The 143690-nt window shown below is 41.8% G+C and overlaps 3 protein-coding genes and 1 non-coding gene across 5 annotated transcripts; 2 read left to right on the top strand and 2 right to left on the bottom strand.

The window, feature by feature from the left end:
* The first annotated feature begins 561 nt into the window (after positions 1 to 561).
* On the top strand, positions 562 to 16300 carry LOC120065660 (myosin-binding protein H-like). The gene is made up of 12 exons (XM_039016728.1): positions 562 to 850; positions 4162 to 4299; positions 5253 to 5420; positions 7236 to 7324; positions 7558 to 7753; positions 9342 to 9481; positions 9744 to 9903; positions 12508 to 12644; positions 13967 to 14159; positions 14969 to 15028; positions 15796 to 15836; positions 15954 to 16300. The coding sequence occupies exons 1-10, from the start codon at positions 586 to 588 to the stop codon at positions 15001 to 15003; spliced, it is 1521 nt and encodes a 506-aa protein (XP_038872656.1). The 5' UTR covers positions 562 to 585; the 3' UTR covers positions 15004 to 15028; positions 15796 to 15836; positions 15954 to 16300.
* Positions 16301 to 32623: 16323 nt separating this feature from the next.
* On the bottom strand, positions 32624 to 32676 carry LOC120065746. The gene has a single exon (XR_005478700.1). It is a non-coding gene; the product is annotated as a U7 small nuclear RNA (small nuclear RNA).
* Positions 32677 to 73394: 40718 nt separating this feature from the next.
* On the top strand, positions 73395 to 89210 carry LOC120065659 (synaptotagmin-2-like). The gene is made up of 8 exons (XM_039016727.1): positions 73395 to 73596; positions 73734 to 73894; positions 78421 to 78549; positions 80011 to 80178; positions 87093 to 87260; positions 87436 to 87553; positions 88573 to 88706; positions 88995 to 89210. Exons 1-8 carry the CDS (start codon positions 73395 to 73397, stop codon positions 89208 to 89210), a joined length of 1296 nt encoding a protein of 431 aa, XP_038872655.1.
* Positions 89211 to 93377: 4167 nt separating this feature from the next.
* LOC120065658 (protein phosphatase 1 regulatory subunit 12B-like) lies at positions 93378 to 131507 on the bottom strand. 2 transcript variants are annotated; one of them, XM_039016725.1, is made up of 7 exons: positions 131126 to 131507; positions 105947 to 105963; positions 105592 to 105703; positions 105276 to 105380; positions 100717 to 100776; positions 100492 to 100542; positions 93378 to 94032 (listed from the first exon to the last, which is right to left on the bottom strand). In XM_039016725.1, the coding sequence occupies exons 1-7, from the start codon at positions 131231 to 131233 to the stop codon at positions 93946 to 93948; spliced, it is 540 nt and encodes a 179-aa protein (XP_038872653.1). In that variant the 5' UTR covers positions 131234 to 131507; the 3' UTR covers positions 93378 to 93945. The 2 variants fall into 2 exon arrangements, with proteins under 2 accessions (XP_038872653.1, XP_038872654.1); XM_039016726.1 differs by lacking the exon at positions 100492 to 100542.
* Positions 131508 to 143690: the final 12183 nt, after the last annotated feature.

Below are 143690 nucleotides of genomic sequence, written 5' to 3'. Positions count from 1 at the left end.
TGCCGTCAAAATTTGTGAAAATTAGTCCTCTATCGTTTTTGGAATATATAACGCTCCCTGACTGTTTACCTTTCATTTCAGTGATTATTAGCTAGCTGGACACAGTCAAGAAACTGGATGGATGTACAGTAGATCCATGATCAGTTCTACATAGTTTGGATTTGGTTTTAGTCATTTTGTAAATATATTTAGTTCACCTCCCCACACAATTTTTTTGTGGGTAAATGTACATAAAGCATTTATATAGATATTTTTCACAAACCACCCGTGGGCCGGATTGGACCCCTTCTCGGGCCTAATCGTCCCTATTCATACTAGGGTTAGTGCTATTCGGAATCCTTGGGACGTCCCTACCCTGAACCCTAACTTTAACCATTTTTACATTTCAACTTCAATGGGGCTAATGAAAGTGTTGGGATGTCCCTACTAGGTCTATAATAAGGTCCAAGATTCAGTCAAGTATCTGTTACAGAAAATTCCTTAGGGGGTGGAGTCTGTGACCACTGTCTATATAGCCTGCCACTCCCTCTAAAGTGATGACTCTTTGAGGACATACTGACTTTGGGAGTAGCAGAAACTGCCACCATGCCTGCGAAGCCTGCCCCTATCAAGAAGGCAGCCCCGAAAGCGCCTGCTCCTAAGAAGGAGGAAGCACCTGCCCCTGCACCCGCGGAGGTGGCTCCTGCTGAAGTTGCTCCCCCTGTCGAGGTCGAAGCTCCACCGGCAGAGGCTGCCCCTGCCGAAGCTGCCGAAGCAGCTGCCCCTACCGAGGCAGCTCCAACCGAAGAAAAGGCTCCCGCAGAACCCGCGCCTGAGCAGCCCAAAGCACCCTCACCCCCTCCTCCAAATGGTAATGCAATAATGCTCCATGAAATGAGCCTCGGTTGGGCTTTTAGCAGAAACACGTGGGCTACTTTGTCAATTATATCGTTGATCTCTCTGAATGGATGAGCCATGGTGACGTTTGTTTGGTGCGGAAGGGGCATACCTAACATTTTCATAAGTTCACAGGAGTGCTAAAATAAAACGTTGACATGATTTGTTAATGGGTCTTTCTAATTTACCCAATACTTCAATGGAGGTCATGGATCTTATGTCAATCCCTTTGCCACTGGATCTCTCCAAGAGCCTTCTATAAATAGCCTTACCATTTTTGGTCCAAAATGTAACTAACTCCCATTGCGAACCGCCAAACCCTGCAAAAATATTCCTTCACATGACATGTATTTCGAGAAAGTCTGTTCTTCCACATCATTTGGTAAAAAAAATAAGCAACTTTTGTCCATGATTGATTCATAAAAGAGAACTTTAAAGCACTGAAACCCCTACTTTTGAGATAGGCCTAAAGCCTCATTACGGAAGACATTGCAGAAGAATCATTGTGGGCTCCATGACGACAAGCCTACAATGTGTTGTGTAAGTGGTTGTGTAAGGCGGGGGTTCCAAAACTCGAGCCCCCCCTTCTTGCATTGGGGAACAATTTTGTGGTGGTGGAACTCAGTCCATCTTTAAACTTACTCTTGAAAGGCCCCACAGTTTAGGATCCACTGGTGTCAGCCACTTGATAGCCTGACTACCTAGTCAAGTAGTGCAATTGCTCGATATCTCACTGTATATGAGCTATTGATTAATGGTGATTCAGTGGACACCAATGTTCTATCCTTTGTGTATCTTTGCGCGCGCCCTGATTCCCTGGATAAAGCATTGTGCTCGGCCGTAGGCTACTCTAATGGTTCAGGAAGTAGCTTACATTGTGTGTCTTCAAACATAATAATCCATCCAGGAATAACACCACTACAGTCAACAGCTGGCAAACTAACATACCATATTACCAAACCTTTAACGTTAGCTGCTCTTGCTGAAGATGCTCCTTCCCCACCTGAGGTGCCTGTTGAGCCGCCTGCTGAGCCAGAGGGTAATTCATGCATCGCAATGCTGTCAAGGCATACTTAATTTAGAGTGCATTCACTACATCATGTATGTTTCCTATAGGCTAGTAATCAAACTATACTGAACAAAAATAATATAAAACGCAACATAAAGTGTTGGTCCCATGTTTTATGAGCTGAAATAAATGATCATCGAAATGTTCCATACGCACAAAAAGCTTCTTGTGCACGCGTGTTTACCTCCCTGTTAGTGAGCATTTCTCCTTTGCCAAGATAATCCATTAACACCTGACAGGTGTGGCATATCAAGAAGCTTATTAAACAGCATGATCATTACACGGGCACACCTTGTGCTGGGGACAATAAAAGGCCACTCTAAATGTGCAGTTTTGTCACACAACACAATGCCACAGATGTCTTAAGTTTTGAGGGAGCGTGCAATTGGCATGCTGACTGCAGGAATGTCCACCAGAACTGTTGCCAGAGAATTGAATGTTTTTCTCTACCATAAGCCACCTCCAACATCGTTTTAGAGAATATGGCAGTACACCCAACCAGCCTCACAACTGCAGACCACTTGTAACCACGCCAGCCAAGGATCTCCAAGTCTGGCTTCTTCACCTGCGGACAGCTGATGAAACAAAGGAGTATCTCTGTCTGTAATAAGCTCTTTGCTGGGCCTGGCTCCCCACTGGGTGGGCCTACGCTGAGGCACCATCCAAGGGTAAAGCCAAGAATAACATGTTTGTTTTGACTAGGCTACTTAACCTCTTTTACTGTAAGTTCTTTATCTCTTTACTCATATACCGGTACTTCCTATCCACATAACATGCTGCAACATCTTTTCATTTTGTAACATCTTTTGAAATGTTAGAGCAAAAGCTGACTTTAAACATCTGGCTAACGTTTAATTAATAGCGGCCGCCGCCACTGCTGCAGAGGAAGGCACCCCCGCTGCTGATGCTGAGGTTGTGGCCCACCCTGATGGTAATAGGCTCACTACCAATCCATAAGGAGCCAAGGGACTTCATCATCATATGCCACTTAATACAGATTTTCCTGTTTAGAATTATGGCAAATCACTTTTGGCTAACAGCACTAACTCACGAGTGGCGCAGTGGTCTAAGGCACTGCATCTTAGTGCTAGAGGTGTCACTACAAACCCTGGTTTTATTCCAGGCTAGTTCAATTTAGTTCAATTTAAAAAAAGAGCTAGAGATTCTATGATAATTGGGCATTTTGCCCATCATGTTAGGTATGGCCTTATTAGCATGGTCCCTGATCTGTTTGTGCTGTCTTTCTTGCCAACTCCTCTGGTCATTATCATAGGAGTTAACAGATCTGGGACCAGGCTCTTATGTTATTTGAACTAATTCATTAGATGAATCTCTAACATTAAACACTAGCTGATGCTGCTGCATCTACAGCTGCCTCAACCACAGAGGGAGATGCCCCTGCTGCTGAAGGAGTAAACCCTGTTCATGTGAAATGGATCAATTATACCTTCGCATCTGAATATGTCCAATTCCAATCCACTCCAATATGGGATCATGAGAAGGCATAGTTAGTTTGGTATACATATAATGCATTCAAAAGTTTTTCCTGACCAGGGGAACACTCCGGGCCCTAGTTAAAGCCTAGTGCACCTTAGCAGATTGTAGACTGTTTTCATCTCTCTACTGGATAAAAAAAAAGAGGAGTTCAGTAAGAGATGGCATTGGAATGGATTCTAGAACACTGCTCTCATACCGGCTGCCTCTGACCTTTTATGTAAATGCACATTTAACATCAGCCGCTGCTGCCGACGCAGGCTCCATAGAGGAACCCCCAAAACACCTACCCCCCCCCCCCCCCCCCCCCCCCCCCACCCCCATCCCCCAAAGGTAAACCAACTCGACAGTCAGAGGAAAGATTGGTCAAACCGTTACGAAGCTCTTCACACATTCTCCTATTACATTTAAAAATTATAATTTTTATGATAACCATGTCTTCCAAGTTTCAAGTTGTACATTGTCTATTATTTTTGCATTTCTAAACAATGTAGAGCCCTAATGCCATGTTTCCGTTGATATGCTAACCCAACAAGGCTAATTATTTCCTCTTGCAACTCGAGTTGTACATTGTCTGAGTTGTGTTAGCATTTCCAAACTAAATAGAGCCGTATTACTTTGTTTTTGATTGATAATGTATAATCCAATGGGGCTAATATTTCATCTCACTTCCAAGTTGTACAATGCGTTGTCTGAATTGTGTTTGCGTTTCCCAACTGTAGAGCCCACCAGTGAGCCCCTGGAAGTGACAGTGGACGACAAGAGCGACACTTCAGTGACCATCGCCTGGAGGCCTCCAAAGACCATTCCAGCCAACACTGGCCTGGATGGATACACTGTGGAAATCACCAAGGAGGGAAGTAAGTTATTCAAGCCCACTACCTTAACTAACCTCGTCCCAGATCTGTTTGTGCAGTCTTGCCAACTCCTATGGTCATGGGCCAATCTGAGACCAGGCTAGCATTTGACGACTAAGTTCTTTGAATGTTGTTATGTTGTCCCATTGGATTTTGTACATCTCTGATATGCTTGGAAGGTAAAACAGAGAATTAACCACAACCTAAGAATAATGTTTATCCATTTGTTTCACCTAACACCGTACGATGAGGCTGCGTTCCACTTTAAGCTGGTGCCATTTTAAATGATATTTTTTTGGGCTGGTCAGGCCTATCAGTTGCACCTGTCCCCTGCATGTCACTAGATGATTTATACTGTACCTAACCTCTCCCTATAAGGAGAGAGGCATTACTGGCGGTGCCATGGACTAGCTGGTGCCTGCTTTTAGATCACAACCTTCTGCTAATGTCAGTAACGGACTCGAGTCAAATGGCAGAGAAGAAAATATAGTAATGCAACTACACATTTCACCTTGCTATTGTAATAACGCACCTGGGAAATTTGAACATATGATATTCTTATTCATGAATCTCCTTAATTCCTCCATTTAAAAATATGGTTTTGGACCCAGATAGGAAGATAAGTCATGACAATACTTTCCATCCAAATACTTCCCCTGATTCTCAGTCACCACTAGAAATATAATTTATTGAAATATGTGTCCTGCAGTTTACATTTTCACTCAGTGAAGGACTGAAGATTCTCCATATCTGTCTCAATGTTTCTTAATTGTCCCTGCCTCTTTCACCTTGCTGTCTGCTCAGCGTCTGGACAGAAGGTGTACCTTGAAGGTCCTGTCAAATAAAATGACACAACTCATGAACTGAGCTATTAGCTGATACTTATTGTCCTCACTGTGATCACTCTCCTGCCACAGTTCTATATTGCACTAAGTGTGTTCACTTTCCTGTCACAGCTGAAGACTGGAAAGCAGCCAACGAGGATCTGACCGTGTCCTGCCGTTATGTCATCAAGAACCAGACTACCGACGACCGTCTGCTGATCCGAGTGGTTGCTGTAAACCCCGGTGGCCGCAGCCCCCCTGCTACCATCGCCGACCCCGTTCTGGTCAAGGCGGTTGGGGGTAAGCAAAGCCTGGACAATAGTCCTCACTCACAAACAGCCCTTAACTACTGTACTTCAGAAGCATGCCATGGTCCATTTCTTCCAACCAGCAGACGTGTGGGTTTTCTTCCAAGTAGACAGTATTGTATTTTTGGGTGGCAATAATAAGCCGGCTCGGCTTGATTTCAGTCTCAGGTATCCAACGGCTGTTGTCACATCCCTGGCCCGTTAGAATAATGCAACTGTGGCCTTCCCAGATTGTTGCCACCAAGAGGGGGGGTAGAGATCCTCGGTCTAAGCTCCCCATTTGTAGAAGGATAAATATACTACCTCCTTCGACACCTTTTGGGTGCATGTTTTCACCTGTGTCTTCTTACTTTGTCTACTTTTTGTTTTCCTCGATGATGACCGTAAATGGTTAGTCAAGGCTCTTAATTTATAGCAATCATCCTGGAAGCAAGTCTATACAGTGGCCCTGGATTTTGTGTTTTATTTTGTGTTTTATCCAGAGTCCGATTTTCTGAATATACGGTAAAATAGTTATATCAAAACCAAAGTAATTGGTGGAACTATGTTTTTTTTATGAGAGTTGATTAAAACATTATTTATGTAAGCAGGGATCAGCAAATGTGTAATGGAGAATTTTAGTGGAGGGGAATGAAACCTGAACCCCAAGGACTTATACAGGGACTGGCCGACCCCCAATCGGAGTGTCACAGTCCATGTCCCACAGTCCCACTGTCAAACTTAGCCATTGGTCCACCAATAAAAGCATCTGGTTTACCACACAATGGAACGACCGCTAACTTCCCCACAAATCCTTGGAAAAATAGTTGGGATGTGTCTGCTATTAACACGGATTCAATTGGGAAGGTTTGGCATTAAGTTGACTCCCCGGTCAGAATGCGTGCTGGAGAGGTGTCAAGCCAACCCATGTAAGAGCGATGGAAACAAGTGCAATCTGTCGAGGGGGGTGGGGATGGGGGACATTCCAAAGTGTTCACTCTACACAGAGGGGGTGGGGACAGGGGAGGGATCTAACGTCTCGTATGCCATCTAAGTCCTTTGAGACGACCAGGGACCCTGTGTTTATTTTGAAACATGCCACAGACTCTGACGGGGACAAGGCAGTTCTCTTTTGACCTGATCGCCGCATAAGGAGCGTCAAGTCAGGACACTCCACAGAGAAACACACCTAATTCTACCATGCCCATTCCCCAGTTGGTTGATTGTTTTGTTTTAAATACATTTTCTGATAGCAGCACATATTTCTGCCTAGAGCACTGGCACTAGTGCATAGGTTTGTATGGGTGCAGGTTTGCAATTATATGAATATTAGTTATTTACAAATGTAAACCATTCTGTCCATGTTTTAACACAGTAAGCCATTGGCTGTGAATTGTGTGTTTGTGGGGAACCCTATGGTCTTGGAGAATCTACAGTACAGTTGAGTGTGATTCTTACTGCAGCCTGTTTAACAATGTGGGCTGGGGTAACTGTAGATCTACATCATGTGTTGCGACATGGCATGAGTTCAGATAGGACCTATTTAGAGCTCTGGTGAGTGACACTCCGCTAGATTCAGCAGGTGTTTGGTTCCCACCAAACTAGATCTGGTCTGGATGACTGGAGTACAGGAGAATCTGTCTCGTAGCTGAAGGTACAGAGTGGGTTTTGAGGAAGTTGTTTTTTATTCTTTCAGATACACATTCAATTGCTCGCTCTGAAGTATCTCTGAAGTGTCCCATCCATTGTGTGCGTCACAGTTTCAGAGTCATTTTACTTCTTTGAACAGGTTGATTATTACTCGTAAACTATTTTTCTCTGTCTGTAGCTCGCCCCAAAGTCCGCATGCCTCGTTTCCTGAGGCAGAGGTATGTCAAGAAAGTGGGCGAGAAGATCAACCTTGTCATCCCCTACTCTGTGAGTTTGCATTATGAGATGGGTAGGCCTGGGAGTGTCTAAACCACAGGACCTGAGCAGGACCAAAACCATTGGACCCTAGCTATAGGCTACAACTATGGGCCAGAGGTTTTTCACATGGTCAGGAAAGACTCCTGGCACTAATGATGTGAAATGATGTTATAGCATGTGTCCATACAGATGGAAGTTAAGACAATTGATTGAGCCCAGCATTGTGTTCTTTACTTTCCTAGGGCAAACCTAAGCCAGTGGTTAGCTGGTTAAAGGATGGACAGCCCCTCGACTCAAAGAGGGTCAACATCCGTACATCTGACATAGACAGCATCCTGTTCATCCGTCAAGCAGAGAGAGTGGACTCTGGCTCATACGAAATGTGCGTGAAGGTGGACGACTTTGAGGACAAAGCTGCTATCATCATCCAGATTATTGGTCAGTCAAATTCTATTAGACTATCCACCTTGTTTATATTTCCAAACCAGATGATGACACAGCATTAGCCTGTCATAAAATACAGTTGAAGTCAGAAGTTGACACACACTTAGGTTGGAGTCATTAAAACTCGTCTTTCAACCACTCCACAAATTTCTTGTTAACGAACCTTAGTTTTGGCAAGTCGGTTAGGACATCTACTTTGTGCATGACACAAGTCATTTTTCCAACACTTGTTAACAGACAGATTATTTCACTTAATTCACTGTATCACAATTCCACTGGGTCAGAAGTTTACATACACTAAGTTGACTGTGCCTATAAACAGCTTGGAAAATTCCAGAAGATGATGTCATGGCTTTAGAAGCTTCTGAATGGCTAATAGACATCATTTGAGTCAATTGGAGGTGTACCTGTGGATGAATTTCAAGACCTACCTTCAAACTCAGTGCATCTTTGCTTGACATCAGGGGAAAATGTATTTTTGGAGAAATGTTCTCTGGTCTGATGAAACAAAAATAGAACTGTTTGGCCATAATGACCATTGTTATGAAGCACGGGGGTGGCAGCATCATGTTGTGGGGATGCTTTGCTGCAGGAGGGACTGGTGCACTTCACAAAATAGATGGCAGCATTGGGGTGACGGCGTAGCCTAGTGGTTAGAGCATTGGACTAGTAACCAAAAGTTTGCAAGTTCGCATCCCTGAGCTGACAAGGTACAAATCTGTCGTTCTTCCCCTGAACAAGGCTGTTCCTAGGCCGTCATTGAAAATAAGAATTTGTTCTTAACTGACTTGCCTAGTTAAATAAAGGTAAAAAAAAATATATATATTAAAATGGAAGGAAAATGATCTGGATATATTGAAGCAACATATTAAGACATCAGTCAGGAAGTTAATGTTTTGTTGCAAATGGGTCTTCCAAATGGACAATGACCCCAAGCATACTTCCAAAATTGTGGCAAAATGGCTTAAGGACAACAAAGTCAAGGTATTGGAGTGGCCATCACAATGCCTGACCTCAATCCTATAGAAAATTTGTGGGCAGAACTGAAAAAGCGTGTGCGAGCAAGGAGGCCTACAAACCTGACTGTTACACCAGCTCTGTCAGGAGGAATTGACCAAAATTCACCCAACTTGTTGTGGGAAGCTTGTGGAAGGCTACCTGAAACATTTGACCCAAGTTAAACAATTTAAAGGCAATGCTACCAAATACGAATTGAGTGTATGTAAACTTCTGACCCACTGGGAATGTGATGAAAGAAATAAAAGCTGAAATAGTTCTCTCTACTATTATTCTGACATTTCACATTTTAAAACAAAGTGGTGATCGTAACTGACCTAAGACAGGGAATTTTTACTAGGATTAAATGTCCGGAATTGTGAAACTGAGTTGAAATGTATTTGGCTAAGGTGTATGTAGACTTCTGACTTCAACTGTAGGTATATGTTGGTCATAACTAGGGCCAGGAGTTGTTTCTGGTCAGGTCTTAACTGATCTGGAGAGTGATTAAGTTTTTTGTGAGTTTACTGATACTAATGATGCAACCCATATTGAACCATGTATCTTGGTGCTTGCTCTCCCACAGAGTTGCCTGGGCCACCAGCCAGCATTAAGATTGTGGATGTCTGGGGATTCAATGTTGCTTTGGAGTGGACCGTACCCAAAGATAATGGAAACACAGAGATCACAGGCTACACTGTCCAGAAAGCTGACAAGAAGACCGGGGTGAGAAACCCTCTTGCTTACCATACAATGTCAAAGTGAATGACATACTGAGTCATTCACAACTTCTGTAACCCTCTCGTCTACACAATTCCCATTGATTCAGCAGCAAATATTTCCCCTGTAGTCAAATACATTCCCCCAAAATGTTATTTAAAAGTACATCTCAGTATACTTTACACAAAAAATTTACTTCAAAAAGAAAGTACAATATGTGTAATAAGACATTGAAATATTATTAATACTCATATGGTCTCTTGCCTAGGACTGGTTCAACATTTTGGAGCACTACCCCAGACTAAACGCCACCATCTCAGACCTCATTATGGGCAACACCTACACCTTCAGGATCTTTGCAGAGAACAAGTGCGGACTCAGTGAGGAATGTGCCGTGACCAAGGGAGAAGCCACCATTGTGAAGGAGGGTGAGACACTCTCCACACTACCCTTTTCAAAAAAAGTCCCTTACAAAAAAAAAACATGAGAAAATCACACGTGAAAATAACACTTTTTTATATATATAAAAATTGTGTGTGTCTTTGTGTGTATATATATACACATGTACACACACACACTGTACCAGTCAAAACTAATTCAAGGGATTTTCTTTATTTTTATTATTTTCTACATTGTAGAATAAAACTATGAAGTAACACATATGGAATCATGTAGTAACCAAAAAAAGTGTTAAACAAATCAAAATATATTTTAGATTCTTCAAAGTAGCCACTCTTTGCCTTGGTGACAGTTGTGCACACTCTTGGCATTCTCTCAACCAGCATCATGAGGAATGCTTTTCCAACAGTCTTGAAGGAGTTCCCACATATGCTGAGCACTTGTTGGCTGCTTCTCCTCTGTGGTCCAACTCATCCCAAACCATCTCAAATGCATTAAGGTTGGGTTATTGTGGAGGCTAGGTCATCTGATGCAGCAATCCATCACTCTCATTGGTCAATTAACGCTTACACAGCCTGGTGGTGTGTTTTGGGTCATTGTCTTGTTGAAAACAAATGATAGTCCCACTAAGTGCAAACCAGATGGTATGGCGTATCGCTGCAGAATGCTGTGGTAGCCATGCTCGTTAAGTGTGCCTTGAATTCTAAATAAATCACTGACAGTGACACCAGCAAAGCACCCCCACACCTTCACACCACCTCCTCCATGCTTCAAGGTGGGAACCACACATGCAGAGATCATCTGTTCACCTACTGTGCATCTCACAAAGACACGGCGGTTGGAACCGAAAATCTCTAATTTGGACTCATCAGACCAAAGGACAGATTTCCACCGGTCTAATGTCCATTGCTTGTGTTTCTTGGCCCAAGCAAGTCTCTTCTTCTTATTGGTGTCCTTTTGTAGTGGTTTCTTTGCAGCAATTCGACCACGAAGGCCTGATTCACGCAGTCTCCTCTGAACACTTGATGTTGAGACGTAAATGATGCAAATAGTAAAAACTACGAAAAACTCTGGAATGAGTAGGTGTGTCCAAACTTGACTGGTACTGTATATATATTTTTACATGACATTTTCATGAGTCAGACACATGGTTTTCGGACACGTGTGACATTTCACATGAATTTGTCACGTGAACAAATCATATGTAAAAAAATAAATAAAAAAAAATCACATGGGAAAAGCAGACACATGGTTTTCAGACATGTGAAGTTTAAAATGACTCATGACTCAGACGCATTTCCCTGTTTCTCAACATTTCACATGTGATTTTATATGCTTCACATGCATTCTTTTGTAACTGGCAGGATTAGAACCCAGGTCTCCAACGGGAGATGCCAATTACCATTTGACCATGAGGGCCAACACTTTTTAGAAGTCGTAGGCGGGGCTAACTCATCACGTGACCATTAGCAACCATGAGCGACTCATGTCCGCTTTTCACATTTTGTCAACTATGGGTATCAACGATAACAAAACTGTAAACGAGTTTATCACAGGATTTGCTGTGATTAATCGCAAATTCATAGTTTGCTCTAGTTGAGTTGTCATTTTAGATTTTTTTATACAAAGAGCATTGCTGTTCTGATTTTATCCAAAGTAACGGTTACAAAATCAGGTAAATTGTTCAACAAACTTTCTTTAACCTCAAAGTCAACTTGTTTTGACATCGTATTGCTGATTTTAGCTATATAGACAATGTATTTTATGTTTTCAGTGTATTTTAAACGCTTTCAGACATTGCAATAAAAAAATTGAGCACAAAAATGATTTCAGTTAATGACATTGGTTAACTGATTAACTTCGGCAGTGCTAATTTTGACATGTTAAAAACGATAAATAAGGAGACACGGAGCGCTAGTTTCTCAGTTCTTTTCACTGAGCTTCTTCCAACGGTCACTGATCAACGTATGAAGGAGAGAGGCGTGTGCCTGTGGCTGTAACACTCCGAATTGATGGCACAGAAATAAGAAATTATACCGTTTAACACACTTGAATTATTATTCACAGAATGGCATTAAATAATGAGCAATTCCATATGTGGAAACATTGCTACTACAACATGTTACCCCACTTTTTCACATGTGAGGATAACACTATTTCACTCCACATGTGAAAGTTAGATTTTCACGTAAATGTTTTTTACATGTGAAACTGCAAATTCGATTTTCATGTGATAGATTTTTTTGATGTGAACTTGAAATTCTACATTTGAATGTGAGCTTTTCAAAGTGTTTCACGTGAAACTGCATATCCGATTTTCACATGACATATTTACAATGTGAAACAGCAAGTTTCACATATGCAACTGCAATTCACATGTGATGTGAAAATGTTTTTCTTCTCACATCTGAAAGGTGGCGTTAACTTGTGAACTCTAAAAGTAATAATGTGAAAATACAGTTTCATTTGAAATTTAAGCTCAACTTGTGAAAACAGCTATTTCACATGTGAAAATGCTAATTTGACATGTTTTTTTAACGGGTCCCCCACAATGTTGGAGAATGTTAGAACAATAAAGTATTGTAGTTGCCCCCATTTAGGACCTAATCCATGCTTGTCTCATTATTTTTCAGTTATTGACTACAAACCTACCCCGTTCGTGGAGCATGACTTCACTGAGGCTCCCAAGTTCACCACTGTTCTGAACGACAGGTCCACCACTGTTGGCTACAGCACCAAGCTGCTGTGCTCTGTGAGGGGATGCCCCAAGGTAAAACTTCCCTCTCACAAACGCTCTCATACTGTAGGTTAATGAAATGGACACATGTAGGCTAGGCTAGCAGAGCTGCATTTGTATTTATTAAGGATACCCATTAGCTGCTGCCACCTTTATTTAACCAGGCAAGTCAGTTAAGAACAAATTCTTATTTACAATGAAGGCCTACCCCGGCCAAACCTTAACGACGCTGGGCCAATTGTGCACCGCCCTATGGGTCTCCCAATCACGCCCGGTTGTGATACAGCCTGGAATCGAACCAGGTTCTGTAGTGACGCCTCTAGCACTGGGATGCAGTGCCTTAGACTGCTGTGCCACGCGGGAGTTGAACATGCAGCTCCATATAGGGTTAGGTTATGATAGTCTCCCTCTGAGAGGAACCTTGGACTCCTGGCCAACTGGGCCGTAGTGGGTGGGTGGCAGAGAGGAGGGGGTGGAGGGGTCAGATGTGTTACATTCCTACCCTGAGGGGATCATGGGGGGGCCTTTACACCGTCCCTTACAAAATAACAAGTCAAATTTGCAGTTTCACATGTTGAGCTTAAATTTAAATATATTACATTTAAACTTCACATGTTAACACCACCTTTTCACATTTGAGGAGAATAACATGTTTTCACTTCACGTGAATTGCAGTTTCACATGTGATATTTAACATGTAAAACTGCAAATTTCACATTTGAAAAAAAAAATCTCACTTTGAAATGTAGAATTGCATTTTCACGTGTGAAAACATTCACTTGTGAAAATCACATTTTTCGTTTCACATGAAAATCTCACTTTCACTTGTGGAATTGCAGATTCACATGTGGGGTTGAAATGTTATTCTCCTCACATGTGAAAAGATGGTGATAACATGTTGCAGTAGCAATATTCCCACCAGTGGAATTAGGATGACCATATTTAAAAAGCCCAAATGCGGGAAAAGGGAACGATTCTGCTGGACATTCGCTGAACAGTGGACAGACTGAGAGCCAGGCCTAATTGCCCAACATCTGTGCCCGACCTCAGTAATGCTGAATGGAATCTTGTGGCTGAATGGAAGCAAGTCCCTGCAGCAATGTTCCAACAACTAGTGGAAAGCCTTCCCAGAAGAGTGGAGGCTGTTGTAGCAGCAAAGGGGGTACAAACTCCATATTAATGCCCATGATTTTGGAATGTGATGTTCAACGAGCCATGTAGTGTATGTCCCTTTTGCGATGCGCTGATCATTGTAGGATTGTAGTATCGTGCATAGTAATACATGCTCCATGTACACGAAAGCGGGAAATATACAATTCATACGAAACACATATAAATCACATATGTCATTGCAGCCTAAGATTCTGTGGATGAAGAACAAGATGATCCTCAACAACATGGACAACCCCAAGTACAGGATGATCAGCACAGGGGGCATCTGCACCCTGGAGATCCGTAAGCCTGGCCCATACGACGGTGGTGAGTATGTCTGCAGAGCCGAGAACCAACTGGGGAAGGTCGACACCGGCTGCAAGCTAGAGGTCAAAAGTAAGTTGTTGTGGTGAAGAAAAAAAAAGTGCACTTGTCTTTTCCTGCTAGTACTGTCTTTTCTAGTAGGATAACTTCTTTTTTTGTGAAAATTGTACTTACTATGACTGGTATGTGGTTGTCTCAACTTAAGTAACTAACTGTAAGTTCCTCTGGATAAGAGCTTCTGCTAAATTACTAAATGATCAAATGTAAAAGTAACTTCATTTCGAACACCCTGGGCCCACTCGGGTTGAATCAACGTTGTCTCCATGCCATTTCAATACAATTACATGAAATCAACGTTGTCTCCATGCCATTTCAATACAATTACATGAAATCAACGTTGTCTCCATGCCATTTCAATACAATTACATGAAATCAACGTTGTCTCCATGCCATTTCAATACAATTACATGAAATCAACGTTGTCTCCATGCCATTTCAATACAATTACATGAAATCAACGTTGTCTCCATGCCATTTCAATACAATTACATGAAATCAACGTTGTCTCCATGCCATTTCAATACAATTACATGAAATCAACGTGGACTAGAAGTTGAATTGATGTCCGTACCTAGTGGGAAAAGGCTTTCTCATACATAGTTTTAACCGAGGAAGAAGTCTCACAAAGTATGAAGCAAGTTCATCTATAATATAGACAAATGCTTTTGTAATCAAATGTATTTCTACTTTTAGTGGTGTTTTATATGATTCATTATCCATGCAAATGTAGACACTCGATATTTGCTGTATTTGAAATCAGGCTGTGTGGAAATATTGCCATTTGTTCATGATCACTAAATGAATTATATTTACCTCAACAGAGCCTGCGCATGCAGACGCTGACGCTGACAAGTAGGAACTGTAAATGCACATGCATACAGGTCAGTCACTCTTATTGGCATTAAGGTTTCATGTGGAAAATGGGCTTCAATTTACAAGGCCTGAATTCAGAAGTTGACTGAATCAATAAATAAAGGCCACTTTGTTCCAAAATATACTTCTTTAATATCTTTATTAAAGAAATAAAATCCAGCTTGGCATTTCATTTGCTTTGACTTTGGTCTTATTGGAGAGAAAGTTTATATGTACCCATATTATCACATAAAATGTTGCACCAACATTTATTTGAATATGTACCAAAGTCTATTTGAGTCCTGGTATGACGTACATATTCTCCAAGGCTGGCCTTACATGGAGAGCCCTAAAGTGGGAGGTGGAAGGTGGCCTCTGCAATTACAAGGGTCTGAGTGCTAGTCCTATCTCCTGCTCATAAATGAGTCCTGTAATGGCTCCATATACAGTGGAGTTGCACTCAGTTGGGGGACTACATCATTTCCTTGACTCGGCATTCGGGGCCCATTAGAGACCAGCGAGACACGGCAATTTACTACCAGGATCCACAGTATTGCAAGCAGCTTTTCACCCACCAAGGTGTTAGTATCCCCCGTGGAGATTCATCAGCTCTGTTCACTTGCAAAAAACTATTTTGGTGTAATATGAATATTTATACTGGCTGTAGTCTTTAAAAAAAAAATGTACGTTAAACTCTTGGAATATATATTTTGTAGGCCTGCGACTGCAGTTCTAACCACCCCAGTTGGCTAAATACGGCATGTGAATTGACACCTGTTCTTTACATCTGTTACAGTCCCAAATTAGAAGCAAGCGGAATGAGGCCTTTACAAAAAGGTGAGGTGGTCTTTGTAAGCTCTATGTACTTTTCTCTCTTTTGATGTGAAATATGTTGAGACATTAAATAACGTTCGGTGAGTTTTAAAGTTATATATGCCACTTGTTTTTCTATAGGACGGTTCTGGATGCTGGAAAAAAAAACATGTACATATGACTGACTGGAGAGAACAAACAATGAAATAGTTAATGTCTACAACCACGTTCCTATATTTATGAAGATCATTTTTTTTGTTGCCTTTATTTATTTTTCTTCCTTAGTACTCTCTGGTATAGAGTTCATATCCATGTCCACAACCATCTCCGATGTCAACAACTGTCTGTGTCACATTGTAATTCTGAATAGAGCAAATCGATTGTTACTGATTGGAGATTAAAGATGTAAAACCTCGGGAATGTGTTACAATATTTTGATTTAATGCTTTTCTTTTGTTGAATAAACCTTCTCTAACCTGAAGTAAAAATGACAACGGGTCGATCGAAACCTTCTGTACTTATTGTGAAAGAGGAAAAGTGCTGGTTATGGCAAGGCCGGCAGATTATTTCCTTAACAGGATTTTGTAATGTGTTTGTATAATATACAGTATGTGCAGTTCACAGTAGTCGCTCTTTAACTTGTTTATCACATGACATGATCTGATATTACAGAGTGGCATGGTATGGGTTGAATCCAAGCTGATCAGGTATCAGTCTACACACTGTCCTGGCACTCGATTACTCTCCTATGAATCCAGCCAAGAAGACTACAGAACTGAGAATAAAAAAAACAGTGCAACAACACCACTGCTAAATCAAGAGGCAGAAGAGCGTGTCCACACTTGGGCACTTTGGCTCACACACAAAAAGGTACAAGTGTAGCAACAGTATGACTGGCCCTCCAGCGGGCTATGTAACTGTCTCATCCTCACACAGTCATGGAGTTTTTGGCATAGTGATAAGAGGCTGTGTTGCCAGAGATATGTAGATTGTTGCCAGTGATGACAATACGAAGCATTTTGATACAGTGGCTGGATGACATTGTGTCTTTAAGAGAGTTGGAAAGAGAGAGAGGTGACGTGTCTGAAGGCATGGTTGGTACAAGAGCACCACTCAACAACAGCTCCCTCTAGTGTCCTTACTTGGAAATGACAAGATACGTAGAGGCTACTTCTATTACAGTGAACCCACAGTACACAGAAGTCAGTTCAACATCTAGTTCTGATTTACGTTTGGTTGATGTCACCATGTTTTTAGGTTAAAAGTTGGATGAAAAAAAAACATTGACTATCTGTGTTGAAATGTTGTGGAAAACCATTAAAAATAATTAATGTAGGGAGTAGATCAGCTTTAATATTGCAGATAGATTGTGGCTTCCATCAATGTAATTATCTGCCTCCTTTCCAATCCCCCATATTTTTAGTTAAATATATATTTTTTTATGTATTTTCCTTATTTTTCCCTAACCCTACCATCCCTCCCCTAATTGGAGAAAACGAATGAACAACAATAACACTTAAGCTTCTACTTCCAGTTTATACATACCATATACACGTTACAGACAGTATATTTTACATGAGTTATCTGGTTTTTATTTTTTTTGTCCCACCCTTCAGCTCCACACCAACCACTCCCATTTATCTCTGAACACCATCCAGTTTTGATTTCTATTTCCCATATATTTTGCAACTGTACTGGGATGTTTCACAAAAGTTCTGAACCTTTCTATTCTCATAGTTTCTAAAGATTGTAAATTGCAGATAAACATTTTGCTGAGAGTATTATTGATCGATTGACAATTACTTTTCTAATCAGCCTGCAGTGCTATTTGCAGAGTTAGCTTGAGGTAAATGTTGCAATTCTTCAACCATTCCTGAACCTGCGACCAAAAACAAGCTACGTATGGGCAGTACCAAAACAAGTGATCTAATGATTCTGTCTCTTTGCAGCAAAATCTGTAGAGCTGGGATGGTTGTATCCCCAATATACAGTACCAGTCAAAGTTTGGACACACCTAGTCAAGGGTTTTTCTTTATTTTTACTATTTCTACATTGTAGAATAATAGTGAAGACATCAAAACTATGAAATAACACATGGAATCATGTAGTGTAAAAAAAAGTGTTTAACAAATCAAAATATATTTTATATTTTAAATTCTTCAAAGTAGTCACCCATTGCCTTGATGACAGCTTTGTACACTCTTGACATTCTCTCAACAAGCTTCATGAGGAATGCTTTCCCAACAGTCCTGAAGGAGTTCCAACATACTGTTTGCTGAGCACTTGTTGGCTGCTTTTCCTTCGCTCTGTAGTCCAACTCATCCCAAACCATCTCAATTGGGTTGAGGTTGGGTGATTATGGAGGCCAGGTCATCTGATGCAGCACTCCATCACTCTCCTTCGTTAAATAGCCCTTACACAGCCTGGAGGTGTGTGTTGAGTCATTGTCCTGTTGAAAAACAAATGATAGTTGCACTAAGCGCAAACCAGATGGGATAGCCTGTCGCTGCAGAATATTGTGGTAACCATGTTGGTTAAGTGTGCCTTGAATTCTAAATAAATCACTGACAGTGACACCAGCAAAGCACCCCCACACCTTCACACCACCTCCTCCATGCTTCATGGTGGGAAACACAGATGCAGAGATCATCCGTCCACCTACTCTGCGTCTCACAAAGACACGGCTGTTGAAACCAAAAATCTAAAATCTTGGACTCATCAGACCAAAGGACAGATTTACACCGGTCTAATGTCTATTGCTCGTGTTTCTTGGCCCAAGCAAGTCTCTTCTTGTTGGTGTCCTTTTGTAGTGGTTTCTTTGTAGCAATTCGACCACGAAGGCCTGATTCACGCAGTCTCCTCTGAACAGTTGATGTTGAGATGTGTCGGTTACTTGAACTCTGTGAAGCATTTATTTGAGCTGCAATCTGAGGTGCAGTTAACTCTAATGAACTTATCCTCTGCAGCAGAGATAACTCTGGGTGTTCCTTTCCTGTGGCGGTCCTCATGAGAACCAGTTTCATCATAGTGTTTGATTGTTTTTGCGACTGCACTTGAAGAAACTTTCAAAGTTCTTGACATTTTCCGCATTGACTGACTTAATGTCTTAAAGTAATGGTTTGTCATTTCTCTTTTCTTATTTGAGCTGTTCTTGCCATAATATGGAGTTGTGTTATTTCATAGTTTTGATGTCTTCACTATTATTCTACAATGTAGAATAATAGTAAAAATAAAGAAAAACCCTGGAATTTGTAAGGGGAGAGAGAGCGTATTAGCTGTTGACTTCAGGCTTACAGTGGCACTGTCTGTCCATCTGATACACCTGTTGGTTTGTTTGTCAAAGCTTCGCAACAATGTTGCTACTAATCTATGCGATCAATGACAGGAGCGGTCCCAGAAGATTACAACCACAACCTAGAGAGGTATACCTGGTGATTGACATAAACACTTTACAAACTGAACACGCTGAAAATAAACAAGACTTTCGCACACACTGTCAAACTGCTGCGCCAACCGAGAGCTTCCACACAGAGCCAGAAAAGCTGTCTTTATTTTCTCGCTCCTGACTGCTGATGCGCTCTTAAAGTGGCAGCGCACGGTGAAGGCTCCGTGCAGGATTTTGCCAAAATATTCATTCTCTTTTTAACAAAGTAAATACTGATCGTCTTTTCTTATTATCTGCTAAGCCATTACAATTATAACTGGCTATACTTATTTCACCATTTACCATAATGAGTTACAAGTTTCAATTCTAATTATCATAATATTAACTCAGCAAAAAAAGAAACGTCCCTTTTTCAGAACCCTGTCTTTCAAAGATAATTCGCAAAAATCCAAATAACTTCACAGATCTTCATTGTAAAGGGTTCAAACACTGTTCCCCATGCTTGTTCAATGAACCATAAACAGTTAATGAACATGCACCTGTGGAACGGTCGTTAAGACACTAACAGCTTACAGACGGAAGGCAATTTAAGGTCACAGTTATGAAAACTTAGGACACTAAAGAGGCCTTTCTACTGACTCTGAAAAACACCAAAAGAAAGATGTCCAGGGTCCCTGCTCATCTGCATGAACATGCCTTATGCTGCAAGGAGGCATGAGGACTGCAGATGTGGCCAGGGAAATAAATGGCAATGTCTGTACTGTGAGACGCCCAAGACAGCGCTATAGGGAGACAGGACGGACAGCTTATCATCCTCGCAGTGGCAAACCACGTGTAACAACACCTGCACAGGATCGGTACATCCGAACATCACACTTGAGGGACAGGTACAGGATGGCAACAGCAACTGCCCGAGTTACACCAGGAACGCACAATCCCTCCACCAGTCCTCAGATTGTCTGCAATAGGCTGAGACAGGCTGGACTGAGGGCTTGTAGGGCTGTTGTAAGGCAGGTCCTCACCTGGTATCACCGGCAACAACGTCGCCTATGGGCGAAAACCCACCATCGCTCGACAAGACAGGACTGTGCTCTTCGCTGACGAGTCGCTGTTTTGTATCAGCAGGGGTGATGGTCGGATTCGCATTTCTCGTTGAAGAAATGAGCATTACACTGAGGCCTGTACCCTGGAGCGGGATCGTCATGTTCTGGGGCGGTGTGTCACAGCATCATCAGACTGAGCTTGTTGTCATTGCAGGCAATCTCAACGCTGTGCGTTACAGCGAAGACGTCCTCCTTCCTCATATGGTACCCTTCCTGCAGGCTCATCCTGACATGACCCTCCAGCATGACAATGCCACCAGCCATACTGCTCATTCTGTGCATGATTTCCTGCAAGACAGGAATGTCAGAGTTCTGCCATGGCCAGCGTAGAGCCCGGATCTCAATCCCATTGAGCATGTCTGGGACCTGTTGGATCGGAGGGTGAGGGCTAGGGCCCTTCCCCCCAGAAATGTCCGGGAACTTGCAGGTGCCTTGGTGGAAGAGTGGGGTAACATCTCACAGCAAGAACTGGCAAATCTGGTGCGGTCCGTGAGGAGGAGATGCACTGCAGTACCTAATGCAGCTGGTCCCCACACCAGATACTGACTGTTACTTTTGATTTTGACCCCACCCCTTTGTTCAGGGACATATTATTCCATTTCTGTTAGTCACATGTCTGTGGAACTTGTTCAGTTTATGTCTCAGTTGTTGAATCTTGTTATGTTCATACAAATATTTACACATGTTAAGTTTGCTGAAAATAAACGCAGTTGACAGTGAGAGGACGTTTCTTTTATTGCTAAATTTATGTTTGTAAACTTACAGTACAATTAAAAAGTACCTTTACGATTGAGTGTCCATGTAGCTGTACCATGATATTTCCACTGCTACTGAGTAAACCTCCAATTGTTCTCCACTACTCGCTAAAACTTCCCCCCATCCCAAGTTGGGTTGTCCTCCTAGTGACCGGCAGACCTCCCCTGCCCACCCGGATCCCAGAATCCGCTACCCATCCTTTGAAAAGAGCACATTAGATCACCTACAGAACAGAAGCAGATCAACAGCCAAAAGCATTTCCAACACACTCACTTCGATTAAACTTTATATAGTTATAGAAAATATATTTATACACTGTATATAAACAATTATTACATATCTTATTTTATTTCCACAATTAATGAATAATATGCATAATAATGTGGGCCCTTCTAACGAAGGATTGTTACCTATAACCAGGATTGACATGACAAAAATTACATTTTCACCAAACAATAATTATTTTGGCAAATAATTATTGTGATTCATCCTGTACTGTCCTTAACATCATTACCCTATAACAACAGATGTAGGTTACATACACACACTCTCCCCACCCACCCCTCCCTCACAAACAACGACAAGCTCACATGTTCAACAGTTGTTCCAACTCCGAGCCCAACTCAAGAGAAGACTCGATGTGTGAATGCGAATACAGTTGTAGCTGTTTGCGAAGGCATGTCAAATTGAGCAAGAATGGGGAGATTTGATCAACCAATGTCTACTCCTAGCTGTTGGAGCTTGGATACACCACTTTCACCCAAAACACACACGCGCTGGTCTCCCGTTGTGACCATTTTCCCAAGCACCTCTGTGCAGTAAGACCATTCTTTTTTTTGTCCCACCAGGGCCACAATAATTTGCCCCCTCGATTGTCTGAGTGTGACCCCCTCCCCATGGGTTACTGCAGCTGGTGTTGCCAGCACTGCCACTATCTGGGTGGGGGTACTCCACCAGAATTCCCACCAGCTAGTTACAAGGTCGTCAAGGTTCTTATTGGCAGCTTTGAGAGATTCCTTGTATATTATGCTCACCCATCTAGGTGCTTTGGCTTTGTTAGGACCAACCCTGCCAGACAGGCTCAGACTCATGAGGGGGCGGTGCTGCTTTAGTGTGTCTCTGACCACATTTATCTTTCTGTCTTGGCTGCGTATAGGCTACTTGCAGTAGGCCCATAAAACAGATAAGGACTTCTCCTTAGTGTGTGGGTCACTCAGGTGGGTGTCTAGGATATAGGGTTGGAGACTGTTCCATCATGATAAGACAATACAAAAATAAATAAACTGTATTTGTAATTTATTTTAAAATGTATATCCCATATCTGCACAAAGTTGAAAACTCTCTGTCACAACTCCTGCTCGCAGACACACATTGGCTCTGGCTTTTGCAACCATTTTCCTTCTTCATTCACTTAACTCATCACACTTTTCCCATCACACAAACACGAGCACCTCTTCCATCACAACCACGCTCCCCCCACATATACACCCATACATACCCACATGCTGTGCCTTCTATGTCCTCGGTTTGCTGTGTTTTTATCTCTACCATGTTCATTTCTGCCTTATTTCAGGCTTTTGAGTACTTTGTCTTCCATTTCCAGTTTATTTCTTTATCAATTGTTGTATTTTATTATTTCCTGTTATTCATTGCAACCAGTATTTGCCAAGTGCATACGACTCACATCCTCTCTCCTCGCCTCCTTCTCAAAACCCATTGGATGAGAAAGCCAGAGATCCCGCCCTTCTGACCTTCTCCAATGGGTTTTGAGAAGGAGGCAAGGAGAGAGGACACAAGGAATATGCAATTGAGATTCTCCCCCTATCTCTCTCTCGCTCTGTCTCACTATCCTATGTGAACAGAAACCATAAACCAAAGGTTTGGTACACAAATGGTTTAATCTATCAAATTTCAGTGACCATCTTAATGCTGATCGATTGCAGTCGAGCCAGTGTCTTAAAGGCAGGGCTACACGACTAATTAGTAATTAGTGCAGCACTCACTAAATTGGTGTGCGCTAGTGCTCCTTCTTCACTAAAACTATGAGACTGTACCTTTAAAAAACAAGCTAGTTCAAGACTCACAGTGCAGTGAATGAGGTAGGCCTATGACCATAGTTGTGGAATGGGAACTTCATTTTGGTTTAGCTGTAGCTCTGTAATACTGGGTTGCATAGTTTTAATCACTGGTAATGCAGTGGGCTGATGGCTCCTGCGTCAAGGGTATCGCTAAAGGAAATTAAATGGCCTGTTACATCCTGGACATGGAAGGCTGCCTGCCTGTCTGTCTGGCTGCTATTCGTTTAAGGTTCTGGCACTGTGCCCAGATGGTGCAATAAGTCTAATGGTGAAACTGGCAGTCACACCAATGTGTCTGTATTCATCTTCCATAAAAACACACCACAGCTGGGGCATTGGCTACTATATCAAGAGCAGAAGAACGTCTAGGGCCTCTCAACCAATTTTTATATGGAGGCAATATATTTGAGTTATTATCCATGTGCTATTATCAATACATTGATAAAGATCAATATGCAGTCTGTGAGTTCCTTTATGATGATTTGGTAGATGACATGACGCCCCCTTTTCTTGTCCATAACCCTAACCCTAACACAAATATATGTGATGCTATGTCTTTAAATTGGATCATCAAATTCATACATCAAAACTATGAAATAACACATATGGAATCATGTAGTAACCAAAAAAGTGTTAAATAAATACAAACATATATGTATATGTATATTTGACATTCTTCAAAGTAGCCCCCCTTTGCCATGATGACAGCTTTGCACACGCTTGGCATTCTCTCAACCAGCTTCATGAGGTAGTCAGCTGGAATGCATTTCAATTAATAGGTGTGCCTTGTTAAAAGTGAATTTGTGGAATTTATTTCCTTATTAATGCGTTTGAGCCAATCAGTTGTGTTGTGACAAGGTAGGGGTGGTATACAGAAGATAGCCCTATTTGGTAAAATACCAAGTCCATATTATCTCAAGAAAAGCTCAAATAAGCAAAGAGAAATGACAGTCCATCATTACTTTAACCAGCATGGCTACCACAGCATTCTGCAGAGATACGCCATCGCATCTGGTTTGCGCTTGTTGGGACTATCATTTGTTTTTCAACACGACAATGACTCAACACACCTCCAGGCTATGTAAGGGCTATTTGACCAAGAAGGAGAGTGATGGAGTGCTGCATCGGCTGACCTGGCCTCCACAATCACCCAACCTCAACCCAATTGGGATGGTTTTGGATGAGTTGGACCGCAGAGTGAAGGAAAAGCAGCCAACAAGTGCTCAGCATATGTGGGAACTCCTTCAGGACTGTTGGAAAAGCATTCCAGGTGAAGCTGGTTGAGAGAATATCAAGAGTGTGCAAAGCTGTCATCCATGTAGCTTACCCCACCCTCCCTCTGGCATCTTAAATAATTCACTAGGTTTATATTACCTGCATGAAAGAAAGAAAGAGAGAGACAGTATAGATTTTTTTCCTCTAGCAGAGTTTGCTGTAGCGTCACGGCCGCTGCCTGGACAAACTTCCTGACTGCTCTGCTGCAACAGAGCGAACCCTGGCAGATTGGCACCCCCTTTTCCCGCTTCACACACCTCACTGCACTCTGGTCCTGCATAGAGACAGCGTTGTCGGGAGGAGAGAGCAGCACATACGGCCAGATTCTCTGAGCCCCTGCATTGTACCGGGCTCAGCGTCTGCACGGCACGGCGCTCCTCCCTGCCTATCGATTCTCCCAGCTTTTACACCTCCCTTGCTCCCTTACTCTCCCTCTCCCTTCCGTCTCTCCTTCCCTCCAACCTCCATTTCACCCTTCATATCATTTTCAAAGCTCAGCATTCCCCTCTGCGTGTACTGGAGAGAGAAAAAAATGACAGAGAGGAGGAGGAGGAGGAGCAGAGTACAGAGTGCGCCATAAAAAAGCCCCCCCACCCAATTGATGACAAGTAGGGCTTTTATTGAGTAGCTCTTCAGCCAATGAGGCTGCAGTGCCGGGAAATCCAGCAGTGAAACTGCACATAGCTCTGATGCTGGTGCTGATTTGCAGTGTGAGAGAATGTTAATGTGCGTGTGTGTTCCTTTTCATTTCCCCCACATCTGATTAACTCAGCAGCACAGGCCCTACCACAACTCTTTTGTGTGTGTGTGTGTGTGTGTGTGTGTGTGTGAGTGAGTGTGTGTGAAGAGGGCTTTTGGGAAGAGGCCCCCAGGGGTGACTGCAGGGACTGAGCAGTTACAATAGGCTTATCTTTTTCATAGGGGATAAACCGAAAACGATTCATCTTCAAGATAATACTTTTTTTCTTCTTCTAAAACCATATCTCAAGTGTCCTGCAGGTGCAACAGAGAGAAGTCCCTCTCTCTCTCGTTTTCAGGAGACTACAGCTCTCTCCGATACAGGTAATGTGCACTTTCTTACTGTATGTACATGTTTGATAATCAGTGATGAATGCGGTGGTCTTGTATCATTTAGTCATGGCAGTACCATGCCTCATTACAGTGCCCATCTATCTAGAGGACTGCAGTGGGAGAAGGAAAGGCTCAGAGTAATTATAGCAGACAATAATATCTTTCCTATGGTTTTAATGCATAGAGACACGTCAGGGAAAGGGAAGCTGCCAGATAGGAACTTTCTCTCTCAGCATTGAGTCAAGTCCTCGTGCGTAGCTTCATACAGTGCTGCAGTATCATGTTACATAATAGTGGAAAATGTGCGTGAAAGAGTCCAACTTGGGATGGGGATATTCACATTAGAAAACATTGAAACAACATATTTCAGAACTTATGGATTCAATCCACTTCAGGTATGCTGATTAAACTATAACCAGAGTGTTCGGTGGAGTGTGTTTTAGTCCCAACTCAATGTTTTTCAAATGCCTTTTCAACATTGTTGCAATAAAACTGCTTTCCCCGAGAGAAAATGACACACAACCAATTCAGGTTCTATTAATCCATTGATATCAAGTCGATATACGATTGACATAATGTTGATACAATTCTGTTAGATTGCTATGCTAACAGTTGGAGAACACGGAAGGTAGATAGTTGATCAAATGAGATTATGGCAGCTTTGATGTAACATCCTGAGAGGAACAGCCATGTTCCTGTATACGTACAGTACAACGCTTGGAGAGGCGCATGCAAGAACAATTCTGCTGAACAAGCTATTCTGGAAGGTCCCATGCACTGAAGAGCTGCTACACTGTACCATCATGGTTTAAAAGTTATCTCAACTGTCGAAGCTAGGTTTCTCATACCAAATCAACCACATTGGTCCATTCCACCATGTGCAGCTTGTACCTGTAGGCGTTGCGACACCACTGCCTGTGTTGACTGCGTATTTCACAAAAGCGTTTATTTTCTTGGGCTGATTTCAAAGTCTTCCGCATCACTCTGAAGGGCGTTGTTTGTCAGGTGAAGTGGAGCTCAGTGAAAATGCAGCGGTTTATAGATCTCATACCTGATAATAATATACAGTATAATATATGTCATTGAGCAGTCACTTTTGTCCAAAAGCGACTATGTCATGCGTGCATACATTTTACGTACGGGTGGTCCCGGGAATTGAACCCACTATCCTGGTATTGAAAGCGCCATGGTCTACCAACTGAGCTGAGCAATTCCATATTCCTTATAAGCATACCTTGGTTTTGAGTCTTAAGCATAAGGATAGAACATCTATATTACAAATCAAGATTAAGATGATTGTATTGAAAGACAGCAACATCCACAGTGAGAAGTGAATATGTTTCCAAGATGCTATGGGGCTGTTGTGTTATCAGGTGATGTTCAGGCCTGTCGGTCCTCAGGGGTACTATGTGTACAGGACTGCCTGGACAGAGACTATCCTGGTTTAGATGCAGAGGAGTCCGCCTCCTCTTGGCACAGCAGAGGTGATTCAGAGGAGCCACAGCCACACACACACGCACACATAGTGGAATAGTGCTGAGTTGGCCACGTCATGAGGGAGGATACTGAGATACATACCAGTGCCGATGGTGATAAGACCACTCGTTTATAAATCAATGAGATGGTGTCAGGATTATTTTGGGTTGGTGGGGTAAGAGGGAGAGAAAAGTCTGGGGTTTAACTGGATTAAAATGGATGAGCTTCGAAAGGAAGATGCAACATTATAGTAAAGCCTGTAATTCAACTATATTTTTTGCAAGTTGAGGTCAATTGTTGTTTTCTTTCCTGCTCAACGTAGAAATATACGTTAATAAATATTCCTGTATCTCAACAGGCCTCTATACAGTACTTAGAAAAAAGGGTGCTATCTAGAACCTAAAAGGGTTATTCCGCTGTCCCCATAGGAGAAACCTTTGAAGAACACTTTTTGGTTCCAGGTAGAACCCCTTCCACAGAGGGTTCTACATGGAACCCAAAAGGGTTAAACCTGGAAGCAAAAAGGGTAAAATGACGTCAAATCACGGTATATCTACCGTAGCTTAGATTGGACTGATCATGTCAACGTCATACCGCTAGACAAGCGGTCATCATCATGAATCATGTCGACAATCTACAGGCAAATCCTTTTCAATCTTTGTCATATGAAGAGAAATTATAGATCAAACGTATCGGTGCTCATCGGCCATTTAACATAAACATTACACAAGAAGTTGGAAATTACAAATTCAACAATGAGTGGTTTTGAAGAAATCTGTGGCTAACTGCAAGCATTGCAAAGCAATCCGTATTTTGCTTCCCTGCCTGCTATTCTGTGGAGAGGGTGTGTGGTCCAAGTCTGGGTTTAAGGTTCTCTTTTCCAAGCTTAAAATAATAAACATTCACATGCAACACCATGAGCCAGAAAAGGTTGAATACATTCTCCCGCATTCAAAACAACTGGAAACTCGGAATTTGGAAATCTCAGACTTCAGTGAGCTCCACTGGGAAAATACGTTTTGAACGGTCATCCAGCTAGGAAGTCGGGAACTCGGGGCACTTTCTAGAGCTCCAACCTGAAGATCACTGACGTCATGATTCGACCTTGTTTTTTTCAGAGTTCCCAGTTGTCTTGAAAGCACCATAAATCCAGAGAATGCTAGACACGGATGACAAAGTTTGATGACAAAATTTACCCACAAGAAGGACCGCCACGCCACCTTCCTGTTCAAGTGAGCACAGCACAACTGCGAGTCCAATAATGCATTGTATGCTGCTGCATAAATGATGTAAAATGCTAAGGAGACATGTATACTGTAGCTAAGAAAGTGTATGTTGTGTAGTAAGCTGTTAGTAGCCCATGTGCCTCACCCTAATAATTTGGTCCCTTTCCCCCTCATAACTTAGCCTACTGTCCTGACTTGGTGGTGAAATGTCACCTTCGAACATTGTAAGAGCTTTCGTTGTCTGCTTATATGCCCCTTTTATTTATCCTACGGTTCTTACTTGGTGGTGTACAGGGAGAATACTGTAAGAATGGCCCATGTTCCGAATTCCGTCACTGTATGTTTCAAAAGTGCTGAACAAATAGTTATTTTGTATTGACTACGTCCGTCCTAGCTCTCTATGTCTTAATCAAAATGACACATCCGCTCATCGTTCCCTTATGCCATAGTTTGTCCATCTCAATTGTCAGTAGAAACCACATTTGTTTAAGCAAGTCAGCCATTTCAGCTATGTGTTTTACAAAGGCAGTAAATAAGGCTGAACTGTTTCGCTGCCAGACAAGTCTCCGCTGATAGCCAGGTGTAGCGGTGGTAAGGATTCACTCCATGGTGCTGAAAAGAAAGCTCTGCTGTTGGGACAGCTTTATGTAGGCCTTAACAGTTTGTGGGCACCGATTGTCACTGTCATAGTGCAATTCAGATATTGTTAATTAAGTACTGTGTTGTGTTGTGTAGTGGATTTGATGGCATGCATAAAAAATGTTTTTGAGTTACATGCTAAAAGATTTACATGCTAAAATCGCCACTGAAAAACCTTGACACATGTTTCTAGGCTCCTCTCTCTCTCTCCAGGAGAGATGTTTTGTATGTTTTAGAGGAGCGTCTGCTTGATGGCTCATGAAATGGAATTGTGTAGTGCCCTATAATCCTTTTTGGGTGAAATTGGGATCCTCTCAAACAGTGACGGGTGCATCCATGTGTGTCTGTATGAATCTTCAGCACAGCTGGGATAGGCAATATAATGGTAAATCGGTGTTTATGTGTTGTGGTTGTGGAGGACAGTGATACAGCAGGATGTTCAGTCTCAGTGGGGTGTCTCATCAGATTGAACAAAACGAAATTCTAAAATTATATTTCCCAGAAGACGCTACATCCTTAATGAGGCATCTGGCGCACAGTGGGATGAGACTGAGATTGTGTTTTCAATTGTGAGTCTGAAAACTATATTTTAGCCTGTGAAGTCTTCATGTGCCCATGGTAGACATTTCGGTAACACTTTCTATAAAGTACATACTGTTTAATGTTTTATAATGTGCTCAAATCCTTGAAACAACATGACCCTCTTAGACATGATAAACCAATTTAAGGCAACAATGTTTTTGTAAACCTGAAGCAGGTTTTGGACATATGCAGTGGCCTATTCTCAGTGGTGTAAAGTACTTAAGTAAAAATACTTTAATGTACTACTTAAGTTATTTCTTGGGGTATCTGTACTTTACTTTACCATTTATATTTTTGACTACTTTTACTTTTACTTCACTACATTCCTAAAGAAAATAATGTACTTTTTACTCCATATATTTTCCCTGACACCCAAAAGTACTTGTTACATTTTGAATGATTAGCAGGACTGGAAAATTGTCCACCACTTATCAAGAGAACATCCCTGGTCATCCCTACTGCCTCTGATCTGGCGGACTCATTAAGCGCAAATGCTTCGTTTGTAAATCATGTCTGAGTGTTGGAGTGTGCCCCTGGCTATCCGTAAATTAAAAAAAACAAGAAAATGGTGCCTTCTGGTTTGCTTAATATAAGGGATTTGAAATTATTTATACTTTACTTTTACTTTTGATAGTGAAGTATATTTTAGCAATTACATTTACTTTTGTTACTTAAGTATATTTAAAACCAAATAGTTATTGACTTTTACTCAAGTTATATTTTACAGGGTGACTTTCCCTTTTACTTTAGTCATTTTATATTAAGGCATCTTTAATTTTACCCAAGCATGACAATTGGGTACTTCTTCCACTACTGCCTATTCTAAGTCTCTAATATGTTTTTTGTACTGTAGACCAGCGCTTCCCAACCTTTTCCGTTCCGAAGACCGCTGAATCACCGTCAACAGCTCTTGAGGAACACCCTTTGTGGAATCTGTGATTTTTTATACTGTATCTTGTACTGTATCTTGTACTGTATCTTGGCAGTCAAATTTAGAGTCAATTTCAATGTAATAGATTATAGGCCTTTTATTATTGTTATGAAAGATTAGCATTGTGAAAAGTAATGTATAATTGCTTATAATACCATTAATACTCCCAACTGTTATTATAAAAATATATATAATAATAATCTTACCAAAAATTATAATAAAAACAAAATAGATTGACCACAGTTTAAAAACCACTGCTGTGGACACCACAGAGGGAAAGATGTTGCCATTTTATAATCATCTGATACCATGATGTCATATGAATTCATTTGTATGATACTTTTATAGTGAGCCTGCCCACTGGGCACAGACATCATTTGAACATCAGGTTTGATTTACAGTTGGTTGAGTTGTCAACTAATGTGAATTGAATGGGAAATTTAAAAAAATCACCATGTCACTGGATTTAGGTTAAAAGTTAGGTGAAAAAATACAAAATTCCCTTATGTAGATTTTTGCAAATCCCATCAGTTTTACACGTTGTTTCAACGTCATCATGTTATCCACTGCAGCACAATCTCAATCAATCTCTAATGCTAAGGAAGTCTCACGTTTTTGCTCAACCGGGTTAGAATACCTCATGATAAGCTGCAGACCTTAGTATTTACCAAAAGGGATTTCATCTATATTTTTCATAGCTTTCTATTTACAGCAACAAACCAATGCTGGCACTAAGGTCGCACTCAACGAGCTGTATAGCCATACGCAAACAAGAAAATAAACATCCAGAGGCAGCTCTTCTCATTTTTACCAGAATATAACCTGTGTAACTATCGGCGACAGAACTCTTGATCATTCCACACACAGATTCATATACAAGGCTCTCCTTCACCCTCCCTTTGGCAAATCTGACCAGAACGCTATCCTCCTGATTCCTGCTTTACAAGTAAAAACTCAAACAGGAAGTACCAGTGATGCGCTCAATATGAAAGTGGTCAGATGAAGCGAATTCTAAGCTACATGACTGTTTCGCTAGCACAGACTGAAATATGTTCCGCGATTCATCCGATAACATTGAGGAGCCAACCAAATCATTAATAAGTATATATGACCTCGTACCCCGAGTATATAGCCAAGTTATTGTTACTCATTGTATATTTATTCCTTGTGTTTTTATCTTTCTAAAAATAAAAATAAATCTCTCTGCATTGTTGAGAAGGGCCCATAAGTAAGCATTTAATTGTTAGTATACACCTGTTCTTTATGAAGCATGTGACAACAACGTTGATTCAGCTCGTTTTTGCCGAATGGATGGACTTCCCTCTGAAAGTTGCTGTGTCGCTGTCTTTGTGTCATGTGATACTCTCACGAACACATCTGTTGTACATGTTTGCTCTAGGACGGCCATAAGCATCACAAGACTTGTCTGAAGGTAGCCCGGTACCAGTTTAAAAAAACAATGGAAGTCTACTGTATATGGAAGTGATTTAAATACAGTACCAGTCAAACGTTTGGACACACCTACTCATTCAAGGGTTTTTCTTTATTTTTACTATTTTCTACATTATATGATAATAGTGAAGACATCAAATAACACATATGGAATCATGTTGTAACCAACAAATTGTTAAAACAAATCAAAATATATTTTAGATTTTAGATTCTTCAAAGTAGCTACCCTTTGCCTTGATGACAACTTTCAAACGCTTTGCCTTGATGACAACTTTCAAACGCTTTGCCTTGATGACAACTTTCAAACGCTTTGCCTTGATGACAACTTTCAAACGCTTTGCCTTGATGACAACTTTCAAACGCTTTGCCTTGATGACAACTTTCAAACGCTTTGCCTTGATGACAACTTTCAAACGCTTTGCCTTGATGACAGCTTTCAAACGCTTTGCCTTGATGACAACTTTCAAACGCTTTGCCTTGATGACAACTTTCAAACGCTTTGCCTTGATGACAACTTTCAAACGCTTTGCCTTGATGACAACTTTCAAACGCTTTGCCTTGATGACAACTTTCAAACGCTTTGCCTTGATGACAACTTTCAAACGCTTTGCCTTGATGACAACTTTCAAATGCTATAGTAAATACTGTAGTGTTTTTGCAGACTGTAGTATACTGTAGTATTTACTGTAGTGTTTTTGCAGTATGCTGTAGAATTTACTTGAGTGTTTTTGCTAACTGCAGTATACTGCTGTATTTACTATGGTGTTTTTGGGGACATCACTGTAGTATTTAATTGTGTTTTTGTGTTTTTGTTTTCTTATCTTTGACATAAAGGTGGGGGGCTTTCTCATTGAGGAAACCTACTGGAGAAATACTAAAAGAACACATTTTCCATAACCTGTAGGTACTGTTGGTAGGACTGGGTTCTAAACAGAGAGTTCAGAGCTTCTGCTCTTTTCTTTAACCGTATTGAAAGAAATATACAGTGCCTTTAGAAAGTATTCACACCCCTTGACTTTTTACACATTTTGTTTTGTCACAGCCTGAATTTAAAATGGATTACATTTAGATTTTGTGGCACTGATCTACACACAATACCCCATAATGTCAAAATGGACTCATGTTATTTTTTTCTTCTAAAAAATAATTAACAATGAAAAGCTGAAATGTCTTGAGTCAATAAGTATTCAACTGCTTTCCTATGGCAAGCAAATAAGTTCAGGAGTAAAAATGGGCTTAACAAGTCACATAATAAGTCACATGGACTCACTCTGTGTGCAATAATAGTGTTTAACATATTTATTATGACTACCTCATCTCTGTACTCAATTATCTGTATGGTCCCTCAGTCGAGCAGTGAATTTCAAACACATATTCAACCACAAAGACCAAGGAGGTTTTCCAATGCCTCACAAAGAGAGGGCACCTATTGGTAGATGGGTAAAAAAAAAGCAGACATTGAATATCCCTTGGAGCATGGTGCAGTTATTAATTACACTTTGGATGGTGTATCAATACACCCAGTCACTACAAAGACACATGCGTCCTGCCTCAATCAGTTGCCGGAGAGGAAGAAAACCGTTTAGGGATTTCAACATCAGGCCAATTGTGACTTTAAAACATATACAGCGTTTAAAGGCTGTGATAGGAGAATACTGAGGAGGGATCAACATCATTGTAGTTACGCCACAATACTAACCTAAATGACAGAGTGAAAAGAAGGAAGCCTGTACAGAATAAAAATATTCCAAAACATGCATCCTGTTTGCAACAAGACACTAAAGTAGTACTGCAAAAAATGTGGCAAAGCAATTCACTTTTGTCCTGAATACAAAGTGTTATGTTTGGGGCAAATCCAATACAACACATTACTGTGGACAGCTCTCCATATTTTCAAGCATAGGGGTGGCTGTATCACGATATGGGTTCACTGGTCATCAGTAAGGATTGGGGAGTTTTTCAGGATAAAAATAAATGGAATGGAGGTAAGCACAGGCAAAATCCTAGTGGAAAATCGGGTTCAGTCTGCTTTCCACCAGACACTGGGAGATAAATTCACCTTTCAGCTGGCCAATAACCTAAAACACAAGGAATAATGCAGTTGTATTTATGCAGTAGCATACCACCCTGCATACCACTGCTGGCTTGCTTCTGAAGCTAAGCAGGGTTGGTTCTGGTCAGTCCCTGGATGGGAGACCAGATGCTGCTGGAAGTGGTGTTGGAGGGCCAGTAGGAGGCACTCTTTCCTCTGGTCTAAATGTTTATTTGGCCCAATACCCCAGGGCAGTGATTGGGTGCTGTCTTTCGGATGGGACGTTAAACGGGTGTCCTGACTCTCTGAGGTCATTAAAGATCCCATGGCACTTATTGTAAGAGTAGGGGTGTTAACCCTGGTGTCCTGGCTAAATTCCCAATCTGGCTCTCAAACCATCACGGTCACCTAATAATCCCCAGTTTACAATTGGCTCTTTCATCCCCTCCTCTCCCCTTAACTATTCCCCAGGTCATTGCTGTAAATGAGAACGTGTTCTCAGTGAACTTACCTGGTAAAATAAAAAGCATTTTCTACAGTATACTACAAAATTCTATACTAAGTTCTACACATGATTCAGGGATACTAGTATTTTTTATGTGGGGTAGCTTTGTCAAGTCTGTATGCTGCCTACATACAGACTTGAAATCATTGGCCACTTTAATAAATGGATCACTAGTCACTTTAATAATGACACTTTAATAATGTTTACATATCTTGCATTACTCATCCCATATGTATATACTATATTTTATACCATCTATTGCATCTTGCCAATGCCACTCGGTCATCGCTCATCCATATATTTATATGTATGTATTCTTATTCCATCCATTTACTTAGATTTGTATGTATTAGGTAGTTGTTGTGGAATTGTTAGATTACTTGTTAGATATTGCTGCATTGTCGGAACTAGAAGCACAAGCATTTCGCTACACTCGCAATAACATCTGCTAACCGGGTGTATGTGACCATTAACATGTGATTTGATTTGATTTTTATTGTTTCAATTAAGGATTCCAGTTTTCAGAGATTTACATTTCCTCTGCCCTACAGTATGCAATACATAACTTTGGGATCCATAACATCAACATTGTATCAAACCTAATGTCTGAACAATTCCCAAATACTATGTTCACCTTGCTTTAAGTGTCAAATCTAGCCCGAAATCCAGTCTGTTTGTGGTAACATTTCACTCCTTGCCACTCCTTGTCTACATGACAAGGCAAGGAGTGGAATGTTAGCAAAACAGACTGGATTTCAGGCTAGATATGACACTTAAAGCATATCTGTGTTTCTTGTTGTTTCATGTGCTACTAACCCTAAACGAACTTTCTATCCATGGTCACTTGAATGATAGAACATGCTTTATTGTGTGAATAACTAGTGACTGAGTGCTGGTTAGAGAACTCCCCATCATCTCATAGTTAGAGTGAGAGACAACCATACAGATTTCATTGGTCCAGATCAGAGTGGAGTAGACCAACCCCTGCAGTCCCAGTAAGCACTGATCAATACATATAGAGTAATTTGGGGCAAATGAATATGTTTGATGAGAGCCTGGACAGTGACTGTGTAGGCCTGCGTCTCTTATTCTCTCTGCGTTTGATTTCCTAACTGTTAGAGCCATACACTGCCTATGTTGTATGTTGTATGATAGCAGAGTTAGAAGCTAAATAGATGAGAGAGGAGGATGTATACCTGAGTATTCTCATAGCTGAGTTAAGTCCACATCAGCACAAACTCTGTTGATTTAGGTGGGCTACTATTGCAGAAAGGGCTTCCCCTCCCTGTCTTTTACTACATCGGATTTGGTGAATGGGGGGTAATATCTCATTAAAGTTTCATCAGTGATGTGTGAAACCATGATTAAATGATTGAGCAATGCATGCAGGAATTTAAAAGGACAAAGTGCAATCGAAAACGGTATCATATAACATTGACCCTCTTCTGATAAATAAAGGACAGTTCAACTTTACCGTTCCCTACGGCTCAGAAACCAGAACTTCTCTTCCAGACTGGTGCATCACTACAATGTGCGTACAAAGCAGTAGCGGTGCGTGCGTAAAACCACTGGGAAGCCAGACAGAAAAGCCATATTACAACCTGTGTCGTGATAATTGCGTTGTTTGCTCTATAAACTGTTAGTTCATACGCCTTGTGACCGTGATATATAGGCATAAAGACTGAGACAATAAGGAGACACAGTAGCAGAATAAATTCAACCACATCTTTGTTTCAGCACAAAACCAGAGAGCAGCCTCTGTCCAATGAAGTCCACAAAACATATTGCATATAACAAACAGTTACATGACCTACAGCATGGCCAAGCACGTTAATGTTTCCCACATTTTCGAACCACTGAAAAACTATTGATATGGAACCACAGAGAGTTACCGCAAGTCACAAGAAAACAAGATCTTCCTCCACCATTCCAGCACCATTTCAACTTCAACATTTCAAAATCATCAAATCACCTCTGCTTAGTCTAATACAGTGACAACTAAAAGATACCAAAAACTATTTAGTCCAATCAACGTTAGTAAAATATGTGGCAGTCCATGGTTTTGATTTCTGTGTGTGTGTGTGAGTGCGTGCACGTTCGTGCAAGTAGAAAAAACTAAAATTCTTCCCCTCCTTGCATAGAACCTGTAATGCAATCATCCTCTCTTTCATGTTGATGAAACGGTCTATCACTCTGTCACACAGTAGGCCTACTCTATTTTATTTTTTGTTGCCCTAGGCTACCTGGCTAAAATGCTTGCTAGCTAGCCTAACTCCGTTTCATGGGCAACATTAGCTAGTTAACATTAGCCTTCTACGTCTAGTTACATATTGAACATCCATCCTCTCAGGCCAGGAGCACAATGTATGAATTAATGGTTAGATCAGAATCGCCGTTATAATCATTGGTCAGTACGGAGAATTAAGTAAAACCACAAGTCCAAATCCTTATCTCCATTCATGTCTAATTTAGGAAAGTGACAATTTTTGCTAGCTAGCTAGCTAGCCACCATAGGACAACAACACAACTAGATGCCACAATTCAAGTTGTTTCTGTCAATGACATATGTGTTCATTGCAATTTGATTTGACACCAAATCCAAAATGGCTTTCTTTTTTTTGGTGAGCCAGGACCATTCACAGTTTAGCTCAACCAGTTTAGCTCAATGCTGATTGGCTATTATTTTATACTTTTTTTATCAAAAGGAGGCCAATTGCTCACTGGCTTCCCTTGCATTCAATGCTACAACAATGTCATACTCTTTTGGACCAGACAGCATCAGATAGATGGCCTACACATACAAGGACAGAGTGGAGTTGTTTCGCTCGCTCGGATGCTTTCTTCGGTGAGATACATTCAACCTCTTGTAAATTTAAGGAAAATTATGAAACACAGAGACGAAAGATATATTATTATTATTATTTTTTTTTTCTTGGTTATTTTTTTGTTGGGAAACCTGGCTACCCTTGGCAGATCTCAGAATAGCACCATCATACATCATCTCTTCAAATAATTTAGTGAGACTGAGCATGTATCCATTCTATATTGAATGTTGTTAAGAAAATTGACAATGTGCCGAACAGGGACAGCTTGAAGAGACAGTGAGAATATTCTGCTTCTGTGAGGGAATGCTGAGAATCAGCCTTCCTTAATGATGCCAATGTCTCTTCCGCTCTCTTCCTACTGGTGAGCCTTGGAGATCTGCTGAAGTAGAAAATAAAAGATGCCTTTTTTTATTGACACATCTCAGGTTCTAGAACATGATCATCACATTTCCTTTTTGGTTCAAAATTTTGTTTGGTTTATATAAGTTCCTAAGACATGATTCAGGCCCCTGCTGATGATGTAACTGCTGATGCAGATGCCTTGTTTTGCAATATTAGAGGATTCAGTCTAATGGTTCTCCAGTAACCTTAGAAATAGCAACAAATCACAGTAAAACACTTACATTTTCAAATCTATTAAAATCTGCACTGATATTGTTGAGAGGGCAGAGAAAATGGGGTGCAACAAGATCGGTTCATTTGTCAGTGAACTTGTGTCCCTTATGGATGGCCTATCCCTCAGTGCTCAGTCAAGTTGCCCCAGATCTGTTGAATGGGGCAACACGCTCTGCTCTCTGTGTAGGTTGATGATTTCAGACCGAGCTCTCTCTCTCTCTCTCCTCTATCTTTTCCCATAGTCTATCTCTAACTGCTTCATCAAACCAGCACTACTCGGTCAAGCTATTTTAGGTACCAGCAGGAAGCAAAAAAATAAATATAGCTGTGAGCAGCAATGAACGGGGTTCACAGGATGAAAGAAAGGACACAAGATCAGTTGGATAACTAACCAAGCAATCTATCATGTAGGAATTATCTTTATTTATGTGCAATCAGTGAAAGCATCTTTCAATACCACAAAGATTATGCAAGTGAAGTTTAGTCTAGTGCTGTAATTGTCATTTTGTCCTATGGTTCATGAGAAGATTTTTGAAGTATTTTTCGCATATTTGAGCATATTAGCGTATTTGCTCATATGAATCTACTGTAGTGTTTCCCCAACTTGGTCCTCGGGACCCCAAGAGGTGCACGTTTAGTTTTTTAGCCTAGCACTACACAGCTGATTCAATTAATCAAAGCTTGATGATTAGTTGATTATTTGAATCAGCTGTGTCGTGCTAGGGCAAAAAACAAAATGTGCACCCGAGAACCGAGTTTGGGAAACACTGATCTACTCGTATAATGTGGCCATCTTTGAATGCATCAGCATTATTTTCTCAAACTCTTTAAAGCCTTTTGTGAAGAGTCCAAATATCACATTTTTGTGAATCTGACTTTTGAGAATAATATTATTTTAGGATTATTTTAAGCATTAGCATTGCATAGTCCAAAAAATGAATTGGTAATAGTGTTCTTATTTTTTAAGACATCAATGCCAAACTTACGTGGTTCATCATGGTAATGTTTTGGATGACCCTAAACAGATTCAAGTTGATAGGCAATTGTGGAGTGATTAAAGGAGTATTTAAATGGTCACGTACAATCAGATTTCCTGATTTATCAATAACTCAGCCTTCTCTTAACCAAACCCTTAGCGTTTCTCAAACTAAGTTAAGAGATGTACCATGGGCCTACATACTGGATTTATGGTTCATGAGAATACGCTTTTCAAAGGTTTTCTAGAATGTTCTTGATGGAGGAAAATCTATCCTGAGACCTTATGGGTCCTTGAGGCAACTTTTTTCAGCATGAGGAAATACACCTACATACAGAGTTTCAACTCTTTAGGTCAAACGGGGTGAAGGATATGAGGATTTAACTTCTTCTGGCTGCAGGGGCAGTATTGAGTAACTTGGATAAAGGTGCCCATTTCAAACGGCCTCGTACTCAATTCTTGCTCGTACAATATGCATATTATTATTACTATTGGATAGAAAACACTCTCTAGTTTCTAAAACCGTTTGAATTATATCTGTGAGTCAAACAGAACTCATTTGGCACAAACTTCCTGACCAGGAAGTGGAAAGTCTGAAATCGAGGCTCTGTTCTACTTCCTGCCTATAAATGGGCATGATACGTATTAGTATACATGCACTTCATAGACCTTCCCCTGGATGTCAAGAGGCGGTGAGAGAAGAAATTTAGTGTTTATCTTGGTCTGAAGTGGAATACAAGCTCTTTGTATGACGTGTCCCCCATTTCCGGTTTTCTGGAGAGCGCGAAGAGGGACTTGGATTTGCCTTCTGTTTAGCTGCCGTTATAGGCGACTACTATCTCCGGCTTTGATTTTATTTGATACATTTGACCATATCATCGTAAAGTATGTTTTTTCAATATAGTTTAATCAGATTATTGAATTTTTTTCGGGAGTTTTGCCGTGTTCCGTTCTCTGACTTTGTTGACGATGGAGAGATTCGTGCCACTTGGCTAGTGTGCTTGCTAAATCGAGAGGGAAAGTGACCGTTCTAAATCCAAACAACGATTGTTCTTGACAAAGGACCCCTTGTCCAACATTCTGATGAAAGATCAGCAAAAGTAAGAAACATTTTATGATGCTATTTCATATATCTGTCGTACATGTGAACTAGTCGTGGGCGCCCAACTTTTGGGTACTCTAGCTATACCGAAGCTGGATGTCGTAATGAAGTTATTTTTTAGAATTCTAACACTGCGATTTCATTAAGAACTAATTGATCTATCATTTCCTATACAACATGTATGTTTTAGTTATGTTTATGAATAGCTATTTGGTCAGAATATGTGTGTCAGAAAAAGTGTCCGAAAAAAATCCGGGCGTTGTGGGAAAAAGTAGCTAAGTTAGCACAATGTATAACCATTGATTTCAGCTCTAAATATGCACATTTTCGAACAAAACATAAGTGTATGTATAACCTGATGTTATAGGACTGTCATCTGATGAAGAAAATCAAGGTTAGTCAAAAATTATATATCTTTTATTGGTTTGTTACGATCGCTAACTTTTACTGCTGGGGAAGGGCTTGTGTTTTTGGCTATTGTGGTAAGCTAATATAACGCTATATTGTGTTTTCGCTGTAAAACACTTGATAAATCGGAAATATTGTCTGGAATCACAAGATGCCTGTCTTTCATTTGCTGTACACTATGTATTTTTCAGAAATGTTTTATGATGAGTATTTAGGTATTTGGCGTTGGTGTCTGTAATTATTCTGTCTGCTTTCGGTGCAATTTCTGATTGTAGCTGCAATATAAACTATGATTTATACCTGAAATATGCACATTTTTCGAACAAAACATAGATTTATTGAATAACATGTTATAAGACTGTCATCTGATGAAGTTGTTTGTTGGTTAGTTTGGTTGGTTCTTGGTTAGTTAGGTTGGCTTTGTGCATGCTACCTGTGCTGTGAAAAATGTCTGTCCTTTTTTGTATTTGGTGGTGAGCTAACATAAATATACGTGGTGTTTTCGCTGTAAAACATTTTAAAAATCGGACATGTTGGCTGGATTCACAAGATGTGTACCTTTCATATGCTGTATTGGACTTGTTAATGTGTGAAAGTTAAATATTTAAAAAAAAATATATATATATATTATATATATAATATATATATTTCGCGCCCTGCACTTGAGCTGGCTGTTGTCATAAGTGTACCGACATCGGGCTTGCAGCCAGAAGAAGTTTTAAGTGAGACCGCTCCAAACAGTGCCCACTATAGGCCAATCGGTACCATTCTTTTTGAACCCCTAATGAGCTTCGCTGTGAAGCCCTAATGAGTGTGTGTGTGTGTGTGCATGTGTGTATGTGTGTATGTGTGTGTTCAAAAGAGAGAGAGAGTAAGAGAGATACAGAGGGAGTGAGAGAGCGGCTGTGTAAGAGAGTGAGCATGAGAGAGGGCATGTGTGCAATAGAGAGAGAGAGAGAGAGAGAGAGAGAGAGAGAGAGAGAGAGAGAGAGAGAGAGAGAGAGAGAGAGAGAGAGAGAGAGAGAGAGAGAGAGAGAGAAAGAAAGAAAGAAAGAAAGAAAGAAAGAAAGAAAGAAAGAAAGAAAGAAAGAAAGAAAGAAAGAAAGAAAGAAAGAAAGAAAGAAAGAAAGAAAGAAAGAAAGTGGAGTGTGTTTGTGCATGTGAGAGAGAGGCAGAGTATCTGTAAGAGAGAAAGGGGAGGGGGGTAAGAGCAGCCAAGAGGGTAAGAAATGAGAAAGACTTCAAACGTCTGACTGGCCTAATTTGAGCCTAACCTTCAGTGTTGCTGGAAAGACACTGTAGAGGAGACAGAGGCTCTGTGATGGTGATGGGACAGAAGGACTGTGAGACTGTGTCCAGGGGGGAGCCATGTACTTAGGTTACAGTCATCCTCTCACAATGACAGATGATGTCCTGAAACATTACCAATCTATAACAATAGTTCTGAATATGAATCAGGTTCATAATCATTTCCCATCTTTAATCCTTGACCCAGCTGATTTATTTACTGGAGGCAACTATTTTTTATCTGAAATGTGACTTCTTCCAATGGCTCTGGTTAGTTTGTTTTTATAACATTAGTGTCCAGTTAGTTGAGCAAGTATTTTGACTAGCTTTATCCAACCTGGATAGTAAATGTAAGACTGCTATATCAGGTTTGAAATACAGTAACTATAATGTTACTCCTTCCAAATAACATTGGAGTGGGTAGCAAGGCACATTATACATGATCTAGATTAATATCATACAGATGTAGAAGATTACGGTGTGTTTTGCAAGCTCAAATAAGTTATTGTAAATTGTCATGGCATGCATTATTTAAAATGTCTGGTCTGGCACAACATATTGGATTGAATCCACAGGGATGTCCACTTTAAGATCAGTGAGATCACTGTTGGCTTTGTTCCCTGCCTTTCAATGTATCTTGAAGATCGCAACTGCAGACAAGCACAGGAACATGTTTTATTTTCAGCCCAGGGTCCTTGTCATGTAATAAAGTGTGTCACTCACATTTTGTTGTCCTTGCCTCGTACGTCTGGATGTCAGGCTGCTGAAATGACATTTTTGATCTAACACTTTGTGATTTTCCTCTGTGCTTGCGCTAGCATTTTTTATTACAAAAAAATATAATTTGCATAGTTGCCAACATGCCACAGAAAGACTTGCGATTGGACATAATCTGTATAGGCATTGTAGTTGGAGACTACAGACTACAGACTACAGTCTCAGCTGACAAACAAACGTTCCCACAACTTAAGATAATGTTCCCTTATGAGTCTCATTAGGTCATTAACTAATGTTTTCATAGGAATATTCCTGTGATGTACAAGGAATGTTTCCAAGAGACTATTCCCTTAATGTCTAATAGAAATTACCCAGAATGTGGTTACCATGTTCTCAGAATTTAAGATATCATGGGAACGTTGCAAGAACACTCATGTGTCCAGTTCTCTGGGGGTTAGGAGAATATTCCATCAACTTCACACCAAACATAAACAGAATATAGTTGCCATATTCTCAGAATACAGTATTAGTGTTCTAGACACGTTAAATGAGAACATTCTTGTGTCCAGTTTTCTGTGGGTTAGGAGAATATTCCATCAACGTCCCACCAAACATACTCAGAACAGAACATATTCATGTTCTCGACCCATTTCATTGGAATGTTGCAAGAACATTTGTGTCTTGTTTCATTACACGTCACATCTTGTTACTGAATGAATGAACGCCCTGATTGATGAACCACTGCTCCATGCAGAGCTCTTTGTCTGTTAGCAAGGTTAGGAATACTCATGCACACTGTTAACAACTTACATATTTGACACACATGATTACATTGTGCATGTTTATTTAAACAATAACTATTACACAAAATGTCCTCAGCTGGGATTAGAACTCACAACCTCTTGGTTCACGGCAAGCTTCCTGCTACACCACCATGTCGATGTCAGGTAGTTAATATGCCTGTTCTCTCATCATTGATTCTAATGACTTATTTCAGCAAATTAAGGATTTTTAGAAAAGTTGTCTAATGTTGTTGGGGCATATTAACCTGTTTTCATGATACTCCTGATTCACTATGACCAATATAATACAGTTGAAGTCGGAAGTTTACATACACTTAGGTTGGAGTCATTAAAACTCGTTTTTCAACCACTCCACAAATATCTTGTTAATTAACAAACTATAGTTTTGGCAAGTCGGTTAGGACATCTACTTCGTGCATGACACAAGTAATATTTTCCAACAATTGTTTACAGACAGATTATTTCACATATAATTCACTGTATCACAATTCCAGTGGGTCAGAAGTTTACATACACAAAGTTGACTGTGCCTTCAAACAGCTTGGAAAAAGAAGCTTCTGATAGGCTAATTGACATCATTTGTCAATTGGAGGTGTACCTGTGGATGTATTTCAAGGCCTACCTTCAAACTCACTGCCTCTTTGCTTGACATCATGGGAAAATCAAAAGAAATCAGCCAAGACCTCATAAAATACATTGTAGACCTCCCCAAGTCTGGTTCATCCTTTTTTTTATGTGTAAAATTGCGGCCCTTCAATCCAAGAAAAAAAATACGTTATGCTGGTTATGACTGCTAGAAAAAAGCAATTTTCTCTGTAGTAATGGTGAAAACATAACCGCCACAAATAAGCGCTCAATTTATTCTCTATGGCACTCAGAATTTGGCACTCAGAATAAGCCATATGCCATGGCTGTCTCAGTCACCAGATCTCAACCCAATTGAACACTTCTGGGAGATTCTGGAGCGGCACCTAACTTTATAAAATGTTCATACTTATTATTATTATTATTCGCCTTCCGCTGCCACCTGCAGCACCAACACGGGGACAGCTCCCAACATCAGTTATTTCTCTCACTCAAACCCTTGTAACTACCCCACATTTTTCAGGAATACTCTTATCATGTTACTGGATGTATTTTCAGATTTTGTTATCAACAAATACGGGAAAAAGTACAATAAATGTAAAATGCACATAAAATCAACAGTGTAATGTTTGGCCCTCAACTCCAAATCCTTTCAATTGCTGCCATGCTTATGCATATGCATTTCATATTTCTTCTGTAAGAAAAATGTATATTTAGGACTATCCATATAGACCAATTCCCACGAGCATATATTAATTCATATCATTCCATATGTTTTCTATTGATTATGTATACATTGGGCTGCCACTCAAAAGAAGATGAAAAAGATGAAGAGAAAATAAAATAAACATTTTGATCATATTTGAAAGATTACTAATAATAAATTCAGTATGAACAGGAAAATAAACCAAAAAAGAAGTGGGCCAACCTCCTATCCCATTCCCCCAACCCAACCTCATCCAGCCAACATGTCTCCATCCAAATCCCCCCACCCCCCACTCCCATAAATCATGTTTTCCACCCCTTCCCACCCCCCCTGGCAACTACACGCTTAGAAAAAAAGGTGTTAGCTGGAACCTAAAAAGGTTCTTTGGCTTTCCCCATAGGATAACCCTTTGAAGATCCCTTTCCACAGATGGTTCTGACATGGGGACTGCTGAAGAACCCTTTTGGAACCCTTTATTCTAAGAGTGTAGAGTTGCTTGTCAGTCAACCCCCAGAAGAAGAAACATGGTGCACATATAAGACACAGAACGTGAAGGAAGAGAGCAGATAGAGGAAGAGGTTTGAAGTTACGACACACCAGAAAACAAACACTGTAGGCAGTCAACAACACGACAACACTAGGATGATGAAAAATAAAACACTGATTGTCTGTTTGTAAAAAAAAAACATCCTTCATTCAGGACCATCTTTCACCATGTGGAGACAATTCATTTATTGTTTTAATTAACTGTCACTGGTGCATGGGGCCCTCTTAATGATATCAGACACATTCAGCCTGGAATTAAGCAGGAACACTTTTCACAATCCTCCCCCTGTTTATTCTGCTCTGTCTGAGATATGGCTCCTCGGGTCCATAGGCACAATATCCATTATTCTTAAGCATTGAGGCCAGTTTACCCTACAGATGTAGAGTCTTAACTTGATCACCATGTTTACAATGTTTACGTATTTTGCATTACTCTTCTCATATGTACAGTGGGGAGAACAAGTATTTGATACACTGCCGATTTTGCAGGTTTTCCTACTTACAAAGCATGTAGAGGTCTGTAATTTTTATCATAGGTACACTTCAACTGTGAGAGACGGAATCTAAAACAAAAATCTAGAAAATCACATTGTATGATTTTTAAGTAATTAATTTGCATTTTATTGCATGACATAAGTATTTGAACACCTACCAACCAGTAAGAATTTGCACAATATCCAATATATTTTGCTGACATTCAAAAATTAAAGCAGGAAGCACCAGTGACTTGGTCAATAAGAAAGTGGTCAGATGAAGCAGATGCTAAGCTACAGGACTGTTTTGCTAGCACAGACTGGAATATGTTCCGGGATTCTTCCGAGGGCATTGAGGAGTACACCACATCAGTCAATGGCTTCATCAATAAGTGCATCGATGACTTCTTACTCACTGTACGTACATACCCCAACCAGAAGCCATGGATTACAGGCAACATCTGCACCGAGCTAAAGGGTAGAGCTGCCGCTTTCAAGGAGCGGGAAGCTTATAAGATATCCCGTTATGCCCTCTGACGAACCATCAAACAGGCGAGGTATCAATACAGAACTAAGATCGAATCGTACTACACAGGGCTCCGAAGCTCATCGGATGTGGCAGAAAGTGTGACAGACTACAAAAGGAAGCACAGCCGAGAGCTGCCCAGTGATACAAGCCTACCAGACGAGCTAAATGACTTCTATGCTCGCATGGAGGCAAATAACACTGAAATATGCATGAGAGCATCAGCTGTTCCAGATGACTGTGTGATCACGCTCTCCGCAGCCAATGACCTACCTCTTAGGTATCCCTTAAAGCGCCAATCCCATTAGTGGGATTGATTTGACAACATCCGGTGAAATTGCCGAGCTCCAAATTCAACTGCAGAAATATAAATATTCAACATTCACGAAAATATAAGTGTAATACATCAAAATAAAGCTTAACTTCTTGTTAATCCAGCCACTGTGTCAGATTTCAAAAAGGCTTTACGGTGAAAGCACAAAACATGAAAATCATTTTCCAACCAGGCAGGTGCGACACAAAAGTCAGAAATAACGATATAATAAATGCCTTACCTTTGAAGATCTTCATCTTTTTGCAATCCCAAATGTCTCAGTGACACAATGAATGGTTGTTTTGTTCGATAAATTCCTTCTTTATATCCCCGAAATGTCCATTATTTTGCGCGTTTGATTCAGAAATACACCAGTTCCAACTCGCCCAACATGACTACAAAGTATCTAATAAGTTACCTGTAAACGTGGTCCAAACATTTCAAACAACGTTTTTAATCCAACCTCAGGTACCCTAAAATGTAAATAATCGGTCAAATTTAAGACGGGATAAACAGTTTCCAATACCGAAGAAAAACAACACGGAGGGCACTCTTGTTCATGCGCACCAAAATACTAGAGACCTTCTGAGTGACACATGGAATGAATAGGACTACTTCTTCATTTCTCAAAAGAAAAACATCGAACAAATTCTAAAGACTGTTGACATATAGTGGAAGCCATAGGAACTGCAATCTGGGCCCTAATAAATCAAGTTTCCCATAGAAGAGCATTGGAAAACACAATGACCTCAACAACAAAAAATTCCCTGGATGGATTGTGCCCGGGGTTTCGCCTGCCAAATCAGTTCTGTTGTACTCACATACATTATTTTAACAGTTTTAGAAACTTTAGTGTTTTCTATCCAATACTACCATGCATATGCATATTCTAGCTTCTGTGCCTGAGTAACAGGCAGTTTAATTTGGGCACGCTTTTCATCTGGACGTGAAAATACCGCCCCCTATCCCGAAGAAGTTTTAAACAGGTCAACCTTTAAACAGGTCAACATTCACAAGGCCACAGGGCCAGACGGATGACCAGGACGAGTACTCTGACAATGCGCTCACCAACTGACAAGTGTCTTCACTGACATTTTCAACCTCTCCCGGTCTGAGTCTATAATACCAACATGTTTCATGCAGACCACCATAGTCCCTGTGCCCAAGAACACTAAGGTAACCTACCTAAATTACCCGTAGCACTCACGTCTGTAGCCATGAGGTTCTTTGAAACCCTAGACCCACTCCATTTTGCATACCGCCCCAACAGATCCACAGATGATGCAATCTCTATTGAACTCCACACCGCCCTTTCACAACTATACAAAAGGAACACCTATGTGAGAATGCTATTCATTGACTACAGCTCAGCATGCAACACCATAGTGCCCTCAAAGCTCATCACTAAGCTAAGGATCCTTGGACTAAACACCTCCCTCTGCAACTGGATCCTGGACATCCTGACGGGCCGTCCCCAGGTGGTAAGATTAGGTATCAACACATCCACCACGCTGATCCTCAACACGGGGTCCCCTCGGGGGTGCGTGCTCAGTCCCCTCCTGTACTCCCTGTTCACCTATGACTGCATGGCCAGGCACGACTCCAACACCATCATTAAGTTTGTCAATGACACAACAGTGGTAGGCCTGATCACCGACAACGACGAGACAGCATATAGGTGTGGAGGTCAGAGACCTGGCCGTGTGGTGCCAGGACAACAACCTCTCCCTCAACGTGATCAAGACTAAGGAGATGATTGTGGACTACAGGAAAAGTAGGAACAAGCACGCTCACATTCTCATCGAAAGGGCTGTAGTGAGCAGGTTGAGAGCTTCAAGTTCCTTGGTGTCTACATCACCAACAAACTATCATGGTCTAAGCACACCAAGACAGTCGTGAAGATGGCAAGACAAAACCTATTCCTCCTCAGGAGACTGAAAAGATTTGTCGTGGGTCCTCAGTTCCTCAAAAAGTTATACAGCTGCACCATTGAGAGCATCCTGACTGGATGCATCACTGCCTGGTATGGCAACTGCTCGGCCTCCGACCGCAAGGCATACAGAGGGTAGTGCGTACGGCACAGTACATCACTGGGGACAAGCTTCCTGCCATCCAGGACCTCTGTACCAGTCGGTCTTAGAGGAAGGCCATAAAATGTTCAAAACTCCAGCCACCCTAGTCATAGACTGTTCTCTCTGCTACCGCACAGAAAGCGGTACCGGAACGCCAACTCTAGGTCCAAGAGGCTTTTAAAAATCTTCTACCCCCAAGCCATAAGATTCCTTAACATCTAATCAAATGGCTAGCCAGACTATTTGCATTGCCCCCCCCCCCCCCCCCCCCCTTTTACCCTGCTTCTCTCTGTTATTGTCTATGCAGAAGACATTTTAATAACTCTACCCACATGTATATATTACCTCAATTACCTCGACTAATCGGTGCCCCCGCACATTGACTCTGTATCAGTACCCCCTGTATATAGCCTCGCTGTTGTTATTTTACTGCTGCTCTTTAATTATTTGTTACTTTTATTTCTTATTTTTTTAGGTATTTTTCATAAAACATAATTTTTGGTTAAGGGCTTGTAAGTAAGCATTTCACTGTAAGGTGAAATACCTGCTGTATTTGGCACATGTGAAAAATCAAATGTTATTTGATTTGATTTGCTGCAGGATTATTTTCCTGCTGTAGCAAACTAGCTCAAATTAAGATCCTGCATCTGTTGCAGTCATCCTCTAATTGGAATGCCACAAATGATGGGGCTCCATTACTTTCTCTACCCATTACCCACTGCCTGCCTAGTCCCTTCCCCATAACAAAGTGTGTAATGTTTCAATGTATGTCATAATGAAGTGGGGGAGAATGGGGTAAATTGAGACAATGAGTTAGTTGAGCCACCCATTGCTTCTAGGAAACCATACACAAAATAAATCATGTGACCAAATATTTAGGTAGAGATCATAATTCATTCATTGAGTCTGTGAAGGTAGAAACCACGTGAAAAAAGTGATAAGCAAGTTAGGTCTAAATAAAGTATTTTCACAAAGTCAAAATACTTTATTGAATTATATGGTTCTTAATGATTGTGTCTAACCCAAAGTACATACACTATATATACAAAAGTATGTGGACAACCTTTCAAATGAGTGGATTTGGCTATTTCAGCCACACCCCTGTTGTTGACAGTTGTATAAAATCGAACACAGCCATGCAATCTCCATAGACAAACATTGGCAGTAGAATGACCTTACTAAAGAGCTCAGTGATTTCAACGTGGCATCATCATACGATGCCACCTTTCCAACAATTCAGTTTGTCAAATTTCTGCCCTGCTACCTACAGCTGCCCCGGTTAACTGTAATTGTTGTTGTTGTGAAATGGAAACATCTTGGAGCAAAAACATCTCAGCCACGAAGTGGTGGGCCACACAAGCTCACAGAATGGGACCGCTGAGTGCTGAAGTGCATAGCACGTAAAAATTGTCTGTCCTTGGTTGCAACACTCACTATCGAGTTCCAAACCGCCTCTGGAAGCAACGTCAGCACAATAACTGTTTGTCGGGATCTTCATGAAACCTTCACAAGCCTAAAATCACCATGCACAATGGCAAGCGTCGGCTGGAGTGTTGTGAAGCCCGCCACCATTGGACTCTGGAGCAGTGGAAACGCGTTCTCTGGAGTGAGTGAATCACGCTTCCCCATCTGGCAGTCCGATGGACGAATCTGGGGTTGGTGGATGTCAGGGGATGCTACCTGCCCCAATGCATAGTGCCAACTGTAAAGTTTGGTGGATGAGGAATAATGGTCTGGGGCTGTTTTTCATGGTTCGGGCTAACCTCCTTAGTTCCAGTGAAGGGAAATCTTAACGCTACAGCATACAATGCCATTCTAGACGATTCTGTGCTTCCAACTTTGTGGCAACAGTTTGGCCTTTCCTGTTCCAACATGACAATACACTCGTGCACAAAGTGAAGTCCAAACAGAAATGGTTTGTTGAGATCGGTGTGGAAGAACATAACTGGCCTGCATAGAGCCCTGACCTGATCCCCATCGAACAGCTTTGGGATGAATTGGAACACCGACTTTGAGCCAGCCCTATTCTCCCAAGATCAGTGCCCGACCTCACTAATGCTCTTTTGGCTGAATGGAAGCAATTCCCGCAGCAATGTTCCAACGTCTGGTGGAAAGCTTTCCCAGAAGAATGGAGGCTGGTATAGAAGCAAAGGAGGGACCAACTCTATATTAATACCCATGATTTTGGAATGAGATGTTCCACGAGCAGGTGTCCACATACCTTTGGTCATGTAGTGTATATCAGTGAAGACCACCTCTTTCAGGGCAATATGAGACACCATATTTCTCTTCATATTCAGCCAGGGGGCAGAAGAGTTGTGTCTAAACAAATTTAGGATGGGGCGAAATGCTAGTACCTGGAAATACAATTCAAAGTTTGGTACTATTTGTCCTCCTATGTCTTTCCCTCTTTGTAAGTTTACTTTATTTTATCCGGGATCGCTTACCTTGCCAAATAAATGTGAAACTGCATTATACATTTTTATCCCAATAGCCAGAAGCGGGAGCCATGAGAAGCATTGAACTACAGAAATTCAACCTTGGCAATATATTACTTTAACAATAGACATTCTGCCGGTTTTAAAACAACTGGGATGTTATTCCATCTACTAAGGTCGGATTGAATTGATTTGAGCGTTCTGTTAATCTTTCTGACAATGTTTATTTTTCTAATCCCAAATGTTTAAAATGGGAAACGATTGGGATTCCGTAAGTAGAGATGGAGTCCTCCTTCGGGGTCTTGAGAGACAGTAGGGCTGATTTAGTTAGATACATTTTATATCTTGAGATTAACTGAATATTGAATTTTGAATTTTTTGCTGAATTTAACTATGATCTTCTTCTTCTTCTTCTTCTTGTGATCTTCTTCTTGGAGCAATTGAGATACATTTTCTAGATGCAGTAAAATATTTTATATATGTATAATGAGATTAAGTGATCAGTGGAGTTTAGGGAAGTTGGTGTTATTTCCTTCGATTGACAAATTGCCTGGGCCAGGGGGTTCCATAGATAATAAAAATAGAACTGCCTTGTCTGCTGCTTCTAGTGATTTTTAATGGAGCGGAGCAATATTGTCTGTTATAACTATGACTGAGGGAATGGCAGATAGCATTTTAATCATATTAATGAAATTGGAGCCTATTCCCGTATATTCCAAGACAGAATGGTCATATCTCTGGTCTATCAAAAGCTTGTTCTACATCATGAGATAAAACACAAAAAATAATGATTTTGGGAGTATATTAATCGGCGAGGATATGGTGGAGAGCCATATGTGGATTGTAGTTGGTCGTATTAGATTTGGCCCACATGTTCAAAATGGCATTCATTTCTGTCCCAATAACCAGATGGAATTCAGTTAATTCTAAGAATATGCTGTTCAGAGAATCAAAAAATGTAGTAGAACAATATGAATTTGGAGCGTACACATTAAAGCTGCAATATATAACTTTTTGGGCAACCCAACCAAATTCACACAGAAATGTGTTATGGATCTGTAAATCTCATTGAAAGCAAGTCTATGAAGCAGTAGATCTGTTCTATGTGCACTATTTCTACGCTTGCAGTGCTTCTTTTTTTGCATCTTTTACTTTCGATTTTGTACACCCGCTTCAAACAGCTGAAAGTACAATATCTTCGGTTATGGAAAATATATTTCACAGCGGTTTAGATGGTACAATGATTCTCGACACTTTACTTGCTTGTTTCGTCACATAAACTAAAATTAGGCGAACTATTCGAATTTTAGCAACCAGGAAATGGTGGAGCGATTTCTGCATAGGGCATCTGTAATAAAGGCAATATTTGTTCCATTATGGATACATTTAAGGAAAGTGATTCTGCCTTCTGCGTCTTCATTTTGAGTTTCTTATGTATCATTATGGTTACAACTTTTTGGGTGGCTGATAAAAAAAGCAGCCAGTTTACAGAAATAGTTCTCTAGTCTATGTGCGTCCTTTTGGAACAGGTGTGTTTCTTGGACCACTGCTATATCAATATGGTTTCTTGCTCTCATCAAGACAGCCTGAACGCTTGATGGGACTATTATGGCTTTTCAAATTCGAAGAGAGAATAGGTAGCGTTGCCATTGTTTAAAAAAAAGTATGTTTTACTAACAATATTTAATAAGCCCATGAATGTGAAACAAGACCCTCCAAGGGTTAATTTGATCCAGTTTGCTACAGCGGGAAAACAATAATGCTGCAACATTAAATGTGAATTATTATTTGGATTATAATTGGTGGTCATTTTTGTAGGGGTCCGATATTTCAAAATGGAACTTACAAACTTCAGAAGCCTTTTCAAACCTCAAATACACAACAAGTTTTACATTTCCTGCAAATGGAGGAAAGTTCTGCTGCTACAGGGTGATCAAAATAAGAGCCCACATCTGCATTTGCATAATTTTAATGTCTTTCAGGTGCCATAGACGTGAATGGGAAAAATTCTGGTCATTAGCAGTGTTCAGCTGTTGAAGCTAGAAACGCCATTCAAACTTTAAATTGAGCAGACTGGTCTGCAAGAGTGTATTTGATACCATTTTGAACAATAACCATGTACAATTTGCATAAAAGCTCCATAGACTTCAAAGGGAAAATGGGGATAAACCACTGCTCTTGATCTGTTTCAGCTGCAAACACCACCCCAATGCTGACATGTACAGACTGACTCAACTTAGATAGCTTCAACAGCTTTAAGCGACCATTCCTACTTTATAAATTATGAAACTTGTTGTGTCCCTATTCATTTCAATGGTGGAATGTAGGCTTGAACATTCTAAACTAAAATCACTGCCACAAAACCTTCCGAATGTTCAAACTAAAATATTTGAGAGCTTAAAAACACAAGCATATGGCTTATGATGATACTCACCTTAGCCTACTAAACTAGCCCACTATAACCCACTATAATAACTCCACACCTGCAAACCAGTCCAAAATAGGTCACTATAACTAACACACAGCCTATGAAAATCCTATTACTACCATTGATAATACTGCAATTGCCACTTCCAGCACTACCTCTACCACAATACTATTATTTCACAACCGTAGATACTTCGAGACTAGCAGGCACACCACATTTACTTCTGTAAATGTATTTTTCTAGTTTTACTTTATTATCAGATATTGGTGTAAACTTGGTGAGGTCGGGATATCGCTTTGATGTGAGCTTGCTCATTTGCCCTCTATCAGAGATCTAGACTTAGTAACTGTGTTTGTATGTTTGCATTGGTCCAATTGATCCATGCTCTGTCTGTTTATGAATTCAGCAATCATAAGCATCATATAATCTCTCTGAGAGTAACTGTTGTTAATTAGACTGCTACATGTTTGTCTGTTCAGGATAGTCTAGTGTATCAGCTTCAGGCCAAACTGTAACAATGATATCATCAGTCAAACACAGTCATTCCAGAGCTAACTACAATGCTACTGTATATTACTACTGAGACTACTGCTGCGGGTTCGCTGTGATACTATCTGTTCATTACTGCCATTTGTAGACCACACCCCCCTAGTTTTGCTCTTGGCTGTCTTGCAGTTTCACTCTCAGCATTACGAGGGGCCCAGCTGGAGAGACGTGTGTTTGTGTGCGTATCACAAACTCCATCTTTATATATCTCAGCATTAGTTGATTTTGGAACTTCATTGTGGAGCTTTATTTGCCTAATATACAGTATATTGTGTACTTTGAATAAAGGATTAACCGGAGTGGTTCTTGCCAGCCAGGAATTCCGTTCTGGAAATGAGCAGCATCATTTATGCTTCAGCTCTTTTTTCTCTCTCTGTTTTACTAGCAGCCCCTGCTGACATAATGTGGCCATTTTAGGACTCGTGCACACTACAAAATGCTTGCCCTGCATGCTCTTATCACAGAGATAGAAACACTCTCGCTTGTCAAATACATCAGCAAGGAACATAATCAGAGGGGCTGAACTTAACAATCTCATTTGTAAGTGTGTGTGTGTGTGTGCGTGTGTGTGTGTGTGCGTGCGTGCATGCATTCATTCCTGCATGTCTGTGTGTTTGTGCAATATGTGTGAGAGAGAGAGAGAGAGAGAGTCAGAAGGAGACAGAGTGGAGTGGAGAGAAGCAATCGGCAGACCTCCTTTTGCCTGTGTGCTCTCTAGCTTCACATTTCTATGCTAAACCCCTGCATTGCAGTGCTGCCTGCAGGTGCTGGAGAGGATGCAGTCTTTTCCCTGTCCTCTTTGCAGTCACAGCGGAGGGGAGTGAAACGTAGCCCAAATAACATTGACAACTACAAGCATCCTGTACTACGCACGCAACTCAGCACAACCACACATTGCCACTACGGACCGGGTTTATTATTTGTCCCTTTGATTTTGGTTGGTTGTTATCTTGTCTTAGCTCAGCAGTCCCCAGGGCATAACCGAACCGCTCATGCGGAGATGAAACATTGGATTCGGGTCCAGGTTGACTGAGTTTCTCTTACAGATAGATGCAGGGCATTTGGTTTGGTTTGGAGGAGCAGGAGAGAAGGGGGGCAGGGGCCAAGGGAGGGGAGGCGGGCGGCATCCCTTACTGCAGAGGGGGGAGGGGAAACCTTGGGGATAAATCATTCACGAGCTCCAGACCACTGTTACGCTCCCTGGGTTGCCGCGGCAGCTGCACTTTGACCTTGTAGAATGTCATGTCAAATGGCACCATCATACTAGAGCTGCTGAGTCGGTAATGGTGACTGGTTGAATCTGTTATCTGTATGCACTGTAGTACAATCTAACACCGTATTCACAACATCACTCTGACTTCATCTTACAGGCATACTGTATTTTTTGTTTGATGTTGATTGGTAACATCAGGTAATCTAAATGAGGTTAATTACTATAATGGGTTTAGTGTATTCTTTGAACAGCCCATGAAGAATCTGCTCCAAAATATTGCATTCTTCAATAAAGCTTATGTGCCTTCTTTAGCAACCATGTTGTTTGCAACAATCTGAAGAACATACTAACTCACCCACTACCACGTACACTCTTCGAAAAGAAGGTGCTAGCTAGAACCTAAAAGTGTTATTCGGTTGTCCCAATAGGAGAACCCTTTAAATAACCCTTATTGGCTCCAGGTATAACCCTTTTGGGTTCCATGTAGAACCCTTTCTACAGAGGGTTCTACATGGAACCCAAACGGGTTCTAGCCTAAAACCAAATAGGGTTTTCCAAGGGGACAGCCGAAGAACCCTTTTGCAACCCTTTTTTCTAAGAGTGTACTGGATCATGGTTGACGCATGTCTGCTGTAAAATCTTCAGTCATGACTCATGATTGGACTGCCCTCTTCTTTATGAGCAAGGTCCTTTATATTGATCCAGTTTTGATTTATGTAACATACAGGCTATATACCCCCATTCTCTCTCTAGATCTATCGGTCTGTTTGAACAGAGGATCATAATCCATCCACCACAAACTTTAGACAAGTGACATCTAAAAAGCCTCCTCTGGTCAGCCATTTCTCTGCACTTGGGTTGGTGTTGTTCTGTAGTCTGTTGGCTGCAGATTTTAAGCATGGCCCTGTTCAATAGGCACAAAATAAAAAACCTTTTAAACAGATCAGTTCGCGTTCGGTGGTCGAAGTCACCAGCCTTCTGGCCATCGCCGATCCACTTTTCATGTTCCATTTGTTTTGTCCTTGTCTTACACACCTGGTTTCATTCCCCCAATGACTTGTTCATTATTTAACCCTCTGTCCCATGTTTGTTTGTGAGTGATTGTTTGTTTGTAATACGGGCCGTTATTGTGGGCTCGAATTATTGCGTTGTATTTGTGAATATTTGAGTAAAGTACGTTTATTACTCGTATCTGCTGTCCTGCGCCCGACTCCTCTACACCAGCTACACACAGGCAAAATTACAGAGTAAATTTAATTCAACCGCTGAAAACCCTCCTACTTGCTGCCAACAGGTTTCCTCATGGACTTTTCATTCAATGGGGTTTTCAGTACATTTATCTAAAGCCATCCCTTTAAATATTGTGTACCTTTAGTTTGAATTTTCTCGACAGACTATAACATATCGAGAGAACACAGGTTCAGAATTTAAAGGGTCGGGATCAATTAAAGAAAGCCATCAGGCCTATACATATCTCAGTTTCAGCATCAATTGGTAGATAAAAAATGGATCTTATCTTGTAGATTATTTAGGGTTAGCAACGCATTTAGGAATCAACCTACTTCGTAAAAAACAGGTTTGGAGAGTCTTTACGCACAAAATATTTGGGTGAATCAAAAAATACAGTGGTATGATTAATCTTGAAAGTTGTTCAATTACAGATATATGTTAATTTGAGCCAGTTTATTACAGCAGGAAAATAATCCTGCAGAAACAGGAAATGTGAATTATTATGTGGATTATAATGAATGGACATTTGTGACTGACCGGCTTGAATCAGTCTTATGTAGTCCTCTTAAGCCTTAGCCCCACCTATCTCTTTAAGGATTCACATGTGAGGCCATGTACTAAACCAAAGACTTCAATACTTAAGGCTGGTTTAGACTACGTCTATCGACAGTTGTCCCAGTGACATCATGAACATTCTATTGCCGTCCGACATCAAACGTATCATTGTTGTTATGAAAAAGGATAAACACAAAAACTACAGGCTGCATGACATCAGCAGCCTGGTGGTCCAAAATAGCATAACTGGTGTATTTTAACAACAATAAACCCACCTGTTAAAATTATGAATTTAAATCAAATCAAATCAAATGTGATTTGTAACATGTATCGAATACAACAGGTGTAGACCTTACTGTGAAATGCTTACTTGCCAAAAATGCAGTTTTAAGAAAAATATGTGTTAAGTAAAAAATTGATTTTTAAAAATGTGTTAAAGAGCAGCAGTAAAATAACAGTAGCGAGGCTATATACAGGGGGTACTGATACAGAGTCAATGTGCGGGGGCACCGATTAGTCGAGGTAATTGAGGTAATATGTACATAGGTAGAGTTAAAGTGACTATGCATAGATAATAAACAGAGAATAGCAGCAGTGTAGAGGGGGGGGTGGGACAATGCAAATAGTCTGGGTAGCCATTTGATTATCTGTTCAGGAGTCTTATGGCTTGGGGGTAGAAGCTGTTAAAGAAGCCTTTCGGACCTAGACTTGGCCGTGCGGTAGCAGAGAGAACAGTCTATGACTATGATTGTCTTTGACAATTTTTAGGGCCTTCCTCTGACTCCGCCTGGTATAGGGGTCCTGGATGGCAGGAAGCTTGGCTCCAGTGATGTACTGGGCCGTACGCACTACCCTCTATAGTGCCTTGCGGTCGGAGGCCGAGCAGTTGCCGTACCAGGCGGTGATGCAACCAGTCAGGATGTTCTCAGTGGTGCAGCTGTAGAACTTTTTGAGGATCTGAGGACCCATGCCAAATCTTTTCAGTCTCCTGAGGGGGAATATGTTTTGTCGTGCCCTCTTCACGATTGTCCTGGTGTGTTTGTACCATGATAGTTTGTTGGTGATGTGAACAAGAACCTCTCAACCTGCTCCACTACAGCCCCGTCGATGAGAATAGGGGCGTGCTCGGTCCTACTTTTCCTGTAGTCCACAATCATCTCCTTTTTCTTGATCACGTTGGGGGAGAGGTTGTTATCCTTGCACCACACGGCCAGGTCTCTGACCTTCTCCCTATATGCTGTCTCATCGTTGTCGGTGATCAGGCCTACTGTTGTGTCATTGGCAAACTTAATGATGGTGTTGGAGTCATGCCTAGCCATGCAGTCATGGGTGAACAGGGAGTACAGGAGGGGACAGAGCACGCACCCATGAAGGACCCATTTGTGGATCTGTTGGGGCGGTATGCAAATTGTGTGGGTCTAGGGTTTCTGGGATTTTGGTGTTGATGTGACCCATGACCAGCCTTTCAAAGCACTTCATGGCTACAGACGTGAGTGCTACGTGTCGGTAGTCATTTAGGCAGGTTACCTTAGTGTTCTTAGGCACTATAATGGTCTGCTTGAAACATGTTGGTGTTACAGACTCGGTCAGGGGCAGGTTGAAATGTCAGTGAAGACACTTGCCAGTTGGTCATCACATGCTCGGAGTACACGTCCTGGAAATCTGTCTGGCCTTGTGAATGTTGACCTGTTTAAAGGTCTTACTCAGATCGGCTACGGAGAGAGTGATCACACAGTTGTCAGGGCAGCTGATTCTCTCAAGCATGTTTCAGTGCTGCTAGCCTCAAAGCGAGCATAGAAGTAATTTAGCTCATCTGGCAGACTCGTGTCACTGGGCAATTCGCGGCTGTGCTTCCCTTTGTAGTCTGTAATAGTTTGCAAGCCCTGCCACATCCAACGAGCATCGGAGCCGGTGTAGTATGATTTAATCTTAGTCCTGTATTGACGCTTTGCCTGTTTGATGATTCATCTGAGGGCGTAGCGCGGATTTCTTATCAGCGTCTGGGTTAGAGTCCCACTCCTTGAAAGAGGCAGCTTTAGTTCAGTGCAGATGTTGCCTGTAATCCATGGCTTCTGGTTGGGGTATGTACGTATGGTCACTGTGGGAATGATGTCATCGATGCACTTATTGTATATGCAAATATGTGGGCAAATCAGGCAACTAAAAGCATCTTTCTAACCAATGTTTTGGTTTGTTTCTAGATTGTTAGCTAGCTACCTAATGTTAAGTTAGCTGGCTAGCCAGTTCAAATTATGATCACATCATAATGACCATACTTCAGCTCATTTGTCTTCATTATTACAGGAAAATAAACTCACAACAAGATCATTATTTACAAGTTAATGGCGAGCCAATAACAGAAAATAGATTACGATTGTGAGTGTGACTAAATAAAATCAGGACATTCTACCAGATAATTTTTTAACTTGGACACTGTCTCGCTGGCCTAACGTTATATCCTAATTTGACTTTGGTGCAGGTCATGTTCTTCACATTACTGTCTTTGGTAAACGCATACTATATCAGATAAAATCAAAGTTTATTTGTCGCATGCACAGGATACATAAGGTGTAGTGAAATGGTTACTTGTATAGTGGAGTCTTTTGTTTAGACATGCAACTAGCTAGCTAGCTAAACAATGAACCATAATCCCAACTCATAACGTTATTAACCTACATGAATCTGCAGGTAGCTAACCAACCAGGTTCAATGTTAGCTAGCTAGATAACGTTAGGCTACAACTAGCAATGCAAAAGGCTCTGAGATACAAATAATATTACCACACAGATCATACACACAACGTTAGCTAGCGAGCAAGCCAGCTAACGTTAGCTAGCTAGCAAACAGTACGCGTTAACTTGAAATCAAATCAAATCAGATTTTATTGGTCACATACACATGGTTAGCAGATGTTATTGCAAGTGTAGCGAAATGCTTGTGCTTCTAGTCTATTATCTCAGCCAATCATGCCTAGCCGGAAGGTCCCCCCTTTTTCCGTGGCTAAACCAACTAGGCTCGAAATTGAACAATTTTATTCGTATTTACAGATGGCATACACGTTTGTTATTAAGACACATGAAAGTTCAAATGTTCCAGAAGGCATTTCTGCCAAAAAAATGATTTAGATTATTTTTTGTTGTTGTTTACGTTCAATTGCCTCTCATGTGGAGTAGTGACACGTGAACATACACCTAGTTTCCTGAAACAAGTCACATGTGTGTTACGGTTGTTAGATTTTTCGTAAGGGAAAATCAAGACTGAAATTTGTAATTGGAAATTAAGCCTCAAATACATTACAAGTTAAACATTTGATCAAATTACGATCCTACATCTCTAAATATTGGAAGGGGAGAAAACTCTAACAGTAAGTGTTGACCAATAGTCCTATAAATGTACCCTAATCCTCACTGTTCATGGAACTGATATGACAACGGTCCCGTCGGGCTCCAGGTTTAAACTGCCAGGCTGAAACCTGGAGCCTGATTCCATGATGAGTCCATGAAGTGGGCTACATGTCCAAAATTACTGAACAACTTGTTATACGTTAAATACTATCCACCGTTGCTAGTGACCCTCAGGATCAACCACACGGATATGACAGAGGTAAGAAAGGGAAACTAACGATGTAATGGAATGATGCCAAATATAGGCCTAACATTTAAGGGAACTAACACTTAAGTGACAGTTAAGAATGTGTGTGAGTATTACAGACGATAGCTACCGATAGTGCCAAACAGTTAACATGATACAAATTATTTAAAAAAAGGCTGAAATTAAAAACATTCTTGAACGCACAAAGGATACGTTTGGCCCGACTGTCACTGCACAGATTTGGCTTGTCATCTCATTTGGCTTGTGTCTCCAAGATTCATCCCTGCAAGATATAAGGCCATGCAATTTAAATTCTGCATAACAGCACTTCATTGTGGGAAAGGGGCACACATAGCCTACCTGTCATGTTGATATGCTTCAGTTTGCTGCCATGTGACTGGTTTCACATTTGTCTCCAGCGACCATGAGGTCAAATAGATCTAAAGGAATGTTCATATATATTTACAATCCCCTTATCCAAACTGATTACTAATTGACCTACCGTAGCTCTTATCAATAGCCCTTATCAATTTGTAAATGACAGTGAATGGAGAATGGGAAAAAATCTATTCGATGTTTTTCCACTGGAACCGGCAGGTTGCTCGACCTTATTCATCATTTCCTCAAGCGTAAAGGTGACGAAATTATGAGGAAATTAAATCAAGGTCAGAATACGACGTATCTCTAGATACACCTCTGCCTCCCTTCCATTTATTTGATCTCCACCCCAAATGCGTACCTTGCTGGCACTGGCTCAGAATACGAGTACAGGTAAAGGGCACAAAAAGGTAATAAAGTTCCATTTACACTTTCCTAACTCTGGTCTGAATTCCCCCCATGGCAATTCAATGCCTGCAGTACTGGAACAAGGTGATAGAGATAAAACAGGTTGTTAGATAAAACTATCCCGAGTGGACACTATGTTCTAATTAGCTTCTGAAAAAATTGCTTGCATTTAATATGATATTTTCCTGCTGTTATCACAAAGACTATACTTTTTGGCTTTCCCAATGGACTACTTTATGGAACACCATTATCCCAGAAACCCTAGACCAACTCCAATTTGCATACCGCCCAAACAGATCCACAGATGATGCAATCTCTATTGCATTCCACACTGCTCTTTCTCACCTGGAAAAAAGAAACACCTATGTGAGAATGCTATTCATTGACTACAGCTCAGCATTCAACATCATAGTGCCCTCAATGCTCATCACCAAGCTAAGGACCCTGGGACTGAACACCTCCCTCTGGATCCTGAACTTCATGAGGGGCCGCCCCCAGGTGGTAAGTGTAGGGAACAATATATATGCCACTCAGTCCCCTCCTGTACCCACCTGTACTCCCTGTTCACTCATGACTGTGTGGCCAGGCATGACTCCAACAGAAGGCCTGCATCCCGGAGTCACCTCTTCACTGTTGATGTTGAGACTGGTGTTTTGTGGGTACTGTTTAATGAAGCTGCCAGTTGTGGAATTGTGAGGTGTCTGTTTCTCAAACTAGACACTCTAATGTACTTGTCATCTTGCTCAGTTGTGCACCGGGGCCTCCCAATCCTCTTTCTCTTCTGGTTAGGGCCAGTTTGCACTGTTCTGTAAAGGGAGTAATACACATTGTTGTACGAGATATTCCGTTTCTTGGCAATTTCTCGCATGGAATAGCCTTCATTTCTCAGAACAAGAATAGACTGACGAGTTTCAGAAGAAAAATCTTTGATTCTGGCCATTTTGAGCCTGTAATCGAACCCACAAATGCTGATGCTCTAGATACTCAACTAGTTTAAAGAAGGACAGTTTTATTGCTTCTTTAATCAGCATAACAGTTTTCAGCTATGCTAATATAATTGCAAAAGGGTTTTCTAATGATCAATTAGCCTTTGAAAATGATAAACTTGGATTAGCTAACACAACGCGCCATTGGAACACAGGAGTGATGGTTGCTGATAAAGGGCCTCTGTACGTCTATGTACTGTAGATATTCCATAAAAAATCTGCCGTTTCCAGCTACAATAGTCATTTACAACATTAACAATGTCTATACTGTATTTCTGATTAATTTGATGTTATTTTAATGGACAAAAAAAGTGCTTTTCTTTCAAAAACAATGACATGTCTAAGTGACTCCAAACTTTTGAACGGTAGTGTACATATTATCTCAATTACCTCGACTAACTGGTGCCCCCGCACATTGACTCTGTACCGGTACCCCCTGTATATAGCCTCACTTGTTATTTTACTGCTGCTGTTTAATAATTTGTTACTTTTATTTTCTATTTTCAATTTTTTACTTATCTATTTTTTTTACTCATAAAGCATTGTTGGTTAAGGGCTTGTAAGTAAGCATTTCACTGTAAGGTCTACAGCTGTTGTATTCGGCGCATGTGAAAAATACAATTCGATTTGATTTGATTTGACAGCATTCAGGTCCCTGAGGACTGGAGTTGCTCATCCCTGGTCTATACATTAGGCCATTTGAAGGCAATACATTTTTGACAAGGGTCTAAATGAAACTGTTCATAGTAAGGAGGAAATCCTGTAACTTGCTTCACATTTCAAATGATGTGCCACAATCTGTGTTAAATGTTTCCTGCTCTAATGGATTGGGATTAAGATAGGACAGTACATTGATCCTATATCTGTGTTAAACGTTTCCCCCTCTAATGCATTGGGATTAAGATAGGAGACTGAACTGATCCTAGATCTGTGTTAAACGTTTCACCCTCTAATGGATTGGGTTTAAGATAGGAGAATAAACTGTCCCTAGACCTAGACCCTAAACACATCCCCTCTAACGGATCACGATTAAGATTGAAGAGTAAACTGATCCTAGAACTGTGCCTATGGCCAACTTCTACCCAGAGCCTGGCTGAGGCCTGATATCCTCCCCTCCTCCCCAAAGTGTGCACTCCATCTCATCGATTTAAAAGGAATAGACTGGTGTTAAGGGAACTCCTTCGAAATAGGGTTTACCAAACTCAGTCCTGGGGCCCTCCCTGGGTGCATAGTTCATTTTTTGGGTTCTACCACTACACAGCTGATTCAAATAACCAACTCATCGTCAAGCTTTGATTATTTGAATAAGCTGTGCAGTGCTAGGGCAAAAACACAAATCGATTGCTTCTAAATACATGAGGGGGGGGGGTGAGTAAGTGGGTAGGGAGGTGAAGAGGAGTAAGGAAGGTTTAGTGAATTGGAACGCAGCACAACAACAACTCATTACTTCCTCCAGCCAAGGCCATAACCGACCATGCACAGTGCAGATTAACATAAAGTGATGCAGCGTGAGCTGTGAGTTAACTACTGCCCCCATCTGGTGAAAAGCAGTCATAACACACTGAAACATAGCAGTGACAGAGTGCCCGCTAAGCAGCCTGGCTTTCACCAGCTGTTCAATTCCACACAAACACGGATGGAGCCAAGGTATTGTTTCAGGAGGCGCCTTGTGAGAGTTCTGGAAATGAGCAGAAATAGGATTCTTCCACCAAGAAGTCCTCACTGGAATGCTGATGGAGGATTTGACTCAAACTAGAGGGGATGAAAGTGCAAGGAAATGGCAACACATCTGTTAGAACATGAGTATTGCTGTTATTTTGCCACTTTGTTGTACAAATGAAAGGACACAATATGTTGGAAGGGTTATTTCAGCTGGAGTTAAATGGATGAGTCGATGGGATATGCAAAACTGCCTTGTGTTACAAAACAAAACAACATGTAATTCACCATCAGCTTAAGCACAATCTTGAATCACATACTGTGGGGCAGACTTACTTACTCCTATTCTTGTCATGTACTGTGGGGACAGTAACCTCAAGGCGCATTTAAATGTCTTGAGAGTTCAAAGTTAAGGTGACATGTTTACAATATCCGTACCTTTACAGCCACAGAAACATGAAACAAGAAAAGTGTTGCTACTTTGAAGAATCTGAAATAAAAATATACTTTGATTTGTTTAATCACTTTTTTGTTTAGTACATGTGTTATTTCATAGTTTTGTTGTCTTTACTATTATTCTACAATGTAGAAAATTGTAAAAATAAAGAAAAACCCTGGAATGAGTAGGTGTGCCCAAACTTTTGACTGATACTTTAAATGTACTGTAAACGTTTTTTTTGGCCAATAATGAGTGATTTTATACTCCTAATATGGCATATCAAACACTACAGATGGAGGACTGAATATTTATTCATGGTCGTATGCTAAAGATGAAATATTGGTATACACAGTACAGTGCATGGTATTACCCTTTTAACTTCAGTGTAACTTTAAATAGTTTAGAAACAGCACCCTTTTCAAAAAAATGCAGTAACCACATCCCTCATCTCCCCATTCTCTCTCTCTTTCCCTATATCCTCACCCCTATCTCCCTCCCTCTCCCCTCTCTCTTCTTTTTCCTCTTCTCCTCTCGTCTCTGTCTCTCTCCTTCCATGCCTCTCTTTTCTTCCCCCTTCTATCCCTTTCTCCTATCAGTAAATCAGTGAGCCATTCCACAACCCCTAAGAACAGAGACAAGTGGATTTGCATATTGATCCTTTACGATGGCCATTCCATCAGATGCTAGACTGATGTGTAGCATACTGTGTGAGCAGCATCACAAATGAGGAGAGAGAAAGAGAGAGCGAGAGAGGGAGAGAGAAGTAGAGAGACAATTGTAGAGATTGTGTATGTTGAGAGAGACAGTGAGGGAGGAGAGAATTGACAGAGGGGGGTATTTGATTGAGGGTGGGAAAGGGGGGAGACGGTGTGTACAGGAGAGAGAGGGCTAGAAAGAGAGGGAGAATACTGCCCTGCTCTGCTGCAGTGGAGAGAAGTGAGAGGAGAGACTGCAGTCTCTGCTTATGGGAGAATTCAGGGGATGTTACCACGACACTGAAACGTTAGCCCTACGAGCCTGATTATTGGATGGGTCACCCAGCCAGTGCGAATATCACATTAGACTGGTAAGACTTTCTACCTCGCTCTCATTTCCTCCCTGTTAAGGATAACCAGCAGATGATACAGAAATTCAGGTCATTTTGGGACAACTTTCATAATGAACATTCTTGATTATAAATGAATCAGAATGACAATGGTTCTTCTGTCATTTGAAGATTTGTCCTAGGAATCTGAAAATCGCTGGAAGATTTCATTGGTTTGTGTTGTGTTTGTATGGTGTGTATCTGGGGCTTCAGGTTTGCGACTAGCTAAGTGGAGCTGTCCAGTGCTGAGCTGCAGAGATGCAGAAATTGGAATGTAAGTGTACCTGCAGTACCTGCAGGCTTGAGGTAGATACTACTGACCTAGATAGAATGGATAGCTTTCTCTTCTTGTCTCTTTTGTCTTACAGCCACTTAACAAGATGAGAGTGAGACAAGGACAGTAAGCTATTATACAGTTTTGGAATATAGCCTGTGGGAATTACTGTTAGGTCAGTTGTGATGTACTATGTCCATTTGTGTGGCAGGAATCATTTTAATTTGTCATATAATTCTCCTTATCTGTTCAGATTGTCATATATCGATAAATGAGAGGGCATGGTGTAAGCAGCTACGTCTATATTAGCCATTTTCATTCTATCCGTAAAGTAAAAACAATTAGTAATTTGATTGGTCAGATCCCAAACTCCATTAGCTACCATGGCCTCAGGCCGGCTGTAAGTGACTGGATATCAGACGGAGGCAATTCAGCTGGATTTGATTTCCTCAGCAACAACTAGTTTGTCTCCTGTAATGTTTCACAAGTAGTCTTGAATGGAACATGTCTTGCGGAGTGGGGTATCGTATTGCCTCGAGCTATTTTAAGGTTTTAAGAACACTACACTGCACCTTTTGAAGATGCACAGTCTATTGATTTGTGGACTATAGGTCACAATGAAGACACAGTCCTGAATTCAATCCAAGGTGCATTATACAGCAGCACACTACACAGCCGACAATGCGGCTTTCATAGGCATTTTCTGGTGCCGTTTGCATTCATGGTAAATAATGCATACGTCGGCTCAAACGTAAATGACCTATAGCCGTGTGTTACAAGGCACCTTGCATTGAATACCGGCCACAGACTTGACAGAATACTGTTTTACTGTTGCTGCTGACCCATGTTTCGATCATTTCACTGTCTGTTGCCACTCTAGACAATGCATTTCCTACAGATACCATTGCCTTTATGCTTGGTATCTTAGGTAAAGAACTGTACAGTTCAACACAGCACAACACTTCTGAATCATATATGTTGTAATATGTCAGCTGCATTGAAGCATCTCTTTACATCCAAACAATACAACAAAAAGCTGTTGGTTTGACAATGTAGCATTCTTCTTGATGGTAAAATGTATACAAAATGGGGTGCACATGGTTATCTTAGGCTGTCTGGATCTAGCATCAGTGACCCACTCCAATTCCCAAATCGCCACAACAGATCCACAGATTAAGCAATCTCGATTCCACTCCACACTGGCCTTTCACGCCTGGACAAGAGGAACAACTATGTGAGAATGCTGTTTGTTCACTACAGCTCAGTGTTCAACACCATTGTTCCATCCAAGCTCATCACTAAGCTAAGGACCTGGGATTAAACACCTCCTTCTGCAACTGGATTCTGGACTTCCTGACAGGCCATCCCCAGGTGGTAAGTGTATGCAAAAACACATCTGTCATGCTGACCCTCAAAACGGGTGCCCCTCAAGGGTGCATGCTTAGTCCCCTCCTGTACTCTCTGTTCACCCACGGCTGCGTGGCTGCACATGACTCCAACACCGTCATTAAGTTTGCAGATGACACAACGGTGGTAGGCCCGATCACCGAAGATGATGAGACAGCCTACATGAAGAAGGTCAGAGACCTGGCCATGTGGTGCCCGGAAAATAATCTCTCCCTCAATGTCAGCAAGACAAAGGAGCTGATCGTGGACTACAGGAAATGGGGGGGCGAGCATGCCCCCATCCACATCGACGGGGTTGTTGTTGAGCAGGTAGTGAGCTTCAAGTTCCTCGTGTCCACATCACTAAGGAACTGTCATGGTCCACACAAATCAACACAGTCATGAAAAAGGCACAACAACGCCTCTTCCCCCTCAAGCGGCTGAACAGATTTGGTATGGGCCCTCGGATCTTCAAAAAGTTCTACAGCTGCACCATTGAGAGCATCTTGACTGGCATCACCACTTGGTATGACAACTGCTTGGCATCAGACCTCAAGGGGCGACAGAGGGTAGTGCGTATAGCCCAGTACATTGCTGGGGCTGAGCTCCCTGCCATCCAGGACCTGTCAGAGATAGGCCCTAAAAATGATCAAATACCAGCCACCCAAGTCAAACGGTTCTCTCTGCTACCGCATGGCAAGCGATAACGATGTAACAACTCTGGAACCAAAAGGACCCTGAACAGCTTCTACCCCCAAGCTATACGACTGCTAACTAGTTAGCTAAATAGTTAACCAATAGCTACACGAAATATCTGCATTGACCCTTTTTGCACTAACTTTTTTTTATTTACATACACTGCTGTTACTGTTTATTATCTATCCCTTTGCTTAGTCACTTTATCCCTACCTATATGTGTGTATCTACCTCAATTACCTCGTATTCCTGCACATCGATTCGGTACTGGTACCCTGTGTATATAGCCAAGTTATTCATTGTGTATTTATTCCTTGTGTTATTATTATTATTTTTATTCCTTGTATTATTAAAATAGAAAGATATCTCCATTGTGGAGCAGGACCCATATGTACTCATTTCACTGTCACTCTACACCTGTTGTTTATGAAGTGTTGTGGGATTTTTTTTTACACAGCGACACTCGAAGTCAATCTTAAATGAATCATTGTTTTTTGTCAGCGCACTGGAGAGTTTCCAAACAACTCAAAGCACCATAGTACACATGTCAATCAGGAGCTCTTCCTGGGCAGTCCCAGCAGTTGTCTTACACACAGCTACACAGACAAGTTACATTTGCGTGATTTAGCATAATTAATTCATCATTACCGTGTTGTTTCATTCATGTGACCGACCAATATTGTTTCAAAACATGTGACAGACCAACACCTCACGAGGCTTCTCCTCTCTAAGCTGAGCCCTTGAAACTGAGATGTCTTTCGTTCGTTCTTGGGCATTCGTTCTCAAACCACGATCTGGGCGTACTGCCAAATTGCAGCTACTGATAGGTGTGATTTGTACAGTCAGCCACTTGCATGAACACAGAAATTGGTTATTGGAACAGCACATGAATAGAACGCAGAAATTGGTTATAGGAAAAGCACAAACATTACAATTCCCATTGCAGAAGCATGTGACAAATAACATTTTATTTGACACATGCATGCACACACATACACATGGACGCACACACGCACTCACAAACATCCACACACACACGACTACCATTACAACCCCATTGTATATATATATATACTATCAGCAGATAATCTTAATTTATATCCAGTTTCTATCCATTTTCAATAGTTTACAAACCAACACTCCTTCACTGTGTATGAAAATATTGTAAACCATCATTCTCCAATGATGGTATTTTGCATCAGGTAATTCTCCAGAGAGTGTTTGTAGATGTCAGGAGAGATGGATCGGGTTAATCTATTACCAGACTAATAGGATTTAAGAGATGCCTCTGTCTTGTGAGTTGCACATCTACTCTCTTCTCGTCATCTGCCATTATTGATTTTGTGCGTAATGGATCTACAACCAATTCCATTTGTGCAGAATAGAGGATTATGCCTGTCATTTTTCACCTTAGATATCCTTTCCTGAGAGAACAACAGAATAGGGACAATAGGGAGGCAGAGCCGAACAATGCCCATGTGGGAACAAATAGCTCTTTATCCTACGCATTGTTGAGTGGCTGGCTCTAGGTTAGAGGCACCCTTTTCATACTATTGTGCCATTGCTCAGCCTTGCTCAGCCCTACCCAATCAAAGATGAGCATGACTCACAAAGAGTATCACCGTGATCTGTAAATGTTAATCATATGCTGGTATCACCCCTGAGAGTGACCAGGGTGTAGCTCTGAATTCTGGGACACAATTAGTCAGACTCTAATGTACATTCCCTATTCTCCTCTCCTGTCGCTGCCCATGAGAGCAACACAGAACTGGCACAGAATTATATGAAGCTTGCTAAGGCCTGAGAGGAGAATTGATTTTGTCAGTATATTTGTAGTGTATAGAAATCCCTAAAGAAGACAGATGCTGTACGTGGTTATAGCATTTCATGCATTCGTATTCTTTATGATTGTGGTTCGTGAATGAGGATTGCGGTCAGATTGATGAGCACTATTGCTAAAATAGCCTCCATCAGGTTAGATGAGTAGAAAGGGAATCTACAGTACGTGTTTGCTTCATGTTATCAGTGGTGGAAAAATAACCCAATTCTCATACTTGAGTAAAAGTAAAGATACCTTAATATAAAATGACTCAAGTAAAAGTGAAAGTCACCCAGTTAAATACTACTTGATTAAAAGTCTAAAAGTATTTGGTTTTAAATATACTTAAGTATCAAAAGTTAAAGTAAACGCTATAAATCATTTCAAATTCCTTATAGTATGCAAACCATATGGCACAATTGTAAACACATTTTTTTTTAAAGCCAGGGGCACACTCCAACATTCAGACATCGTTTACAAATGAAACATTTGTGTTTAGCGAGTCTGGGATAACCACGTGTTCTCGTGAATTTGACAGTATTTTTGGGTGTCAGGGATAATGAATGGGAAATGTAGTGCAGTAAATGTAAAAGTTATAAATAGTCAAATAAAATACAGATACCTCAAAAAACGACTTAAGTAATACTTAAAAGTATTTTTACTTAGTTACTTTACACCGCTGTATATCTTTGTATTTGCACAGTGATCTCATACGTCACATTTTTGTTTCTTGTAATGAGAATGTCCCTTATTAGACTTGAGAAGTCATTCACTGTAATACATTTTGTAAATATGAATCATTACACGATAATGGCAACTACTAAGAACTTTTGGGAGAGCATTTGACAATAACCGGGGGCTATAACCGTTGGTCTAATACGCATTCGAAGGTGATAATTCCCAATCAGCCTCTGCATCTCACCTACTCACAGTGTATTGTTTCAGTACAGCATCCATGCTAATCCTATTAGGATTTGCTAGAGAGAAGAATGTTTCAGTCACAAGTGCCTCATTTCAATTTTGAGGAGATCATTGTTTCAGAAGACACATATAATCACCCAAGTCTTCGCCATTCCTTCAGTGGTAACAGATCACTCATTATAACTGGAAGATTGCCCTCTTTGGAACTAGTTTTGGATAGGGAGCCATATTTATCTAGCACATTTTCCACTTCAAGTAGAATATGTATTAACTCCCACCATTAATTTTTGTTTAATCCCTAACTGACTGTGATGTAATGCTGTAATGTTTGATATTGACTTTCACAAGGTACTGAGGGTCTTCTTGATAGAATTTGATTCCATTGACCTTCATGTAATATATTTTTTATTTATTTATATATTTTTTATTTCACCTTTATTTAGCCAGGTAGGCCAGTTGAGAACAAGTTCTCATTTACAACTGCCACCTGGCCAAAATAAAGCAAAGAAGTGCGACAAAAACAACAACACAGAGTTACACATGGGATAAACAAACGTACAGTCAATAACACAATAGAAAAATCTATGTACCGTGTGTGCAAATGTAGTAAGATTAGGGAGGTAAGGCAATAAATAGGCCATAGAGGCAAAATAATTACAATTTGGCATCAACAACACTAGAGTGATAGATGTGCAGATGAAGATATGCAAGTAGAGATACTCGGGAGCAACAAAACAAAAAAAATAACAATATGGGGATGAGGTAGTCGGGTTTGCTATTTCCAGATGGACTGTGTACAGGTACAGTGATCGGTAAGCTGCTCTGACAGCTGATGCTTAAAGTTAGAGAGGGAGATATAAGTCTCCAGCTTCAGTGATTTTTGCAATTTGTTCCAGTCATTGGCAGCAGAGAACTGGAAGGAAAGGCGGCCAAAGGAAGTGTTGGCTTTGGGCATGACCAGTGAAATATACCTGCTGGAGTGCATGCTACGGGTGGGTGTTGCTATGATGACCAGTGAGCTGAGATAAGGTGGGGCTTTACCTAGCAAAGACTTATAGATGACCTGGAGCCAGTGGGTTTGGCGACGAATATGTAGCGAGGACCAGCCAACGAGAGCATACAGATCGCAGTGGTGGGTAGTATATGGGGCTTTGGTAACAAAATGGATGGCACTGTGATAGACTACATCCAATTTGCTGAGTAGAGTGTTGGAGGCTATTTTGTAAATTATATCGCCGAAGTCAAGGATCGGTAGGATAGTCAGTTTTACGAGGGTATGTTTGGCAGCATGAGTGAAGGAGGCTTTGTTGCGAAATAGGAAGCTGATTCTAGATTTAATTTTTGGATTGGAGATGCTTAATGTGAGTCTGGAAGGAGAGTTTACAGTCTAACCAGAAACCTAGGTATTTGTAGTTGTGCACATATTCTAAGTCAGAACTGTCCAGAGTAGTGATGCTAGTCGGGCGGGTGGGTGCGGGCACCATTTGGTTGAAGAGCATGCATTGAGTTTTACTAGCATTTAAAAGCAGTTGGAGGCCACGGAAGGAGTGTTGTATGGCATTGAAGCTCGTTTGGAGGTTTGTTAACACAGATTCCAAAGAAGGGCCAGATGTATACAGAATGGTGTCGTCTGCATAGAGGTAGGGTTCAGAGAATCACCAGCAGCAAGAGCGACATCATAGATGTGTACAGAGAAAAGAGCCGGCCCGAGAATTGAACCCTGTGGCATTCCCATAGAGACTGCCAGAGATCCGGACACAGGCCCTCCAATTTGACACAATGAACTCTATCTGAGAAGTAGTTGATGAACCAGGTGAAGCAGTCATTTGAGAAACCAAGGCTTTTGAGTCTGCCGATAAGAATGCGGTGATTGACAGAGTCGAAAGCCTTGGCCAGGTCGATGAAGACGGCTGCACAGTACTGTCTTTAATCGATGGCGGTTATGATATCGTTTAGGACCTTGAGCGTGACTGAGGTGCACCCATGACCAGCTCGGAAACCAGATTCACAGTGGAGAAGGTACGGTGGGTTTTGAAATGGTTGGTGATCTGTTTGTTAATTTGGCTTTCGAAGATTTTAGAAAGGCAGGACAGGATGGCTATAGGTCTATAACAGTTTGGGTCTCGAGTGTTTCCCCCTTTGAATTGTGGGATGACCGTAGCAGCTTTCCAATCTTTGGGGATCTCAGACGATACGAAAGAGAGGTTATTAAAGGCCCATTGCCATCAAAAACATGATTTTCTGTTTTTATATATTTCTGAGGTTGGAATAATACTGTGAATTCAAACAATTCTTATAATGCCATTTTAGTGTAAGAGCTATTTGAAAAGATCATCTGAAATGTCAGCTGTTTGGGTGTGATGGAGTTTTGGCCTACCTGGTGACATCACCATGCAGTCAATTAGTTAATAGTCCAATAAGAAAGAGAGTTCCAAACCTCTCTGCCAATAAAAGCAATTTTTTCCCCTCCCCCCTCAAACCACTCAAACAGACAGTCCCAGAAAAATTATTGCAAAAAAATCTCTTTGCAAAAAAAAACGATTTTTGTTTCTTTTTGACCATTTTGATTGAAAACAATCACAGGAAGGTACTTTATTGTTACCCAGAAATGATTTGATATTTAGATAAAATAGGCTGCATTGGATCTTTAAGATACTGTGTGTCATTTCTCAAACAAATGAGATTAGCTTTTTCGTCCCTGAGTTAATTTTATTCAGGAGTTCATAGTACATTAAGGATGCAGGTCTACTGGCTGGCATATTATACACAATTATTTTTATCCTCAGAGTCTGAGACGTGGACTAAGTCCTTTTCCCTACGGACCTCTTCAGCCTTGTCACCGTATGTGCTGTTCCAATGTCTGACACAGCGATAAGGCTTTGAGTTTGGTCACAATGAGTCACCTGGGAAATCATCCGTTTTGTTACTTTTGTGCATGTGTGTGTGTGTGTTATATTAAAGGTTACGCACCTCATTGCCTGTGCTGCTGGTGATAACAACTGACTGTCCCTCTCTGTATGTCTGTGCCTTGCCCCAGGGACTGTGTGCGTGGCCTAGTCATTGACGATGAAGTGGAACTTGTTCAAGAATAAGCCGGAGGCCATGGTGGGTCCAGAGCCCACGGGCACCGGTGCCACCATGACCGCGGCCCCAGCCGTAGCAATCGCCACCACAGTGGCTGAACCCCCAGGCAACGGTACAGAGTCCAAGAATGACATGTTCGAAGAGATCAAGAGCAAATTCTTGAACGAGATCGATAAGATCCCACGTAAGTCCTCCCTGTTTTTTTCCCACCTCTGACTCATATTCATGTACTATGCATGGTATAATGTTGGAACATAAAAACCCAAGGTGAAAAATCTCAAAGGAGCTTAATCTAACCCATACTGTGTGTTTGTGTTGCAGTCCCTTCCTGGGCTATCATAGCTATTGCTGTGGTGGCTGCCCTCCTCATCCTCACCTGCTGCTTTTGCATTATAAAGAAGTGCTGCTGCAAGAAGAAGAAGAACAAGAAGGGCAAGAAGGGAAAGGATGGCTTCAACATGAAGAACATGAAAGGGGATGAGGTATGGTGCTTCAGGCTCCGCATTATATACTCAGCTGAGTTCACTAAGAACAGGCAACTCCCAAAGACATAACTTATATCACACTCAGGATTCTTATTTCATCTGAATACAAAAGTCTTGTAAAAAGCAACAAGTTACTTATTTTTTGATGATGAGAGTAGACAAACATGACCAGAAATGACTTTGGTATAGCTGACAGACAAACGCTATATATACATAAAAGTATGTGGACACCACTTCAAATTTGTGGATTCGGCTATTGCAGCCACACCCATTGCTGACAGGTGTATAAAATCGAGCCCTCAACCATGCAATCTCCATAGACAAACATAGGATGCCACCTTTACAACAAGTCAGTTCGTCAAATTTCTGCCCTGCTAGAGCTGACCCGGTCAACTGTAGCTGCTGTTATTGTAAAGTGGGAACGTCTAGAAGAAACAACTGCTCAGCCACGAAGTGGTAGGCCACACAAGCTCACAGAACAAGTCCGCCGAGTGCTGAAGCACGTAGCGCCTCTGTCCTCGGTTGCAACACTCCCTGCCAAGTTCCAAACTGCCTCTGGAAGCAACGTCAGTACAATAACTGTTTGTCGAGATCTTCATGAAATGGGTTTCCATAGCAGCTGCACACTAGCCTAAGATCATCATGATCATCATGAGCAATGCCAAGTGTCGGTTGGAGTGTGTAAAGCTCACCGCCATTGGACTGGAGCAGTGGAAACGCGTTCTCTGGAGTGATGAAGCATGCTTCACCATCTGGCAGTCCGACGGAAGAATCTGGGTTTGGCGGATGCCAGGAGAACACTACCTGCCCCAAGGCATAGTGCTGGCTGTAAAGTTTGGTGGATGAGGAATAATGGTCTGGGGCTGTTGTTCATGGTTGGGGCTAGGTTCGGACTCCTTAGTTCCAGTGAAGGGAAATCTTAACTCTATAGCATACAATGACGTTCTAGACGATTCTGTGCTTTTAACTTTGTGGCAACAGTTTGGGGAAGGCCCTTTCCTGTGTCAGAATGACAATGCCCCCATGCACAAAGCGAGGTCCATACAGAAATGTTTTGTCTTGATTGGTGTGGAAGAACTTGACTGTCTGGCCTGCACAGAGCCCTGACCTCAACCCCATTAAACACCTTTGGGATGAATTGGAACGCCGACTGCGAGCCAGGCCTAATTGCCCAACATTAGTGCCCGACCTCACTAACGCTCTTGTGTCTGCATGGAAGCACGTCCCTGCAGCAATGTTCCAACATCTAGTGGAAAGCCTTCCCAGAAGAGTGGAGAATGTTATAGCAGCAAAGGGGGGGACCAACTCCATATTAATAAGATGTTCGACGAGCAGGTGTCCACATACTCTTGATCAGGTAGTGTATCTCCCAAGAGTTATTAGCCTACTAAACTACACACTACATACCAATAAAGCTACCTGTTTTATTTACAATGTAACTGTTTCTTTTGTTGGAGGGACTCAGGAACGTTTATGTCAATATCTATGTTGATTGGACCAACAACAAATGGTCATTAAGCATTCCTTGGCGTATCAGTAAAAACCTTTGACCTTTCATCAACAGCACTTTACAACAGTTTTAGGGAGACATGTCGATAACCCCCTATCCTATCTGTTCCCTTGATATTGTTGTCATCATTTTAAAATGTGTGCTGTAGGGGAGAGTGGGGTATGTTGAGCCATGTTTTACACTCAGCATTACTAGGGAAATGTAGTATTATTTCTATCAAATATATAGATATATTTCAGGATGTTGTGTATCCCTGGAAATAATTAGAATTCATGTAAACATAACAGCTTTGAAAACATACCTTGTCCCGAAAAAAATGTGGTCTCTTGGTAAGTTGAGCCGCCTTAGGGCGAGTGGGATGATGGTGTTCCATGTCAATGGGTGATGGTGCTGGTATGTCAAAGTTTAATTAATGGAATGGGGGTGTGGTATATTGTAAATCTTAAATGTACATATAATCTCTCTGTTCAATGTCACTTATCCTTCCATTTCTTGACCAGTTGTCTAGGACATGGAGGTTTTTCAATGTGACAATTCATAGGCAAGTTCTCTGCATTTGAAGCTACTAAGCCCATGAAAACTGGTCCACGAGGTTCTTGATATGTTTAGCAAGCTCAGACTCCATGTCATCAGCTAAGACCTTGTGTGCCTCTGATACTATATCATTGCCTCTCTTTTGCACAGGTACTGTACATGTTAGTTTTCTTTTTTGTTAATGTACCTCTTCGATGTCATTCTTTCAAATTTGTATTCTCTTGCTGCTGCTCGAATGCATACACGGGACATGATGATGTCTGCTCTGACTGTAACCGCACAAATTCACTATCTTGAGTTCATATGCATGACACATTGCAAAAATACTATGCATATAATGCATACAACTGACAAAATGCAATCATAATTTGTATGGGGTATGGTGGCCATTGGCTCAACTTAGGCCTACCCCATGGCCATTGGCTCAACTTACCACAAGGCAAACATTTTGACTATAGCCCACACAGCTACAAGGATGCAATTTCATGCTAGGATTAGGACCTCATATTGTAGCTTATAGAGACCCCAACCGATGTACAAACCAATCCTAAAACCATCTACTTTGGTTTAGATACAAGAATCAAGAAAACAACAAAGTAATTTGACTTTTTTTAGACCTAAATTGATAACCATTTTTCCCATGTGGTTTCTTCCTTCACAGACTCCATGACATTATGATCTCTTCCTAAATATGTGGTCATGTGATTCATTTTGTGTATGGTTTCCTAGAAACAAGGGGTGGCTCAACTAATCCTTTGGCTCAACTTACCCCACACTTCCCCACTTCATTGTGACATACATTGAAAAATGACACACTTTGTTATGGGGAAGGGACTAGGTAATCAGTGGGTAATGGGTGGAGAAAGTAATGGAGCCGTGCCATATGTGCCATTGCAAATAGCGGATGACTGCTACAGAATCAAATTAAGACCCTACTTCTGTAGGGTAAGCTGGCCTCAATGCTTAAGGATAATGGATATGGTGCCTATGGACCCGAGGAGCCATATCTCAGACAGAGCAGAATAAACAGGGGGAGGAAAAGGGCTCCTGCTTAATTCCAGGCTGAATGTGTCTGATATCATTAAGAGGGCCCCATGCACCAGTTAATTAAAACAATCAATTAATTGTCTCCACATGGTGAAAGATGGTCCTGGAAGTAGGACTTTTTTTTCTTTTTTTACAAACAGACAATCAGTGTGTCATTTTTCATCATCCTAGTGTTGTCTGTGTTGTTGACTGCCTACAGTGTTTGTTTTCTGGTGTGTCGTAACTTCAAACCTCTTCCTCTCTCTGCTCTCCTCCTTCTCGCTCGGTGTCTTATGTGTGCACCGTGTTTCTTGACTGTGATGGACCCCTGATCTACGGTAGGTGGAAGGATCGCGGCGATGCTCTCTGGCCCATGGGCTGATGATGATGATGATGATGAGGGAGGGTTTCATGGAATGAAAGTCGTAGCTTCTTTGCTTTTCTTACATGTTTTGTAATGATGGCTTGAGAATGCAACTGAGAAAGCTATGGTCTGCTCCATAGACCCCGGAGAGAAAACTGAAAGGATTGAAATAACGCATCGCTTATGATGACAAACTCAACCCCAATATGGAAAGTTTTGAACATAGTTTAAACGCAACCCACGATTAACACTAATAATATACTGTATGCATGTGATAAAGGGCATGGTAGGTTGATTGTGGACATGAGGACGACAATGATAACTGAATGACCAATCAATCTTAGAATAATATTTTTCATCTGCACACCAATTACTTTGTCACTCAATGAAGAGTGAGAACAAGAATAAAAAAATAAAACACCGTTTTGCAGATGAAATAGTCATACAAACTTGAACATGCCAGAAACAGGGTTACCATAACGGGCTGAAATCTAACTGAAATACTGTTTCTACATTATCCACATAGCCGGCTATGCCCTTTAATCCCGTAGCTACCATTTGGCTGGAATAATGGTGACCTGACTTGAGAGGAACATTCCTTGGTGACACATAAACGGAATAATAAGGAAGCAAATAAGATTATACAGGCTCTGCTTTTGGATTCTCTGTTAGTTATTTCCTTGGGAATTTTGGGAAAGATGTAAAAGTCAGGGTAAGCGTCTTTTTGAGATGTAAAATATAGGGTAAAACAATTGTGTCACCAAAGGAAATTTTGAATTCAAGCTAGCAAATTTCATTCCTGAGTCCCTGATTGCATTAGAGACAGGATGGTATTCCACTTTGCCACCAGGTGAGGAGCAGGTAAGCGGGAGCAAAAACAAGCAGGTCCCAGTGCTATGCAATGCAAGTCAACGCAACAAACCCTGGTGCTATGCAGCGCAAAGCAACGCAACACAGGCCTCCTGGAGGTCCACTGTCTGTCTGTGGCATGCTGTCTGTGGTTGGGCTGGGGCACTCTCCTTCTGGCTGCTAAAACTAACCCCTGGCCCCTCATCTCTGATCCCTGTGTCCTGTGTTCTACCACCGCAGAAACAGGACGATGACGATGACGAAGGTGAGACAGGGCTGACGGAGGAAGAGAAAGAGGAAGAGGAGAAAGAGGAGGAAAAGCTTGGCAAACTGCAGTACTCACTTGACTATGATTTCCAAGACAATAAGGTCAGTCGGTGGCCGACATGTTCCCCTTTTAATCATTGCTGGCACTGCTCAGAAAGACCTGCATTAGACTGTTTTATCATATTACAATATGTGTAGCATTGTCAGTCTATCAGTAAGACTCCATCAATTCTAGAGGTTGAAGGCATAGTTAGTCTAAATGACAGATTTATGGATATCCATAGAATAGACTGGTGGTCTTGGTGGTGAGTCATCCACCTAGAAATGAGTGTGTTTACTGATCTACACCACAGCTTTGGCATTGTTGAGTTCAAATCAGTGGGCGTGGTGGGAGCCTAATGGGCATGCTCCAAATAGCATGCCTGCATCACCTCAAAGTAACTTGAAACAAGCAATGTTCATCAACATAAACCCTTGAGAAATTTTACATTTATACATATGAGGATGATGTGGTAGTTGATTTAAAAGTATTTTTCTCAGTTGCTGAAATGGTTCCTTTTCGATAGAGAAGCACAATGCTGTTTCGACGTGTTCCTCTTCTGCAGAAAAAATTAGTTAAAGCAAGTCACACTAGATGTTCAGCTTATTATATTCTCTGTTGATCTTGGAGAGTGACTTTGATACAGTGTCCATTCTGAGAATTAAAGTGTCTATAGAGTTGCCAATTAATTCAGGGCTGATTCTTATATAAGCTTAGCAAAAAAACTGCTGCAATGTAAAAACATCAGCAGATTTGCACAGCGACACTTTTGGGGAGTGACAGCTGGCAATTGTTGGAATTATGGTTGATTAAACTAAATATTCAAGAGAGTAGTGAATCGAGATCAGGCTTCTGGCAATGAGAGGGTATCTAGTATATTCAGCATTTTTGTGAATTAATGGCTAGAGTCAGTATTACAGTGAGTATGTCTGCTATGCAGGATGTTGGCACTGTGACATACGTCCAAGAGGATAGAAAATGCTGAGTCATTCTGAAACAAGGAAGTCCCTTATGAGTCACTGACACAGGATCAGGGCTTGAGATGAAAATGTACATTAAAGCAAGTCCTTTCATTCTAACTGAATCAATTAACTGAAACATAATCAATGACACTTAGCACAGGTACCCCTTTTTCAAACATGCAAAACTACTGTAACATTATATTCTGTGACTTTCTTATGACATTGCAGCAAATACATTTGGCAGCTCTAGTGTGGATAGCTTGTATCTAATCTTGGTCATCTTAGAGAGCTGTGGTGATTATTGCTGGAGTTTTAGGTTGTCAGCTTACAGACCACAAGCTTATGTAACAAGACTGCAGCATTTCTCTGCAGCAGTGACAGGAAGCGTGCATTGGCACAAATTAATACATTTAGGTTTTTCACCTGACTTGACATTGTTGGCTTGTCTCAGCTCATCGGCACAAATAAATACATGAATACATGTTGAGATTGCCACCTGATACTGTTGGTTTGTCTCAGTGCTGTCTCTGACACCTGACCACTGTGACCCTCCCCTCAAAGCTCACAGTGGGAATACTCCAAGCGGCAGATCTTATATCCATGGACAGCGGAGGCACCTCTGACCCGTACGTTAAGGTCTATGTCCTCCCAGACAAGAAGAAGAAGTTTGACACCAAGGTTCAAAAGAAAAACCTGAACCCTGTCTTCAATGAATCCTTTGTTTTCAAGGTAAGTCATAGTACAGTTTCTGTACCAGAACTGTACAGTAGTTAGTCGGAATGGAAAAGGCTTCAATCATCCTGCAAACTATAATGCTGAAAAATAATATTGTCAGGCTAGGAGAGCGGAGTCTCAAACTGAATGTAATGTAACAGTTTTAGGGTTGTAAACATACATGATATCCATTTTCCAAAATGAAGACTGTGGTTGAAGCCGACATTTATTTTTCATTGTGAAGCCTTGCTGTGTTCACATTATATCGCAGAGCAGTGCTGGCTGCCATGTCTGCCTGCCTGCTATGTACCCTCTAGCCTGTGTACTAACTTCAGCTTTCTGTACTACTTAATGAGGTCCACGGAGACTCCACATGACTCTCAGGGTCAGTGCGAAAGCACTGTGTGCACTCTTACCACCACAGCTAAAACCACTGTCTATTCTCTTAGCATAACCGTCATGTAGAGCCCTAGATACAAAAGATACAAATTGGTAATATTGGACCTAGGTTGTCTAGAGACCATGAAGATTTAAGAGAATTTACAATATATGACATCCTATGCATGCCTTTAGAATCAGGGTTGGGGTTTATTTGGAATTTCGGGAATATAATTCAATTTATGAATATGAATATAAATTGAATATAAATTAATATAAATTCAATATAAATTCAATTTGTATTGACCACACCCCACAGGAAGCAGAATTTGAGTTAAATTTGAATTGAAGGAAGTACACTGAGTGTACAAAACACTAGGAATTCTTTCCATGAAATCAAATCAAATTGGATTTGCCACATGCACCGAATACAACAGGTGTAGACCTTACAGTGAAATGCTTACAAGCCCTTAACCAACAATGCAGTTTTAAGAAAACTAAGTGTTAAGAAATACTCAAATTAATTGAAGTAATAAATAAAGAAGAAAATAGAAAAATAACAAATTATTAAAGAGCAACAATAAAATAACAGTAACATGGCTATATAGAGGGGGTACCGGTACAGAGTCAATGTGCGGGGGCACTGGTTAGTCGAGATAATTGAGGTAATATGTACATGTAGGTAGAGGTAAAGTGACTATGCATAGATAATAAACAGAGAGTAGCAGTGGTGTAAAAATGGGGGGAGTGTCAATGCAAATAGTCCGGGTAGCCATTTGATTAGCTGTTCAGGAGTCTTATGGCTTGGGGGTGGAAGCTGTTAAGAAGCCTTTTGGACCTGGACTTGGCGCTCCGGTACTACTTTCCGTGAGTTAGCAGAGAGAACAGTCTATGACTTGGCCTGCTGGAGTCTTTGGCAATTTTTAGGGCCTTCCTTTGACACCGTCTGGTACAGAGGTCCTGGATGGCAGTGATGTACTGGGCTGTATGCACTACCCTCTGTAATGGGTTGGGGTCAGAGGCCGAGCAGTTGCCATACCAGGCGGTAATGCAACCAGTCAGGATGCTCTCGATGGTGCAGCTGTAGAAATTTTTGAGGGCCTAGGGACCCATGCCAAATCTTTTCAGTCTCCTGAGATGGGGGTGTGCTCGGCCCTCCTTTTCCTGTAGTCCATGTACATCTCCTTTGTCTTGATGACGTTGAGGGAGAGGTTGTTATCATGGGACCACACTGCCAGGTCTCTGACCTCCTCCCTATAGACTGTCCCATGGTTATCGGTGATCAGGTCTACCACTGTTGTGTTGTCGGCAAACTTAATGATGGTGTTGGAGTCGTGCTTGGCCATGCAGTCATGGGTGAAAAGGGAGTACAGGAGGGGACTGAGTATGAAACCCTGAGGTGCCCCCGTGTTGAGGATCATCGTTGCAGATGTGTTGTTACCTACCCTTACCACCTGGGGGTGACCCATCAGGAAGTCCAGGATCCAGTTGCAGAAGGAGGTATTTAGTCCCAGAGTCCTTAGCTTAGTGATGAGCATTGAGGGTCCTATGGTGTTGAACGCTGAGCTGTAGTCAATGAATAGCATTCTCACGTAGGTGTTCCTCTTGTCCAGGTGGGAAAGGGCAGAGTGGAGTGCAATAGATATTGCATCATCTGTGGATCTGTTGGGGTTGTATGCAAATTGAAGTGGGTCTAGGGTTTCTGGGATAATGGTGTTTATGTGAGCCATGACCAACCTTTCAAAGCACTTCATGGCTGCAGACGTGAGTGCTACGGGTCGGTAGTCATGTAGGCAGATTACCCTGGTGTTCTTGGGCACAGGGTGCCACTATGGTGGTCTGCATGAAAAATGTTGGTGATACAGACTCGGTCAGGGACAGGTTGAAAATTTCAGTGAAGACACTTGCCAGTTGGTCAGTGCATGCTCGGAGTACACGTCCTGGTCATCCGTCTGGCCCTGCGGCCTTGTGAATGTTGACCTGTTTAAAGGTCTTACTCACATCGGCTACGGAGAGCATGATCACGCAGTCGACCGGAACAGCTGGTGCTCTTATGCATGCTTCACTGTTGCTTGCCTCGAAGCGAGCTTAGATGTCATTTAAGTCGTCTGGTAGGCTTGTGTCACTGGGCAGCTCGTGGCTGTTCTTCCCTTTATAGTCCGTAATAGTTTGCAAGCCCTGCCACATCCGACGAGCGTCGGAGCCGGTGTAGTATGATTCAATCTTAGTTCTGTTTTGACCCTTTGCCTGTTTGATGGTTTGTCGGAGGGCATAGCGGGATTTCTTATAAGCGTCCGGGTTAGAATCCCGCTCCTTGAAAGCGGCAGCTCTACCCTTTAGCTCATTGCGGATGTTGCCTGTAATCCATGGCTTCTGGTTGGGGTATGTACGTACGATCACTGAGGGGACGACGACGTCGATGCACTTATTGATGAAGCCAGTGACTGAAGTGGTATACCCCTGAATGCCATCGGAAGTATCCCAGAACATATTCCAGTCTGTGCTAGCAAAACAATCCTGTAGCTTAGCATCTGCGTCATCTGACCACTTCTGTATTGAGCGAGTCACTGGTACTTCCTGCTTTTGTTTTTGCTTGTAAGCAGGAATCAGGAGGATAGAGTTATAGTTAGATTATCCAAATGGTGGGCGTGGGAGAGCTTTGTTCACGTCTATGTGTGTGGAGTAAAGGTGGTCTAGAGTTTTTTTTTCCCTCTAGTTGCACGGATTTAAGTTTCCCTGCATTAAAGTCCCTGGGCCACTCGGAGCGCCGCATCTGGATGAGAATTTTCTTGTTTGCTTATGGCCTTATACCGCTGTTTGAGTGCGGTCTTAGTGTCAGCATCGGTTTGTGGTGGTAAATAGACAGCTACGAAAAAAATTGATGAAAGCTCTCTTGGTAAATAGTGTGGTCTACAGCTTATCGTGAGATATTCTACCTCAGACGAGCAAAACCTCGAGACTTCCTTAATATTAGATTTCGTGCACCAGTTGTTATTTACAAATAGACACGGACCGCCACCCCTTGTCTTACCGGAGGCAGCTGTTCTATCATGCCGATGCATGGAAAACCCAGCCAGCTGTATGTTATCTATGTCATCTTATAGCCACAACTCGTTGAAATATAAGATACTACGGTCTCGTTGGTATGTTAGTCTTGATCGGAGCTCATCAATTTTATTATCCAATGATTGCACATTGGCTAATAGGACTGATGGTAGAGGCGGATTACCCATTAGCTGTCGGATCCTTACAAGGCACCCCAACCTACGTCCCCGATATCTCCGTCTCTTTTTCCTGCGAATGACGGGGATTTGGGCCTTATCCGGTGTCTGAAGTAAATCCTTTGTGTCCGAAAAAAAATATTTGTCCACTACAAGGTGAGTAATCACTGTTCTGATATCCAGAAGCTCTTTTAGGTCATAAGAGACGGTGGCAGAAACATTATGTACAAAATAAGTTACAAATAATGCGAAAAAAACACGCACAATAGCACAATTGGTTAGGAGCCCATTACACGGCAGCCATCTCCTCTGGCTCCATTAGTGATAGACATGACAGACTGACCAGGTGAATCCAGGTGAAAGCTATGATCCCTTATTCATTTCACCTGTTAAATCCACTTCAATCAGTGTAGATGAAGATGAGCAGTCAGTTAAAAAAATATTTTTAAGCCTTGAGACAATGGAGACAGATTGTGTGTGTGCCATTCAAAGGGTGAATGGGCAAAGCAAAATATTGAAGTGTCTTTGAACAGGGTATGGTAGTAGGTGCAAGGCACACCAGTTTCAGTGTGTCAAGAACTGCAATGCTGCTGGGTTTTTCACGCTCATCAGTTTCCATAGTGTATTAAGAATAGTCCAACACCCAGAGGCCAGCCAGCCAACTTGATACAACTGTGGGAAGCATTGGCGTCAACACAGGCCAGCATCCCTGTGGAATGCTTTCGACACCTTGTAGTCCATGCCCAGAGGAATTGAGGCTGTTTTAAGGGCAAAATGGGGTGCAACTCAATATTAGGAAGGTGTTCGTAATGTTTTGGTATGCCCAGTGTATAATTTAATTCAAAGCAGTTCAAACCAATTCAACTGAGACGTGAAACATGAAAGTCTCATTCTCAGGATTTTACTGACAGTATTTCATTTATGTCTGTCTCTCATTTTAGATCCACGATAGGTGAAAAAGTGCCACTGACCGTCCCAGGCGCAACTGTTATTCTTTTGTTTTGAGGAAATGAGCATCCAGCATCGTGGTAGAAAAAAATCGTAGTAGATACTCCGCATGTGCAATGATGTTGTTGGAAGTAACGTCTTTGTTGTTGTAATATCGCAAACGGACGTGGCAGTTTCACCGCTACGGATTCCAGCTTCAAAGAGCGACTGATTCCGCATGTGTTTTGTCTGTTGCTCATTAAACACAGTTTTGGACGAGACTGACTTTATGAACAAAACGATCCTATTTACATTTTGTAGTAAATTTGGACACTAGAATAAATGTTTCTGACTTATATTGATGACACATAGGCCGTTTTCTATCAGAGAAGTTGTTTATTGCCTTCAGTTGCGCTTTACGGTCAACCCTGTTACGAACTGAATTGTCGTTTTAACACGGTGGTAGTTTTTTTCTACAGAAACATTGAACATCTAATAGTCAAATCAGAGTGTAAAAGCAGGTGAGCTGGTTCTACTCTTTTTAGTCCTTTCCTAGTGTTTTGTGCTGGAAAAATGAGCGGGTCGAGCATAACACGTCAAACCTGTTACCCATAGATAGACAGGCTAGAAATGTTTTAACAATAAATAAATACACATGTAGGGCCTCCCGGGTGGCGCAGTGGTCTAGGGCACTGCATCGCAGTGCTAGCTGCGCCACCAGAGTCTCTGGGATCGCGCCCAGGCTCTGCGACGCGAACCGGGAGGTCTGTGGGGCGACGCACAATTGGCATAGCGTCGTCCGGGTTAGGGAGGGTTTGGCCGGTAGGGATATTCTTGTCTCATCGCGCTCCAGCGACTCCTGTGGCGGGCCGGGCGCAGTGCGCGCTAACCAAGGGGGCCAGGTACACGGTGTTTCCTCCGACACATTGGTGCGGCTGGCTTCCGGGTTGGAGGCGCGCTGTGTTAAGAAGCAGTGCGGCTTGGTTGGGTTGTGCTTCGGAGGACGTATGGCTTTCGACCTTCGTCTCTCCCGAGCCCGTACGGGAGTTGTAGCGATGAGACAAGATAGTAATTACTAGCGATTGGATACCACGAAAATTGGGGAGAAAATGGGATAAAATTAATTTCAAAAAATATATATATAAAAAATACACATGTAAGCTTGCATCCAATTGCCTCTCCCCGTTGCACACGACAAGCTTCCATTCCCCGTCACAAGGGGATTTATGGCCTATTTCATATGAAATCGTCAACACTGTTACAGTCAACCCTGTTACTTTATTTGTCAGTTAATATTCTCTTACTGTAGTGTTTTTGTATTATGTTGAATCTGTGCTCTTTATGCTCTTTATAACAGAATGTTAAATTGAGGTGAAATAAAATGTTTTTGGGGACCAAATTACACTTCTCAAAAGGCACCAAATTGGCGGAATGACCCAGATGTTAGATTGTTCCCTTTTATACTGCAGTGTTTGATGCATTAGCATTCTGGGAAACGCATATATTTTATGTGCTATTTAAAGACATTAAGGGAATTATGAATCATTATAGACAACCCACAACATGATCTTAGAATATTTCCAGACCACTGTTTATTTTATATTGTTTTAGGAGATTGAGTTTTGAACCTTACGCTATATGGTATTGGTAACCATACATGATGTCAAAATAAGCATTTTTATGGATATGTGTAGAATAAGTATGCCACATGAGTTTCATTGAATAAAGTTCTACTTCCTTTAATTCGATTTCAATTCAAATGCTGCTCCCTGTGTGGTGTGGCCAATTGTAATTGAATTCAAATTGAATAATTTAATTGGAATTAAAGAGCAATTCGCAACTCAAATAGGAATTGACCCCAAACCTCTTTAGAATGTATTTTTATTTATATTTGTCAGTGAGCCAATTTACCACAGGAAAGGGAATGTCTAAACATGCTATAATGTATTATACTCCAGGTCTGCAAGGGCTGGATAGAATCAACAGAACCCATATTGTATACCATAATTATGCTTTAATGCTTTAGAGCTGAATAAATGATATCTCCTTAGATGTTTTCCAAGTAAAAACAAAGCTACACATTATAATCCAACCTAACCCATTTTCTGCTTGTCCTATTCTGTGTATGTTGGCTGCCATTGTGCTGCATTACTAATGTATCGGCAATCAATGTCTTGCCAGCAGCCCATGGCACCAAATAATATATGTTTATGTTTACTTAAAAAATAAATAATAATAATAATGTTTTATTGATAGCACATATTGTGAGTGTGGACATAGTGAGACATAAAGTATGGACATTTACAAAGAGGGACATGTGGTTTTACATTCAGACTTAATAATTAAGTTGTGTTGTTGTTGTGTTGTGGTGTTGTTGTTGTTGTTGATGTGTTCCTTCATCAGTTACCGTATGATGAGCTCGGTGGGAAAACCCTGGTGATGTCGGTCTTTGACTACGACCGATTCTCCAAGCATGACATCATTGGAGAGGTGAAGATCCCGATGAACACCATTGACCTGGGACAGCCCATCGAAGAATGGAAGGATTTGGAGAGTGCAGACAAAGAGGAGGTATGAGCTGAAAAGAAACAAGTTGATTTATTCAACTAAGCTAGTCGTTGGACGGGAGTGTTGCCCCATCAGAAGTAACAACAGCCAAACTCTGACAATTGTTTTATATTTTTCCCCTCTCTGTGTCGTTGTTCTCTCTGTGCTTGCCCTCTCTCTGTCCTTAATCTCCATGCAGCCTGAGAAGCTGGGAGACATCTGTATCTCTCTCCGTTACGTGCCCACCGCTGGCAAACTCACTGTCTGTATCCTGGAGGCAAAGAACCTCAAGAAGATGGACGTGGGTGGACTGTCTGGTACGTTAAGACTTCCACTGGACGTACAGTTTACTCTTGAGATTCTTAAAGGGTTCTTGAGAGGTTCTTTGCAGTGAGTGATGGTTCTATGTAGAACCATGTCTTCTCAAAGAACCTTTCTCGATGTAGAACCCTTCCCTTCCAAATTGATCTTTACAATATTGAAGCAGTCCTTCGCTAGATGCTTCTGGGTAATTATGAATTCCTGTTCTTAATGTTGCATTATTTCACTTACTGTGTGGTGCCTATTATTTTGTTGTTTTATTCTACCTGTCTTGTGTCTGTGTGTTTATATTCATGGGTTCTGTTGAGGTGGCTAGTCCGATACCATCAATGAGAAGGGTCTGCAAGTATATTCGAGTTTATATTTTTGGACTAACTTCATCATTTGACATGGTTGAGTCAGGTTGATACAACTCCCAGGTGAGAGTAAATCAGCATGATCAACGCCATACTACAACACAGTAGCATAACAATGTTAAAAACGGATTACCTTCATCATCATACATATCATATACTAATTGCCTGTAGATAACTGTTACAGAGGTGAAATGTTTATTATGCTATTTGAAACATCTCATGATAGAACTGATTCTTTATAGAACCTTTAATAGGCGGTTCTACATAGCACCTTCAAGAAAGTAGTCTACAAAGCCCCAAAAAGGGTCACAAGTCAAATAACCCTATTTTGGTACAATTTGGAGGAAAAAAATGTCTAGTGTGTCTGCTGTTAAAAATAAGCTTGTGGTGGACTGTCTGGTAGGGCAAACCACTGGACATAACAATAGATTATTTCCAACCAAGCAGGCATGCCAATCTGCCATTAATTAAACATCTCAGTGATGCAGGGCCTCTGATTTATTTGCAGACATTGCATTACTGTATGTTACATTAATGAGCTCTCTGAATTATTTGTCTAATTAGCAAGCAACTCATGTCACATCACAATTTTGCTCTACCGAAGCAATGCAATGAAACATGAAATGAGTGATTACATATCTGCTGGTCTTTCTTTGCAGATCCCTATGTGAAGATCGCGTTGCTGCAGGGCGGCAAGAAACTGAAGAAGAAGAAGACCACGGTGAAGAAGAACACTCTGAATCCGTACTACAACGAGTCCTTCAGCTTTGAGATCCCAATGGACATGATGCAGGTATAGAACACTTTACATATTTGACGAGCAAAGGATTGATATTTTTTTCATACAGTTTGTTGAAGTGGTGTTATTTTTTTTCTGTAGGCCTACAACCACATTTAGATTTGTGTTATGCTTTGATGCGTACAGCAATTACATTTGGAAAGAAAATCTTAAGCCCTATTTTAAGCCCTAGTGGTTTAATACCTACTGTATGAGGCTTGCATATGAATGGTTACGTGATTATGTGAGTGCACACATGCACAATCTACTATAAACATTTTTTTTTCTCTCTTTCCTCTTTAGAAAATCTTGGTGGTGGTGACAGTGTTTGATTATGACAAGATTGGCAAGAATGACGCCATTGGGAAGATATTTGTGGGAAGCAAGGCGACGGGCCCTGGTCTGAAGCATTGGTCTGACATGCTCTCTAACCCCAGGCGTCCCATTGCCCAGTGGCATCCACTACAACAGGAGGAGGATATAGACGCGGCGCTGGCAGGTTTAAATGCAAAAAAGTAACTTAACTTGGCCGATTTGATTACCAACTAACCAACTCAGAAACCCTCCCTCCCCAACCCTCCTACACTGCATGAAACTCATGACTTGCACATGATTCTGTCATGTCTACTTGAAACACTGAACAAAACAAGAAACATCTAAAATATCAGCGTAGTCATAGTTAAATTGAAGAACACGAACAACCCCTTTTCAACATCATAGCATTTCACATATTTAGTGTATTGTGAGAAGAGGGAGATTGAACGATTGATTGATTGATTGATAAATGGATCTGTGTTTCATGTCAGCATGCGTTTTAGCACCAGATGCTTAGATGCTGATAATGAATGCTTAGGGAAAGGCTCAATGAGAGTGATGATGGTTATAGCTTCTTCATTTAGTTTATAGAACATTATGCATGCTTTACTTATGCTCTCACTGCTCTACATAAGCCATGCCAAACCGATTCCTAATAGCATATATCTTGTCTCAAACCATAAGTGTGCCATATCTTGCAGTAGACTGAATATTGAGAGATGTCTCATACCGAACCGTTTGAAATCTTCTTATGTAAAGGGTTTAGGTGAGATGGTATTAGGTATAAAGTTAATACAATGCAGCAATCCATTCCAGAATGTCTTTCTAACAGAACTTCACAATGCAATGTTTTTTTGTTATTCCAATTATATTATTATTATTATATGTATTCCCATACATATGAGAGAGAGCCATATTGTGGCAAAAATGTCATTTGACTTTGCAGTTAATGATTATTAATCAAACATAATTTCTATGCAGTTACGGCTTTCCGAGTGATACACAATCTGGGAGGAGTTCATGGGTGCCTTTTTGATGAAACAGTTTGGTGAAGTACATTAGGCTCTCAACTTAATTATGCACTGAGGTAAACTGTATACCTGGCAAAAGTCATAATGACACAGTCCAAGGAAACTGCCAATGTGTTGCAGACCTTTTTTGACCCCTTGGATGTAAGTGTGTTTACTTATCCATGGCCAAAGTAAAAATGAAGAAATTATTTATCTCTGTCGTTGAAAACACATTTGACCCTTTACTATTTTAAGTCAAAGATACAAAATGTTGAGGATTTATGTTCAAGAAAATAAAGAAAAACGAGGAATCCCATTCTACTAAAACAACATTACACCCTGTACACGATTGTGAATTCATTTTTGGCATTAGTGCTATCAAGATGAAAGGGGCATATGTTATAAAATGGGACCATCTGCTTGTTACAGCCACTGCCTGTGAATTGTAAATCACTGTGCATCTCTGAAATGACTGATACAAACATACTGGAGGGGATGTTTCCTCAGTTAAAATGTGTGCTTGCATGAGGCCCAAAGTCTATTTCTCTCAGCTGAGGATGACTGTAGTGTGGTTATTCATTCCATTTTTGGATGCTCACATTGTAATGATGAAAAGGTAATCATCAAGCAACCGGTACATACAAATGCAGCTTTTGCATGAAACAAACGAGAGTAAAGTAGGCATGATTTATGCTTTGTGCAAACCTTCATGTCAATGGCTTTGGCTTTTGCACCACACGCTCATCAGCAACCTGCTTAGTATGTAACCCTTACTGTAAGATGCCAAAGTACTGAAACATTGTGCATTGTCCGCTGTTTATTCAAACCTGTTTTTCCCAAGGGCGTTGTTCATTCAGACATCCTATGATTTTGATGTCCAAGAGGCCATTGTATAGAAGCTAATCAAACTGAAAGGGGGGTGAACGTTAGAATGCAAATAAGTCCATTGTAGTTTTGCCTCCCTCTCTCTCTTCCTTCTGTAAACATTATGCATCGAGCAAATTTGTTAACGCAGCATGTAACTATACAATGTTGTAAATATCGGCATGTTTTAAAGAGAAATCATAATTATATTGTGTGTGTGTGTTTGTGTCCAATGTCTTTTTGATAATAAAATGGAGAGAAAATATGCATTGACTGCACATTTTATGTATTTTCCCTAAAGGCTATGGGACTCAATGTATGTCTGCATAGTATATGGATTTTAAAGGCTATTTTCTTGCCTGGAATTCAAGTGTTGATTTTTACTGTGTGGGTATTCATTTAGCAGACCAAAACGTTGCATGCTTGTTTTTAGTATGTGTTAATTGTATAATCCTTTCAATCCGTCTACTGTGGTCAACCCTAAATATTTTACTATATACTACAAGTAAAAATGCAATATTACCAACATGTCCTGCATTCACTTGTATGTGTGCATGGTCTTTGATGGCCATGATTTATTGTGTATTTATTGCAAAAGGACAACATTCACGAGCTCTCTTGCTTTGTAATTATATGTGCCATAAGTGTTTCCTTCGTTTATCCTGCCAGAGGTTGTAGTAACTGCCTTATCAAAAAATAATTTGTATCTGTTGTGTTGGGTTGACCAGTATTGGCCCATTACTAAGTCAGATGATGGTACTACACAAATGTAAGTCCAAGTACTAGACCTTCCTTAGACTGTTTAGTGACAGGTTCATAACTCACTGTATAGAAGTCAAAGCATGGACTTGTAGCCCTCTTTCAATACCTCTTATATATTTACCCTGAGTAGACCTCTGCTTGCTGTCATTCGATGCTTCATATAACAGTTCAATGTGTCTTTTTTAGTATGTTGATCGAAATAAGAAGAAAAGCCATACAACTTGAGCACTGAAACATTAGAGCTCATCTGTGAGGTTAGTAACCAAGCCTAAAACACCTCTTAGGTATCCATACTCTGAGCAAAGGTATATTACTACTCATATAAAAACCTTAGAGATATTAACAGAGTGGCTGGTTCAGACTTTATCACTTTCCTATGACAGAATAGCTTAAAAATGATCTGAATATGTATATTTATATGTGAATTATATTATATTTGTTCCTCTATATAATCACCTGTGCCAGCTCTGTTGGATTTTCACCTCACATTATATAATATGTGTTTTGCTTATATATAGGTACTTAACATGATAATAGCGGTTATGTTTGCCAACATTATTGGCATGACTTTGAGTTAATATTGTAAGATATACATGCCTCTGCATTTATTAAATCAAATGACTGCTTGGCTTTTTGGGATGATCATATACATACCTATGTTTGGAAAAAGTTTAAATGAACCTTCAGTCGTTCGTATAATTTGCACATGGGATGCAAAACAATGTTTTATGCTAGCATAAAGAGCCAATAGCAGAAAAAGAGTGAAATGTTACTCGATTGCAAAATTACGTTCATTTTTCCATGCTCTTAATACACCGATTGCAAGTATACATCTGATTTATATAACACATATAGTACAACCTCCATTCCAGTTATGCAGTTATTACTCAAAATACGAGTTTAATTGTGGTGATGAATGAATACTGTTACTTCCTCACATGTTTTCCATATCCCTCCTATTGAGTATGCTTGGGTTGATTATGATTGTTTTATAGACCATTATTCTGTCTATTTTAAAAGTTGTATTTTGCAATAGGACCAATAGCGCCTGTGTTCTTCTAGCGGTTTCTCAGTGAACAACAGAAAATGAGTTTTTTTTCTTCAGATTACTGCAATGCAGGCAACAAAATCCCTGTCTTCCTGGGTCTATGGAACTCTTTTGAGTATGGGGCGGACCCAAACAGTGCAGAGCTACATTCGCAATGCAATACTGCCAACCTCGCTGCTTTAAAAAAAAGAAATAGGGTTCCTCTTTATGCATAGCGTTTTGATCCTCCATGGCCACCAAACTTCAAGACTTCCAAAGAACTGTTCCCCTCTGCCTCTCCTCCTCACTCCCTCCTCTCCTTCTATACTATTCAACAACATGGACAAGGGAAATGCTTGAACTTGATTGTTTTTTGTCTCGTTGTAGAGGTGTGCGTATGTGTGTGTGTGTGTCAGTAGTTGTGCCTTTTGTGGATTGCATGATTTATTTCCCTACCAACAAACATGTTGTTGTCCAGCAAAAAGACTCCAAATCCTCCAGCTCTTGTATCAATATATCAGTCAATGTGATATTATTAAGAACCTCAAGGGAACCAAAACATGGAATGTCTCCACAGACGTATCTATATGTTATCATAGTAATCATAGGAAATAAAGGTCTTTTAAGTATGTTTGTCTTGCGTGGTTTGTAAAACAATATAATTGTTGTATTATATTTTCAAATTCAACTCTTCATATAATCTTTACCTGCTTTATTATTGCTTACAAATGTGTACCAACCCTGGTTGTCAATCATGTCATACATACTGTAGGCCTCTGCAGTAAGATGCATTACCACACATGACCATTTGATGACAGTGCATACAAGAGATTGCATTGGATTGCAGCGTAGTAAATCATTATAAATTATTTATACAAGGCTCAGGAGACTTTTCAGGTGATGCAGTTTTAAAAGAAACATTAAATGTAACTTCGTTAGATAGAACATCATAATATATCAACTCTTACACCAGTTCATAGATTAAACCTTCGTAGACATTCGTACAGTATAATGTGCTGTGACGATATAAGTATGCATTATAACAATCCATAAATCCATTTAAAAAATGCTAATATGCTAACTGTGTGTGAACACTATCTGTGTGCAATATAACCATCAACGGAGGACAGATGAGAAAAGTGAAAGGAGCATCAAAAAAGGATTTAAAGTTGGCGCCTATCTGTCATTCCTGTCATGATTTGAATGTAGTGGTGGTGGTGATGGTGTAGTTGGGGTAAAAATTGGAAATAAGTCTTGGATCATCCTCTTCCTCCTCTCACTTAGACAGTTTACTGATGACCCGGATTAAGGCTCCGTTCTCGTCCTTCAGTCTCTGGTTCTCATTCTTCAGCTCTGTCTGGATCTGTGGAGGACAGCAGACAACAAGCAAACAGAGCAAACAGAGAAGGGTTAGGGTTGGGGTTAGTGAAACATAACATCTACATGCTGTACTGTTTGTTAAAGGGAAAGCTAAAAGTTGAAAGTGTACCAATTCATGCTGATTTACAAAAAAACTCTAGTCCAAGTGTGATATACAGAACAAATGACAATGACTGACACATTCATCACCCCTCTCTCCTCCGAGTCAACTGGGGCCATACTTGAAAACATAAGCAACCATTTAGTTAATTGGGTTCTCCAGCTCAAAATGTGTATTAGCCAATTAAAATTGTTGATTTTGACCACTACCTACATGTACACATTTCCTCAACTAACCTCTACCCCTGCACACTGACTCGGTACTGCTACTCCCTGTATATAGCCTCGTTATTATGTTCCTTTTAATTATTTTTTACTTTAGTTTATTTGGTAAATAATTTCTTAACTCTTTTTGAACTGCACTGTTGTTTAAGGGCTTGTAAGTCAGCATTTCACAGTAACGTCTACACTTGTATTCGGCGCATGTGACAAATAAAGTTCGATTTGATTTATTGTGACAAATTCTCAATTGTAGCTTGTCCCATCAAATAACGTGGAACACATTAGCCCTATGCTAACTTCAACAGGTGGCACTGATTATATCCTGGCACAAGTGCATCAGCCAATTAAAATAATTGAAGTAGTTGGACATGTTCCTTAACATACCTAAGTCCATAATAATGTTCTGATAATCAAAGCAACTATCACATGTATTTGTGTCACGCCCTGACCATAGAGAGCTTTTTATTCTCCATGTTGGTTAGGTCGGGGTGTGACTAGGGTGGGTCATCTAGGTGATTGTATTTCTATGTTGGCCTGGTATGGTTCCCAATCAGAGGCAGCTGTTTATCGTTGTCTCTGATTAGGGATCATATTTAAGCAGCCATTTCCCCTTTTTGCTTTGTGGGATCTTGGTTTTGTGTAGTGCCTGTTAACACTGCAATTTCGTCACGGTTTGTTTGTTTTCTGTATTTTGGTGAGTTTCTTTGATTAAAACATGTGGAACTCTACGCATGCTGCGCCTTGGTCCAATCATTCTAACGATCGTGACAATTTGACTGACTGGTCAAATTACTCTGTGTAAAGTGCCTAGTCCACGTAATTGTCGCAGATGATGGAAGGGTTCGAATCTCGGATGAGTCCACCCGCCCCTCTGAAATGTTTATTTCCATGTATTATGTTAGTGTGCAGTTCTTGACTCGGACTAAAATAAGTGCCAGTATTTATTTTGTGTGCCGGGACGCTTTATATTTAGGTGCAGGAACTGCACATATTTGTGGTGCCGGTACTCAGTTCCGGTAAGCTCCTGCCCAAGCCAAGCACTGTTAGTGTGTTGAAAAGGGATGCCAACAGCTTGAAAATGAAGATTATGAATGAACTTAATAAAGGAGCTACCTATTTCTTCAGCCTTGCACACAAACACACTGTTGTTGCCTAATAATCACATTGAATAGGCTATATTACATGGATGTGTACACCTAAATTAAGGCATTTTTAATCATCTACATATGCGTTATTTGACACAAAAAACATGAACATTACAATGTGTACATCAGGTAATGTGCACTCTCGTTATCACCCTACAGATGGCAGTATTGTAGCTATTTTAAAGAAGTCTGCAGGACTCAAAATCAACAGTCTTAATGTTGGAAGACATTTGGCTGTCATTATATGATTATGTAGGGTACACTTACATGCAGGCTAAACGCTATGCATTGTTATAATCATCCACTTCGTCACATGCGTTTTGAATCGAGCATAAGGACTGGCAGTGAACAGTGTTTTCCTCAACCAAAAAGCGAGGGGGGTTCAAACCCGGTTAAAGTGCACTATCGGTTGCAAGTCAACCGCTTTAGCAGTGTGTACCACAGAGAAGCGATGATTACAATGATATGGCTACTATTTGATAAATCCATAAGGCTCTTCAAGTTTTTTTTTAATGATGTACAATACACTTACACATTGTAAGGACCTCATTTGTGTGTGAAATTGATCAACAAAATCGTGGGAATTTGTCAGGTGTGAAACCGTGAAAATGTTGTCTACCACTTGTAGCCTAGTCAAGGATGCATCAGTTCAATATTGGCCCCTGACATTTTGTTACAGACCAATGTAACAAGTAAACCTTGAATTTGTAGGTTTAAAGTCTCTAGTGGCCAGGGTTGACCTATTTTAAGAAATGCCATTGGTTGGTGGATATAAAAGTTTAAGATCTTTCATAGGCTAATGAAAAAGTTAGCATAGAGCTAACGTGTGCCATGTTATCTGATGGGACCAGCTACAATTAGGCATTCTATCACATGCAAGTAAATCGATGCCTTTCATTGGCTGATACGCATTTTGAGCTGGAGAACCCATTTAAATGTAAATGGTTGCTTATGTTCGCAAGTATGGCCCCACAGTGTTTGCCCACAGAGATATTGTATATTCAGTTCAGTGTTCCATTTTTATTGAGAGCTCTCATTCAGAGATAATAAGAGGTTGTTGTCTGTACCCTTGTGTATGGAACACTGCAGATGCTTGTGGCAGTAGTGAATGCAGACAAATACTAATGGCTTGCTCACTCGATGAATATCAATCAAAGCACTCTTACAAGCCACAGCCAACAGGGCATAATGGTGACAAACGATGCCATCTTAGAATATCACAAAGCAGTGCATTATAGGGAATCGGGTGCCATTTGATAGACAGTAACACTATAGTACCAAGTCACATCCCAGAGCCTCTCCTGATAGTTCTTGTTCTCCATTTGTCTGCAGGGCAGCTTTGTGATAGCTGGGCCTCTTGTGGAGAGTGTGTTTTGGGAATATGTTCTGTCTCTGCTGTGGCTCAGTTTAGTCTATTGGAAATATTCTCAAGAGAGACAAGAACAGGCAATAAGCCACAGGAAAAGGGTCCTGAATTGGTCAAACAATGAACAACTCTCAGTATCAATTCAGTAAATTCAAGCAGGTTGGTATTGACCAAGTTAAATCAAATTTTATTGGTCACATACACGTGGTTAGCAGACGTTAATGCGAGTGTAGCGAAATGCTTGTGCTTCAAGATCCGACAGTGCAGTAATATCAAACAAGTAATCTAACAATTCCACAACTACCTAATACACACAAATCTAAGTAAAGGGATGGAATATGAATATGTACATATAAATATATGGATGAGCGATGACAGAGCAGCATTGACAAGATACAATAGATGGTATAAAATACATTTTATAGATATGAGTAATGTAAGATATGTAAACATTATTAAAGTGGCATTATTAAAGTGACTAGTGATCCAGTTATTAAAGTGGCTAAAATTATTTTGAGGCTGTATGTAGGCAGCAGTGTCTCTGTGTCAGCTGTTGAACAGTTTGATGGCCTTGAGATTGAAAAACAGATTCTGTCTCTCTGTCCCAGCTTTGATGCACCTGTACTGACCTCGCCTTCTGGATGGTAGCAGGGTAAATAGGCAGTGGCTCGGATGATGGCTGTCCTTGATGATCTTTTAGGCCTTCCTGTGACATCAGGTGCTGTAGGTGTCCTGGAGGGCAGGTAGTTTGCCCCTGGTGATGCGTTGTGCAGACCACACCACCCTCTGAAGAGCCTTGCGGTTGAGGGTGGTGCAGTTGCCATACCAGGAGGTGATACAGCCACAAGATGCTCTCAATTGTGCATCTGTAGAAGTTTGTGAGGGTTTTAGGTGACAAGCTACATTTCTTCAGCCTCCTTCACCCAAATGTCTGTGTGGGTGGACCATTTCAGTTTGTCCGTGATGTGTACGATAAGGAACTTAAAATGTCCACTTTCGCCACTGCTGTCCCGTTAATGTGGATAGGGGTATGTGCTCCCTCTGCTGTTTCCTGAAGTCCACAATCATCTCCTTTGTTTTGTTGACGTTGAGTGAGGTTGTTTTCCTTACACCACACTCCGAGTGCCCTCACCTCCTCCCTGTAGGCTGTTTCGTCATTGTTGGTAATCAAGGTCACTAATGTTGTGTCATCTGCAAACTTAATGACTGAGTTGGAGACGTGCATGGCCACGGAGTCATGGGTGAACAGGGAGTACAGGAGGGGGCTGAGCGCGTGTTGAGGATCACCGAAGTGGAGATGTTGTTTCCTACCTTCACCACCTGGGGGCGGCCCATCAATGTCCAGGATCCAATTGCACAGGGCGGGGTTGACCCAGGGACTCAAGCTTAATGACGAGCTTGGAGGGTACTATGGTGTTGAATGCTGAACTGCCGTCAATGAACAGCATTACATAGGTATTCCTCTTGTCCAGATGGGATAGGGCAGTGTGAAGTCAATTGCATCGTCTGTGGACCTATTGGGGCGGTGTGCAAATTGAAGTGGGTCTAGGGTGGCAGGTAAGGTGGAAGTGATACGATCCTTCACTAGTCTCTCAAAGCACTTCATGATGACAGAAGTGAGTGCTACTGGGTGATAGTCATTTAGCTCAGTTATGTTTGCCTTCTTGGGTACAGGAACAATGGTAGCCATCTTGAAGCATGTGGGGACAGCAGACTGGCATAGGGAGAGATTGAATATGTCTTTAAACACACCAGCCAGCTGGTCTGTGCATGCTCTGAGGACGCGGCTAGGGATGCTGTCTGGGCCGGCAGCCTTGTGAGGGTCAACACGTTTAAATGTCTTACTCACATCGGCCACGGAGAAGGAGAGGGGGGGCCCACAGTCCTTGATAGCGGGCCGCGTCGGTGACACTGTATTATCCTCAAATCGAGCAAAGAAGGTGTTTACTTTGTCTGGAAGCAAGACGTTGGTGTCTGTGACGTGGCTGGTTCTCTTTTTGTAGTCCATAATTGCCTGTAGACCCTGCCACATATGTCTCGTGTGTGAGCCTTTGAATTGCGACTCCACTTTGTCCCTATACCGATATTTCGCCTGTTTGATTGCCTTGGAGGGCATAACTACACGGTTTATATTCTGCCATATTCCCAGTCATCTTTCCATGGTTAAAATGCGGTGGTTCGCGTTTTCAGTTTTGCGCGAATGCCGCCATTTATGCACGGTTTCTGGTTAGGGTAGGTTTTAATAGTCACAGTGGGTACAACATCTCCAATGCACTTCCTTATAAACTCACTCACTGAATCAGCGTATAAATCAATGTCATTCTCTGAGGCTGCCCGGAACAATTCCCAGTCTGTGTGATCAAAACAATCTTGAAGCGTGGATTTCGATTGGTCAGACCACCATTGAATAGTCACGGGTACATCCTATTTGAGTTTCTGCCTATAGGATGGTAGGAGAAAAATGGAGTCATGGTCATATTTGCAGAAGGGTGGGGGAGGGCCTTGTATGCATCGCGCAAGTTAGAATAGCAGTGATCCAGTGTATTGCCCACACGAGTGCTACAATCAATATGCTGATTGAATTTAGGTAGCCTTGTTCTCAAATTTGCTTTGTTAAAATCCCCAGCTACAATAAATGCAACCTCAGGACATATGGTTTCCAGTTTGGATAAAGTCCAGTGAAGTTCCTTGAGGGCCGTTATGGTATCGGCTTGAGGGGGGATATACACGGCTGTGACAATAACCAACAAGAATTCTCTTGGGAGATACTATGGTCGGCATTTGATTAAGGAATTCTAGGTCAGGTGAACAAAAGGACTTGAGTTAATGTATGTTCTTACGATTACACCATGAGTCGTTAAATCATGAAGCATACACCCCCGCCCTTCTTCACAGAAAGATGTTAATTTCTGTCGACGCGATGCATAAAGAATCCCAGTGGCTGTACCGACTCCGACAACATATTCCGAGAGAGCCATTTTCCCGTGAAACAGAGAATGTTACAATCCCAGATGTCTCTCTGGAAAGCAACCCTTGCCCTAATCTCGTCTATCTTGTTATCTAGAGACTGGACATTGGCGAGAAATATACTCGTAGGCGGTGAGTGTTGTGCACCAGGAGGCCGCTCCGTCTACATCTTCTGCGGCATTGTTGTTTTGGGTACAAAGGATACACTTCGGGAAAGTTATATTCCTGGTCTTAATGTTGGTAAGTTGACGTCGCTCTGATATCCAATAGTTCTTCCCGGCTGTATGTAATAACACTTAAGATTTTCTGGTCTAACAACGTAAGAAATAATACATAAAAAAAAAATACTGCATAGTTTCCTAAGGACTAGAAGCGAGGCGACCATCTCTGTCGGCGCCATCTTGCGCCATCTTGGGATGACTCATGTACTGGAGGCAGCTCTGTAGGGTAGTCATTAGCTGGCACAGCCACAAAGTCATGAAATCTGATTTTAAACCTAACCCTCTCAACCGTATGCCTAACCCTTACCTTCAATTAAGACCAAAAAGCACATTTTTGTTTTCATGAATTTGTACAATATATAGCAAATTTTGATTTTGCAGCTGGTCCATCTAGAGGAAATTGATCAAATCTGGACAGATACCTTCACTTCATCTTCCATGTCTGATATCTTCTTCTGAAGGACATGTGTTTCCTACAGAGAAGAGATGACACAAGCCACAATGAGACTAAACATGACAGGGCTATCAGCCTGACCATGACTTGAACTAATAAAACAAAATATAATCAAATAGACATGTTGTACCAGAACAAGAGAGAAGTAAACAGAAAGTGCATAGGCAAACATCTTGTGAAATGAGGATCTCACCCGTTTTTCTTTCTCAAGCATGGACCTCTCATTGGACCTTTCAGTCATTGTGATCTTTCTCTGCAATACAAAAGTCCATGGTTAAAATAGTGAAAAATAGAACAATCCCTGAAACGGCAAACATTTCTCATATGAAGAGTTTAATTCCAAAACGCTATGTATCCATTTTCAGATGGAGTCTATTGACTCACCTGTGAGTCAATCTAAGTAACATAATAAGAAACCCCCATCAAAATCTGTCAGTTTAACTTCTTATGGCTGGGGGCAGTATTGAGTAGCTTGGATGAATATGGTGCCCAGAGTAAACTGCCTGCTCCTCAGTCCCAGTTGCTAATATATGCATATTGTTAGTACATATGGATAGAAAACACTCTGAAGTTTCTAAAACTGTTTGAATGATGTCTGTGAGTATAACAGAACTCATATGGCAGGCAAAAACCTGAGAAAAAATCCAACCAGGAAGTGGGAAATCTGAGGTTGGTTGATTTTCAACTCAGCCCCTATTGAAGATAGTGGGATATTGGTCATGTTGCACTTCCTAAGGATTCCACTAGATGTCAACCGTCTTTAGAAACTTGTTTGAGGCTTCTACTGTAAAAGGGGGGCTGAATGAGAGGGGATTGAGTCAAAGGTCTGGCAGAGTGCCAGGAGCAGGTCATGCGCTTTCACATGAGAGGTAGCTCCCGTTCCATTGGCTTTTTCTGAAGACAAAGGAATTCTCCGGTTGGAACATTATTGAAGATTTATGTTAAAAACATCCTAAAGATTGATTCTATACATCGTTTGACATGTTTCTACGGACGGTAACAGAACTTTTTGACATTTCGTCTGCTTTTAGTGAACGCGCTTCGTGAGTTTTGATTTATTTACCAAACGCACAAACAAAAGTAGCTATTTGGACATAAATGATGGACATTATCGAACAAATCAAACATTTATTGTGGAACTGGGATTCCTGGGAGTGCATTCTGATGAAGATCATCAAAGGTAAGTGAATATTTATAAGGTTATTTCTGACTTCTGTTGACTGCACAATATGGCTGATATATTTTTGTCTTGGTTGGGCTCTGAGCGCCGACCTCAGATTATTGCATGGTTTGCTTTTTCCGTAAAGCTTTTTTATAATCTGACACAGCGGTTGCATTAAGGAGAAGTGGATCTAAAATTCCATGTATAACACTTGATCTTTGATCAACGTTTATTATGAGTATTTCTGGAAATTGATGTGGCTCTGCAAAATCACTGGATGTTTTTGGAACTACTGAACATAACACGCCAATGTATACTGAGATTTTTTAATATAAATATGAACTTTACCGAACAAAACATACATGTATTGTGTAACATGAAGTCCTAAGAGTGTCATCTGATGAAGATCAAAGGTTAGTGATTCATTTAATCTCTATTTCTGCTTTTTGTGACTCCTGTCTTCAGCTGGAAAAATGGTTGTGTTTTTCTGTGATTTGGCGGTGACCTAACATAATCGTTTGTGGTGCTTTCGCTGTAAAGCTTTTTTGAAATCGGACACTGTGGTGGGATTAACGACAAGATTACCTTTAAAATGGTATAAGATACTTGTATGTTTGAGGAATTTTAAATTATGAGATTTCTGTTGTTTGAATTTGGCGCCCTGCACATTCACTGGTTGTTGTCATATCGATCCCGTTAACGGGATCGCAGCCATAAGAAGTTTTAAGCTAGAGATATCAAACACCGCTGTAGCTTGGCCACCTTCCACCGCATCTGCCTATGGCGGCCTTCCGAATCTAATGTGGAAGGTGGCCGAGCTACAGTGGTGTTTGTCAGATCATGAGAACCTGTCTTCTCACAAAAAAAATGAAATGTCTGTAGTGTCCGAATGGTTTGGCCTAGAAAACTAATGATGTCAAATTTGGACACATTATGGTAATTGTGTGACCAAAAATATACTTTTAATCACTTTTAAATGAATGCGTTTTCAGGTGGTGTGTAGTGCAATATCACCCAAAGTGTTTTTCTTGCATTTCAAATTAGCTACTGTACATTTGTCCATCATGTTTCCCACATACACGACAAAGAGTAGTTTTCTATTATAGCATTTTTTGCATTACTATTTACCATATTCTTATTCCTAACAGGAATGGTGCAATATTCATCCATCAACAACTGAATTCCTACCTTTTATCTTATGTCTTTGGTGACTGACTGAGTTCTTACAGTCCTCTTATTGGGCAAAGTTAGAGTGCCACAACACTGAACTGCTGCAACCCAAAAGGTTACAAATTATGTAAATTGGTGCAGGAGGGCTGGGGAGATGACCATTCAAGTGAAGATTTTTTTCATATCTACTTCTAAATCCATTGTCAAAAACATGCTCAACCAACCGATTGAGAATAGGGTTAAGAACTTATGAAAGTGATTTGTGTTTTTTCACCACCTAATCAAGGCATGGGGTTGTTCAATAACAGAAATGTATTTGCTTGAAATCTACAGTATCACTTGAAAGTTTCATTTCAGGGAGACAAATAATCATGTTTTGTTGCAAAACGCAAAATATCCGCCTGAGCCTCACTCAGACAAATAAGTATTACTTGTAGGTTTTACACAATCAAATGTGACAAGTAATTACATTTTTAAGAAGAAATGTACAAATTATACATTTCTGACATTAATATAAAACATTTATATTTTTAAATGTATCAATAAAGTAATATGAGGTATGTATATAAAATATTTACATTTGCCATTTTTAGCAGATGCTCTTATCCAGAGTGATTCATTCATCTTCAGATTGCTAGGTGAGACAACCACATATCACAGTCGAATATACAGGATACGAACATTCCATTCCAGCTAAACAATGGATAATTAGCATTTTGCAACAAAAGCCATTTTAATACACAATTCAAATCTATTAATATTTTTTTTTTTGAGAACAGTTATATTTTACCCACACATGAAGGTAGTCATAAGCAATCATTTCTGATGAAAAAAACACAATTGTGAAAGATTTGTGGACATAGCGTTTTGGAACAAAACTCTTCAATATTTACATTTGAAAACAAACATGGTACTGTACTTCAAAAATACCAATTCCCAAGCATTTCTCTGGGAACAATCCAATGAATTTTACTTGCATAATCTGTCATAGTTCTCACTCCTGCATCTTTCCTGATTTTATTGTGCAGTGGTCCATGTAATAGGATATGGAAGAGTTACTCCACATTGTATTTGACAAGAACTGTAAGTTGGGAATCACAATGATAAGTCATGAAATGGTACAACCATCCATATACACTACAAGTATGTGGGCACCCCTTCAAATTAGTAAATTAGGCTATTTCAGCCACACCTGTTGCTGACAGATATAAAATCGAGCATACAGTCATGCAGTCTCGAAAGCCAAACATTGACAGTAGAATGGCCCGTACTGAAGAACTCTATGACTTTCAACGTGGCACCGTCATAGGATACCACCTTTCCAACAAGTCAGTTGGTCAAATTCCTGCCCTGCTAGAGCTGCCCCGGTCAACTGTAAGTACTGTTAGTGTGGAAACGTCTAGGAGCAACAACGGCTCAGCCTTGAAGAGGTAGGCCACACAAGCTCACAGAACGGGATCGCCGACTGCTGAAGCGTGTAACTCGTAATAATCGTCTGTCCTCGTTTGCAACACTCACCACAGAGTACCAAATGTCAGCACAAAAACTGTTTGTCGGGAGCTTCATGAAATTAGTTTCCATGGCCGAGCAGCCGCGTATAAGCCTAAGATCACCATGTGCAATGCAAAGCGTTGGCTGAAGTGGTGTAAAGCTCGCCGCCATTGGCGGAAACGGGTTCTCTGGAGTGATGAATCACGCTTCACCATCTGGCAGTATGACGGAGGAATCTGGGTTTGGCGGATGCCAGGAGAACGCTACCTGCCCCAATGCATAGTGCCAAATGTAAAGTTTGGTGGAAGAAGAATAATGGTCCGGGGCTGTTTTTCATGGTTCGTGCTACAGTTCCAGAGAGGGGAATCTTAACGCAACAGCATACAATGACATTCTAGACAATTCTGCACTTCCAACTTTGTGGCAACCGTTTGGGGAAGGCCCTTTCCTGTTTCAGCATGATAATAACCCTGTGCACAAAGCGAGGTCCATACAGAAATGGTTTGTTGAGATCGGTGTGGAAGAAATTGACTGGCCCGCACAGAGCCCTGACCTCAACCCCATCAAACACCTTTGGGATGAATTGGAACGCTGACTGCGAGCCAGGCCTAATCACCCAAAATTAGTGCCAGACGTCACTAATGCTCATTGCTGAATGGAAGCAAGTCACCGTAGCAATGTTCCAACGTCTAGTGGAAAGCTTTCCCAGAAGAGTGGAGGCTGTTATAGCAGCAAAGGGGGACCAACTCCATATTAATGCCCATTATTTCGGAATGAGATGTTCGACGAGCAGGTGTCCACATACCATGTAGTGTACGTATTCATTGGACTCTTCTGCAATCTGGTAATTTTCATCAGTTTTATTTGATTTTCGGATGAGGGTTTGGACTATTTTGTGTGGCGGATGAATACCAGTTAAGGATAATCACCTGTGTGACTTTCTCCAGCTGAGTCTGCACCAACACCAGCTCCTGTTTGCTGCCCTGCAGCCGGGACTTGAGTCTCTCATTTGTAGACATGGCCTCCTCGTACATCTGCAACATAAAAGATGCAACAGCAAACAGACACAGAATATCATAACATGCCACAGTATTTGACTACTACACTTTACTTGAACCCTCTGTCATAAAGGCTACATAATACTTTCCTTATCATGACATAACAGATGTCACAACAGATCATTAGCTACCTACGCCAGTTTGCTAGCGTTAAGAAACCGTTAGAGAATTTTACATTACAGGTTACCTTCTTATAGTCAGTGCATCCTGCCTCTTCCTCAGCCTTTTTCCGTGCTGCCATTCTGTTTTCCCTGCGAGCGTCATAGGCTTCTCGGTCGTAAGCACCAGACGAGTCCAGTCTGAGGGAAAGGTAACAAATGACTGCACCTACTTCACTGTGTCAGAGCTTGGTCATCAATATACTTTTTATTTCACCTGCATTTAACCAGGAAGGCTAGTTGAGAACAAGTTCTCATTTACAATAAAAAGGTCAGTTGCAAAGGAGGCCTGAGTAATAAAGTTGACCAATGGCCGTTAGGATATGTATGAATGCCTGGTAGTGAAAATCTTTGATAAAGTGAGCTGAGATGAAAGCAGCTTACCTGGACAGTCTTTCATGCTGAAAACAAACAAAAAAGATAAGTCACTTACAAAATGCATAAACCATGAGTAGTTTGAATGGTCTTTAACACTGAGGTGTAATGACTTCTTCCTGGTTAATATTGCACACTCAGACCGTCACTTTTGCCTGGGACTGTATTTTAATCAACCTATGCTTATTGGGCTTTAATGAACAGGAATAAAATAGGCACGTGTTAGGACAGATGACACTTGTAATGACCCCTATGTTTAGAACCTTTGTGCATTCTTTGGGGTTTCACACATATTTCACCCCCCAGCGCCATTCATTTAAAATCAACGTTTTCAGTGAAATACCATGAGAACATTTAGTTTTGTCAGCAATATATCAAATAATGATAAAATGACAAAATGGTCAGTCTAAGTAAAGCACAAGTAAAAAACCCTGGAATGAGTAGGTATGTCCAACCAAATAGGGGTATTGTAAAGTAGTTGGCTACTGTGAAAACGTACTGTGGTGTTATATGGCATTTCTGCCCCACGCAACATTGTGCAAGATAACCTTTTCTATGCGACTTGTCAACTAGTACAGTATAGCTTGTGTCTCTGCTTGAAATTCATCAGCTTACAGTGAGTGTATCAATGAAATTAAGATAATGAGTGGAATATACTGTTATATACAACCCAGGTATTTCATCAGTGCCTTGTACAATACACTGTAATTCCAATTGGTAGCACAGAGTGACTCCACTTTGTCCTATTACTGGCTGATGGAGAATGATTATGTAGTATTTACAGCCACATTCATATATGATTTGGTTTTACCTGCCAATAGAAATTGATGTAAAATTGATACATGTATGAGGAAAAATGTAGAATTTTATTTTTGAGCACTTTATAAAACTATATATACACACTATATAGCCAAAAGTATGTGGACACCTGCTCATCAAACATCTCATTCCAAAGTCACGGGCATTAATATGGAGTTGGTCCCTCCTTTGCGGTTGTAACAGCCTCAACTCTTTTGGGAAGGCTTTCCGCTAGATGTTGGAACACTGTTGTGGGGAATTGCTTCCATTCAGTCACTGATGTTGTGCTATTAGTTCTGGCTCACAGTCGGCATTCTAATTCATCCCAAAGGTGTTCGATGGGGTTGAGGTCAGGTCTCTGTGCGGGCCAGTCAATTTCTTCCACACTGATCTCGACAAACCGTTTCTGTATGGACCTTGCTTGCCATGCATTGTCATGCTGAAACAGGAAAGGGCTTCCCCAAACTGTTGCCACAAAGTTGGAAGCTCAGAATCATTATATGCTGTTGAGTTAAGATGTCCCTTCACTGGAACTAAGGGGCCGAGCCCGAACCGTGAAAAACAGCCCCAGAACATTATTCCTCCTCCATCAAACTTTACAGTTGGAACTATGCATTGGGGCAGGTAGCATTCATCCGCCAAACCCAAATTCGTCAGTCGGACTGCCAGAGACATTGTTTGCTGATTATAATAATAATTAATTACATTGCTATAGCGCTTTTCATGGAATCTCAAAGCGCGTCAAGAGCAAAAAACAAACAAGCAATATGAAAGCTGCATCCTCCGAAGATGGAGAGGCTCAGTTCATGGCTTGAGCAGAGAGAGCTGGTCAGAGGATGGTAAATGATGGTGATGGAGTCTGCTGATGATCTTGTAGAGGGCAAGTCTGGGAACCAGACTCAATTGTATAACCACTTCTCTTCCACTCTGTGTAGCACCCACTTGGGTGATGCCTCAGCAGCTCTGGGTGCCAGAAAGCTCTTCAACACAAAATTCAGAATAGTACCCAGTTGTCCTCACTGCGAGCCCTCTGTCTCAGCACTGCTGTATTCCTCCATCTGCCATTCCTCTCCCATTTCAGGCGACTCCTCAAATGATGTTCTCAGAATAGCTGGTACTGTGTCCAGATGTTTTTTGCAAACAAAAACATTAGCCATTTAGCTAGCTAGCTAGCCAAGCCAAAAAGTGTTAACTTGTTAGTCAATCTGCAAATCCATGGCTCAAATACACCAGATACAGTATATGCAATAAAACTCAATATCAAAAACAAAAGAGCTGATTAAAAACACCTAACAAATGACTAAATTTGTACACATTTATAGGAGCTCTCTGCTGAGGCTGCTACTTGGGCACCATGGCAACTATAGAACATACTCTAGTCATTTAAGCATGTTAACCCTTGTAAGGCTGCCGGGCTAGACGTCATCCAAAGCCCCGTCCTCAGACCATGTGCAGACCAGCTGCCTGGAGTGTTAACGGACATATTCAATCTCTCCATATCCCAGCTTGTTGTCCCCACTTCCTTCAAGATGTCCACCACTGTTACTGTACTCAAGAAAATGAAGGTACAGTAACTGAACTAAATAACTATCACCCTGTAGCACTCATTTATGTCATCATGAAGCGCTTTGAGATGCTAGTTAAGGACCATATCACCTCCATCTTACCCGACAACCTAGACCCACTACAATACGCATACCGCCCGAGTGGCGCAGAGGTCTAAGGCACTGCATCTCAGTGCTAGAGGCGTCACTACAGACACCCTGGTTTGATTCCAGGCTGTATCACAGCCGAATTGGGAGTCCAATAGGGCGGAGCACAATTCATCCGGGTTTGGCCGGTGTAGGCCGTCATTGTAAATAAGAATTTGTTCCTAACTGACTTGGCTAGTTACATAAAGGATAAAAAAAAATAAACATATCCGCAGACGACTCAATGGTCATTGCACTGCACACTGCCCTATCCCACCTGGACAAGGGAAACACCTATACAAGAACGCTGTTCATCGACTGCAGCTCAGCCTTCAACACTATAGTGGCTTCCAAGCTCATCACTAAGGTCAGGGCCCTGGGTCTGAGCCCCTCCCTGTGCAACTGGGTCCTGGACTTCCTGACGGGCTGTCCCCAAGTGGTGAAGGTAGGCAACAACACCTGCGCTACGCTGATCCTCTGTCACACCCTGATCTGTTCCACCTATCTTTGTACTCGTCTCCACCCCCCACCAGGTGTCTCCTATTTCCCCTAATTATCCCCTGTGTATTTATACCTGCATTTTTTATTTATCTGTTTCCAATTCGTCTTGTCAAGTCCTACCAACATGTTCCAGTGTTTCCTGTGCTCTAGTTTTTGTTTTTCCTAGTTCTGACCTCTCTGCCTGTCCTGACCCTGATCCAGCTCCCTCATTTTTGAGCTACAGCCTTCTTCGTTCCCCTCGGATCGCTCGAGGACATCATACCTCATACCGCTGATGTCCAGGAGGGCACTCGCCTGGGCTACGGCGGTGTGGGAGCAACAGTCCACCGTTTGCCTCAGTCTGGAGAAGTTTATGGCGGAGGTACGAAAAGGGTTAGATTTTCCATTGTCTGGGAGAGAGCCTGCTCGTAAGCTGCTCCAACTACGTCAAGACTCCTTTAGTGTGGCAGTCTCTGCGGTGGATTTTCGCATGTTGACGGCTGAGAGAGCCTGGAACCTGGAGGCCCTTTTTGACACGTTCCTTAATGGATTACTGGAAGAGGTTACAGACGAGCGTGCAGCCCGGGAGCTTCACATGGACCTCGATTACCTCATCCCCTTGACCATATGGATCGATGGGCGGCTACGGGAACGTAGGAGGGAGAAGTGTTCGGTTCCCGGTCACACTCGCTCGTCCACTACTCCCACCTCACCTCCAAGGAATCCCGGAAGTTCCTCGACGTCCACCTTACTGAAAGAATCCGAGGTCACCCGAGTGCTCACGGGAATCCACGAGGGCGGTTGACTCACCTCCCCCAGAGCCCAAGCTACTGGGAAGGGCTAGATTGTCTCTGGATTAACGTGTATGTAGATTGAGCACCAGGAGCTGTCTGTATTGCGGGACTACAGGACATTATATTTCCACCTGTCCATTAAATAGACCATGTTCACCAGTAGGTACCCCCTTCCATGCCAACCTTTCGTGGGGTGACCAGGCCAAATCTCGCCGGGTTCTCATTGACTCTGGGGCTGACGAGAGCTTTATCTACGCTACCTTGGTGTCGGAGCTGGGAATCTCCACTCAATCGCTCTCCATTCGCATGGACGTCAGAGCGCTGTATGGGCGCTCTATTGGCAGAGTCACCCACAATACGTTTCCTATCAACCTACGAGTATCAGGAAATCACAGTTGGTGTATGCAGTTCCTGCGCATAGAATCTCCCCATGTACCTGTGGTTTTGGGGTATTCATGCCTCCAGAAGCACAATCCTCTGATCAACTGGGCTACTGGTTCTATCGTGGGTTGGAGCCCGTTCTGTCATGTGCAGTGTCTTAAGTCAGCACAGCCTGCCCCAGGACGTTTTCCTGCAGGCTTGGGAGAAGCCTTGGATCTCTCCGCCATTCCCGCATAGTACCTTGACCTCTTGGAGGTCTTCAACAAGGCCCGCGCTACGTCTCTCCCTCTGCATCGAGCCTATGACTGCACCATTGATCTTCTCCCGGGCACTACACCCACTCTGGGGTGGCTTTACTCCCTGCCGGGTCCGGAAACCAAGGCTCTGGAGGAGTACATTGAGGACTTCTCGCTGCAGGGATTGTTTGTATATCTGCCTCTCCCGCCGGTGCAGGGTTCTTCTTTGTGGAGAAGGACAATACCCTGCGGCCGTGTATGGACTACCGAGGCCTTAATGACATCACGGTTAAAAAACGTTACCGTCTACCACTCATCTCATCGGCTTCAGGGAGCGACAATCTTCTCAAAGTTGGACCTTCGGAACACTTACCATTTGGTTCGGATACAGGAAGGACTGACCAATGCTCCCGCTCTCTCCCAGGTCCTGGTCAACGATATGCTCTGGGACATGCTGAGCCGGTTCGTGTTTGTCTATGTCGACGACATTGTCTTTTCCCATTCAGCTCAAGAGCACATCCTCCACGTCCGACAGGTCCTTCAGCGCCTCCTGGAGAACCAATTGTTTGTTGAAGCGGAGAAGTGTGAATTCCATCACAACACCATCTCCTTCCTAGGATACGCCGTCACTGCAGAACATACACAGATGGATCCAGACAAGATGAAAGCGGTGGTGGATTGGCCTCAACCCACATCCAGAATGAAGCTGCAACGTTTCCTGGGATTTGCTAACTTCTACCACCACTTCATCCGGGGTTACAGCACCATTTCTTCCCCCCTCTCAGCACTCCTCTCCCAATGTTCATTCACGTGGTCTCCAGCAGGTTAACGGGCGTTCTCTGACCTAAAACATCGATTCACTATAGTCCCCATCTGAATCCATCTGGATCCGTCCCGTCAGTTTGTGGTGGATGTCGATGCCTCGGATGTCGGAGTGTGGGCCGTCCTGTCCCAGCGTTCTGCCCAGGACCAATTGCCGCACCCCTGCGCTTCTCTCCCCCATCGTCTTACCCCTACTGAGAGGAACTATGATGTGGGAAATAGAGAACTCCTTGCCGTCAAGATTGCATTGGAGGAGTGGAGGCACTGGTTAGAGGGGGGGGGGGGGGGGCAGGACACCCTTTCTTAGTGTGGACTGACCATAAGAATCTGGAATATCTCCACTCCGCCAAGCGCCTCAACTCTAGGCAGGCACGTTGGGCCCTGTTATTCACCCGGTTCAATTTAACTCTTTCCTACCGCCCCGGGTCCAAGAATGTGAAGCCTGATGCACTCGAACACTTGTATAGCCCCGCTGCTACTCCGTCTGACCCCGGGACCATCCTCCCTACCTTCTGTCTAGCGGCTGCACTCATCTGAGGTATAAAGAGCCTGGTCCATAAGGTGCAGTGTTCCCAGCTGGACCCCGGGGCTAACCGGATGTTTGTCCCGGAATCTGCCCGTTCCCCGGTCCTGAAATGGGCACATTCCTTGAGATTGACCTGCCATCCAGGCTCCCGTCGGACCCTGGCTTTCATCCAACGACGCTTTTGGTGGCCTTCCATGGTTCCTGAGGTCTCCACATTCGTTGCCACCTCCACTGTGTGTGCACAAAATAAGACTCCGCGGCATGGTCCAGCTGGCCTTCTGGACCAGACTCCGCCCCTGATCCCATATATGCCTGGACTTTGTTACCCTCAGCCAAGGAGACGGCTCAGCTCATGGTGCAGCATGTCTTCCGGATCCATGGACTTCCGGTCGACATGCTATCTGATTGTGGTCCTCAGTTCTTGTCCCGGTTCTGGAAGGCATTCTGCACCCTCAAATGGGTCGTCGGACAGCCCGTCCTCTGGTTTTTCGCCCCAATCTAACGGCCAGTTGGAGCCCCGGCTCTTTATTGCCTCTACTCTGCCAACACCACCACCTGGAGTCAGCAACTCGTGTGGGTGGAATACACCCGTAACGCCCTTCCCTGCTCAGCCAATGGTCTCTCACCCTTCGAGGGCTCCTTGAGATATCAGCCCCCACTCTTCCCTGGGCAAGAAGTCAGCATACCCTCTGCCCAGATGTTCATCCACTGCTGTCGCCGTACCTGGAAGAGAGCCCGGGCCACTCTTCTGAAGACCATATCCAGGTATCGGCTACAAGTGGATCGCCACCGGACCACGGCTCCTCGCTATCGGCTCGGGCATGGCTTTACACTCTGGACCTGCCCCACCGGGTGGAGTCCCGTAAACTTTCCCCGGTAGTTTTTCATCCGTAGTTTCCCCATCCCTAAAATCCTTAGCCCCTCTGCTGTTCATCTTCTGTTGCCCCGCACCCTCAGTAGACTTCCCACTTTTCATGTGTATAGGATTAAACGTAGACACCTAAACCCTTTGTCTCCTGCTTTGTTTTTAGTAGTCTCCCCAGTTCTGACCTTACTGCCTGTCCTGACCCTGATCCTGCCTGCTGTCCTGTACCTGCCTGACTCTGGTTTGGATTACAACTCTTTTCCTGGCTTGAATTACCTTTCACCTGCCCCTTGTACTATAATAAACTCTGAGACTTGTACTCTCCGCCTCCTGTGTCTGCATTTGGGTCTTCGCCTGAGCCATGATATCCTCAGCATGGGGGCCTCACTGGGGTGCATGCTCAGCCCCCTCCTGTACTCCCGGTTCACCCATACCGGTGTGGCCACGCATGTCTCCAACTCAATCATCAAGTTTGCTGACAACACAACAGTGTTAGGCCTGATTACCAACAATGACGAGACAGCCTACAGGGAGGAGGTGAGAACGGTGGTGGAGTGGTGCCAAGAAAATAACCTCTCCTTCAATGTCAACAAAAAGAAAGAGCTGGGGCCTCCCGAGTGGCGCAGCGGTCTAAGGCACTGCATCGCAGTGCTAAAGGCGTTACTACAGACCCGGGTTCATTCCCGGCTGTGCCACAACTGGCCGAGGCCGGGAGTTCCATAGGACGTCGCACAATTGGCCCAGCATCGTCTGGGTTAGGTGAGGGTTTGGCCGGTGGGGCTTTACTTGGCTCATCGCGCTCTAGCAACTCCTTGTGGCGGGCTGGGTGCCTGCAGGCTGACCCCGGTCGCCAGTTGAAAGGTGTTTCCTCTGACACATTGGTGCGGCTGGCTTCCTTCCAGGTTAAGCTGGCGGGTGTTAAGGAGCGCAGTTAGGAGGGCCATGTTTCAGATTAAGCATGACTCCACCATCGCCTCTCCTGAGGCCGTTGAGGAGTTGCAGCAATGAGACAAGAAAAAAAAATAGGGGAGAAAAAGGGGGGTATAAAAAAAAGATTTAAAAAAAAAAAGGAGCTGATGGTGGTACAGAAGACGACAAAGAGAGCACGCCCCCATCCACACCGAAGACCTGAAATTATCCCTTTACACAGACAGTGTGGTGAAGGCACAACAACGCCTCTAACTTCAGGAGGCTTAAGAAATTCGGCTTGGCCCCTAATACCCTCACGAATGCACCATTGAGAGCATCCTGTCGGGCTGCATCATGGCAATTGCACCGTCCGTAATCGCAGAGCTCTCCAGAGAAAATCATCAAGGACCTCAGCCTCCCGAGCCACGACCTGTTCACCCAGCTACCATCTAGAAGGAGGAGACAGTACAGGTGCATCAAAGCTGACTGATTTAAACAGTCACTACTAGCTGGCCTCCGCCTAGTATCCTGCCCTGAATCTCAGACACTGTCAGTAGCCGGCTACCCCCCGGTAAGCTACCATTCACCTCATACTGCTTTTCCACTGAACACTTTACTAATGTTTACATACTGACTTGCCCACTTTCATGTATATACTGTATTCTAGCCATGGTTCATCCTACATAGCTACTGCTGTACACTTTGTACTGTTCTAATTCTCAGAGCAAAAAACGCAACAGACTATGAAAGCTCAAACCAACTTTATTCTTCCCAGAGGATCAATACAGCTGCAGTAGACAACGACATTTCACACAAGCACTGATATTTAACCCTTTCTCCTAGGAGGAGTCTCCTCCTACTCATCAGATCAAAAAAATTATCTTTATTGCTAGGCAGGAAACTAAGTGATACGGGCCATAAACCTTTATTTCTCCTTTAATGTGACCTGACCTCGAACCCCTTTATCACTAATCCACGGCTATCTCTCCTTATCAATGCCTGCCATATGTGATCACTTTCCCTACACTCAGTACATTCCAAGCTTAAATTGCCCCCACCATATACTTCCCTCCTACAGATAACCATTAACTTCTGATGTAGACCCTCTAAACCTAAACACTCAATATTTCAAATGGATACCTGAAAATCAACCCTATCCCAAGTTTAGGAGTTAGTACCCAGATTACATCAGTACATACTGTCCACACACACACCTTCAAATTAATAGATTTGGCAATTACAGCCACACCCGTTGCTGACAGGTGTATAAAATCGAGCACACCGCCATGCAATCTCCATAGATAAACATTGGAAGTAGAATGGTCCATACTGAAGAGCTCATTGCCTATCAACGTGGCACCATCATAGGATGCCACCTTTCCAACAAGTCAGTCAGTCAGATTTCTGCCCTGCTAGAGCTGCCCTGGTCAACTGTAAGTGCTGTTTTTGTGAAGTTGAAACTTCTAGGAGCAACAACGAAGTGTTAGGCCACACAAGCTCACAGAACGCGACCGCCGAGTGCTGAAGCGCATATTGTGTAAAAATTGTATGTCCTTGGTTGCAACACTCACTACCGAGTTCCAAAATGCCTCTGGATGCAATATCAGCACAATAACGGTTCGTTGGGAGCTTCATGAAATTGGTTTCCATTGCCGAGCAGCCGCACACAAGCCTAAGATCACCATGCGCAATACCAAGTGTCAGCTGAGGGGCATAAAGCTCGTCGCCATTGGACTCTGGAGCAGTGGAAACGGGTTCTCTGGAGTGATGAATAACGCTTCACCATCTGGCAGTCCGACGGACTAATCTGGGTTTTGCTTATGCCAGGAGAACACTACCTGCCTAATGCATAGTGTCAACTGTAATGTTTGATGGAGGAGGAATGTTTGGGGCTGTTTGTCATGGATCAGGCTAGGCCCCTTAGTTCTAGTGAAGGGAAATCTTAACGCTACAGCATACAATGAGATTCTAGATGAATCTGTGCTTCCAAATTTGTGGCAACAATTTGGGGAAGGCCCTTCCTGTTTCAGCATGACAATGCCCCTGTGCACAAAGCAAGGTCCATACAGAAATGGTTTGTCAAGATCGGTGTGGAAGAACTTGACTGGCCTGCACAGAGCCCTGACCTCAACCCCATCGAACACCTTTGGAATGAATTGGAATGCTGACCAGGCCTTATTGCCCAACATCAGTGCCCGACATCACTAATGCTCTTGTGGCTGAATGGAAGCAAGTCCCTGCAGCAATGTTCCAACATCTAGTGGAAAGCCTTCCCAGAGGAGTGGAGGCTGTTATAGCAGCAAAGGGGGGGGGGGGGGGGGGACCAACCCCATATTAATGCCCATCATTTTTGAATGAAGATGTTACAACATGTTAAAAAAAAACACACCTCTCCCATCTACACACAAACCCCATAATGACAAAGAGCAAACATGTTTTTAGAAATCTTTGTCAATTCATTGACATTTAAGTACAGAAGTAGCTCATTTACATAAGTTCTCACACCCCTGAGTCAATACTTTGTAGAAGCAGAGATTACATTTAGTATTTTTGGATAACTAAGACCTTTGCACACCTGGATTGTACAATATTTGCCCATTTATTTATTTATTTTTATTTCAAGCTCTGTCAAATTGGTAGACAACCAGTATTGCTAGACAACCATTTCCAGATCTTTCCATAGATTTTCAAGTAGATGTAAGTCAAAACTGTAACTCGGACCCTCAGGAACACTCACTGTTTTCTTGGTAAGCAACTCCAGTGTAGATTTGGCATTGTGTTTTAGGTTATTGTCCTGCTGAAAGGTGAATTCATCTCCCAGTGTCTGGTGGAAAGCAGATTGAACCAGGTTTTTCCTCTCGGATTTTGCCCGTGCTTAGCTCCATTCCGTTTATTTATTATCCTGAAAACTGCCCAGTCCTTAACAATTGCAAGCATACCCATAGCAGATGCGGCCACCATTATGCTTGAAAATATGGAGAGTTGTACTCAGTAATGTGTTGTGTTGGATTTCCCCCAAACATAGCACTTTGTACTCAAGAGAAAAAGTGAACTGCTTTGCCACATTTTTAGCAGTATTACTTTAGCTCATTGTTGCAAAAAGGGTGCATGTTTTGTAATATTTAAATTCTGTACACGATTCTTTCTTTTCACTCTATCGTTTTAGATCAGTATTGTGTAACTACAATGTTGTTGATTCATTCTCAGTTATCTCATATCACAGCCATTAAAGGTGCACTACGCAGAAATCGCTCTGCCATTTCCTGGTCGCTAAAATTGTTATAGTTCGCCTAATTTAAGATTATGTGACAAAACAAGCAAGTATAGTATCATTGTACTATCTAAATATATTTTCCATAATCAAAAATATTGTATTTTCAGCTGGTGTCCAAAACCGAAAGTGTGAGACACAAAAACAAAACTTATGAATGGAAAACATAGAAATAGCGCACATAGAACAGATCTACCACTTCTTAGACATGCTTTCAATGAAAATGACAAATCTATAACTAACTTTCTATGTGAATCTGGTCAGGTCGCCCAAAAAATTGCATATTTCAATTTTAAACTCTGTTTTAAAGTCACAATTGGCCACATGGTGAAATCCCAGAGCATTTTTCTTCCTCTCCAGCAACTGAGTTAGGAAGGATGCCTGCATCTTTGTAGTGACTGTGTGTATTGATACACCCTCCAAAGTGTACTTAACTTCACCATGCTGAAAGGGATAATCAATGTCTTCTTTTTTAGTTTTTTACCAATAGGTTTTCAATGTAATCCTTTGGAAAACCTGCCTGGTCCATGTGGTTGAATCTGTTTTAAATATACTGCTCAACTTCAGTACCTTACAGATAATTGCATGTGTTGGGTACAAAGATTAGGTAGTCATTCAACAATCCTGTTAAACACTATTTTAGCACACAGTGTCCATGCAACTTATTATGTGACTTAAGCAAATTTTTACTCCTGAACATGTTTAGGCTTGCCATAACAAAGGGCAATGCTTATTGACTCAAGACAGTTTTAATAATTACATTGTAAACACTTTGGAAAACATAATTCCACTTTGATATTATGGGGTATTGTGTGTAGGCCAGTGACAAAAATAAAATCTCAATTTAATCAATTTAAATTCAGGCTGTCACAACTAGGGCCGTTGCGGTGACAGTATTACCTCCACACCGGTGGTCACGAGTCATGAAGGCAGTCAAATTCCATGTGACCGTTTAGTCACTGTAATTAAGCTTCTCCAAGATCTGATGCTGCTGATGGTCATTAGTAGCCTACCAAACGTGCTAACTGCCTGGTACTCAGCACTCTATTGTCCCTCTAATCACTCTGACATCAATGCAAATGTATTGAAAATCGAAACAAACACTTCATGAGAGCCCATGAGCTCATGTTGCACAACATTTCTAAAGGCTACACAAGTGCGCGAGACAACAGAGTGATGGCCTCTACTAAAAAGAGGAGAATCCGATCATCTTTCTATAGGTTATGCCTACTATATTTATTTCTCAACTTTCCTAATATTAAGCACAATGCTTATATTTACAACAGGAGTATAGCCTATCTAGCTGGCATAAATGAACCACGGGGAAAAGCGTCCTCCATTCGCTATTTACGTGTATGGATGACATTTTTTTTCCTAGCTGCCCCCGTTTCGAGCAGGTGCATGATAATGGTTGATTTTAAATCAAATTTCACAAACATATTATTTAGTATAAGACAAGATTAAATCAAGAAAAGTCTGATGGGTGACAATTTTTGCCTACTGTATCACTTGTGAATTATATATATTATCACTTGTGAATGATGCCCAGCATAAGAAACAATGCCTTTTTTGCTACTTTTTCAAATCATAGTCGCACACCTCATGTAGCATAGGCATAGGCCTATGGGCTAGGTTTATATCACAACTAAAGTGGCCAAATAACTTCTTAAAATTAAGCACATTAACCCGCTTTACAAGGGGTGGAGAGCCTAACTGTCATACATAAGCAGCGCATGAGTTTCAAGTTTGGGGAAGATATTTCACCATAAAAATGCACCTTTGTCATAAAAACATTACATGAAGAATCTCATTTGCAGTCACTTTTGATAATGGTGTTTACCCGCTAATGGAACATTTGCGCTTATAGCCTACTGCCATGTGTGCTTTATTGCGTAATTAATATTTTTCTTTTATGCTGGTGGTTGTATTCATTTGGGATCTATTGCATCCCACAACTGTCCCAGACTATGTTTGGAATATTTATTTCTCACACAGAATAGGTCAACTTTTGTACTATGGGGGATAGTAGATTGACATAGACTAGTGCGTTCGCTGTTCATTAGGCCTACTCATCTTGTTGGCTGACGAAATGTAAATGTGGACAGTTCTTCTAATATCTTCAATATGCCTCTCGGAATTGGATAAGGATACACGCAGTTGCGTCCCCGATGTGTCTGTCTTCACTTGTAAATCTTGTCTGCTAAATTAACTAGTGTAGCCCAATGCCATTTGGCATAGCCAGATCAGTCCCTAACATTAGGACAACTAAGACAGAGTATTTTATTTTTTTAAATTTTATTTCACCTTTATTTAACCAGGTAGGCTAGTTGAGAACAAGTTCTCATTTGCAACTGCGACCTGGCCAAGATAAAGCATAGCAGTGTGAACAGACAACAACACAGAGTTACACATGGAGTAAACAATAAACAAGTCAATAACATAGTAGAAAAGAAAAAAAGAAAAAAAAAAAGAATCTATACACAATGTGTGCAAAAGGCATGAGGTAGGCAATAAATAGGCCATAGGAGCGAATAATTACAATTTAGCAGATTAACACTGGAGTGATAAATCATCAGATGATCATGTGCAAGTAGAGATACTGGTGTGCAAAAGAGCAGAAAAGTAAATAAATAAAAACAGTTTTTGGATGAGGTAGGTAAATTGGGTGGGCTATATACCGATGGACTATGTACAGCTGCAGCGATCGGTTAGCTGCTCAGATAACAACTTTAAACATCTGCTGAGGGAGATAAAAGTCTCCAACTTCAGAGATTTTTGCAATTCGTTCCAGTCGCAGGCAGCAGAGAACTGGAAGGAAAGGCGGCCAAATGAGGTTTTGGCTTTAGGGATGATCAGTGAGATACACCTGCTGGAGCACGTGCTACGGGTGGGTGTTGCCATCGTGACCAGTGAACTGAGATAAGGTGGCGCTTTACCTAGCATAGCCTTGTAGATGACCTGGACCCACTGGCTCCGACGACGAACATGTAGCGAGGGCCAGCCGACTAGAGCATACAGGTCGCAGTGGTGGGTGGTATAAGGTGCTTTAGTAACAAAACGGATGGCACTGTGATAAACTGCATCCAGTTTGCTGAGTAGAGTATTGGAAGCTATTTTGTAGATGACATCGCCGAAGTCGAGGATCGGTAGGATAGTCAGTTTTACTAGGGTAAGTTTGGCGGCGTGAGTGAAGGAGGCTTTGTTGCGAAATAGAAAGCCGACTCTAGATTTGATTTTGGATTGGAGATGTTTGATATGAGTCTGGAAGGAGATTTTGCAGTCTAGCCAGACACCTAGGTACTTATAGATGTCCACATATTCTAGGTCGGAACCATCCAGGGTGGTGATGCTAATCGGGCGTGCGGGTGCAGGCAGCGAACGGTTGAAAAGCATGCATTTGGTTTTACTAGCGTTTAAGAGCAGTTGGAGGCCACGGAAGGAGTGTTGTATGGCATTGAAGCTCGTTTGGAGGTTAGATAGCACAGTGTCCAAGGAAGGGCCAGAAGTATACAGAATGGTGTCGTCTGCGTAGAGGTGGATCAGGGAATCACCCGCAGCAAGAGCAACATCATTGATATATACAGAGAAAAGAGTCGGCCCGAGAATTGAACCCTGTGGTACCCCCATAGAGACTGCCAGAGGATCGGACAACATGCCCTCCGATTTGACACACTGAACTCTGTCTGCAAAGTAGTTGGTGAACCAGGCAAGTTCACCAACTATGCTATTCTGTTCTTCTGAAATAGACTACATTTTCTTCATATCATGCTTGTTTAGACCTGTCTAAAAGTAAAGAAAGAAAGTATTCAGACCCCTTGACTTTTTCCACATTGTTACATTACAGCCTTATCCTGTTAGGGCGCATGAACCACTAGCGGGACACCTACGACAACATCCGGTGAAATTGCAGAGCGCGAAGTTCAAAATACAAAAATCGTAATATTAAACATTCATGAAAATACAAGTGTCATACATCATTTAAAAGCTTAACTTCTTGTTAATCCAACTGCGTTGTCAGATTTCAAAAAGGCTTACGTCGAAAGCATACCACGCGATTATCTGAGGACAGCACCCCACACCAAAATACTTTTTCAACCAGCACAGGCGTCACAAAATCACAAATAGCGAACAAATAAAACACTTACCTTTGAATATATTCCTCTGTCTGCAATCCCAAGGGTCCCAGCTACACAATGAATGGTTGTTTTGTTCGATAAAGTCCTTCTTTATGCCCTTTTTTCTCCACACATAGTGTTGTGTGTTCCTTCCAAACAACTCAACTGTAGTTTCATCTGTCCACAGAATATTTTGCCAGTAGGGCTGGCAACATCCAGGTGCTCTTTTGCGAACTTCAGACATGCAGCAATGTTTTTTTTGGACAGCAGTGGCTTCTTCCATGGTGTCCTCCCATGAACACCATTCTTGTTTAGTGTTTTACGTATTGTAGACTCGTCAACAGAGATGTTAGCATCTTCCAGAGAGTTCTGTAAGTCTTTAGCTGAGACTCCAGGATTCTTCTTAACCTCATTGAGCATTCTGCGCTGTGCTCTTGCAGTCATCTTTGCAGGACGGCCACTCCTAGGGAGAGTAGCAACAGTGCTGAAAATTCTCCATTTATAGACAATTTGTCCAGAGTAGTGATGCTAGTCGGGCGGGCGAGTGCGGGCAGCGATGCATTTGGATTTACTAGTGTTTAAGAGCAGTTGGAGGCCACGGAAGGAGTGTTGTATGGCATTGAAGCTCGTTTGGAGGTTAGTTATCACAGTGTCCAAAGAGGGGCCAGATGTATACAGAATGGTGTCATCTGCGTAGAGGTGGATCAGGGAATCACCCGCAGCAAGAGCGACATCGTTGATATATACAGAGAAAAGAGTCGGCCAGAGAATTGAACCCTGTGGCACCCTCATAGAGACTAATCTAGAAGAAAAAGAAAAGCACACCTATTTAGGTGAGGTGCTGGCTAGCGGAGTAGAAAACTTGAAAATAAAGAAGAGCCGCACACTCTAGGAGCTCAGATGCAAAAATGTAATATCCAACGTTTCGACAGCCAAGCTGTCTTCATCAGGGTTTAATCACAAACACTGCGGGATGACTCGTTTATATAGTGTCAAAAGACACACAGGTGTCTGTAATCATGGCCAAGAGTGGCCTAATATCATTGGTTAATTCTCAAATATTAAAATGGCATACAAACAGCATACAAAAAACAAATGGATAGCATACGATCATAGATTCCTTTTAGACTACACAAGCTTACAAACAATTACAATGAAAAAGTCACAATAATCACAAGAATGGCTTCAGATCAAGTCTACGTTGAGACTGAAGGGAGCAAGGGTCTTTAAGTTAAAGATCCAGGCAGCCTCTCGTTTTAACAATAAATTATCAAGGTCACCTCCTAGGGAGGGTGACATGTTCGATGCCAATATAACGCAGAGACGAAATCGAGTGGCCTGCCTCCAAAAAGTGGAGTCAAGTTTTTGCACCTAATGGTGCTACGATGCTCTGAGATACGTACTTTTAATTTGCGCTTTGTTTAACCCACATCATTTTTACCACAAGGACAAGTTATAAGAGGGGTTATAAATAACTGCCTTAGTGGAGCACGTAATAACACCTTTGATTGGGATCGATTTCCCTGTGTGTGGGTGTTTGAAGGATCTACATGTATAAGTGCCATTGCATTGAGCACAGCCATTACACTTGTAATTTCCATCCAGTGGGGGCGCAAATAGACGTTCAGGAATATCTTGGGGTGGTAAATCAGAGTGTACCAATTGGTCTCTGAGATTTCTGCCCCGCGAGAATACAACCAAGGGAAGGTCCGAAAACACATTACCGAGACTACCATCGGATTTTAGGATGTGCCAATGTTTGTGAACGATTCCCTTAATTTGTTCAGAGCGTTTTGAATAGCGGGTAGTTAGAATGCAAGAACGGGTCTTTTTGCGAGACTGCCCTTCAAAAATGTCATGTCTCGTTTTGAATTTTCTCAATGGCAATATTAATCTGATCATTTTTGTACCCCCTCTCCTTGAACTTTCTTTGCCTCTCAGTCATATTTCTGTCGAAATCTGATTGTTTTTGCAAATTCTTTTGATTCGACAGAATTGGCTGTAGGGCAAACTATTTTTCAAGGGAAGTGGGTGACAACTGTCAGCCCTCAACAAACTGTTACGATCAGTAGGTTTCCTGTAAAGATCAGTGTATAGAACATTATTTTCACACAAGAAAACTGATTTGACGTGTATCAGATTGCATAGTAAATCTCAAATATACAGAACAGGAGTTAAGAAAAGCATGGAATGCCTGGAGCTGTTTTGCATCACCCCTCCATAGAACAAAAATATCATCAATATACCGTTTCCAAAAAATGGTGTTAGGCAAGAGACTGCCAGAGGTCCGGACAACAGGCCCTCCAATTTGACACACTGAACTCTGTCGGAGAAGTAGTTGGTGAACCAGGCGAGGCAGTCATTTGAGAAACCAATGCTGTTGAGTCTGCCAATAAGAATACGGTGATTGACAGAGTTGATAGCCTTGGCCAGGTCAATGAAGACAGCTGCACATTACTGTCTTTTATCGATGGCGGTTATGATATCGTTTCGTGCCTTGAGTGTGGCTGAGGTGCACCCGTGACCAGCTCGGAAACCGGATTGCACAGCGTAGCAGGTTCGGCGCGATTCAAAATGGTCAGTGATCTGTTTATTAACTTGGCTTTCGAAGATTTTAGAATGGTAGGGCAGGATGGATATAGGTCTATAACAGTTTGGGTCTAGAGTGTCACCCCCTTTGAGGAGGGGGATGACCGCAGCAGCTTTCCAATCTTTAGGGATCTCGGACGATACAAAAGAGGGGTTGAACTGACTGGTAATAGGGGTTGCAACAATGGAGGTGGATAATTTTAGAAAGAGAGGGTCCAGATTATCTAGCTCAGCTGATTTGTACTGGTCCAGGTTTTGCAGCTCTTCCAGAACATCTGCTATCTGGATTTGGGTGAAGGAGAAATGGGGGAGGCTTGGGCAAGTAGCTGCGGGGGGTGCAGAGCTGTTGGCCGGGGTTGACCCCAGCCAGGAGGAAAGCATGGCCAGCCATAGAGAAATGCTTACTGAAATTCTCGATTATTGTGGATTTATCGGTGGTGACAGTGTTACCTAGCCTCAGTGCAGTGGGCAGCTGGGAAGAGGTGCTCTTATTCTCCATGGACTTTACAGTGTCCCAAAACTTTTTGGAGTTAGAGCTACAGGATGCAAATTTCTGTTTGAAAAAGCTACCCTTTGCTTTCCTGACTGACTGCGTGTATTGGTTCCTGACTTCCCTGAAAAGTTGCATATCACGGGGACTATTCAATGCTGGTGCAGTCCGCCACAGGATGTTTTTATGCTGGTTGAGGCCAGTCAGGTCTGGAGTGAACCAAGGGCTATACCTGTTCTTAGTACTACTTTTTTTGAAAGGGGCATGCTTATTTAAGATGGTGAGGAAATTACTTTTAAAAGAACGACCAGGCATCCTCGACTGACGGGATGAGGTCAATATCCTTCCAGGATACCCGGGCCAGGTCGATTAGAAAGGCCTGCGCGCAGAAGTGTTTTAGGGAGTGTTTGACAGTGATGAGGGGTGGTCGTTTGACCGCAGACCCATAGCGGATGCAGGCAATGAGGCAGTGATCGCTGAGATCCTGATTGAAAACAGCAGAGGTGTATTTGGAGGGCAAGTTGGTCAGGGTAATATCTATTAGGGTGCCCATGTTTACGGATTTAGGGATGTACCTGGTGGGTTCCTTGATAATTTGTGTGAGATTGAGGGCATCTAGCTTAGATGGTAGGACTGCTGGGGTGTTAAGCACATCCCAGTTTAGGTCACCTAACAGAACGAACTCTGAGGATAGATGGGGAGCAATCAATTTACATATGGTGTCCAGAGCACAGCTGGGAGCTGAGGGGGGTCTATAACAGGTGACAACAGTGAGAGACTTATTTCTGGAGAGATTAACTTTTAAAATTAGAAGCTCGAACTGTTTGGGCATAGACCTGGATAGCCTGACAGAACTCTACTCTAACTCATCCCCCTTTGGCAGTTCTATCTTGACGGAAAATGTTGTAGTTGGGGATGGAAATCTCAGAATTTTTGGTGGCCTTCCTAATCCAGGATTCAGACATGGAAAGGACATCAGGGTTGGCGGAGTGTGCTAAAGCAGTGAGTAAAACAAACTTAGGGAGGAGGCTTCCGATGTTAACATGCATAAAACCAAGGATTATTCGGTTACAGAAGTCAACAAATGAGAGGGCCTGGGTTAACCTCCACATCACCCGAGGAACAGAGGAGGAGTAGGATGAGGGTACGGCTAAAGGCTATCAAAACTGGTTATTTTGTGCGTTGAGGACAGAGAATAAAAGCAGCAGATTTCTGGGCGTGGTAGAATAGATTCAGAGTTTAATGTACAGACAGGGGTATGGTGGGGTGCGGGTACAGTGGAGGTAAACCCAAGCATTGAGTGATGAGAGGTTGCATCTCTGGACGGGCTAGTTATGCTGGGTGAGGTCACCACATGTGTGAGAAGTGGGACAAAGGAGGTATCTGAGGCACGTTGAGTGGGACTAGAGGCTCCGCAGTAAACTAAGACAACTATCCTAAACAACAGTGTCCAAGGCATATTGACATTTGAGAGAGACATAAAGCGAGGCATAAAGCAATCACAGGTGTTGATTGGGAGAGCTAGCTAAGGCAACAACATGTAAGACAACAACAGCTAATCAGCTAAGACAACAACAGGTAAAATGGCGATGAATGGGCAGAGAGGGTCGGTTAAGTACACACAGGACCTGAGTTGGGGCCGACAGATAAACAGAAATAAACTAAATGGAGTACCGTGATTAATGAACAGTCCAGCAGGCATCAGCTATGTAGCCAAGTGATCATAAGGTCCAGCGAACAGCAATAGATAGAACAGGGAAGCCGAGGGGTAGTCGTTACTACGCTAGCACGCGGGAGACATGGCGTTTAAAGTTAGCAGGCCGGGGTAAGTAGAAGCGTCTGCTCCGACGTCCGGCAAAGGCCGGTTGAGGGCACAGCGGGTGGAGTTAAGTCGGCAGACCAGTCGTGGTGGTACGGTGGGGCGCTGTGTCGACAAAGGGTCCAGACCAGATGGCGAAAGAGGTAATTGTAGTAATTTTGTTTGGTAGCCGGGAGATGCGCCTGGCTTGCGGCTAACTGGTGCTAGCTTAGGGGCAGGGGCGTTAGCCCCTATAGCCACTCGGTAGCAGCGATGATCTGATGCAAAGGTCCAGAGCTTACGGCAAGGATCCGGTGGAGTGGTGGATTCTAGCCGCGTTGGGGTAGAGTCCGGGAGGTATCGGCTGAGTAGCCGGGTGATCACAGAGTAGCCCAGGAGGTGGGCCTGGCTCAGAGCTAGCTTCGGGTCACTCGGTGGCAGCTAGCTAGCTGTGATGATCAGGAGTAATGGTCCAGGGTTGTAGTGGAGAAAACAGTCCGATGCTGGCAAGTATTATCCAGGCAACAAACAAAAGAACGGCTGGTGTCTGTGCAGAAGGAAAGGCCACTAGCAGTGGCTAACAATGGCTAAATATCTAGTAGCTAATTAGCTGTTTAGCTTCTGATGGAGGTTCTGGCTATAAGGTCTAAAAAATAGCAGATCCGTGTCACATTGGGTGAGGCGGGTTACCGGAAGGTATATTTAATTTTAAAATGGAAAACAGATTGAAAATAAATTGAAATATATACAAAAAAAGACGAAAAATACACGGGAGGACGACATATCACGTCTGCACTGCTATGCCATCTTGGCCCATCCAACTACCTCATCCCCATACTGTTATCTATTTTGCTCCTTTGCACCCCAGTATCTCTACTTGTACACTCATCTTCTGCACATCTATCCCTCCAGTGTTTAATTGCTATATTGTAATTATTTCACCACTATGGCCTATTTATTGCCTTACCTCCGTTATCCTACCTCATTTGCACACACTGAATATAGACTTTTTCTAATGTATTATTGACCGTATGTTCATTTATTCCATGTGTAACTCTGTGTTGTTTGTGTTGCACTGCTTTGCTTTATCTTGGCCAGGTTGCAGTTGTAAATGAGAACTTGTTCTCAACTAGCAGAGGCACTGAGTTTGAAGGTAGGCCTTGGAATACATCCACAGGTACACCTCCAATTGACGGAAATTATGTCAATTCACCTATCAGAAGCTTCTGAAGCCATGACATAATTATGATTTAGTTTCACCATCCAACTTGAAATGATGTCGATTGATACATTTATGATGTAAAAAATAGAATTTTATATTTAATGAATATGTATGCAAATTTAATGCAAATTGAATAATTTGGTGCAGTGAACAAGTGACTGAATTTGTTTGTGGTATTCAGTCAATTGAGAATGTGCTTAAGGTTTTAAAACAGGAGGCATTTTGATGATCTATTTAGTTTTTTGGGGGTTTAGAGTTGTGATGTACCACATACTTGTGCATATTGTACCAAAGTGATTGCATTTTTTTTTTTTTACTTCAAAGTGAATATGTTTGAGTTTCCATTTTCCATTAATTGCAGTCCAAGTCATGACCAAAGATAACATTCTGAACACTCACAGAACTGCCTGGGTCATAATTATTGTAACGAACCTTGCCAAGGTATGCCTGTTACAATTCCTCTTAAAAAAGTGAACCCATATTGGAGCTTTGGTTAGCAGTCCTGCCTATGGGCTTGGAGACCTGGGAATGAGACCCATAACAGGCATTTCTCTATTACTGTTTGCATTAAACTCCACTATATGTCTGGTCCCCTATTTGTTTGAATGTTGCCAATGGAATCTCCCTCAGCCCTGCTCCGGACTTTACTTGAGTGACCTCAATAAGACCACTGCATTACCAGCCTCTAAAATGACAGAGCAGAGCGGTCAAGATGAGCACTTTGTAAAGGACTTTGTGTCCCGTTTGCATAAGGATTCTGTGTTTCTAATTTTCAGTTCAAGTGGTCAGGAAAAACCCCTGGCCCTAGTTATGACCTCTCACGGAAGACTTAGACCTTCACACTGTCCCGCAGCCAAGCATGCGCTTATCAGCAGAGAGCATCTTGGGATGAAACTTGAAGCTCACACCAAGTTAGAGAAGGACTGAGGAAACAGCCACATGCATTAACTGAGAGGCAGAGATAAAAACTAAACATATCCATAAAAGGTCATAACTTTGGCAGTGGCTTAGCTTGGGAATCTTGACGGATATTGCCTGCTGAAGGGTTGGAGGCAGGGTGTATGAGTGTGTTTTTTAAAGAGACACTCCTGCAAAAATGGAATTGTTTGAGCTTTTTAATAGTGTCTGATGATGTTCAGGTCACTTGTCACTTGCCTTGCGGATTTATTTCAGTAGAGCTGAGAAGTGTACTACTGATAGAATAGGAGATGTGTTCCACTGCAGACCGAATCATTCATGCTGTGATGTATCCTCAGTCACTCTCCTACAGTATCTGGGCCAGGCCCTGACCTCTGTGTTCTCAGGCTGCAGTGGACAGCCTACTTCCATTTTGAAGCCCATGCTGCTTTTCGATGTGACTAGGGAACCATGACGGACCAGCACTTTGTCAGGCAATTACAAGAGTTCAACCGACAAAGCCAAATATTTATGCTTTTACGCCACGGCATGCAAGAGTGAAGGCATTTAACATTGATTACGGTTGCGCTATCTAGAAATCACGTCAATGGATAAAGTTAACAATGTAAGATCGTATGCATTTTCTCTTGTGCACTTGCCTATTATTGCTCTCAAGAACAAGAGAGACTTAAATGGAAGTCTGGACGAGAGACTAAAGGTCATGCACAGATGTTAGGAATCACTGCATTGTTTAGACAGCTTTATTTTTTACTACAGACCAGGCTACCTGTCAGCATATCTTCCAGCTGGGGACAAACCATTACACATCAAGTAATGCCTATCACATGCTTCCCAGTCAAAACAGTTTGCACATATATTATGATTACATTTTTGTTCGTTTTGTACTTCGGCAGGTTAGTTTTTCTGCTGTTTGAGTAAAAAAAAAATCTTGATGCACGTTAAAGTTCGGTAGCCAAAATCTTACGTCCCTTCGTAGGTGACGCCTTCGTAGGTGATCGGTCAAACAGCCTACTAATCCTAGTAGGAGTGAGAACTATGGACGGGATTCTTCATTGAAGTGTTTGTTGCCATTCAACGAGAGACGACTAGTTTTCATGCATTTTTTCCCCCCACTTGAAAAATACTGCAACTAACATCTTAGTTAGATTCAAAATTCTGTGACTAAGACCTCGTCGGCAAAAACATCAAAATGAATTTACAGATTTATTGATTTCATTCTGACTATTTTGAGGAACTGTATACTGGCTATGTTTTAGCTAGAGGCCAAAACAGTAATATTGCCACTTTTCTCATTTTTCAGCTGAAAGTCTTTTAAGGGTCAATGCGAGTCACAGAAGTTCACTTCACCTAGCCGAGTTCTGCTAGGAGCAAACCAAACCTAGTATGCGGGCAACTTTAGGCTCTATAGAGTGTTGTCCAGTCTCTCCACAAATATAGATTAAACTGAATTGTTCAAGGTGGTCTAGGAGGAGGGGATCAGTCCATTGCTTTAGTCTCGGACCTCATGTAAAAACACAAAGGAATGGTTCCCGTCAGACATCAACAAGCTCTCAGTCTGTGTCAACACTGTCAGCTCTCTTTTATTAAAGAGTCTGTCTGTGTGTTTGGAGCCATAGTAAGCTCTCATTAAAAGAAGGCTTGCTGTTGACCCCCTGAAGCTCTGCTTTGGATCATGGATCCAGCACTGTGAGATGCTGGTGTGATGGAGAGGGCCTGCTCGGAGTCTATCAAGCCTTCCAACACTGACCAACCCAGTCATGAATAACCCCTATAATATCTAACTCATAGGCACTTCATGTAGATATGGGTATAAACAATATGCTTGTAGCTCCACCTGGTTCTCTAGTAGGCTAGGTGAAAGTACTGCCATATTGATTACACCAATCAAATCCTTCCCTCTGCACACCTGCGCCCAGAGTGTAAGGGCTAGTGGTTGTTTGTGGACCAGGCCAGTCTTCTTCTGTGCTCCCCTTCCTGCTCTGTTAGATGCCATGGGGGACTGTCTGTTGACCAGCTCTTCCCGAGTGGAAAATGTGAGCTTCTCCCACTGGACCAGCGGAGGGATAGACACTGTGTCTGCGTTCCAATACAAGCCAGCTCTAAGTACTCTCACCATCTTTCCTTCCCTCTCTCTCTCTCTCTCTCGCTCCCTCTTTTGCTCGCTCTTTCTTTTGCTTGCTCTCTCGCTCTTTTGCTCTCGCTGTCTTGGTCTATTTTTCTCTCTTGCTCACTCTCTCAAAGTACCAGTGTCACTGCTTGAGTAAACATTTGAGATTAACTTCTTATTACAATTTATTTTGTATTTTCCTGTTTATTTTTCGCTGCCTGGCTCATTGTGCAAAAAGGTGCAAAAAGGTGCTGCCAGAGTCTTGTCCAGAGTGATATCAGGAGGACCCACTTGAAAGCATGCCTCTCAAAGGGTTTGATATTGTTGATCCTGTCAGCTATCTATCTTCAATGCCAATCTGAGTTTTATATGTCATTTGCCTCTTGTTATTTCGAGTTACACAGGACCCCTCTCAGTAAAATTCCGAGGCAACTTTCTGCCTGATGAAAAAAATAGCATGGAGCTGATGATGTCATGGAAACTCCAAACTTATCCAGGACTTATATGACCCATCGTGGGAAGTAAATGTTGAGGCTGTATTGGACATCTCTCTCACAAAGAGAGAGAGAGACTCTTTGTGGGAGAGATGTTCTTTGAATAGTTACATGCATGCAGCCAATGCTGAAAATGTATGTTCCTTTAGTCAAATTTACTCCCACATAAGCCACCTGGCTCAAGAGGGCTCATCACCATCTGCCATTACAATCTGATGATGTCTGCTCATGGAACATTTAGATTGGTTTCAATGTGGAGTGAAAAGTGTATGGTTAAACAAAGAAAGATATTCAAAATAACCCGTTTTTCCTGGATATCCTAAAAGCATAACACCTATAGCAGTGGTTTCCAGCCTTTTTTGGTTACTGTACCAACTGAGTTTGCTGTTCCTGGAGTACCCATGAAGTATCCCCTCCTGCATTTTACCAGTAGGCCTATGGTCTCATGAGTCTTCACAAGTACACCCTGTGGATAGGCCAAGGTTGTAGTACCTCTGGTTGGGAACCGCTAACCTATAGTATTAGACCTACACACAGTGCACTGTGCTCCAAACCAATGATGATAGTCAAAAGTCAAGCACTGCATTTTATCTGAGCTTCTGCACATAGCAATGTTTACAAAAAGCATCCTAGGCATTTCCTTGTTATTGCCCATAGAAAAGATAAAGTGATCTGCTCTTACTTTGAGGCCTCTGGAAGTCAGCGAGGGTGTAGTGGGAGACGAGTCAGAGAGGGACTTTGTTGTGCGTGGCTGATCCTTTGCGTTGCGGGGGGAGAGAACAGATGACATCGCTGCAGGCTACTATACACTGCATGGGGTTCAAGTCTGGTCCAGCAGTCCGGTCCAGCGGTCCAGTCCAGCAGTCCAACCAATGTGATTCCAAAGGACTACTGCATAAACAATCCAGTGAGACACAGTTAAAATCCCTGTGATGTGAATGGTGGTGAAGGGACAGAACCAGAGTTGTGATCCAAATTGAAGAGTTCTAATGATAGAAAAACAGCGGTGTGATCTATCTTCAAGTGATGTTGTGTTATGGTGCGATGAGTTGAGGGTGAGTGAGTAGCAGAAGTGTGATCCACAGATGAGGGCGCTGTGGAGGAAGTAGAGGGTGGGCGGTGCTCTAGAGTGGGTTTCCTCGGGCTCCCCCAGACATTTCACATTTTTGTTTTAACCCTAAACTGGCACACCTGCTTGATGATTAGTTGACTAATTGATTCAGGTCTGCCAGTTTAGGGTTAAAACAAAAATATGAAACGTCTGGCGGGCCGAGAAGAGGGTTGGGAAACCCTGCTGTAGAATATATGTGGAGGGACACTGCCTGGAACTTGACAGCAGTGCAGCTCATGAGAGCACTCTCTCACTGGACTGTGGTCATTCAACAAAAATGAAAACATCAAAGCAAAGAACTCTGCTCTCATTCTGCCTGACACTCTCTTTCTCTCTCTCTCTCTCTCTCTTTCTTTCTTTCTGCCTCACAGTTTCTCTTTCTGTCTCTCCCTCATTCCTTCTCTGATCACCATTTTGTCTGAGCTGTGGACTAATATGGATTTGTTTGACTTTAGAATTTGTTATGAAGATTATAATAAAAATAATTTTAATGATAGCCTCACAAATTTGATACTAGTTTTCCCTTAGTGTAAAAGTACAACCACATATTTAATGTGTATATTTATAAAACATGATATCACACAGTGGCCAGCAGAGGTCCTCTCAGTACCGTACAGTAGACTACAAACTGCAAATGAGGAGGATCCTTTAGCCTCACAGGGATTATTTGGCTGCTGGAGAGAAGGGGGCAGGAGGGAATGATGACAACAACAGGAAGTATTTTGGCTGGGGCTCATGATCCCTACTTCCTTTGATTACTGCTCCCCTAATGGGTCAGTGGCCAGTGCCTGACTAAGAACAACTTCTGCCTTCAGCATATACAAATACAGTACACATACTATACACATACCTTATGGACAAATAATCACTATCTTCACTTTACAGAGATGGGATATGAGCATAACATTAAATGTGACAATAGCATCAATTATATTTCTGCCCTGAAAAATTATAGCTTGTCATATCTCTCTACCTAATTTCTTTGCTCAGACCAATTGAAAAGTGATATATCGGTAACAGCAATACCACTCCACATGATTAATCAGAAAAACTGTGTTCATCGCAGCCTAATCACACCAATCAGGTTGGTTTATTTATATTCACCATGTGGATATATACATTAAATTCTGTATCTCCACACAGTTTATACAAAGAATTGGATTTCACCTCCTTCCTATAAGCCACATTTGCACTGTTATACAAGAACACTGTCCATATCAGATTTTGCACATTGTTTATGAGTTGTCCCCACATATTCATGAACGTCTGAGCCTGATGTCCTTTGTGTTGGGGAGTCTCATGAATTGATATGAGGTGAGCGGACACCTGGGGCAGTTGATTTGTGAGTTGCCCTTCGTGCCAGCTCCCATACCCTATAATTCTCTATTTCTTTGTGACTAATTTGTATACAGGCATACCAGAAAAGCCACATCCCTGATTGGTAGATGAGTGGCAACCCTGATTAGTAGCACATGCTGCTCATCGGTTGTTCTTTACAAATGCTGTATTAAAAGAAAATTGTACCTACACGCCGAAGAAGGGTGTCAAGCTGAATCGTCTGTGTACGCGATCCCTGATGCAGTGAAAATCATTTAAATAAGAGACTAATGTAGAAAGCTTTATGCAACAGCTTTTTGTTTGTATTGAATTTGCAGGTTTTACGCACCAGCCAAGCTTCTGGGAGAGCACGATGGTTCTAGTTTGATTGGTTGATTTTATATTTTCTAAATAGTATATGAAAATCAATGACCATGTTGGAACCATTTCCTGGTAAGACAAAACCAACTACATGGGAATTGTACTGTATGTACCGTTCAGGGCAGAGATCACTACAGTATGTTCACTACTTTGTGTGGATTTTATACTACCAGACCTGCTAACCCAATACTCACAAGATCACATTATCCTCAGAACACTCACAAGATCACACATCAGTACTGTATGAACAATTCTCTTTCACATTTTGACACACATTGACAATGAGACACGGATCTGTGGATACTGGCACCACCTGGTGGCATAAAACATTTCCAAAAGGCTTAGAAAAGGTTTGGCGGTACAATAACAGCAAATGGAATGGCATCAAACCACGTAGTTGATGTTTTTGATACCATTCAACTTATTCTATTCCAACCATTAGCATGAGCCCGTCCTCCCCAACCTCCTGTGATGTGAACGTTTCCTCCGAATAAATAAAACAGAATCGTAAGAGTAGAGAGCTAGACACCGCTAGAAATATGTATTTTTTAATATAAATTTGCAAACATTTCTAAAAACCTGTTTTAGCTTTTGTTAGTAACGCATCATAGCTACATGGTTCTCGTCACTGGAGATGGTGTCATCTCCAATCGCTTGTAAAACAATGACCTGCACTCCAGAAGGGGAGGGGACAGGGGAAACAGGTAGCTGACTAGTGGTGGCTATTCAGCAGCCTGATGGTCTGGGGGTAGAAGGTATTGGCCAGTCTTATAGTTTTTGCCATGATGCACCTATACGTCCCGCGTCTGAGTGATGGAAAAGTGGAGAACAGGCCATGGCTCTAGTGGCTGGGGGTGACAGGCTGAATTTCTTCAGCAACCTCTTGTATTGGTAGTCACAGGTGTAACTGATGTGAAATGGCTAGCTAGTTAGCGGTGGTGCGCGCTAGCAGCCTTTCAGTCGGTGACGTCACTTGCTCTGAGACCTTGAAGTAGTGGTTCCCCTTGCTCTGCAAGGGCCGTGGCTTTTGTGGAGCGATGGGTAACGATGCTTCGTGGGTGGCTGTTGTCGATGTGTGCAGAGGGTCCCTGGTTCGCGCCCGAGGTCGGGGCGAGGGGACGGACTAAAGTTTAACTGTTACACAGGCACACCTATGAATGCTAACAGTTGCATCTGAAAATGATCAATGCCGCCTCCATAAAAATGTCATGTTGCTGTCCAAAACAGCTCTTGTATTTATCTCAACTCTCACATTATTTCCATTCGCTTCCAGCCTAGCATTTAGTTTGGTGCAGTGGGGTTAAATATAAGCCTCGACGTCTGTCTGTCCAACCTCAGAAACAATGTTTCACTTTTGAATTTCGATCTATGTAGTACCATACATAAGAGTGAACGGTGCCCAGATGAGACGAGACAACTTTTTCTGACATGCTGACCAAACCGTCTCTGCACATGTGTCCGAGTGCGCCATCGTGCACATGTTTTGTGTGTCTATCTCAACCAGACGCGTTCATGTCATGCAGGTTAAAATACCAAAAACAACTGTTCGAACCTTATTGATTTGGGGACAGGTCGAAACACACATTTGCTGTTGCTAGTTAATTTGTCCTGGGAGAGAAACATTGGGTTGTTATTTTAACTGAAATGCATATGGTCCTTTTTTTTCTGGATCTTTGTAGAATTTTGACCTATTATGAGTCACACAAATTGTGTGTTCTGTACTCCAACAGATAAAAGGAAACCTAGTTCGTTTTCTTTGATTAATCTCTACTCCTTCATTCTTCTTCTTCTGTGGATTTTATATGGGGATTGGCAACCAACTTTAAGATGCATTACCGCCAGCAACTGAACTGGAGCGTGGACCTCATTCATCTTTCAATTACTCCCGTGGGTTAGTATGCTCCTAGAACCCATAGAGTAGATGGGAGAGGCGGTAGAGGCAGGACTTGAACCGCATAAAGTGTCTCAAATAGAACCAAGCTCTATTTTAGTTCCTGGCTAAGCAGATGCCTGTTGACGGGCGAAAGCAGCTTGGATGAAATGATTGAATAACATGTATGTGTACATTTATTTTATTACGTTCATGCACGCAACGCGGGCAGTTTGGTCAGCATGTGTGCCAGTCGAATTTATGCATCAACGTCATTGTCATATCCAAGTTAATGCCAATATTTAAAAAAAGTTCAAAATGAAAATGCGGCCAGTGTACTGTCAGTCCAGGTTTAACGTTTGACGTGACTGAGTTAGCTGAAGTTGGCTAACTAGCAACACGAATGTTATCCAGCCTGCATAGCAAGCATTTTGTTCAGAACGGACGACCAGTCCTTTTGCATAGCAACAAAAAAATGAATGACTTGGTCACGTTTATAGCAAAGGAATATATCTTCTGGTGGAACAATGAAATTGTATGAATTGACTTACCAAAATAATGTTTTAATGAAAATAAGTAATTCATTGTTATTTTAAAATGTTGGTAACAGTTGTATAAAAGCAATAAGGCGCGTGAGGCAGTGCTGTATGATGAATACAGTCACTGGTAAATGGGTTGACTAGCCGAACAATGCCATTTATCTGTGACTGTATTCATGATTCAGCACTGTCTCTTGTGCCTTATTGCTTGAAAACATTATGTAAGATGTTGTTCTAGAGACAAGGTAACTTTTAAACATGCAAAGACAATGAATGAGAGAAAAAAAAGACATACTCTGTGACAATTATGGTCCTCATTCATGGTGAGAAAATTAATGTTGTAATGCAGTTTGACTGAAAAAATAAACAAGGATATACACTGAGTGTACAAAACACTTGAGCTGTGTTTCGATTACCTATACTAATATAATGTATACTTTATAATTAATTAGTATATACTATTAGTTCATTTAAGTACATTTTAAATGAATGGTATCCTTTCAGTTGAGAGCACTAGCGCTTCGCCTGTCTCCTGGAAGTTGATGCTGTTGCTATGCAACTTGTCACGTGTGCTCCCTCTCCGGTGTCTAGGTCACCAGACTGCTCATTATGGCGCACACCTGTCACCAGCGTTATGCGCATAATGACACTCACCTGGACTCCATCCCCTCCTTGATTATCTACCCTATAAATGTCACTCCCTTTGGTGTCTTCCCCAGTCATCATTGTTCCTGTTTCATGTCGGTGCGCTGTTTGTGCTTCTTGTTTTGTTCTCTTATTTATTAAACGTATTCACTCCCTGAACTTGCAACACGACTCTCAGTGCACATCGTTACACAACCTCTTGCTGGCTTGCTAGCATAACAATGACTAGCTAGAGATCATACGATTTCGAGTGTGTTTGTACATTTTATCTGGAGTGCCAGAGTGCGCTCTGGGCATTTGTAAATTCAGAGAATTGTCAGATTATCCAGTTGTAAATTCAGTGTTTCACTCTCGGCGCATACATCACTATGTGGTTCGTAAGGATTGCGTAGATAAATTGTCAGCCAACATAACGTTTAGCATAACTAATTTGAAAAGTCATTTATTACATTGATCAACATTTTCTTAGCATTTGTCAAAATTAGTTAAAGCAATAAATTTGCATTCGCACTCGGACTTCTGCTGCATATTTAAAAAAAAAACTAAACTATTTAATCAGGCAAGTCAGTTAACACTTTTATTTTCAATGATGGTTTAGGAACAGTGGGTTAACTGCCTTGTTCAGGGGCAGTTTACGCTGTCAGCTCAGGGATTCGATCTTGCAACCTTTTGGTTACAAGTCCAACGCTCTAATCACTAGGCTACCTGCCACCCGTTTACTTCAAATCTGTAAACATTGTGAAGCCACGCCCATTTTCTGAGGAATTGCATTATGGGTCCTAAAAGCACAGAAATAGTGTCCACTGCTTGTATACTTCGTACTTTGGTGCCTCTACCACCATAGCATTAGCTGCAGGCTCTGGCGCTGCAGGGGGATTAGCCAGTCACTCTTCCTTGATTGCTTACACCTTCTCCATCAGCACCTCTGTCTGACATTTTTAACTGCATGCTCTTAGGCATTCTCTGCAAGGTCAACTCCATCTTCTCCTGTCCTTATGGTTTTATGTTTCTTTTTCCTTGTAGGCTGGACCAAAGACATGCCCGAGAGATTGAGTGAGTTAACATGGTGTTCAAATATGGAGTGGGATGATACTGAAATGGTACTGGTGCAGTACTGTTGTGTTACCTTCAACAACAAGAAAGGCATTGCAAGATTTGATTCCTGCCACAGAGACATAGATGGCTTTGTCCACCATAGTGACGCCTTTAATGATTAGTCTGTGGATGAGCTTGTCCTCAACCTACTTTAAATATCATATTTTTTTCACTGCCTCCAGTGATAAGTTCTGCCCACCCACATGATCTTGCTGAAGGGTTGTGACAGGACCCAATCAAATACAGCATCCTCTCTCTTCATGGCCTTACACTCCTGAATCTTTACAGGGAAGTCCACCATGGAAACTGAAGAAGATGCATAATTGAAGATAAGTGAGCAATCTGGTACCCAGACAGTTTATTGATAACTAAACATTCATGGCACACATTTTTCCTTATGTTTATTTATAGATGTAGATAATATTTTAGATACACGTCAAACCATTGTCATTCAGACTGGATACAATATCTGGTTGAAATTATATAATAATTGCACATGTATTGCTCGCAAAATAGTCTTCCATTGTTATTGTTCTGCACATAACACTGAGAATATTGACCTAAGGTGTGTGGATAGTGCTGAACTCCAGTCCTTGCTAGCCATAACAAGATGCTACCATCACAATAGTAAACTCAGCAAAAAATAAACGTCCTCTCACTGTCAACTGTGTTTATTTTCAGCAAACTTAACATGTGTAAATGGTTGTTTAAATATTTGTATGAACTTAACAAGATTCAACAACTGAGACATAAACTGAACATGTTCCACAGACATGTGACTAACAGAAATGGAATAACGTGTCCCTGATCAAAGGGGAGAGGGGGGGGGGGTCAAAAGTAACAGTCAGTATCTGGTGTGGTCACCAGCTCTGGGCTCTTCGACTCGTCAGTGAAGAGCACTTTTTTCCAGTCCTGTCTGGTCCAGCGAAGGTAGGTTTGTGCCCATAAGCGACATTGTTGCCGGTGATGTCTGGTGAAGACCTGCCTTTACAACAGGCCTACAAGCCCTCAGTCCAGCCTCTCTCAGCCTATTGCAGACAGTCTGAGCACTGATGGAGGGATTGTGCATTCCTGGTGTAACTCGGGTAGTTGTTGTTGCCATCCTGTACCTGTCCTACAGGTGTGATGTTCGGATGTACCGATCCTGTGCAGGTGTTACCCGTGGTCTGCCACTGAGGACAATCAGCTGTCCGTCCTGTCTCCCTGTAGCGCAGTCTTAGGCGTCTCACAGTACGGACATTGCAAGTTATTGCCCTGGCCACATCTGCAGTCCTCATGCCTCCTTATAGCATGCCTAAGGCACGTTCACGCAGATGAGCAGGGACCCTGTGCATCTTTCTTTTGGTGTGTTTCAGAGTCTGTAGAAAGGCCTCTTTCGTGTCCTAAGTTTTCATAACTGTGACCTTAATTGCCTACCGTGTGTAAACTGTTAGTGTCTTAACGACCGTTCCACAGGTGCATGTTCATTAATTGTTTATGGTTCATTGAACAAGCACGGGAAACAGTGTTTAAACCCTTTACAATGAAGATCCGTGAAGTTATTTCGATTCTTATGAATTATCTTTGAAAGACAGGGTCCTGAAAAAGGGACGTTTCTTTTTTCCTGAGTTTATATACAGAAGGGACCTTTGCCTCCTTTGAGTTGCTAACTTTTTCAGATGCCTACAGATTAGAGACTGATATATCTTCCGACATTTGGAAATGCTAAACCTTCCATGTTTGACGGATGCATAAACATTTGTCCCACCTCATGCAAACTGATATCTCATCTATATGACGCTTTTCAATCTGTTAATGGCATCTATAGAGAAGGTGTACTAAGGCAAAATGGGAGGAAAGGACTGACATTTCTGTGCCAGACTGGGAATCTAGCTTATAGTATATCAACACCTGCTCCATTAACTCCTGACATCGTCTCATACAATTAAAGGTATTACACAGATTACATTATTCCAAAACTAAACTGCATAGGATATTTCCTGATCCATCCCCTATGTGTGATAAATGTCATGCTGGGAGGGTACACTACTCCACTGCTTTGCCCTATGCTCTAACTTGTATGGTTATTGGTGTGGAATATTTAGGGTCCTCTCTGAAGTTCTGGATACTTGACCCAGACCCGCTTCTAATCATCCTGGGTCAATTGTCAGAAACCCTAAACAGTTTAACCAACACCAAAAAACATCTAATCTCTTACAGCCTCATTTCGGCAAAATAATGGATCTTGTTGTTTTGGAAAAGAGATGAAGTTCCCTCTACCAAATTATGGCTCAGTGATTTGGCAAACTTCAATATATTCGAATTCGATATATTCTGTGCAAGTAATTATCAACATTTTATCAAATCTGGAAGCCTCTTCTCTCTTACTTGGACAATATACTTTTGTAAAACCATTCAGTGTAAATGTAAGTTTAATTTAAATAATAATAATACATTTAACTTCAATAGTACTTTTAATAAATAAATCATCTCAAAACGCTTGAAAAAGAAAACGAATAAAATAATACAGATTTAAACAGTACCAGTCAAAAGATTGCATTCACCTACTCATTCAAGGGTTTTTCTTTATTATTTTCTACATTGTAGAATAATTGTGAAGACATCAAAAATATTAAATAAGACATATGGAATAATGTAGTAACCAAAAAAGTGTTAAAAAAATCAAAATATATTTGACATTCTTCAAAGTAGCCACCCCTTGCCTTGATGACAGCTTTGCACACTCTTGGCATTCTCTCAACCTGCTACATGAGGTAGTCACCTGGAATGCATTTCAATTAACAGGTGTGCCATGTTAAGTTAATTTATGAAATATCTTTCCTTCTTAATGCGTTTGAGCCAATCAGTTGTGTTGTGACAAGGTAGGGGTGGTATACAGAAGATGTCCCTATTTGGTAAAAGACCAAGTCCATATTATGGCATGAACAGCTCAAATAAGCAAAGAGAAACGACAGTCCATCATTACTTTAAGACATGAAGGTCAGTCAATGCGGAAAACTTTGAAAGTTTCATGAAGTGCAGTCGCAAAAACCAACAAGCGCTGTGATGAAACTGGCTCTCATGAGGACCGCCACAGGAAAGGAAGACCCAGAGTTACCTCTGCTGCAGAGGATACGTTCCTTAGAGTTAACTGCACCTCAGATTGGAGCCCAAATAAATCTTTCACATAGTTCAAGTAACAGACACATCTCAACATCAACAGTTCAGAGGAGACTGCGTGAATTAGGCCTTCATGGTTGAATGCCTGCAAAGAAGCCACTACTAAAGGACACCACTTGCTTAGGCCAAGAAACACGAGCAATGGACATTGGACCAGTGTAAATCTGTCCTTTTGATCTGATGAGTTCAAATTTGAGATTTTTGGTTCCAACCGCAGTGTCTTTGTGAGACGCAGAGTAGGTGAACGGATGATCTCGGCATGTGTGGTTCCCACCGTGAAGCATGGCGGAGGAGGTGTGGGGGTGATTTGCTGGTGAAACTGTCTGTGATTTATTTAGAATTCAAAGCACACTTAACCAGCATGTCTACCACAGCATTCTGCACACCATCCCATCTGGTTTGCTCTTAGTCCCACTATCATTTGTTTTTCAACAGGACAATGACCCAAAACACACGCTATTTGACCAAGAAGGAGAGTGATGATGGAGTGCTGCATCAGATGACTTGGCCTCCACAACACATGACCTCGACCCAATTGAGATGGTATGCGATAAATTGGACCGCAGAGTGAAGGGAAAGCAGCCAACAAGTGCTCAGCATATGTGGGAACTCCTTCAAGACTGTTGTAATAGCTTTCCAGGCGCAGCTGGTTGAGAGAATGCCACGATTGTGCAAAGCTGTCATCAAGGCAAATGGTGGCTACTTTGAAGAATGTCAAATATAAAATATATTTTGATTTGTTTAACACTTTTCTGGTTACTACATGATTCTATAACTGTCCATAGTTTGTTTTCACTATTATTCTACAATGTAGAAAATAGTAAAAAATAAAGAAAAACCCTTGAATGAGTAGGTGTGTCCAAACTTTTGACTGGTTCTGTACTCTGTGTGCAAAACATCAACACCTGCTCTTTCCATGAGACTGACCAGGTGAATGCTATGATCCCTTAATGATATGACTTTTTAAATCTACTTCAATCAGTGTAGATGAAAGAAAGGAGACAGGTTAAAGAAGGATTTTTAAGCCTTGAGACAATTGAGACATATATATATTGGGTATGTGTGCCATTCAGGGTGTGAATGGACAAGACAAAAGATGTACGTGCCTTTTGAACAGGGTATGGTAGTAGGTGCCAGGCACGCCGGTATCTTTCAAGGACTGCAACGCTGCTGGGATTTTCACGCCCAACAGTTTCCTGTACGTATCAAGAATGGTCCACCACCCAAAGGACATCAAGCCAACTTGACACAACTGCGGGAAGCATTGGAGTCAACATGAACCAGCATCCCTGTGGAACGCCTTTTACACCTTGTGTACCGCCGAATTGAGGCTGTTCTGAGGGCAAAAGGGGGAGTTGGAATGGCAAATGGTGGCAAATGGTTGCATTTTTGTTAATTTTTCTGTTTTTAGTTTTTTTAATTAATAAGCTTTTCATCATATCCCCCATTTACACAGAATACGTACTTGCCAGCTTGCAATACAATATTTAATCCACTAGCAGATATGTGTACGCATGGTCTAAAGTTTGAGGGGAGGTGAGCACAATCTCACGTCAAGTAAAACATTTTTAAGTGCCAACTTTTTTTATAAATGACACAGAAACTTAATTCGCTGACTCTATTTACTGCAGCCCCAATGATGTCGATCGGGGCATGATCGCTGCTCTGCTTCCTGAAGCAAAAAATCGAACACCTATGTTTTGCTGACATTAAGGGAGAGGTTGTGGTTGTTGGTTCCACTTTTCTGGGCTCCGTTATTTACTTAACAAATAAGACAATTTTAAACAAAATACAGCTGTAGACAGAAGTCAAAGATCAAACATCAGACATACAACTGATGTCTCTCCTGAGTTCTGCCCCAAACAAAAGAAAGACAAGATCATATATACCCGAGATCACACCTTATGATCTCCTATGTCAAAACCTGCATGTGGGGCTAAAATAACAAGTTATTCTTAACACAAGGTTTCTGAGAACCCTCAGTGGCATGCAAATCTGCCCTTGTTTCAGAGAAAAACCGACACTGTCTCTCTGTGTTTCTGTGTCACCCACAGTCCCTTCTCTCACAGACGCGGGGCTGCGGGTTTTGGCAGAGAGCTAGACACAGAGAGGCCTCAATATTCAGCTATACAGTGAGCATAAGTACAATGGCACGTAACCAAATTAATAACAACATAATCAATGGTGGGGTTCTTTAGAAGACCCCCAAAATCAACTTGAACCCTACATTGTCCTGGCACACCACAATGCCAGTTCACTTACCTCCTCCCTATAGGCTTTCCCATAAGCTCAGACGAAGGATATCAAGGATCTGGAAGGATTCTGTATGGAGGAATAATCTAAGACCCCTGCACTGGGCCGTAGGGCATGTCCTGAAGTGGATGGAGCAAATCCCGTACCAGGCCGTGATGCAACCGGTGACAGGCATATACAATTTCTGAGCCATGCTTTACATATTGATTTTGAACATATTGATGTCTCTTTTGACAAACATATCAAGAATATTTCAAGGACAGCTTTCTTTCCCTCTTTGTAATGTTGCAAAAATCTGAAACGTTTTGTCCAAAAATGATGCAGAAAAGATAATCCATGCTTTTGTCACTTCTAGATTAGACTACTCTCCGACTACCCAGATAAAGGACTAAATAAACTTGATATGGCGCTAAACCTGGCTGCTAGAATCTTGACTAGAACCCCAAAATTGGATCATATTTCTCCATTGCTAGCCTCTCTTCACTGGCTCCCTGTTAAGGCTAGCACTGATTTCAAGGTTTTACTGCTAACCTACATAGCATTACATGGGCTTGCTCCTACCCATCTCTCCGATTTTGGTCCTGCCGTACATACCTACACGTACGCTACGGTCACCAGACGCAGGCCTCCTTAATGTCCCTAGAATTTCTAAGCAGACAGCTGGAGGCAGGACTGTCTCCTATAGAGCTACATTTTTATGGAATGGTCTGCCTATCCATGTGAGAGACGCAAACTCGGTCTCGACCTTTAAATCTTTACTGAAGACTAATCTCTTCAGTAGGTCTTACGATTGAGTGTAGTCTGGCCCAGGGGTGCGAAGGCACTGGAGCAAAGAACTGCCCTTGCAGTGTCTGTCTGGCAGGTACTCCACTGGGTT

The sequence above is a fragment of the Salvelinus namaycush genome, chromosome 20 (genome assembly GCF_016432855.1).
Source record: "Salvelinus namaycush isolate Seneca chromosome 20, SaNama_1.0, whole genome shotgun sequence".
NCBI lineage: Eukaryota > Metazoa > Chordata > Actinopteri > Salmoniformes > Salmonidae > Salvelinus > Salvelinus namaycush.
Note: the sequence above shows the minus strand (reverse complement) of the source record. Positions and strands in the feature narration are given on the sequence as shown.

What these genes read in the sequence shown, in the direction of transcription:
- LOC120065660 (XM_039016728.1), top strand. Translation starts at nt 586, where the DNA reads ATGCCTGCGAAGCCTGCCCCTATCAAGAAGGCAGCCCCGAAAGCGCCT. An exon ending in AAGCTGACAAGAAGACCGGG is followed by an intron (nt 9,482 to 9,743) that starts GTGAGAAACCCT and finishes TCTCTTGCCTAG; the next exon opens with GACTGGTTCAACATTTTGGA. An exon ending in CTGCAAGCTAGAGGTCAAAA is followed by an intron (nt 14,160 to 14,968) that starts GTAAGTTGTTGT and finishes TTACCTCAACAG; the next exon opens with AGCCTGCGCATGCAGACGCT.
- LOC120065659 (XM_039016727.1), top strand. Translation starts at nt 73,395, where the DNA reads ATGAAGTGGAACTTGTTCAAGAATAAGCCGGAGGCCATGGTGGGTCCA. An exon ending in CGAGATCGATAAGATCCCAC is followed by an intron (nt 73,597 to 73,733) that starts GTAAGTCCTCCC and finishes TTTGTGTTGCAG; the next exon opens with TCCCTTCCTGGGCTATCATA. An exon ending in TCCCAATGGACATGATGCAG is followed by an intron (nt 88,707 to 88,994) that starts GTATAGAACACT and finishes TTTCCTCTTTAG; the next exon opens with AAAATCTTGGTGGTGGTGAC.
- LOC120065658 (XM_039016725.1), bottom strand. Translation starts at nt 131,233, where the DNA reads ATGTCATCTGTTCTCTCCCCCCGCAACGCAAAGGATCAGCCACGCACA. An exon ending in GATGCACTGACTATAAGAAG is followed by an intron (nt 105,381 to 105,591) that starts GTAACCTGTAAT and finishes TTTATGTTGCAG; the next exon opens with ATGTACGAGGAGGCCATGTC. An exon ending in AGCTGGAGAAAGTCACACAG is followed by an intron (nt 100,777 to 105,275) that starts GTGATTATCCTT and finishes TTTGTATTGCAG; the next exon opens with AGAAAGATCACAATGACTGA.